Source organism: Amia ocellicauda, chromosome 6 (genome assembly GCF_036373705.1).
Source record: "Amia ocellicauda isolate fAmiCal2 chromosome 6, fAmiCal2.hap1, whole genome shotgun sequence".
Lineage (NCBI taxonomy): Eukaryota > Metazoa > Chordata > Actinopteri > Amiiformes > Amiidae > Amia > Amia ocellicauda.
Window position 1 is genome coordinate 17,208,179 of NC_089855.1, and position 142,667 is coordinate 17,350,845.

At 39.5% G+C, this 142,667-nt stretch overlaps 10 protein-coding genes and 1 non-coding gene across 16 annotated transcripts; 5 read left to right on the plus strand and 6 right to left on the minus strand.

Annotated features, from left to right (window-relative positions):
- The first annotated feature begins 3,205 nt into the window (after positions 1-3,205).
- Positions 3,206-22,406, plus strand: wdfy2 (WD repeat and FYVE domain containing 2). 2 transcript variants are annotated; one of them, XM_066706387.1, is made up of 12 exons: positions 3,206-3,495; positions 6,799-6,866; positions 7,941-8,014; positions 8,770-8,824; positions 9,180-9,330; positions 9,899-10,011; positions 11,365-11,491; positions 12,548-12,653; positions 13,487-13,588; positions 16,266-16,396; positions 16,901-17,009; positions 17,335-22,406. In XM_066706387.1, the coding sequence occupies exons 1-12, from the start codon at positions 3,359-3,361 to the stop codon at positions 17,362-17,364; spliced, it is 1,203 nt and encodes a 400-aa protein (XP_066562484.1). In that variant the 5' UTR covers positions 3,206-3,358; the 3' UTR covers positions 17,365-22,406. The 2 variants fall into 2 exon arrangements, with proteins under 2 accessions (XP_066562484.1, XP_066562486.1); XM_066706389.1 differs by lacking the exons at positions 16,266-16,396; positions 16,901-17,009; positions 17,335-22,406 and adding an exon at positions 14,484-15,309.
- On the minus strand, positions 20,210-28,090 carry dhrs12 (dehydrogenase/reductase (SDR family) member 12). Its single transcript, XM_066706390.1, has 10 exons — positions 27,828-28,090; positions 27,319-27,452; positions 27,020-27,102; positions 26,579-26,671; positions 26,226-26,307; positions 24,841-24,902; positions 24,374-24,478; positions 24,104-24,194; positions 23,299-23,436; positions 20,210-22,982 (listed from the first exon to the last, which is right to left on the minus strand). Exons 1-10 carry the CDS (start codon positions 27,881-27,883, stop codon positions 22,861-22,863), a joined length of 966 nt encoding a protein of 321 aa, XP_066562487.1. The 5' UTR covers positions 27,884-28,090; the 3' UTR covers positions 20,210-22,860.
- Positions 28,091-30,446: 2,356 nt separating this feature from the next.
- LOC136751094 (transmembrane protein 272-like) lies at positions 30,447-37,000 on the minus strand. The gene is made up of 5 exons (XM_066706391.1): positions 36,754-37,000; positions 34,426-34,496; positions 33,912-33,971; positions 33,667-33,749; positions 30,447-32,767 (listed from the first exon to the last, which is right to left on the minus strand). The coding sequence occupies exons 2-5, from the start codon at positions 34,481-34,483 to the stop codon at positions 32,405-32,407; spliced, it is 564 nt and encodes a 187-aa protein (XP_066562488.1). The 5' UTR covers positions 34,484-34,496; positions 36,754-37,000; the 3' UTR covers positions 30,447-32,404.
- Positions 37,001-40,629: 3,629 nt separating this feature from the next.
- Positions 40,630-63,350, minus strand: atp7b (ATPase copper transporting beta). 2 transcript variants are annotated; one of them, XM_066706393.1, is made up of 21 exons: positions 63,221-63,350; positions 58,536-59,721; positions 57,286-57,543; positions 56,852-57,015; positions 56,285-56,446; positions 55,917-55,993; positions 55,552-55,726; positions 54,767-55,000; positions 54,046-54,137; positions 52,983-53,110; positions 52,312-52,466; positions 51,087-51,221; positions 50,580-50,774; positions 48,411-48,593; positions 47,708-47,900; positions 46,931-47,077; positions 46,083-46,225; positions 45,110-45,313; positions 44,294-44,411; positions 43,811-43,913; positions 40,630-42,923 (listed from the first exon to the last, which is right to left on the minus strand). In XM_066706393.1, the coding sequence occupies exons 1-21, from the start codon at positions 63,257-63,259 to the stop codon at positions 42,671-42,673; spliced, it is 4,344 nt and encodes a 1,447-aa protein (XP_066562490.1). In that variant the 5' UTR covers positions 63,260-63,350; the 3' UTR covers positions 40,630-42,670. The 2 variants fall into 2 exon arrangements, with proteins under 2 accessions (XP_066562490.1, XP_066562489.1); XM_066706392.1 differs by lacking the exon at positions 63,221-63,350 and adding an exon at positions 61,040-61,552.
- trnal-caa (transfer RNA leucine (anticodon CAA)) lies at positions 62,067-62,177 on the plus strand. Its single transcript has 2 exons — positions 62,067-62,104; positions 62,132-62,177. It is a non-coding gene; the product is annotated as a tRNA-Leu (tRNA).
- A 931-nt stretch (positions 63,351-64,281) lies between the features above and the next one.
- alg11 (ALG11 alpha-1,2-mannosyltransferase) lies at positions 64,282-67,452 on the plus strand. The gene is made up of 4 exons (XM_066706399.1): positions 64,282-64,386; positions 64,660-64,881; positions 65,233-66,164; positions 66,400-67,452. Exons 1-4 carry the CDS (start codon positions 64,328-64,330, stop codon positions 66,699-66,701), a joined length of 1,515 nt encoding a protein of 504 aa, XP_066562496.1. The 5' UTR covers positions 64,282-64,327; the 3' UTR covers positions 66,702-67,452.
- nek5 (NIMA related kinase 5) lies at positions 67,017-80,492 on the minus strand. 4 transcript variants are annotated; one of them, XM_066706395.1, is made up of 22 exons: positions 80,378-80,492; positions 79,639-79,790; positions 79,300-79,396; positions 78,853-78,950; positions 77,785-77,868; positions 77,456-77,526; positions 76,870-76,956; positions 74,861-74,915; positions 74,556-74,756; positions 73,992-74,082; positions 72,770-72,900; positions 72,333-72,562; positions 71,909-71,987; positions 71,217-71,495; positions 70,740-70,820; positions 70,447-70,551; positions 70,268-70,348; positions 69,945-70,007; positions 69,648-69,867; positions 69,301-69,432; positions 68,939-69,041; positions 67,017-68,856 (listed from the first exon to the last, which is right to left on the minus strand). In XM_066706395.1, the coding sequence occupies exons 2-22, from the start codon at positions 79,753-79,755 to the stop codon at positions 68,547-68,549; spliced, it is 2,715 nt and encodes a 904-aa protein (XP_066562492.1). In that variant the 5' UTR covers positions 79,756-79,790; positions 80,378-80,492; the 3' UTR covers positions 67,017-68,546. The 4 variants fall into 4 exon arrangements, with proteins under 4 accessions (XP_066562492.1, XP_066562495.1, XP_066562493.1 ...); XM_066706398.1 differs by having other exon boundaries at positions 71,379-71,495; positions 72,770-72,903; XM_066706396.1 differs by having other exon boundaries at positions 69,301-69,429; positions 72,770-72,903.
- A 1,465-nt stretch (positions 80,493-81,957) lies between these two features.
- LOC136751098 (integral membrane protein 2B) lies at positions 81,958-94,172 on the minus strand. Its single transcript, XM_066706400.1, has 6 exons — positions 93,957-94,172; positions 85,502-85,633; positions 84,801-85,004; positions 84,286-84,396; positions 83,859-84,009; positions 81,958-82,767 (listed from the first exon to the last, which is right to left on the minus strand). The coding sequence occupies exons 1-6, from the start codon at positions 94,041-94,043 to the stop codon at positions 82,679-82,681; spliced, it is 774 nt and encodes a 257-aa protein (XP_066562497.1). The 5' UTR covers positions 94,044-94,172; the 3' UTR covers positions 81,958-82,678.
- A 2,079-nt stretch (positions 94,173-96,251) lies between these two features.
- On the plus strand, positions 96,252-100,261 carry med4 (mediator complex subunit 4). The gene is made up of 7 exons (XM_066706402.1): positions 96,252-96,397; positions 96,875-96,941; positions 97,289-97,459; positions 97,981-98,038; positions 98,327-98,413; positions 98,805-98,936; positions 99,234-100,261. The coding sequence occupies exons 1-7, from the start codon at positions 96,327-96,329 to the stop codon at positions 99,404-99,406; spliced, it is 759 nt and encodes a 252-aa protein (XP_066562499.1). The 5' UTR covers positions 96,252-96,326; the 3' UTR covers positions 99,407-100,261.
- nudt15 (nudix (nucleoside diphosphate linked moiety X)-type motif 15) lies at positions 100,093-101,980 on the minus strand. The gene is made up of 3 exons (XM_066706403.1): positions 101,615-101,980; positions 101,186-101,382; positions 100,093-100,924 (listed from the first exon to the last, which is right to left on the minus strand). The coding sequence occupies exons 1-3, from the start codon at positions 101,770-101,772 to the stop codon at positions 100,779-100,781; spliced, it is 501 nt and encodes a 166-aa protein (XP_066562500.1). The 5' UTR covers positions 101,773-101,980; the 3' UTR covers positions 100,093-100,778.
- A 14-nt stretch (positions 101,981-101,994) lies between these two features.
- On the plus strand, positions 101,995-116,738 carry sucla2 (succinate-CoA ligase ADP-forming subunit beta). The gene is made up of 11 exons (XM_066706401.1): positions 101,995-102,121; positions 103,301-103,487; positions 104,765-104,864; positions 105,714-105,876; positions 106,673-106,801; positions 106,976-107,114; positions 109,855-110,016; positions 110,601-110,743; positions 111,259-111,379; positions 113,198-113,286; positions 114,394-116,738. The coding sequence occupies exons 1-11, from the start codon at positions 102,002-102,004 to the stop codon at positions 114,466-114,468; spliced, it is 1,428 nt and encodes a 475-aa protein (XP_066562498.1). The 5' UTR covers positions 101,995-102,001; the 3' UTR covers positions 114,469-116,738.
- Positions 116,739-142,667: the final 25,929 nt, after the last annotated feature.

The window sequence follows — 142,667 nt, forward strand, 5'->3', positions numbered from 1 at the left end:
CTGCATACCTCGGTTGTAACGAGTGGTTATTTCAGTCAAAGTTGCTCTTCTATCAGCTTGAATCAGTCGGCCCATTCTCCTCTGACCTCTAGCATCAACAAGGCATTTTCGCCCCCACAGGACTGCCGCATACTGGATGTTTTTCCCTTTTCACACCATTCTTTGTAAACCCTAGAAATGGTTGTGTGTGAAAATCCCAGTAACTGAGCAGATTGTGAAATACTCAGACCAGCCCGTCTGGCACCAAAAACCATGCCATGCTCAAAATTGCTTAAATCACCTTTCTTTCCCATTCAGACATTCAGTTTGGAGTTCAGGAGATTGTCTTGACCAGGACCACACCCCTAAATGCATTGAAGCAACTGCCATGTGATTGGTTGGTTAGATAATTGCATTAATGATAAATTGAACAGGTGTTCCTAATAATCCTTTAGGTGAGTGTATATATATATATATATATATATATATAAAATATATAATCCCTTTTTAGTATAATTGTGATTTTGTTTTGTTATATAAAGACTAATGAATTGAACGTTTAACAATGTGTCACTATATGTATATACAAAACACCTTATTATCATAATCATAACGATTACCTATGATACATTTCCTAACATTTCCATTAGGGGAGTTAAGCTTTATTAATGGATTAGTTTGTTTTCATGAGACTCAATTGCAGCACACGTTACCTGTCTTTATTGACAAGTATAAAGGACAGAATAATCTTTACAATAGCAAATGGAAGTAATTACCTACCATGCATTCACAGGCAATCTCGGAGAGGAACTGGATGCTTATTTAGGAAGAACTTGTTCTTGTTCTGTGTGTTGTCTGTTCAATATTCCTTGTTGTTAACTCTGCTAGGACTAATTTTGCATCCAAAATGGTTACAAATGTTATGAGGATTTTAAAATCTGATCAGGAAACCAAATACTATTATTGAATGTATTGAAGTCCCCTGGGAACTGAATGTTTAATTTAACTTTGTGAAAGACAGACATTAATCACAATCTTATCAGATGTTCTGTTGTTGTTGTTCTTGTTATTATTTTTTTAATTGTTAACATTTTAGTGGAAAATAACAACCCAAACCAGCAAGATTTTATACAAATTAAATAAGTCAGAAATTGAGATGTGAACATAGTATTAAACATCTGCCTAAATCTAAGCAATGTAATTATATATATATATATATATATATACACTCACCTAAAGGATTATTAGGAACACCATACTAATACTGTGTTTGACCCCCTTTCGCCTTCAGAACTGCCTTAATTCTACGTGGCATTGATTCAACAAGGTGCTGAAAGCATTCTTTAGAAATGTTGGCCTATATTGATAGGATAGCATCTTGCAGTTGATGGAGATTTGTGGGATGCACATCCAGGGCACGAAGCTCCCGTTCCACCACATCCCAAAGATGCTCTATTGGGTTGAGATCTGGTGACTGTGGGGGCCAGTTTAGTACAGTGAACTCATTGTCATGTTCAAGAAACCAATTTGAAATGATTCGACCTTTGTGACATGGTGCATTATCCTGCTGGAAGTAGCCATCAGAGGATGGGTACATGGTGGTCATAAAGGGATGGACATGGTCAGAAACAATGCTCAGGTAGGCCGTGGCATTTAAACGATGCCCAATTGGCACTAAGGGGCCTAAAGTGTGCCAAGAAAACATCCCCCACACCATTACACCACCACCAGCAGCCTGCACAGTGGTAACAAGGCATGATGGATCCATGTTCTCATTCTGTTTACGCCAAATTCTGACTCTACCATCTGAATGTCTCAACAGAAATCGAGACTCATCAGACCAGGCAACATTTTTCCAGTCTTCAACTGTCCAATTTTGGTGAGCTTGTGCAAATTGTAGCCTCTTTTTCCTATTTGTAGTGGAGATGAGTGGTACCCGGTGGGGTCTTCTGCTGTTGTAGCCCATCCGCCTCAAGGTTTGTATGTGTTGTGGCTTCACAAATGCTTTGCTGCATACCTCGGTTGTAACGAGTGGTTATTTCAGTCAAAGTTGCTCTTCTATCAGCTTGAATCAGTCGGCCCATTCTCCTCTGACCTCTAGCATCAACAAGGCATTTTCGCCCACAGGACTGCCGCATACTGGATGTTTTTCCCTTTTCAAACCATTCTTTGTAAACCCTAGAAATGGTTGTGCGTGAAAATCCCAGTAACTGAGCAGATTGTTAAATACTCAGACCGGCCCGTCTGGCACCAACAACCATGCCACGCTCAAAATGGCTTAAATCACCTTTCTTTCCCATTCAGACATTCAGTTTGGAGTTCAGGAGATTGTCTTGACCAGGACCACACCCCTAAATGCATTGAAGCAACTGCCTTGTGATTGGTTGGTTAGATAATTGCATTAATGAGAAATTGAACAGGTGTTCCTAATAATCCTTTAGGTGAGTGTATATATATATATATATATAGACACTATATATAAAGTTTACTACGAATGTATATTTATTTTAATAAATAATTAGGCTGCTCAGTCACACATTGACTTGCTTAAAGTTAACATCATGAAGAATAATAAACAGATTGCTTGCTGTGCTGGATTGGGTGCAAGGAATCTTGCTGATTGTGTCTCCTGGCTGAAAGGCTACAATTGTATACAATACAGAGGCTGGGCTGTTCTGCAGGGAGTGTGTTTCCACTGCCTCTCCAGAGGTAAACAGTAAACACACACAGCCATACTACTATTACTACTTAGAATAAGATGTTAATTATAATTACTTAAATTTAACTTTTTTTATTGCTACATTTGTTTCATGCTTGTATGCATGATGAGTGTTCTTGGTCAAACTGGGAACATTTTAATTAAACAATGGCAGGTCATATTAAAATAATACCAGCATTCTACTGCAGCAATGTTGCTGTGAACACTCTTGCAAGATTTGAAACCTCCTTATGCCAGATGCAATATTTATACACATACATTTCTTAGAAAAGTACGTTTTCAGAAAAGGAAATGCCCGGATGCATTAATTTAAAATAAATCAATAAAGCAATGCATATCAAATTGCATTCATAAAGGCAGGTTTCTTAATTTCAAGAAGCATGCCAATCATATTTCAACTGCAAAATCAAGTTTGAAAAATCACATACAATCAAATTGTGTGTTCTGCCTTTTTAAGAGAACACAGCGATCCCGCATTGCGCAAGCGCACTGGACATTTCCCGCGGACGCGACTGCCTGCGCTCATGGGCGCTGTGAACACGCCGTCAGCTGACTAGTAGCATCACTGCTCGTCACCCCGCACTGTATACACACACCACAGTCGGGCAGGGTTGTTATGATACCCAGGGAAAAGGGGGGAAAAGGGACTATTGCTTCTCCATGGCCGCAGAAATACACCCGAAACCGCAGACCCGTAGACCCGTCCTTCTGAATAAGATCGAAGCGTCGCAAGATGTGGTCAACACGGCGGTGATCATCCCCAAGGAGGATGGGGTCATCAGCGTCTCAGAGGACAGGTAGGCGAATCACGTCCTTCCAGCGAAAATAGCATTGCAGCCTGCATGGCGATCTCTGTATGAACCAGAACTAGGTTTGCAGATTGTCAAAGGAAGTGCTTGTCTTGGAAAAAGACATGCTGCTGCGCATTAGACTGGGATTGCTGCTCCAGCGCATGATTGAGGTCTTGAGAGCGTATGAAGACATCAGCCATTTAAAGCCCCAATGCAGAATGCGTTCATTACACAGTCGCAGGTCCTTCACAGTCACTGCATGGATATTGACTCCCCCAACACGAAATGAGCTGCAGCTTTCAACTCAGGCAAAGTTGGGGAAAGTAATTGTAAGTGATGTTATCATAAACAATGTATGCACATAATGCACATTATAGATATTGTGTAGATCACGTATTGTAATCTTGTTATGCTTTAAATTATTTTTGTACAATGAACGAACATCAGTGTGGGGATGATCTGTCAGCTGACTTGACAAGACACCATAGGTCAATTACTCCCTCTTCCTATTCGCTCAGCTATGCAGTCAAGTTGTAACAGGCAGATCTAGAGCACTGACACTAAACTATGTAACAATTAGGTTGGTTTTACATAATGTACCAGCTTTTAATTGTGCCTGAAGTAATCTATACAGTACACATTTACGTATAGTATATCCCAATTAATCTTTTGTATAGTAAAAAATGACTCCAAAGAATTCTGAAGCATGAACTGCTGCCTGCCAGGGATTTATTAAAACTGATATAAGTAGAAATAAGGCTGGGAGTAATACTGGGGTCTGTGCAACTGTCTATGGTGGAACCACTCAGTGTCTGCTTAACTTACTGTCAAAAGTAAGTCTGAATAGTAAATGCATAGTTAAATAAATATATTTTTGTTATCATTATAACTAATTGTATTCTACTGACACCTGTATACACATTCAACAACATAATTGTACTATATTTAGTGAACTGTAAAAAGTCACAGAGCAAAATTTATATAGTGTATAGTGTGGTATGTTATACAGTGAGGGAAAAAAGTATTTGATCCCCTGCTGATTTTGTACGTTTGCCCACTGACAAAGAAATGATCAGTCTATAATTTTAATGGTAGGTGTATTTTAACAGTGAGAGACAGAATAACAACAAACAAATCCAGAAAAACGCATTTCAAAAAAGTTAAAAATTGATTTGCATGTTAATGAGGGAAATAAGTATTTGACCCCTTCGACTTAGTACTTGGTGGCAAAACCCTTGTTGGCAATCACAGAGGTCAGACGTTTCTTGTAGTTGGCCACCAGGTTTGCACACATCTCAGGAGGGATTTTGTCCCACTCCTCTTTGCAGATCCTCTCCAAGTCATTAAGGTTTCGAGACTGACGTTTGGCAACTCGAACCTTCAGCTCCATCCACAGATTTTCTATGGGATTAAGGTCTGGAGACTGGCTAGGCCACTCCAGGACCTTAATGTGCTTCTTCTTGAGCCACTCCTTTGTTGCCTTGGCTGTGTGTTTTGGGTCATTGTCATGCTGGAATACCCATCCACGACCCATTTTCAATGCCCTGGCTGAGGGAAGGAGGTTCTCACCCAACATTTGACGGTACATGGCCCCGTCCATCGTCACTTTGATGCAGTGCAGTTGTCCTGTCCCCTTAGCAGAAAAACACCCCCAAAGCATAATGTTTCCAACTCCATGTTTGACGGTGGGGATGGTGTTCTTGGGGTCATTCCTCCTCCTCCAAACACGGCGAGTTGAGTTGATGCCAAAGAGCTCGATTTTGGTCTCATCTGACCACAACACTTTCACCCAGTTCTCCTCTGAATCATTCAGATGTTCATTGGCAAACTTCAGACGGGCCTGTACATGTGCTTTCTTGAGCAGGGGGACCTTGCGGGCGCTGCAGGATTTCAGTCCTTCATGGCGTAGTGTGTTACCAATTGTTTTCTTGGTGACTATGGTCCCAGCTGCCTTGAGATCATTAACAAGATCCTCCCGTGTAGTTCTGGGCTGATTCCTCACCGTTCTCATGATCATTGAAACTCCACGAGGTGAGATCTTGCATGGAGCCCCAGACCGAGGGAGACTGAGTTATTTTGTGTTTCTTCCATTTGCGAATAATCGCACCAACTGTTGTCACCTTCTCACCAAGCTGCTTGGCGATGGTCTTGTAGCCCATTCCAGCCTTGTGTAGGTCTACAATCTTGTCCCTGACATCCTTGGACAGCTCTTTGGTCTTGGCCATGGTGGAGAGTTTGGAATCTGATTGATTGATTGCTTCTGTGGACAGGTGTCTTTTATACAGGTAACGAGCTGAGATTAGGAGCAGTCCCTTTAAGAGAATGCTCCTAATCTCAGCTCGTTATCTGTATAAAAGACACCTGGGAGCCAGAAATCTTGCCGATTGATAGGGGATCAAATACTTATTTCCCTCATTAACATGCAAATCAATTTATAACTTTATTGAAATGCGTTTTTCTGGATTTTTTTGTTGTTATTCTGTCTCTCACTGTTAAAATACACCTACCATTAAAATTATAGACTGATCATTTCTTTGTCAGTGGGCAAACGTACAAAATCAGCAGGGGATCAAATACTTTTTTCCCTCACTGTATATGAATGCATAATTAGAGTACAAGGTACATCAGCTACGTAAATGAGGTGAATGCATACTACAAAATATGTCTGCAGAGAAAGTGTGTAGCAAAACCACAAGTTAGACGACAGGTGCATGCGATCTTATCTTAGACACTTTCCTGTGTGAGTAACTGATTAAAACTGCCTTCTGGGTTCCTTTCAGATTTACAGTACACACAAGTGGAAGTGTCTACAAAGAATATACTATAGTTTGAACCCTGTATTTTGCATCACTGAAATACAGTTTGAAAAGCCATTATATACAAAATGCAGGATCCTAATTATAGCACCTCGGAACGAGAGTCATAGGTTATATCATTAGGAAGTAAAGTATTATTTGCTTAATATCAGTAGAAGAATCAATGCACATGATGGCTGGATTTTGTGTGTGTTGAGAACAGCATAAAATAGATTGTATGTTAAGCATATTTTTGCCTGTCACATCTATTGCTTTTGTAGACATCTAGTGACCTTTTTTCTGCATGGTGGTGAGCTCAGCCATAGCTGTGCACATGATTACAGATAAGTTGGGTTTCCTGGCATCCGTTTTCCATAGCCTCATTCAACAGCAGCAGAAATGCAGGCAAAACCACTATGAAATGTGAGATTTTAATACATAATTACGTTGGAAGATTTTAGTTTTTATTAATGCCTTTCCCCCCCTCTTACCTAAGCTTTTGCTGTCTTTTCAGGACAATCAGAGTATGGCTGAAGAGGGACAGTGGGCAGTACTGGCCCAGTATCTACCACTCTATGCCATGTAAGCGTTCATTGGCTATCCCCTCCCTTGTTTTGAGCAGTACCACTGTTGAATCATTGTGCTATACTCGTCTGTCCTTTGTTCTTGATTCTGACTGGGCTTGCTTTGCTGTTATTGCCCATGCTTCCCTTTGCCTAACCACAATTCAATATGCTGTATGTTGCCCTTCTCTGTTCACTGCCCACACTCCTCACCACATGTCCAATACTTAATTCTTATTTCATACAAAGTTGTAGCTGGGTATTGTAATGTCAGAGACAGAAGGCCATTTTCAAAGAAACTTTCCTCTACTCTAAAATGACAGTTTGAAAAAGGGAAACTATGGCTTAAAAAATAAAAAAAGAATCTCAAAAAAAGATATACGTGTCACTTTACAACTGCAGTATAAAAAGTCCCTGAGTATGCAGCATTTCTGAAAGGTTCTTGCAGTTAGAGTTACCTTGGTATCTCAGCCTCTCTTTTCTCAAAAGCTGGGTTTTGTCGAAAAAAGAGGGAAAATGGACAATGGCGAGTGTACATTCCTGCACTGTTCAAACATTCAGTTCATTTAAGAGTCATTCTACCCATTGCTCAAAATCTGTAGGATCAGCGTCAGTGTAAAAAAAATATTAGTAGCCAACATTTTTAAGTTTCTTGAACACTTGCGCAAGTGGGGTAAATTCCACAGAAATGCAATAGCTGAAAAAACTGATTATCAAAACACATTTAAAGATCTGTCCATTCTGGAAACCAAGTGATGCTTTTCTGTCACTACCTGCATTATTGTAGTTTTCTAGGCAGGTGTATTGACATATAAATCATAATTGTATCATTCATCAGAACTTATACAGACTACAATATTTTGCAAATCAAGCAATAGAAAATCTAATGTTAGTTTTTAGTAATAATGTTGGAGTGGTTTTGCATTGGGGAGCTTTTATGTTATCTTTAATATTTGTCAGTTTCCTTATGGTTGCCACAAGATATTCCGGAGCAGTAAGAATCCAGTGGAGGAAGAAATATTAGTCTGAATTAAAAAAAGTGCAGGAGTAGCTGTACTAACTTGCATTTGTTGCTTGCCCCTCCTCCTCATAGCTCCATGTTCCTGTATGTCTTTCAATCCAGAGACGAGGAGGCTGTCTGTTGGAATGGACAGTGGACAGATTTCTGTAAGTCAATCCCGCTGAATAGAGAGCAGATGACTTCCGATCAGATAGGCCTCTTTGGTTATCCACCGTGGAGATGTGGAGGGAATGAAAAAAGGGACATATCACTTGATTGAAACAAGAAAAAGGACACCTCCGTTTTTTGATCTGGGATTTATTGAATGAAGTCCGTAAACTCTGCAGGGCTGTGAGGATCAAAGGTTTAAGACATTTGAAGAAAGGGTCAACTCCACTCTGCTGCAATAAACAAAACAAAAATCTTATTTACATTTTCACAGGCCTTACTCCTTTCCTCTATTAATTGTGCATGAGGCCTGACAATCATGGGTAAAGCCTGACTGTCCAAGTTAAATATTATTAAAATTAACTGATTGGTACATGTACTGATGTACTAGTTTCCATTGAGAAACAATTGTCAATGAATGTAGGAGAGCTTGAGATCCTTAACACAAGGTTTTTTTTCTCTGCAAATTTGAACGCGCTATAATGTCGGGCAAAGAGGAAATGTAGTTAGAGCAATTATATAATACCAGTATGGGAAGTATTTGTTGGTATCAAGACTCAAGAAAACAAAATGACCCCCCCCCACAAAAAAAACTGTAATGAAAGGATTTACCATCCTGCCTTTGTGGTCAATTTTTTTCCTCAGTCAGTGTGTTTTGTTTGAGTTTGCTCCTTCTATGCTGTTTCAGTATTTTGTTTATTATTGGATCTTTTCAAATGTCCATATTACAAAATGTGCTTTTCCGTTTCCTCAGGAATTTACCCTTTCTGAAGATTACAACAAGATGACCCCAGCACGGAGCTACCAGGGTGAGACAGGATGTTTGGGTTCATAAATTTCATCAGCTTACTGCAACTGAATGCTAACTACAGGAGTTCACAGCAGGGACACAATTTTCTTCAAAAATGCCAAAGTGCACTTTTTTTATAATCCGTTCACAAAAGTTACTTGTTTTCTCATTTATTTCCCCCCTTAACTAGCAGTTAGATTTGACAGGGGTGTATTGTAACATCACAGGACTCTTCAGATTCAGCGTACATTTAGGATTGTGGCTTTGCTACTGCACTGCTTTCCACTCTCCCAGTCTTACACTGCATTTGCTGCTGACACTGTGGTTCTGCGGTCTTCCTCCCTCCTCTGTAACACAGTGTTTTTGTGCCGTAGCTCACCAAGGCAGAGTGACGGTGGTGCTGTTTGTGCTGGAGATGGAGTGGGTGCTAAGCACTGGGCAGGACAAGAACTTCACTTGGCACTGCTCCGAGAGTGGGCAGAGACTGGGTGGATATCGCACCACGGCCTGGGTGTCCGGGCTGCAGTATCCTTCCACACAGGGTTGGGAGCTCTTCAAGTTGCATTTCGTGGGTGGGTTCTTACACTGCCAGACTGATCATCTCAGCAGGAAGCCTGTCTGAGGAATGTTGCTGGAAAACAAGTTTTTCTACATGAGTTTATTTTGACTCACGCTTGCTTGACACATATTCAGATTCCATGCTTTAATGTGAAATAAATAAATTGCAATCTGTCAACCTGTGATTTAGAACGACAAAGAGAATGGAATGTAGGAAGTCATTCAGTGACCTACAACCCAGACACTTGTAATCACTGTAGTGCTGGGCTAGGACTTCAGGGGTGTTGTGCTTGAATTTACCAGATATTTACAGATTTGTGAAAGGAGAAATCGCCACTAGAATGTGATATTTCATCTACAGCCATAAACAAGTCTGATTTATGTCTAGCAGTTAGTTTTAATCAACTAAGAAAGAATGAGGCCAGTTGGGCCCTTGCTCCTGCTTAAACAATTTAGGAAGAATATCATTTTTGCTCCTGAATTGAAGCAGGGAAACTTGCCCAGCATAAAGACAACCCTTAACCAGTGTGGTCAGGTTTGATGTTGAGACGAGACATGCTTTTGTGGGCGATCACTCGGGCCAGGTGACCATCCTAAAACTGGAGCAGGACAACTGCAGCCTCGTCACCACCTTTAAAGGACACACAGGTATGTCTTAGCTCTGCTGTCTATAGCCTTCTCAGGTATTATTCTTAAGGTCTGTGATATTCCCATACTTTAATTAATTAATCCCATAACTGTTTCTAAGTTTGTTGTCTCAGTTATATTTACATGAGTTCTGTAACCACTCACTCTTACATACTAGTCAGTTTGTATTGAGCATCAGTTAACTCTAAAAGACATTCTACGAGTCTAAACTCACAATTTGTGTATTTCAAATTTAGGCAAATGTTACTCTATAAAATAACCACAACCCATCTTTCCGGCACTATGCAGGATGAGCTACACATTACAGGGAAGTGAAACTAAGTGGAAATGTATAAATAGCAATTTGAAGGTATCAGTAATTTTAACATCTGTCTTCTCCCCAAGGAAATCTTGAGAGCACTTGTGTTTTCTCGGTAGTTCTATCAAGTTTTCAAAGACTTGTCCAAACTTGGTATTTGTTAATGGAACCTGACTATCCCCAGTGGTTTGTAGAGATGCATCACCAACAGCATAGTTCCTAAAATTCACACTAAAATTTGCTGCTGGGTCATCGCCTTATATAGGGGCCTCCAGTCAGAGTACTTTAAAAGAACCCCTTTGAGCTGTAAGGATTGCTTTCCTTAATTACAGAGTTTGGCCTTTTTGCCAGTTGAAAAAAATAATAATCTCATTTTAACTGCAAATTCTGCAGGAGGAAAGTTTTTTTTTTTTTTGCTTTGAACTTAGTGGCACAATTTATTTTAAAGATTCAAACATTCAGGAGATATACTTTTATATTTTCAACAGAGTTGTTCTGATGACCTTGTTGGATTAATCCCTTTGTGAATTCCTCTCAGGGTTCCACTAGGTCAGTAAAGAGTCTTGGATTATGGCCACCAAGCTGTTCGATCCAGGGAGGAGGACTGCCATTGCTTACATTACTTACACTTAGATGATTATTTGATTGTCCTTAGTCCATTTTGTGTGATATACTTTCTTAGGTTTTCTTCTGACTCCACTACTGGAATGTTCCTCTAGACACGGTGCATTGATGATGCCCTTCTCAGTTTTGTCCTGACAACTGAGCTGCCCCAGTCAGCATGGCAGGCCGGAGCCCCAACTGGGACTGGTTATGTAATGGTGACATAAGCAATGTCTGGCTGTCAGTTTCTCTCTGGCCAGCTGGTGGAAACTCCAAGATAAATGTGGCATTCTTCATGAATTGTTAGCCAAGGCAAAAAATGAAAACCCAAAAATGGGATTTGATCAATTTAAAACAGCCTTATATGTCTAATGTTGTACCATGTTAGCCAGGTCGCCGAGTGGGGAGTCCTGACCCAGATAGTGAAGTTAAGCTGTTGTGTCTCTCTCCAGGCAGTGTGACGGCTCTGTGCTGGGATCCAGTCCAGAGGGTCCTTTTCTCAGGGAGCTCTGACCACTCCATCATCATGTGGGACATTGGAGGCAGGAAAGGAACCGCCATTGAACTGCAGGGTCACAAGTAAGTGTTAAAAAAGTGTACGATAGACCAGTGGCAAACACTCTGCCCAGGCTGAGCAAGCTTGTACACAGTGGCACGTAGCAGGCTGCTGTGGAGGGGGGAATCCCAAATGGTTTGATGTCACCTGAATGAGAAACTGTGTCTCTCTGACTGAGGACTTTATCCAGTTGAACAGTGTTGATTGACTCCTTAGAAATAATACTCTTTCTTTGTTAAACTAGAGAAATAATAAAAGGTGTTAAAGTGGTATCCCTCAAAGTATAAATATTAAAAAAATTAAAAAGTTTTGTAAGGGTTGAAGGTAAACCACAGCTCTAATACTTAAAACATAGAAAGGTAAAACCAACAAAATAAAAATAGATGCATCACATGCTTCAAAGACTACCTTCCATCTTGAGGAATCTTTCCTGGATTCAGATTTTAGCCTTTTTATGCAGTTACCAACGCACTATGCTATATATTATTGTCTAACCACTAAACAAATGCATTCTTGTAGAAAGGCAAAAATGAAAAGGGCAACAACATGAAATTGGCAGTGTGTAGAGCACAGCATACCAGAGCGAAGCACTCTGAGCCAGACTGCCCTTGTCGATGGCTAAGAGCTGCTGCCAACTGTAATGTCTGCCATTGCTGAGATGCTCTCTCCCTTTCCTTTTCCCACGCGCCTTGTACAAGGGCCTCTCTCCCACAGCACTGGGGCTTTCACACATTCTCCGGAAAGACTGGCTTTTTAAAGCTGTGGGCAGCAATTAAAAGTTAATTCCTCCCTATACTTTAAAACAAGAAACTTATAATGTATGTTCAAATGAATGTTTCAGGATAGCATTTTCTGAATAGATATTGCTTAGATTTTTTTGTTTTGGGTCACAGCCTGATTAGTTGATTCAATTATACTCCGTTTAAATCATTTCCCTTTGCCACGCTTGCTTGTTCTCGCAGAACACCGCTCCTCTGAGCAGATCGTGCAGAGGAAGTAAGTTCACATCACATGGTGATAGACAGTGATGACAGAAATATTGACGTGGCTGTGTGTGTGTGTGTGTGTGTCCTCTGCAGTGAGAAAGTCCAAGGCCTTTGCTACGCACCCCACACACGCCAGCTGATCTCTTCCAGCTCTGACGGGGGGATCGTTATCTGGAACATGGACGTTAAGAGGCAAGAGGTCAGAGCTCATGTCCTGCAGGCACTGGGCACTGCATGTCACCAGAGCTGCTAAGGAGATCAGGGTGGGACTCGTGACTGGGGCAGAGGGAGCAGAGAGGCTGCAGTGTGTGAGACCCTGTCCAGGCTGTTATGAAGTTAGAGGACATAATTGCTTCTGAGGATTACTTGTTTACCCTTCAGCCTTCTAAGAACAGAGCCTGAATCTGTCTCAGACCGCAAACAAAAACCGTATTTTAAGTGGCTTCAAATCCAGTAGAGAAGAATTTAATTATCATCCTCAATTTAAGGGATCTATGTCTGATCATACTATGAGTTTTTAGCCAATGAGTTTTAATTTAAAGGGAATTTAACTGAAGAAACTGTGCTGTCTTGACTATGTGAAATGGGCATCCTCAGGTCAGCATCTGGAGCTGTGCACTATCATGTGTGCAGCCCTGAATTCCCCATCTCTGCTGCTGCTGCCCATATCTCTTACAGTGTATGATTGTAGGAGGATGTGATATGAATCCGAAATGGGGAATGCCACAGACCAGGATATGATTTAGATTGATCATTAAGGCGGAGTAGGTTAATAAAAATCTCATCTCAATAAAATTGTGCTTCAGGTTGTACTGTGTGAGGGATGCAGTAAGTAGTGGTTAATATTTAATCTGTGACCCTCTGTTGCTTCCATAAAGTCTTCATAGAGTAATGTTGCTGAATCCTGGGGTTGATTGTTGACTTTGAAATGCAAGGTAAAACAGAGGAACACAAAAAAACAAGTGCACTATTCCAGTGTTTGTACACAGCCCCTTAATTCATATGAGGTTGTATTTCTGCCCCATTCTGTAGACGCCAGAGTGGCTGGACAGTGACTCATGTCAGAAGTGTGAACAACCTTTCTTCTGGAACTTCAAGCAGATGTGGGACAGCAAGAAGATAGGACTGCGGCAGGTAAGCAGGGCCTCGCCATAGAGACGCTCAAATGGGGGTTGTTGGGAAGGCCTAATCTCTCAATGTTTCTAATCTCCTTATTGTAACCCTCCCCTAGTCCTGAACAGCTACAGGTTTTCTTTCCAAACAAACTCTTGATAAGTAATTGGGCCAGTTATTGGCTTACCTAGTAAAATACTGTTTATTAGGTTGAGTATTTTACATTTCTTAAAATAAAACAATTTCAATTTTAATACTTGTGATTAAAATCATTTAAAATATCAATTCTTAAAATCACTTAAAATTTTTAAAATCTTGTGATTTTTAACAAAACTAAAACAATTAACTTTAAAATAAACGTGCTCAAATCAAATAAACAAAACGTGATAAAAGCAAAAACTGCACACCAACAAAAGAGTCAAATACATTGAAAATAACAGAAAATGCATTAGACAAAATAAAGAAACAATTAAAAGGAAAAAATAAAAAACAAACAAAAAAAGTCTAATGCATTTTAAATTAAACCCAAAAACGGTCAATGTATTTGACAACAAAATATAACAAAACTCTACCAAAACCCTAAACAATTGTGATTTAAAAACAACTAAATCTTTAAAAACAATTAAGATTCGTTATTTAAAATCTTTTTTTAAAAATAATCATTCATAAAATCTTTAAAAGATCTTGGACTCGGGCTCCAGCAGGGGGAACTAACCGTCCCCGGAGGTGGGTCCCATCACGGGATCCTGAGCTCCCCCAGATCTTGTATGCGCCAGTTCTTAAAGGCTTCCTCCTTGCCCCTCTGATGGACCTCCAGATTGACGTAGTCTTTTACAAACACCATGCCCCTCCGCGCGATGACGATCGGGTCCAACTCCTGCTTATTGAACAAACAGATGTTCCGTCCCTCCCACAGTGCCTGCTTCACTGCGCAGACGACACGCCACCAGCACCTCAAGGTAGATGTAGAGATTCCCTTGGCTGGACCGTATAGGATCTGCTGGGCGGTCGCCCGCGCAGGAACGGCAAACCTGTGGAGGAACGGAGAAAACAGGAGCCAGACCCTGTGGGCGGAGGGGCACTCACTTATTGGCTTACCTAGTTAAAATGAACACAGTGTTCAGCGTCTGATTGAAGATGCCCACAGTCCGTGAAGGGTAGGAGCTCTCCTACACTAGGACTGGAGACCACAGCCTCGGGGCATAAGCAAAGTGCCTTATGTAAATCCTCTAGTTATCCATAGGCACTCCTGAGCAGCCTGGTAAAACGAGCTCTCTCCTCATCATCTCTTGTGTTCGGATGGCAGCTGTTTGACTATTTAAATATTGCTGTGCTTTATCTTCACTCTGAGCGGAGATTGCAGTATTAGCACCTGGGAATCAAGGTGCCGTGGCTGCAGTTTTTAATGAGTCTTTCTGCGAGTTATTGAAAATGTAAAAGTAAAATATGATTTTCACCAAAAGAAAGTTGATGACTTCACGTCACACATTATTCCAGTTAGATCTTCTTAGAAATGCCTAAAGCTAATGTTCAACTGAAGAAACTCCAGCACTCCATGTGTTTCACCAAAAGGGACCATTTATACTAGGTTTATTGCCATTGTATTTATTGTAGTACCTATGCTCCCACAAACAAGGTTCCCTAAGTGAAAATGTTTATATCAATTTTAATTGAATTACACATTAAGGGCATGTATTGAACAATACTAGGGAACAAAATAAAATAAAAAACATCTGACTTGTTTTATGGCTGTTTTGTGAAGAATTTTCTCCACTTCCTCATAAAAATCTCTAAAACAATAATTAAAATCAGGCCAACAGCAAAGATTTCGACACATCACGGTAAGAATAATTAACTCCAGCTGCTTACATTTACTGCCAGATTCTCCTTGGAATGGATACCTCCTTTCATCAGATAATAGTACACTGATCTCCATATGCTCTGATACTAACATAGTGACATTTCAATATTTTCTGCAAAATTGTGTTGGTATTTGTGCTTTGCAAATCCCTGCTAGTTTTAGGATTGTTTATGCTGCATTCTCGTTTGCGTACATTTTCAATACACAGAAAACCAAGGCAGACCAAAGAAAACTTGGCCTCCTTCCAGTACAGTATTACCGAGTGCAGTGTAATTCAGAAATGATCCAGAAGGGGGTACCAAGAGCCAATACTGAGCAAATCTACTGGAAAGGGCAGTGATGTCACGGGAAAAAAAGAAGTCTGGTAACCGCAGGACACAATCAGAAGCCAGATCAAACCAAGATGAACGAATTACTTCTTGGATCCAAAAAATAGAATTACACTGTGCCATGAGATGCTGCAGCTCAGGGAAAGAACTTGTGTCAGGAGTTATTGTTCAAACAGGCAGTGTAAGAGATTAATAATCTTTAAATAATATAATTGCCTTCAGTGGAACCTCATTTTTTTTTAAATCACGTAAAATCGTCAGTGTAGCCTTTTCTGACACCTACTTTTCTATGGTATGCATTCTGGTTCTGAATAATATTTGCCACACCCACTAAATAGTGATCTATTTGAGGTAGATCCAAATCTGTAAAAAAAAAAAAAATGTTTCTGATGCGGACAAAATAATTATAATCTGCATGTCACGCCCTATAGAACTGTGAGTAATGTGGGCGTTGTGTTGCCCAGGCTGTCGCTCTGCCTCAGTGCCCTATCTCTGTATCTTCCTGCAGCACCACTGCCGAAAGTGTGGCAAGGCCGTGTGTGGGAAGTGCAGCTCCAAGAGGTCCACCATCCCACTCATGGGCTTCGAGTTTGAAGTGAGAGTGTGTGACAGCTGTCACGAGTCCATCACCGATGAGGAGTAAGTGCACCCCGATTTCAAAATCATGACTGCACCCGCATCTCAAACCCTGTCGAGAATTGAGGCTGTGTACATACTACAAGCCAGATGGAATAAATGTGGCTTATGACCATTATACTCACACGTCCCCCTTTATATCAGGGACAGGAAACCTTCAATCGACCATTGTAGGACTTTGAGACTTTATCCATTTGAGTTAAAATTCTTAATGGACCTTGTTGCTGGAGATCAATTCCATAATTAAGGATTAGCGGCAGCAAAAATAAGAAATGGAATGGAACGAAAAGCAGCAGCCAAGGTCACATGACCCTGCCCTCGCCCGTGTCCCATCAAAAACATGCAGCAGACAAAAACAACCACTCAAAACCTTTTCGCATTTCTCTGTGGTGGATTATTCAGGATGGAAAAGTACAAAATTAACCTGATTAGGAAACTAGTCTGTGTCTAGTTTTGCCAAGAATGTTTCTTGACCTCTGTTTTTCTTCGCCTCCCTTTGTTTTGCAGCCGAGCCCCAACTGCTACATTCCATGACAGTAAACACAACATTGTCCACATGCACTTCGAAGCCACGAGAGGATGGCTATTAACTTCTGGGGCAGATAAGATTGTTAAGGTAAGAAACTATCTAGAGCAAAGGCAAAGTGATACATGAGGGAAAAATATACGACTTGGGCAGCAGTGCTGTCCTCGTTGGTCTGCATTAGAAGAATAACTTCGCTGTTGTGAAATTGCTTAAAAAAAAAAAAAGTTACTACTTTATATCTCTCTGTGGGTTGTTTAGAGAGATATAACTCACAATGTGGTCCAACACACAAAAAAGCAGTATTTGTGGGACACTGTGCTGAATATGTTCAGTTAGATGAAGCTTGATGTGTGTCTGTCAGTCCAGGAGCCAGTCTCCCCTCATCAGTGTGTCTGTGTGTGTTTGTTTCCCACAGCTGTGGGACATGACTCCTGTGGTGTCCTGAGGACAGGTGGAGGCATGAGGACAGGGAACTGCTGAGTGCAGATCGGCAGCACTTCAAAGTAATCCTTCAAGAAAAGGAACAAACACAAACAAAAACTTAAAAATATATATTTTGCACAACAAATCTTGAAATCATCAGGCCCGCTGAAGTTTCAGTCTCCAATGCTGAATGGTTTTAAGAGCGACAGAAGCAAATATTGTCTGCTTGGTCTGTGTGGGCCTATAGCCATGTGGAGTCCTGGTTCCCTAACAGAACAATTTGTATTGCATTGCTGCCTTTTTTTTTTTTTTTTATCTGTATTTTAATTTATATTTAAATTAGTGTAAATCGTGCGCATCCAGGGGGAACATCTCTACTGTTTTCCGTTTGAGGAGCATAAGCTGTTGTAGGACCGGTGGCTCCCCGTGTGACTTTTGTTTCTTTAACAAACAAAATCATCCTTTCCTTCCGTTTCAAGGCGAATTCAAGCACTGTAATCCCAGCGGAGTAGTGGGCCATGTAAAAGAGGACACTAAACTGAAATGGGGTGATCTTTCATGGTTTTTGTTTTCTTTTTACATGAGTGTGTATCGAGGGTGTTCTACTATTTCTCAATTCTTTCCCCTTGTGTTTTGAGAACATGAGGTTTTGAAACTGTATAGAAGGGCTGCCCAATCTTGACTTAATTTGGAGCATTTAGTCTGTTAGATGCCACTCAGCCAGTAAATGTAATATCCTTCAGTTGGTGTATTTAAGTGAAATGGAACAGTCTATCACATGATATGCAAGAGTGATAATCAGGAACTATCCTTTAGCACTCAAAGGGTTGGTTTCACAACCCCCAAAATAGCACTCGTTTTGGACTCACCAATGTTATTTTGGATACAGTCTAAAATAAGTGCAAATTAAGGTCTGTGAAAACCAGCTGAGAGAACTACAGCTCTGCAGCATTGGGTTGCACAGCTCTGAGGTACTGAATTGTAGTATCACATTTAGACATTTTCCATCTTCACAAGTGCTTATCTCCTGTAATGGGGGTCACAGTTGAACAATACAAGGAAAACACTGTAATCCTGGAGTGGTTTGTGTATGCTACGAGCACACAATCAGAGTAGTATTTATCTGGATTTTTACTTGGTTCTTATATTGTACAAATGTTATTCTTAGATAGAGTCATATATTTTGTTTGACAAATTACAGCACACAAATGAGCACTTTCATCTTTTTAAAGCAAAGAAAAAGTTCCTACACTGTTTTTGTCTGCATGCTGTGCTGTCAGATTGCAGGTGAACACAGACTTGCATTTTGTATTGTTTTAAGGTTAATTCCTCTGAAATCAGGGTTTAATGAATAGATTACTTAAATGTGGAGTTTTAGCCATTGGCAATGAATTTCAAATTTTGAGATTGGTCAGTTAATTAGATATACTAATTGTACTGTTGGATGACTGCTAATTGAAATGCTAATTGATTAACGTGACATGTTAATCATTGTTTACTACAGCCCTAATATAATGAGATTCATCACTTATTGAGGAGGTCTACACAGGCATTGATCAGTGTTAGCAGAAGCAGTAGGGAGCTCTAGTCAGGTGTGTGCTTTTTAAGTTAGGAAAACTGCTCAATTCTGGGCCATAACAGTTTTACTGCTGGGGGGGTGGGGAACAATGGAAAGGTGTTGCATGGAGCACCGGGGGCTGAATCACAGGTTGCAATCCATTTGCAAACAACAGAACGCAAACAAAGACAGACATCAATGAAATGGACATTTGAAATTCTGATAAAACCCCACGCAGGGGAGTGATTTACTTTTTCCAAACAAGATCACGCTTCACTTATGTAACCTGTTCAGAGTACAAAAGAACAAAACATTCATCCTCCGAGCGCTAAGCACAGGAGGAGAGAATTTGTTTTTGTCAATCTTGTAATGTAATTAGATACAGGATCATAGTCCAGGGTAGGTGAAAGCATTGCAATCAGGGGCTTTGAATGGTATGTGAAGGAGACGTGGGAGGGGGCCTCTTTACTTCCCGCTGTAGGATCCAACACTGCCTCTCTCTCATGCTTGATTAATCTGAGATTGTTTGTGTAAGTCAAGAACAACCGCACCATTGATGCGCCTCACATGGCACCCTGCAATGCAAGGTCATTAATATTAACTTACGAAATACAAGAAATACAAATAGTTTCTTGCATGCGTTGTGTTAAATGTTATTATATAAGGGTTCTCCACACTAATAAAAAGAGAAGCTGTCCTAGTTAACGGGATCTGACATCTACACATTCTGCCTTATTCGGGCACAGAGATGTATTTCTGTGCTCAGAGCAGTACAAACTCTTGGCTCTTTTAAGTATAAACTACAAAGTTGACAAAAATAAACAAACAAAACAATTGTTCCGATACTTTCTTGCAATTTGCCCCTCCGTCTGTCCCCCCTTCTCAGTTAGAATGACAAATGTTGTACAGTGATTAATTCATTGGGGCAATATTTCCCCCCAGCTGAGAAATAAACTTTTACAACATGAAGTTTTATACCGATTAAAATGCCAGGTGTGACCCACCGTTTAGGTGTTCTCTGTAAGAAACCGACAGCTTTCAGAACAAAATAAGACCAACACACTAGAGGGCGCCACTATCATGGTCACGGTGACAGTTGCAGTATGCAAAGGATATATACACAGCACTGTGAGAAGAATCATGTTTATTTTCACGAGCCACTCAGTGTTGGTTTTAGTCAAACTCTGTAGAACAACATGGAAAATATCTCGGAGTCTTGAGTTTTAATGAATGAGATCCGATTCATATTTCCTGTGCTGCTTTTACAAGATTCTTGAACATTTGTGGAATTTACTTTCTGTTGATACTGTTTCAATCAGAATACCAGTCACCTTTTTTTTTTTATTATTATTATTCTTTATCTTCTTCTCAATCATAAAAAGCGTATCAATGTGTAGCATGGTTCATGTAACTGCAAGTAATTGCTGAAACAAAACGCATTAATTGAGGAAAACATTGCATCAGTTTTCCTGTGCAGCCTTTGAGGCAGTTCAGTGCTATACTTCATATCTGTATCTTAGATTATGGCCGATTAGCCACATCCGTGTTTGTCTCATGCTCTAAATCACATAAACTTGCATGCTCATGAACTGGCATGTGGATTTAACATATCATAGTGCAACTCTACTGTAACCTTAGAGTTAGATACGACACACAACTCAGAGTTGTTTCAGAGAAACAACAAAAATGCTGAAGTTAAAAAAAGTAATACTTTAAATCAGATAATTTGTATCATCATTCATCAACAAAAATAGCTAACTATTCCCAAAGCTTGTGCAGTGGTTTTTATCAAGGTATTGTGTTTGTCTATTAAACTTCCAGAAATCTACTGGAGAGAGCTGCTTCAGTATATGCCAGTATAATGTGTAACTTGAACAATATGAGGAATGCCTTGCTTTCAAAAAAGGTAAAAAGCTAAACAATTACTGTATTGGTCTTTTCTTGAACTGCGTTAGCTTGTTATTTTCCAGGCATGCCATTTAACAAACAAACATCAAATACAAATGCCCTTCTACAGACAGGAAGAAGCAATAATGAACAAAGCCTCTTGCCACATCCTGGTCCAGCTGCACAGTACATAACTTGAAAGGAGCTAAACTAATTTTTCATAACACAATGAAAACATTACTATCTTACATAAACCACATAGGTCGGAAATGTGAGTATTCTAATTAAGACTTAAGGTTTCATAAAAGCAGTAATCTCTGATGTGGTATAAACAACAACAAACTAAAATACCAAGTCAGAAGTACTTCTAGCTTAATATCACTTATGTTATTACTTCCTCAGTACCAGGTGAAATCAAAGGGTGTTTGTATCCTAACATTGCTAGCATAATAATGCATGTTTGGACTAGGTATTGTATTAAGTGTGTTTTCAAACACCTTTAAGAAAGCCAAACATTTCTAGAGCATTTTGTATAAAAACACAAAAATTCCTCGTGTGTGGTGGATTGTGCTGCAGTTGACATTTGTGAAGCACAAGTTTTGACTGCAGCCCTATGTAGAGATCAGGGTTTTTTGTAGCCTCATGTACTCAGAGGTGTGTCCCACGTTCCTGCCAGCGTCCTAGTCTCGTACACACAGGGCTGTTCAGTCAAAAGCTCATTGCATGCTTATTTTAATATGAGTTAGGAGCTGATGGGTTGGCAAGACATTTGTTTGTGTTTTTATATATATATATATATATATATATATATATATATATGTTGTGGGCTGCTAGTGTGGTTATATTCGTTTGTTTTAATGTTTGAAGTGGGATAATGCAATTCACAGTGGACATTCCTGTTTGTACGTATTGATAAGTGACCATGTTTTTCGTTTGTTTTCCAGTTTAACTTAGTAAATATTCATGCTGCAGAAATGTTTGTTATTGTTTTGGGATATTTCAGGCTGTTTTATTTATTGGTGTCTTTCCTTAAGAGGTGACAGTAGAATTCATATGTAGTAAAAGATCCTAAGAACCATTCTTGCTCTGGGTTTATTCAAATTAAATGTGGGGACACTAAATTGACAACTGATGGCATGTGAATTGCTATACAGATTCTATTAATGTTACATCTTAAGGAGAAGTCATTTGTCAACACGAAAGTTGAAACGTAAAAATTGGCATATAAAGCAACATAAAGCGGAGAATAATTTCAATTGAAATGGATGATTTAACAACCCGTCTGGATCCCAGAGGCAGTGCTAGAGACATCCCAATCATCATATTCATGTAGAAAACATTTGTGGGATGGGAGCTTATGACATTTTGAAATGAATGATACAATAAACTTATAAAATGTGCAATCATACAATTTTAATACTAGTAATCTGCATATTACAATATAAGATGGATATCTTTGTAATATTTATTGTATTTGTAAAACAAATGTCTAGAAGTCCAGGGGAAAAGATGCATCCAGTTTTATATAATTGTTCTGTTTATTATTAATGGTGGGCAAGATACCCTCACCTGTACAAGTGTTGCTGCTAAAACAGTGAATAAAATAACTGCAAATCAAAGTCTCCAAGTTACCGTGTTGTGTTTTTACATTTTAATGAATACTGTGACACTTCAGGGGGTGCAGGGGTGTAGGACAGGTGTGTCCCGGGATGTGGGTTGAAAGCTGTGGACTGGGAAGAGGACTTTATGCATGGTGCAGGTGCCAAAAGAAAACCTGTCCCAGGCCCGGGCACTAACTGACAGTTTTTGGTTTCCTGACTCAATAGCACATTGAGAGCTATGGTAACAACAAGAAATATATCTTGATCAACAAGACTTTGTCTTTGATCCTTAATAGTGTTTATTTCAGGAATACACATTTGCGTGTGTGTTTTAGAAAAAGATACAGAAAATAAAAAAAATACATCAAACTTAATTAAATTTTACATATTAAAGTATAAAACCCCTCCCAGGTATCAATGGTGTGTGGGCAGACCAATACCTGCATTCTTCATTCTCCCCTATGTGGACCGGTTAAGAGCTGGCAGGTTTACATTTGTCAGCAAGCTGGTTCAAGGCTGTCTGCAGCTGCGCTTCCTCTGCTGCCGTGGGCTTTGTGGCCGCCAGTGGGAGGTGTGTGGAGACAGCCCTACGATCTGCAGAGGAGGAAGAATAGACACTGCTTCACAATGGAGAACAGGAACATCTACTTTAGCATTCTGCCTCCCGATGCCTGTAGATTTACTTTCGAATATCTATGGGCAAAAAAAAAGAAAAAAACTTTCACAGCCTTAACAGGAAGGGCTACATATGTGAGCTGCAAGACAGCAATAAAAACAGTAAAAGAACAGTGGGCGTAGAGGAACAGTAAAGATGTTTGGCTTGGTGCCCCAGAGGAGATGTGAAATGGAAAGCCTCGGGCCCTAAAGCTCGCCACCCCCTCAATGAGCCCTGGCAGCCCCTTCTGCTCACCCTGGAAGAACTGCCCGCTGGCCTGCTGAGCGGCCGCCGCAGACACTGCCAGCCACACCACCGTGTCGGCACCTTGCGCTTCCGAGCGCAGTTTGTTCTTCATCTTCTCATAGAAGTCAGGCATGGATGACCTCACAGCTGCAAAACACATAAAAGTGAAAATCTCTCATTCCTACAAGGCACAGAAAATCAGCTAAAACACATCAGGGTATGCAGATTGGTTTTCACTTTTTTGTTTTAAGAAAAAAATAAGAAAAGTTACAAAGAAGATTGATCTTTTTTGTTTCTATTTTCTAATCAATTCCAGAATTTAATCCAAACATTGCCTAGTAAAGGGTCTGTACTGCATTTTGAGATATACTGTTTTATTAAATGTGCAGTAATTCCATTCCACTGTTACTATATAATTATATATTATATATATAGTGATACCTCGCCAACCATAGAATTCATATATACACGGTTTTCCTTTTGTAGACCAATTTGACAACCGTGGCATATAGATTTGTGTTTATGCAGTTTTTGCACAGATGCTTCTGCAAATTGTGCATTCTTCCTTGCTCCCATTTCTCCAGTATTTCCCCCAGGAAAAGTGAAACCCCTATTTCCCATAAGCTAGTATTTACCAACCATGGGGGTTTTCAAGACCGTAACCCCCGTGGTTAGCGAGGGAGTTCTATATATTTGTTTTTTTGTTTACATTGTATATGATCATTCCATTTCTGAGGCTCTTACACTTTCATAACCTGGTTGAGAAAGATGTAAGCAGTACTGGGCACAATGTGCTGGGGTGAAGCGGAGGTACCTGGTGTGTCAGCCCAGCCTGGGTGCATGCAGGAGAAATGGATATCGGTGTGCTGCTTGGCCCATAGCTCTGTGAGGACCACCTGCTGTCTCTGTCACAGGAGCACAGGCAATCAGTCAACATTGGACTCATAACATCTGTACATATATGAAAAGCAATAGTAAACAAAACACACAAAAAAGAGAAATGACATATAGAAATTCAGAGAGGGCAACAGCAAGTGTGCCTGAAAGTCTAGAAGTCTGAGTGAGAAGAAGCCAATGCTATTACTTTATTTTGTGCATAAGCCATGGTGCCATCGAATGTTCCTTTCTCGAACTGTAGATCATCCACATTCAGCTTCTGGACCAGCATGCCACCCGATGACACCGTTATCTGTAAAAACAAAAAAAACATGATACTTCAGGATCAGTCAAAGCAAACTGCCTCATACCGTTATGTTACATAAAAGAAATAATAAAACAAATATGAAATCTAGGAAGATCAAGATCAAAATGACACCCCCTCCTGTTTAGCTGAATAGTAATAAAGTGGTTATATAAACCCAGAGATACAGCATAATGTTTTAGCTGATGGCACACAGCTTCTGAAAGCTTTTTTAATGTATCAATATTATCAATATGCATACTTGCAAATATTTGGAGACTGCTAATACATTGGAATACAATTATAGATCACAGGAGCAAGAAATAAGTACCCTTATTGAATGCACTGACGCATATCACAGACCCACTTACCACTCTGGGGTCAGTAGATTTTTTCAGGGTTGGTATCAATGCATTAGTTAGAATATACGTTCCTAAAAAACAACAAACAGTATGTTAGTAATGCTGACAGGCTTCACACACAAATATATGACACACTTCCACAATCACTACAGACAAATAAAAAAATATATAATTATTATATATATATATATATATATATATACACCGATCAGCCATAACATGACCACCTGCCTAATATTGTGTAGGTCCCCCTCTTGCCGCCAGAACAGCCCTGACCCGTCGAGGCATGGACTCCACTAGACCTCTGAATGTGTGCTGTGGTATCTGACACCAAGACGTCACCAGCAGATCCTTTAAGTCCTGTAAGTTGCGAGGTGGGGCCTCCATGGATCGGACTTGTTTGTCCAGCACATCCCACAGATGCTCGATTGGATTGAGATCTGGGCAATTTGGAGGCCAAGTCAACACCTTAAACTCGTGATTCATCAGACCTTCTTCCATTGCTCCCTGGTCCAGTTCTGATGCTCACGTGCCCATTGTAGGTGTTTTCGGCAGTGGACGGGTCAGCATGGGCACCCTGACTGCTCTGCGGCTACGCAGCCCCATACGCATCAAACTGCGATGCACTGTGTGTTCTGACACCTTTCTATCAGAACCAGCATTAACTTTTTAGCAATTTGAGTTTTAGTAGGTTGTCTGTTGGATCGGACCACAGGAGCCAGCCTTCGCTGCCCACGTGCATCAGTGAGTCTTGGCCGCCCATGACCCTGTCGCCGGTTCACCGCTTTTCCTTCCTTGGAGCACTTTTGATAGGTACTGACCACTGCAGACCGGGAACACCCCACAAGAGCTGCAGTTTTGGAGATGCTCTGACCCAGTCGTCTAGCCATCACAATTTGGCCCTTGTCAAAGTCGCTCAGATCCTTACGCTTGTCCATTTTTCCTGCTTTGAGGACAAAATGTTCACTTGCTGCCTAATATATCCCACCCACTGACAGGTGCCATGATAACGAGATTATCAGTGTTATTCACTTCACCTGTCAGTGGTCATAATGTTATGGCTGATCGGTGTATATATATATATATATATATATATATATATGTATATTCCTAGTGGCCTTAAAGGTCATCACAAGTAGCACATTAACCAAAAGTAATGCATGGATTTGTCATGCACTCTGAAAAAGACAAAACAGACTCTTTGAACAGCTGGGGATCTACATTCTGTATCATATGCTCTGAGAATACACAGACTCCCTCTTGGGAAATACTCAGCCAAGTCCCTTGAAATCAGCACATATAATAACCCTGAAAGCTCTAAGAATGGGCACTTTGGATGTCTCAGAATGGAGAACAATAGGCGCTGGGGAGCACATGGCCGGTGCTCTTCTTACCTAAAGCATTTGTGGCGAAGTTCATCTCCAGTCCGTCCTCCGTCATCTGCCTCTGGTTCACCATGCATCCCGCATTGTTAATCTGGGGGGTAAATGAAATGAATGTAGAGGGCCTTATGATTTGGTCACGATTCATTTTTATTAGATACACTGGGTACATGGGTGCATGGAATTCTAGAGTGCCCTGCCGTATCCCATGACTTGTAGCAGTTAATCGAAATTGAAAAACACTCATTTAAATGTCGGTTCCATCTTAAGAAACACTGTCCATCTGAATAAGAGAGAAATGTGTCTGTTAACTTCAACAATATAAAGTTACCCATATGAGTAATAACAAACATAATTCCGCTTACCAGAACATTTAAACTGTTTTCCTTTGTGAAGTTTTCTGCAAACTCCCAAATCCTTCCAGGACTGGACAGATCCAGAATGTGAACATGGACATTCTGAAAAGAAGCAGTACCCATGTGAATGATGAAGGCTGGAAAAGAAATGCATCACAGATTTGCCTCACTTAAAGTACATCTGTAATATAAACTATAGCTATCACCATGGAGTTTCAAGAATATTCTTGGCAGGATTTCTCAAACTTGGTGTAACAGTCTCCAGGATGTAAACAGCTTTCAGACAAGAACTGAACCAACCCATCACCTAAAAAAAATGAAATTGCCTGAAATTTGTGTTAATGTGATTAAGGCCTTGACCTTGTCATATTAATGCAGGTGCGGTCACAGAGAGCACTCTCATTCTTGCCATTGATATGTAACTGACTGGTACACAGCCAGCAGGCTTACCTCATTGTTACTTTGACTGACTATATCCAACTTGGCCTCTTCTGCCCTGTCTTTGTTTCGGCAGACAAGGTGGACAGTCCCACCTGAAAAAAAAACAACAAACCTTCTCAGAAAAGTGCCCCATGATAAACAACCTGCCATGATAAACTGGGACCACTGGTCATCTAAATGGTTTCCAATTACCATCACACCTCAGAAGGGGGGGGATTTATTCAGTGACCGAAGTTAAATTACAACACTTGTGTAATGCATCTAGTATGGACAATAACAGTAGCTTTCTATCTGCTTTATGGCTTTACCTCTTTTGGCTATCTCACTGGCTGCAGCTTTGCCAATACCACTGTTTGCCCCTGTAATCATGAAGGACCTGCCGTTTAAATTCACATCTAAGTCTCCTGGAACAAAATGTTTTGCAGCAGCTTCATATCCACTTCTGAAATACACAAAAATAATATATTGTTATTATTATTATTATTATTATTATTATTATTATTATTATTATTATTATTACCTTGTAGCTTATTTCACTTGCAGTTGTCTCTTTCTTTTCATAATTAAGTAATTCAACTTTCTGTTTGCACAGATAATGTAACAGTCACTGTACACCTTACATATATTTACATACATTCATAAATACGGATATATGGGTGGTATATGGGTGGTCCTGTAATTCTGGATTTAAAGTATCGATATAACACTAATAATGATGTTCCTTATGTGAGCATTAGTTACTGAAATTGCTAACAATGATGTCCAATACACTTTAAGGGGAGCCTTAACCAAAAGTAAATATACAAAATCCACTCACTTGGTATATTCCTTAAGTCCTTTCACAAACCACACAGCATTCCGGTAAAAAGTCATCGTCGTCTTGTCTACTTCATTCAAGGTGTAAGAGGCTGCAATGACAACTTTATTTTTCCTTCGTTAGAAACACACTTAAAGGCACGCCCTTTGCCATACACGTATATATAATACAGACGGGTTGAGTAACAGTGTTATGTATGAGAAGCATGTGGGCTGGGCTGCTGTCACACGGCGCGCTGGTTATTAGGGTCCGATGGGAAAACAAACCCCGTCAGTAAAGTGTAATAATTCAGTCTCTGTTGTCGGGTCTAGGTGCCATGCACTCTATACGATGACGTCACGTTTATTGTATAATGTGTTTTCGTCATCGGTTCTTGTGTGGGGTTTGCTTCGTCGTGTCTGTGAATGAGCTGTCAAGTTTAGATGCTGTTTGCTTTGCTTTGAAGACGTATGAGAAAGAAACGCAATCAAAGTTTGTGTCTTAAATACAGAATAAATAATTTGGATCGAATGGTAAGCGTTTGACAATTGTTTAAAACAATAAATCAGTTTCAATGTAATGTGTTGCGCCCGATTAAAAATCACCAGTGGAAAAAGTCTATTTATTAAAAATAGTTAAAACAGTAAAGATCCTTTTTGAGAAACGCATGAACACACGATAAATAAGTACAAAAAGCTAATGGGTGCGGTGGTTGCCATGGCCTAGCGGTATGTTCTATACCTGCAGTGTCAGGAACCGACACGAACCAGGTTCGAATCCCCGTCGCGCTACTTTTTTTTTTTTTTTTATTATTATTATTATATATAATGGCTTATTTGCATTTTGCATAAACACATTCATCATCATTCATCATCATATCATTGTGACTAGTCAACAAAATTGTTTATGTTTCCTATTATGTTATAATTATTATCATTGGGGATATTCTGGTTTGCACATTTGAGTGAGGTTCTTTCAACTGAATTGTAACTTATAGTTAATATTTATACTATATATATATATATCTTTTCACGATGCTGCGATCTTTGCTTTCGCCGCCGGTTTCTTTGCTTTCGATTTATTTTTTTCGTTACGGGTTTTGTCGCTGTTTTGTCGTGAGGGCGGGATTTACAGGGAGGCGCGGATCCTGGGTCTCCATTGGTCCAGCAGGTTTGAGTGACGGGTCTTCCTGATCCAATCAGTGAGCAGGTGGGCTGGTCTGACAGTCACTGCAACACATCTGACGTCACCGCTGACTGACACATAGACTGAGAGGAGCAGCTACACGGCCTCGGAATTTAATTATAAACAAAGCATGCTTTTAATAAAAGGTGTGGACAATCGCTTTCTAGATATTACATGTGTTTATTTCATACAGCCTTTATTCGCATCGTTATCAATGGCGCCAGTAATTTTGTAGGTGACTGTGCATATATATGTATGTATGTGTGTGTGTGTGTGTTTCTCACCTAAACATAAACTGGGACATCACATGCTCTTAATGAATGCTAAATGACGTGATCTACATCAGTCTGGCCCTGTGTTATCTGAGCAGCTGAATTAAAGTGCTGTGCAGGTTGCATTAATATGAACATGATATTAAACATGTTACTGTGCACGTAGCCGGTGAGTCCTCTGTTGTGTGTCAGTGCTGTATGTTGGGCTCAATGGCGGTGATCAGTGATTGCGCAGCTCTTGGCTGCAGGTCTGCGCACACAGGGGGTCAATGAGTCGCCGAACCGGCGCTGCTGTTGAAACCGAGACAGTCGATACCATCCAGACCAGCCCACCTGCGCACTGATTGGGTCAGGAAGACCCGTCACTCAAACCTGCTGGACCAATGGAGACCCAGGATCCGCGCCTCCCTGTAAATCCCGCCCTCACGGCAAAACAGCGACAAAACTCGATTTTTTTATTTTTGATCTCAACATCAATTTGTTCTCAAGTTGAATGCGATATTTTTTTTTGGAATGCGATACTTATGGCGCTAATTTGAGCCCAAACTTCATCCACTGACAACTGCCTTCCTCACAGCCACCTATATAATATAAACCCTTTACCGCTCTCACTCTCATTGCGAAGTCTTGATCACTGCTTGTATCATTTCTAAGCCTTATAGCCTATATAGTGTGTGTGTGCGCTGTTAAATGTCAAAGTCAAAATCAAAGTCTGTTATACATTTTCCAAATAGTTTCACCCATTCGGGTTCTTCAGGCAAAGTTGTATTCAATATAATGGCTTATATACACATAGTAGTTTGTGTATCTATTAATCACAATAATACATGGTTACATGGAATTAATAAACATATTATGTAAAGTTAAGCATTAGTCTTAAGAAATCTGATCTACAAAGCAAACATGTATTGGGACAAGTTTAAACAGACAAGTGTTCAATATGGTTCATAAATAGTGTAAGAATTTTTTGTTTGTTTGTTTGTTTTTCTATAGCACATTTTGATTTATGAGTTCCGAACAAAACACTTCAAGTTTCTTGATTCAAACATTCTGCCATTCAGATGTCTTTGATAATTTCTGCTGATATCCCGATGGGCCAGGTTAGCACTGGCCCTAAATGCAGTTTGAACAAAGTAAGAGCTGACAAATTTAAACTGAACAGATTTATTTTTTCTCTCTCAAGCAAACAATACTTTACAAGCCTGTATTGCCAATGCTGATACACTAGAGTGTGAAAAAGTTACACATCTGTCATGCTACCATAAACAAATGACAAAGAAGAATGAAAAATATAAAGAAAAAAACATTATCGTGCTCAAAGAAGACTATTAAAATGCAGTTTAAATATATATTTAAAATACACAACTCAATATTTCTAATTTATCCTACTGAAAATTACAAATGCAAATCCTGTAGATCTGTATTCAACTGACATCCATGCAAACTGTTAAACATAGTAGTATAAAAATATGATAATCCATAAAACTGCATGAGAATCCATAAAACCACATGAGAACATTCAAGTGCTGCTGAGCTGCCTTTTAAATGTTTAGAAGCTCTGTTCGGTTGGATTTACATTTAAGTCATTATTCATATTGCACTCTCACTATGGAAAAAAAAAAAACTTTCAGAATTTAATTGCATTTAACTAGACAGAGATCAGGTACTATTCATGCCACCCCAAATTTATAATGGTGAACAGACGTATTAAGCCAGCATCTGTTTAATGAAGAATTATAACATTTACATGAATGAAGGAAAAAAAAATCAATACCCATGCAATTAGCACTCAATTGATATAATCACCTGTTGGTTTATTACAGTGACTCAGCAGCATAGCAAAAACACCAATAATAAAACCCTCTGTATTTGATCTAAGTTCATTTTAAGGAATGATACAAACATGAAATGTAAACTGTCTATTTAGTGCTCCTGGAAGCTTCAGTTATGCAAATTACTTGAAAGTAAAAATCACTTTGATGTGCAATATATTGCAACTGTATAATCCAATATGTTGACCAAAAGCTAATATTTTAAATCAATACAAGCATTGAATTACAAAGCATTTCAAGAAATCGAAGCAACATTTCCCATGATTAAAGTGAAATTTAGCAGTGAAGTCAAAGTCCCCTTAATAGAAATAGGTTTTGTATTTGAAGGTATTTCAATGTAAAAACCTTGTATGCATAATAATTACTATGTCTGTATGTATTTGATAAGGTTTCATTGCATTTTGAAAAAAATGATTGTAAGTAACGCAAAACATCTCAATAAACCAGAACAATGCTGTTAAATACCAAGGACCTTTGCATGGGGTCATATAAAGTAAGTTATTAGAATTACAGAAACAGACTATACATTTGCAATTATATGGTGCATTTATCACATTAGATGGGATTTTTGTCTACAAGCTACATTGTATTGTAGGGATATAACAATAACCTTTAAAAAGTGCATAAAGTGCAGAAGGTCCTTTATTGTTAATAGAAGACAAGTCTTCCATGACCATTTGTTGTCTTTTTAGATGATCAGTTTATTGTTTTTTGCTTTGTCTTTCCACCTTTCTTTTTTAAATCATGAATATTTCAAACTCAGGATCTTAACATGTTGAAAACATAATTGCTTGGCTGGTTGTTTAAATATTTATCAGCTGTAGTAAAACAATAAGAACGTAAGGTAGGTTATAGAAATGCTATTCCTAGAATCAGAAGCATGACTGTGTCAGTGTGGCGATGACTAACTGGCACTTTAGAGATTTTGACACTGCAAATAAAGACCTTCAAAAACCTGTCAAAATATGAGGGTTGGCAAACTCTTTTTCCGAGGGACCTTCATTCATAAATGCCTAAATACAGAACAAGCTGGAAAAACACTGGAAAGTGCTTAATGTAACATTGCCCAAGGATCTCTGTTAGTGGTACATACAAATACCACACCCTCTGCTTTGACACTGTGCATCAGACTGACGAAACAGCAAAGGCCTTTAACGGCTGTAAATGGATAATGAGTTCAGATCTCTAGAGAGCAGAGACAGACAGAAGCAGCCATGATCCACAGCTCGATCACATTCCTTTCGGTCTGCTCTTACACGGGAACCTGCAAACTGCAGGGCCTGATCTTAGCCAGCCTTCAGATCGGTCCTCAGTCGTACTGAGCGCTGGTGCCCAGGCGAGAGCAGATGTGCAGGCACAGCGTGCAGAGGAGCAGCAGCAGCAGCACGGTGTAGCTGATGAATAGCACACACATGGCGAAGATGTACAGCGACTTTTCACAGTAATCATTTGGCTGGTGGAAGGGTGGGATGAAGTTTGGCAGGTAGATGGAAAAGACCCAGTAATTACCCAGGATGAACCAGATGAACATAAACAGACTGAGGATGATGTGGATGTAGTATCTGTGTGCATTGAGCCTCCATGGATAGTCATCGTCATCATCATCATCAATGACGATGGACTTGGAAAGAAGGGACCTCATCTTTGTGGTGTCATACAACAGAAGAGTCACCTGCACGCGAGCAAGTCAGATAAAAAGAAAGTGCCAAGTGATTAGTTGCCACTAGCAGTGTGTAGGTCTATATTCAACAAAGAGAAAGCCATTGGTGATATAAGAACATATTACAAATATTTTTAGTTGCTGAAACAGAATGAGATTTTAGAGAATGAAACAAAGCCATTGGGAAAATAGTGATGCAACAAAATACTGAGTTTACTGAGTTGGGATTTCTATAACTGTACATTTCAGTACAGAGTGACCTCTAAGCTAGTTGATTTATTTCAGTGACATCCTGATATCTATGTCGTCAAAACAGTTAAATCTGCAAGGCAAGAAGAGTTGAGTTTAGGAGAGAAATGCTAATGTTTCCGGTGTCAAATTTCAGTTATCTTTTTGTGGAAGAAAAATAAAAATTTCCTCCTGTGAAAAAAAGAGACAAATTACACACTGGTGTAATTCTTTAATAGAATTGGCTTCTGGGGCTTTAAAAATACGAATGCCATGTTCATTAAGACATACAGCTGGTTTTACAAGACCGGGATTAGCACTAATCTTAGACTACCCTACTTCAAATAACATTGGGTAGTCCAAGACTAGTACTAATTTCTGTCTGTGAAACCAGCCCATAGTGTCTAGATGTTATCCAGTTAAGCTTTGTGTTATTTAATTTGCATATGATTAATGTCTGAATATTTGTATATGTAAATGAAACAGGCAAATTTTTAGATGGAAGGGTCAAAGATTAAATCTTTCAAACAAATGCATGTGCACAAACTAACACGATTTTGGAGGTTATACTGAAAAATATAATTTCATAATTCAAACACCAAGCAGTAAGTGTAAAAGTGCCATGATGAAAGGAGACACCCCATGAGAATCAATGACTCAGAGACCTGCCGGTGAGAAATTACCTTCAAGCTGCCGACAACTCCTCCCACCAGCAAATACAGAGGAACCAGGGGCTGAACGGGACAGTTGTCTATATTCTTTATCCCTGAAAATGAAGTGAAAACAAATGCTATAATATAGATGTATGCCCTTAAAGCTAAACCACACCAACCTACTTCCATGAGGGTTTTAAGTGGAACTGAAGTTTTAGACATCATACATCAGCAATGTGGTCATAGTAACAGCGGTATGAACTAACTGCTCTTACCTACTAAGGCCATTGTAAGGGGCAGAGCCAGGAAAGCCAGGAGTCCGAATACAAAGCATGCTGAAAGAAATTAAAGGGTATGGAATTTTGGATAAAACATGATTACGTTTTTTATAAAAGCACCCCCTTTACACAGAAACACGAGTGTTAAAGGCTTCACAGAAACAATTAATCTCTACAGTTTATTCCTGTAGAAAGACAAGCCTGCCTATACAATCCAGTTCCTTTTCCTTCTGTAGTGGTTTTTGGATGGTTTTCCAATACTACTGAGCCCATTACATTATTTACACTCTGCACATGAAATGGAGAGACATGAACCACACACCAGCTCTTGTTATGACTTGAGTTTGCCACTAGCCACTAGTTCAAGTTGCCCTCTGACTATTTAACGTATGATTTTCACAGTAAGAACACTCAAATATGCCAAGAAAAGGTTAAGATTGCAGGGGGATATATCCATTTCCTAGACAGTTTCATTGGTTGCAAAAAGCCACATTCCTTTAAAATAACTCACCATTACTGGCAATCTTGGAAATGCATCTGTGACAGGCTTTCTCCAGTCCGGCAGTCATCTTGTGAAGTGGTCTACCATGGGAAAATTTAAAACAGCCCTTTTATTTGGCTTTATAGTGCTGACTTGGAGTATTGAAATACAATCACAAAAACATCTATAACCTTTTGAATAGAATAGCGAAGGATATATGGAGTGTAGGGTTGGGGAAAACTTTCACATTCTCTGCGTCTTGTACAGGAAAATATTAATGTAACAACAAATGTTACATTCATGCTTTCACTGAAGTAATTAAAAAATAGGTTTGAATTACAGTTAATTACTAATTATTAATTAATTATTAGAGCAATGAAAGATTTTTCTTCAAGCCACTGTGGGTATTTATTCTTACTGTGTTGTGAATCAAGTGCATATTTTATCTCACTTATCATAACATACATCCACCTGAGCATATCCTAATTCATTAACTGGTAGTTGAAGTTCAGATGGGAAGTGGATGAGCCCATGAGACCTGAAGATGGGAGAGAAACAGTTTGCTCTAGAGTCTCTGTTCAGGTATGAAATCCTCCTCAAAACCAAGATGTGAAGCTTTCAATCTGCAACTCAATGCATCAGTCACCCAGCTACAACTCTACATTTTAGGGAAGTCAACCTTTACAAGGAAATAGAACTCTACTCTTAATCCAGCCCAAGGCCTAACCCCCATCTGAAGCATAAACTGAACCGTAGTCAACTCATTATGCAGGAACAGCCTTGTCTTTACACTCAACATCAACACAAATAAGATATCCAGAGAGGACAAGTTAATTTTACATTCCAATAAACAAAATACTGTCTGTTCTCTCCAGTTTGTCCACCCTGAGATATTGCCTGCTTGGTGTTTATAGAAAGGAAACGATAATACTATAGCAAGCATTCCATCAGATAGACAAGCACAAATCAAGACACAAGATATCATGACACACAACTCCTCCAGAAGTCAAAATCACATTTTATTTTTAACTTTACTACATCAGGAGCTCCCCAACACCATAATTTCTGCCAAGCCAATGAGATCCCTTACTTTCCTGACAGTTTTGGTGAGTAATTGCACACAACTCTCACAGTTTAATATCCATGTTGAATGAGAATTGTGTTATTGTCAACAACATTATCCTACATTAACTCTGTAGTGGAACAGAGAAAGTAATTTGTCATTTATTTTCCAAATTTGGTCAATTGCTCAACATATCCATGACTTCTATTTAATTGTATAAAAAGACAAGAGCCATTAATGTTGACTGGGAGTCTTGTTTTCTACTCCCTGTGTGTGTGTGGTTTGGTAAGAGTGTCCTTACTTCAGTGCAAGCTTATCAACTGAATGCTGAGAGTGCTTAGACAAGTTCTCCATTGTTAGGAATTTGCATTTGGAATGCAAAAATGTCATCTCTGATGGACACCCTGTAATCATGATCCCTTTAATGATACAAATTATTAAACAGGAAGAGATACCCTTAATTCAAAGTTCATGCCATACTTAAAATATATTTAGAAAGATTTACTTTGTTGGTGAGTCATAATTAATATAATGTCTTGTGGATTAAAGAAGACTTATAGTAGTGCATTGAAGCTTAATAAGACAATCATTAAAACCATATATTACTCAGCCTGAACCGCTCTTCGTTCCTGGAGTCTCACACACATCAATTTGTACATTTCATATCCTGAGTGGATTTCACAGAAGGTTACTCTCAGTGTTAAAGCCTGAAGGTCCAGGTGAGTGAAAGATTGGCATTAGCACTTTTGTCCATCTAGCCTGGATGAGTCATTCGTTTTTCACATTCCACATATTTCCCTTCTACGAGCTGACCTGGAGCTTAACACATTATCTTTGTAACGAGATTTCCCGTTTAACATAACAGTTAATACAGTGCCACGGTTGGCCATCCTGGCTGAAAAGCCTAGAGACAGGAGTTTCTTATTGTTGCACTGTGGCACCTGCAATTTGCAAAGCCTGACATTAAGCTTCCCATTCAATGTACCTTTCCGTAGACAGTAGAGCAAACAACGTGTTATTTATTGAATGCATTTCAATACTAGTGTTGTTTTTCTATAATTCGTTATATGCATTCAGCTGCAGAACTTTAAATAGATATAAATGAAATTCAGAAGCAATCTGCCTTACAACTATACTGCTACAAAACTGACTCGCACTCCTCATGTAAGTAGGCTATACTTCTACTACTACTACAACTACTACTACTAACATTTATTCTCAATTAAACAGCCGCTAGATCAAATATAAAGCAGTGCTTCATCTGCATAATTGGGTATTACATGGAAAGAGCTTACCTTTATTTTCCCAAAATGCTATTCCACAAAAGGCTAGTATTCCAAAATATGCCTGCAACAAACGCACTGGATTACGAAAAACGTCAGAAAAGCTTCTTTAGTCGGGCTGTCACTTGCATGGGTTACTTTTAGTTTGCTGCCATTCACATCTGCCAGCAGTCAGAGGAGCACATGGTTAAGCAGCAGTTCACGGCTGTGTCCAGTGCATCCCCACACCGCAGGAGATGAGCGATCCTGCATCTGCGGCTCTGAGACACTCGCCGCTATCTGCGTCGAACAGACGCTACAAGTGTCTTTTCCACACATGACGTCAATGAACCACAACAGAAAATGGCAAACATTGTATTCGGTTTTATTATTATATAGTGACAATGACGACACTACTACTACTACTACTACAAATAGTAATAAAACAAGGATTTTAATTTGGGAAATAGAAACAACTTTGCATACATCCCTAAAACGTTCAGAAACCGTCAACAGTGGGTTTAGATAAATCACGCAACAATGTAACAGTGCTTGCTTTAATCTGCGAATGCACACAGTGTAAATCAGCGGGAATCGACTTCTTAATTTTAAAAGCTAAAACTGAGGAGATTTGCATGTCTTTTCAAGGAATACTATTTGATGTGCAAATAGCCAAATGCGCCGCTTTCCAATTTTATGATCAGCTTTTGTATCTCAATGAATTACGCCCACACTCCACATTCGTTACGTAATTTATTTATATATTTATTTCGGAGATTCATTTATATTCCAGTGTTTGGGCAGAGCAGGCTGAATGAACACGGAGATGTGTCTGAAATTGTACAGGAGCAGAATATGCACATTGACCTTTCTAAGAATATGTAATATCTTTTTTTTAATCATATTATTTTATGACGTTTGAACCTACAGCTAGTTATAATAACTGCCCTCGACTTCTCCAGAAATGCGACTAAATAAAGCAGGAGTGCCAGTAAGTTTGCATTCAATATGATAAGTTTGATCTGCCAGTTACTGGTTTCAGAGTGACAGGCGTAATTCAGGCTCCCAGTCTGTGATACCAGTATAATCATGAGTCTATAGGTTAATCACTAGCTCCAATAATTGTTGCCTTGAATGATTCATTCTTCCTTTACATGCAAGTGTGAATGTACCTTTATCAAGATTTCATTAAATTACACATTGCATTGCATCTAGTTACATTATCAAATAAAGAGGGACCCTTTGCATTAATGTATTCATCAAGTATAACATAATCAGTCAATGTACTCCATGACACCACAGGCAATTTCTAGCCAATCAGGTCTAGTACTCTAATTACAAGCTGAATTCTCACTGAATCAGGGCTAATGATAGAGACGGCAATAGTAGCACTCATTATCACTCAATACTGTTTTATTCTTAGCTAGAAACAACCTGAATTATATAATGAATTCAACAACACTATTGTGTTTGTTTTTGAAACAATAGCTGCACTTTTAGCATAGGTGTGATTGGTGAAACTAGTCGTGTTTGTGGTGGGAAGCACTGAGAGACTGAGATGTGCTGATTGAGCTCGGGATTGTAAAGAAATTTGGAGTAACAAGCAGGCTGTGGAAAACTCTTCAAATATGACCATAATGTTCTGATATGTACAACTCCAGTAAAGGTTTCCCTTATGCCCTGATAGTTTAACAACATATTTTTTCCAATTACTTATTAACCATTGTCAAACAAACTGTCAGAAAGATCAAATCTGCCCCCGCAACCTTTAAGAACATAAGAAAGTTTACAAATGAGAGGAGGCCATTCGACCCATCATGCTCATTTGGTGTCCATTAATAACTAAGTGATACAAGGATCCTATCCAGTCTATTTTTAAATGTTCCCGACTTTGCAGCTTCAATCACATCGCTGGGGAGTTTGTTCAGATTGTGACGACTTTCTGTGTGAAGAAGTGTCTCCTGTTTTCCATCTTGAATGTCTTGAAGCCCAATTTCCATTTGTGTCCCCGGGTGCGTGTGTCCCTGCTGATCTGGAAAAGCTCCTCTGGTTTGATGTGGTCGATGCCTTTCATGATTTTGAAGACTTGATTCAAGTCCCCACGTAGTCTCCCCTGTTCCAGGGTGAAAAGGTTCAGGTCCTCAGTCTCTCAGTAGGACATTCCCTTCAGACCTGGAATAAGTCTGGTTGCTCTCCTCTGAACTGCCTCTAGAGCAGCGATATCTTTCTTGAAGTGTGGAGCCCAGAACTGACACCCTTCTATTGGTGTCAAGCAGTGAAATACATAACAATGCAAGCAGACAGTGAAGACACATCAGATGCCATTGTGCAATAATGTATTTTCAGATTCCAATTATTTCCTACCAGGAAGAGAGCTTATTAAACTGATATAGAGATTAGTAATCACTAGAGGCTGTGATATCAGATTGCTGCTCCAGACCCATAAAAAAGTTATTTGCTCATTTTGCCATTTGAAATTGAACCCTCTGTAATTTTTTAACAAGAGCGTAAAGGAAAACCAAACAGCCGCCACGTGGTGTTTGAGAAACAATGTGAGTCACTCAACAACAAAGTCCTAACTTTTGTTATGGAACAGTTGGAGCCAAACGGCATTAAACAATAATCAGTCCTGCTGGATAACGACACTAGGCAAGGCCATCCCTACGCCTTTCAGCATTATAAACAAGTCAATACATTTGTTTCTGCTTTGCTACAAACTTTCTTGCTTAACATGCTGGTACTTAGCACTGTCATTCCAGAAACGTCCATCTGACAACACCATCCTTCTGACAACACCATCCTTCTGACAGTGCATAGAAAATATGATCAGCCTTTCAGTTTTGTCAATAAAGAAGACAAACAAAAAAGCATAGATAAAAACATCAAATAACAGTGTTTTCTGCTTAATAAGGAAGGATCCACTTATAGTACAGCGAGTGAATGATGTGAACAATTCCTCAGTAGAACACGTCCTCTCTTCTCTCCATTCATTCAGCAGGTGTACGCAGTGGACACATCGTAGAGCACTGCAGCTTGCAGGTCATTTCTCCCCTTTTATTTAAAGCAATTAAAGTGCTGGGCAAGAAGTACTGTAACCAACAGACACATCAAGTATGGTAATGCACTCGTTATTGCCTGGAATTTGAAACGCCCTGTGGAAACCCAACGCACATAAATGCTAATCAATGGCCATTATGAAAAAGAGCTTTCATTGTGCCTTGTGGGGTCGTTAGCATTGTGTGTTGACTAAAGGGAAAAATAAACAGTAATGCAGGGGTGGAAATACATAGACTGTATCAGAAAACAAATGGTGCAGGGCTTACCAATAACTCTTCTGGCACAGAACAAAGACGAGCCATTTCTTGGTGCATGAGGTGGATAATTACTATAATTATAATCCTTTCTGCTACCTCCGAGAAGCATGAACAAGATAGGATTATAATAATGACACACTCAAAAGTTCGGAAAGGAGGGGGCGGAAATGCAAAGGCAGAGAAAACTTCAATACCCCAAGAATCTGGTATACTTTATTAAGTAGATAGATAAAGGTAAAATGTTTTGTAAGCCCGTTTAGCTCACCATTGTAAGAGCCAATCCTTTGGGGTGGGGGGTGGGAGGGAGGAAAATAGCACCACCAGCTGGATCAGGCACTCTATTCCCTGCATTGTTCTCAGGCATCCTGGCAGGGGTGAGACAACACCCTGTGCTGATGGACAAATATTGTGTTCAGACACCAACAACTTCGTGAGCAAATCACCTCAAGAAAGCATAATGACTTACAACCATTTCCTGGACCATTACAGAGCAAATATAAGTACTATATTTATGCGTTTAAAATTGATATACCCCACATACCCAGCGCATGTTTTACAGTGTGCAGATCATGTGATATCGTCATATTACAATGCATTGATCTCAATGTACATGACTTTATTTTCAGTATTAAATCCAGTTTGATTATGCTGAGAAACAATAATACACCACTTTAATAAAAAAAAAAAAAAACATATACACAATACAAAAAAGTCAAAATCTTTAAAATGTCATACAGTGGAAAATAGAGTACATAATAAGGATAATGCAATTGGTTATAGCTAAATATCAGGGGCTTTCAAATAAAATAAATACCATAATTAAATAATACAATTACAGTGTGCTAAAGATTAGTAAAATAAGACTGAAAATGAACGATGAACTGAATGAAGAGAATGTGATAAATTTGTGAATTACAAAATTAAAAAAGGATGGTTAAAGTTCACCAACTGGCTTAACTGTTCCCTTTACAGCTTGCTCCATTTTCCCCTTACAGCAAATCTGGTGTAAACAGCTCTTTTGTCATTTATTTGGTTTGTCAGGTTTTACCACGTTTCCAACTGAACTCAAGTTCCAGCCTGGCTGTCCTGAATCCGTGAGTGATTCAGTTTGTTTTTGGTTGCCCACACAGTGCTATGTTGTGTGCATGTAGGGTTTAGGATGAACAGGTGTAAAAAAATAAAAATCAGGCACAAAGTAAGTTTTTTGTAAAGATAGCCACAAACCCTAGAACTAATGAAATTAAATATTGTCAATGACTAAAACCAAGTTATAAAGCATCATTGTATTTATATTTGACACTGATAGTTTGTGCCTATGTAAAATAGAATATTGTACCTGGAACAAAAATGATTCCCACACAAGCTAAATGGTTACAATCTTGAGACAGAGACAGGCTGATGCAGACAAGCCCAGAAAGAGGAAACCCTGGACAGTGTGGGTAGGGGATTTTGGAGACATTTCCTGCTGCACTGAACTAATTACTCCACACATAGACACACTTTCACCATGCCTCATTACTGATTAAAGACAACCTGCTAATCCTGTTAATGGCAGAGCAGAAACAGCACATTAATAATAAGCCTGTAACAACTGCAGAACTATTCTTAGCAACACAATATTGTGGATATTATTATTATTACACTATGGTATTGCAATGCCCCTTTTTAGTTCCCTTGTCAAAAATAAATCATACTGGCTTCTTAGGTTCCCTGAGAGAGAATCACTCACAAGCAAGTGGCTCAAGCTGGACTGGAAACACTGTTATCAGCTCAGTTGGTCTGACAAGTCCAGTGGTCACAAATCTGCCTGCTGGGAGTTTTCACTGGAAACAGGGTATGATACCTCACTGCAGCAATATACACAAGACATCTGAGTGCACTTATTTGAGAGCTTGCTGTGAATGGTATGCTCAAACCTACCACCTAAACCGAGATTAGAAAGAAGCACCAGAGCCCCAGGCAGCATTAGTGCAGAGCTGCTAAGAGGCCACACACCTCCACTATCTGCTCAGCACCACAGAGGACTGTCTCAGAGGACTAGTAAAGACCTGCTGACAGTGCAAACTGCATCTGATAGAAAGCTAAGCACATTCTTCCTTAATGCACTTAATGCTTAAGTGAGACCCATTACAGATGCCCACTAGTGGCTGCCAGAGGCTGTGATAACTGCTGGGTTCAGTTATTTGCTGGTGAAATTATTATGATTATTTATTCATGAAAATTAGCTTTTCCACTGCATTCAATTAACAGGACTAGGTATTGTTTCTCAAGTCATATTCCCTGATACCCCCCAGGTCGGAGATTGCAATGCCTTGTTCGAATTCTCCCTCACCTCAAGGCTAAAGCACAAGAACTATCAATCCCAATTCAATCAATTCCATTTCACATCATTAGGGCTTCTTTTCCCTCACCACTGTATGAACTGTGCCCTTACTCAAGCTGTGGTGCATGCAGAATGACCAGGCAGAGACTATGCTATCCAGTCCCGGGGAAGGCAAAGTCAAGGCACCTATGGTTTCCTTTCAGGACACAGGGGAGAGGAGTGACTCTTACACCCCATTCATTGTAACAGAAATGTTCTCTGAGGCTCCGGCTGTGGCTGAAACCTGTGGCTCTCCTCTCTCCCCTCTCCCGCCTCAGATGACGAAATCCTCGCTCCTGTCTGGAGTGAGCAGGGAGTGCGTGTCGCAGCGGGAGCCCCTACGCTCTGAGCGAGATGACGACCGCGAGGGGCGGCTGGTGCGACTCACGCGGTCCCACACTCTGCGGGTGGGGGGGCTGCAGCGGCGGTTGTCCAGCCCGATGTGTACGCTGACCTCAGAGGCACGCAGGCTCTTCATGCGGCCCTGAGCACGGGCCTCATACCACCCAACTGGGGTCTTCTTGTAGCTGGGGAGATATAGGCCAAATCACGTGAGCTGTCATAGACTCTTGAGCAATACAAACAAATACATAAAGATGGCAAAGCAACAGGGCTGTAGTAGCAGGGATCGGGCTTCCTTCCTGAATTCAGTTAAATAGAAATGTACTTCTATAGACTGCCTTCTGGGGGGGAAAAAACAACTACTTTTTGGAATATTTGTAGCCTTCATGTAACAATGAGAAATGTTTTTCCTTAACATATGCTTCTGGGTACTGTGGTAATGGGGAAATTGTAAGCAACACCTGCGATTCGATTGGATATACTTATTTGATGATGGATTGGAGAACGTGCTGCTGAATACACCAAACACTGTGAGAGCAGTGTTCGTTTCTTTTGTCACCGAAACTTACATCAAAGAATAGGTATCTATAACTTGTTGGTATATTTAAGAATCCTTCCTCAGGCATATAGTGGGTAAATCCCACGTGATCTAATAACACAGTAGCCTAATCCGATTCCTGTGATTTCCCTACTTGTGAACACAGCAGGACATAACCAGATTGCCTGGCCACAACACAAGACACAGCTTGGGTGATTGTGTTATTTCACTGCTCAAGGCACCAAGCAATCCAATTTCAGAGTAGGCCATTGCTTACCTTTTTATCTTCATAAAGTCTTGCTGGTTTAAATATATTCCAGTGTGGTGTCTGAACTAATATGCTGCTCCATCTAATTATTAAAAACAAGGACTTTTTTTTACATTAGGATAAATAGTATAAGCAGTTGTTCAAGCTAATGAATGAAGGTAAACAGGACAAGACCTTCAGGGTGCATTTCAGATTTGGACACTCATTTACCATTTATGCTATTACCATGCTTAAATACAACTGGCAAGTGCAGCAGATGAACTCACAGTTTGAGTAGGAGTGAAGACACCACCACAGAGACAGAGGATGCAGCCATTGCGGCCGATCCCATCCAAGGCTGCAACACCAGGCCTACTGGCATAAACACACCTGAAACACAGCGTACACTGCTGTTTAGAAATCTGACACATCTTCACACCACAGACTGAAACATACACACAAACATATACAGCTCTGCACTACACAGAAAACGCCGCACAGCGCTTTAAAGCACAAAAACACAGCTCTCAAATATACAAATATAGATCCATACTACGCTGGAAGCACAATGTACTGTTCGCTTTTTTATGGTAGAGCAGTAAACAGCCAATCTGCACAACACTGGAAGCAAAACCAGCTTCCCCTGGGAAATAAGTAACCTTTGTTCAAATATCTACTGCAGTTAGATCTGCTATATCCCTATGGCTCAGATCCAAGAATGCAGATTTTCACAGTAACAGCTTTTAAAACTAGACCAAATTTACACCCACCTGCTGCGATAGGTATTCCCACCAGGTTGTAAATCAAGGCAAAGACAAAGTTGATTCGTATTCTTCGTACGGTTTTCTTGGATAGTTCAATGCTAGCCACCACATCCAATAGATCATTCTAGAAGGGGGGGAAAAAACTGTACAATTAAGAAAATAACATGACTCTCAGAAATCTCTAGGAATATAAAACAGACTTTTTCCCCAGTCAGGATGGTCTATTGAACTTCACACAATTATTTTGACTACAATTCTAGAATCACCACCCCAACTCCAACTCATAAAAAGCAGTTAGAGCAGCTGTTCTCAATAATAGTCCTGAGTGGACAGTAGTCCTGTGTCTGTTTTATTGCCACTGACCTCTCAGTTTCTTTATTTAATTATAGACGTAACTACTTACAACCATTTAACATCTGACATTCATTTTAAATGTCTAACTAAGCATTTGTACTTAAATGAATTGCTCCATTAAGTAAATCAGAGCTCAGCTAGAACTATTAGAATAAGCATAAGCCTTCCTTACAAATTAACGTTAACCTCTAGTTTCTACTGCTTGGATGGGAGTCTTTCTGACCAAATCAATAATAAAATACTCAAGATTGAAAACACTGCACACATTTGGTCAAATCGACTCAGAACATATTCAGTCCAAACCAATTCCCATAAGGCCAATGCTGGATTAGGAATAAGAATGGGAAATGAAAAGGGAGAACTGGAACGCTCAATAGTAAAAGCAACATTGGACCTGGATCCTGTGGGAGTGCCTGATGTCGGACGGGCTCTGGCTTGGGAACAGGGCAGGGGGAGGCGTTCACTCACCCGAATCAGGACCACGTCGGCTGCCTCGATGGCCACATCGGTGCCTGTGCCGATAGCGATGCCCACATCAGCCCTGGCCAATGCAGGAGAGTCGTTCACCCCGTCGCCCACCATGGCCACCTTCCAGCCCCGCTCCTGCAGCTCCTGCACTTTGGCCACCTTGTGAGAGGGCAGCACCTCCGAAAACACCTTCCTGATGCCCACCTGCAAGCAGCCCAACACCAACACACTGGGACATCAGCTACAGCCACCACACCCGCAGTGACACGAGAGTAGAGCTCATTTAAAAATGAATAGAATTCCAGATCTGCAAAGCTGGTAGAGAATTAGTACAAAAGACTCACGGCTGCAATTGCTGCCAAATGTGGTTATACCAAGTATTGACTCAGGGCAGTGAATACTTCTCTAACCCAGACATTTTTATTTTTACTTAACTGATGTTTCATAATACAAATTATTTTGAGTAGGTTGTGTAAATCAAAGGGAAAAGAATACCATTTAAATGCATCAAAACTTTCAGGTTGTAACAACAACAAAATGTGAAAAGGTCCAAGGGGGGTGAATAATTCCTACAGTCTCTCTTTATATACTAAGTCTGCTAAGAGCTATTCATTTCACAAAATGTACAAAAGGTGAACTAGCTGGATGAGCTCAGCCCACGATGAACAATTTACAGTGTGATCCTTGCCGGCCATGAACGGGTATCAGTGCTTTGGAGAAATGAAAATGGCAAAAGGCAGTTTTGGTAGTAACCATGGCAACAAACAATAACATATGAGGCTCAAAAACATGTATTACACAGAAAATATATGCCCATTCATAGTACAAAGACCTGAAAGTGATGTAACGAGTTTCTTTGTATGTTAACTAAATTAGAGGACTGTGTGTCTGTGTTGGTCTTTGTCTCTGTGATGTCTCTGTCTTTCCGTCTAATAAATGTGTGTCTCTGTACTTGAGTGTGTGTAGCCCATACCTGTGTGGCGATGGCTCTGGCAGTTTTGCGGTTGTCTCCGGTGATCATGAACACTTGGATACCCATGCTGTCCAGGGTGTGCACAGCCAGCACCGACTCTGCCTTCACAGTGTCCGCAATGGCAAACATGGCGCACAGCAGCCCTGCAGGAGGAGAGGTTGTCAGTGCCACCCACTCCCTCACATCCTGAGCTGTATTGGGAACACACTGAACACAACACGAAATTAAACTTGTTCTCTCATAAGAGCAGAGAAATACCACAGGGCTGATCTGTGAGTGTGGTGTTGTGTATCGCTGTAACTGATGTCCTCCAGCACAGGGCAGTAATTAAAGGTTGAAACACAGGTGCTTTGGTACAGAAGACACATTACAAATCCTGCCTGTCAGCAAGTAACTTAGAAACTGGTCCTCTGATTAAATGGCTCATGATTTAAATGCTGGTGTATAAGAGGCTGCATGTGAGCGCAGTGTATGGGGGATGGAATGGATTTCAGTATTGGCAATCCTTCCCATCTCTTAACATTTCTTTGTTTTTATTTTAGTTTTATTGAAATTCAAATATATATTTTATATGAGCTTCTATGAACTAGTCATTAGCATTTGTACATTTTCCACTGCAGTGTATCTCCTGACAAATCCAACACCAACAATTGGTTTGTCTTCCTGTCACTCTTTTAGTTCCGAATTTTGAACCTGCCCATAAGCTCTGTGTGACATTTTGACAAAGACAGAGGTTGTCAAAACAGCAGGTAACACCCTCCAAAACCAGACATGGGTGGTGCAAATTTCATTGTATTCATGTTTGCTTCAAACAGCATTAATAAAAGCATGTTGGAAAAGGAATATACCATCTATAGCCACCAGAATGGCTGTCTGTCCTTTTACTTCATGGCTGGACATGGCGTCATCCACATCACTACTGACATGCAGGCCGTTGCGCATCATCCACTCTCGATTCCCGATCAGCACAGAGTAGGCGGGACAGGGGGCTGGACCTGAAAACAACACACAGCCACAGAACTCGAGTCAATGGGGCTGAATGCACTAGATATTCTGGACAACACCGATTGCGGTTAAGAAAACGATTATGTGTTTATATTCATATGGGTAAGATTTAACTTGAGAAGAGCCTCCACTGATATGACATCTGAAGGCCATAATATTGTTGCTTTCATAATGTATATATGCACATTATAGTTATATCTGATCCCTAAACACACACATTATGGAAACTGCAGATGATACGAAGAAGCATGGAAAGATGTGTCAAGTTTGCAATAACAAGAGATGAATAGAACTGAGAACAAACAAAAATATATGACGTTGAAAGTGTGAAAATGTTGAATGAAATTAATTAAAATTAAAGTTGCTAGGATGTTGTTCCTCTCATAAGATTGGCAATATTAACACTGGAAAATGTACCACTTGCTTTTTCATCAGCTGGTAAACAAATGTCTTTTCAGATAATTAATCTTTCATGTAACGCGGTTCCTCAATAGTTTTGTTAATTTAAAAGGATTTGCAAAATCTTATGGAACAAATGTATTCATGACCCCATGAACAAGAAGAAGCTTAAGATGAACAGATACAATAAGAAATAGAAGAAGCTGAGTAACTCCACAGACCTCCTGACTGTTCTGGGTTCGTGCCAGTGAACAGATGGCTCTCATCAATGGTGGCTCCCTCAATGTAAGCTACACCAGCATCCTGCTGGTCTGTCTGCAGACAGTTCTCAACATTGGTGACCTTGCAGCTAATCCCACAGCCAGGTACGGTATGGAAATCTGTGCAGGACCCCAGCATCTCAGATTCCAGCTCCTGACACATAGAGAGAAGGCAGGTGAGGAACAGTCCTCATCTCCCTCACAACATATGAACCCTCTTTCACAGGCAGGCCAGGGTCAGGGTGACGTGAGATGTTTTTTTCTTCTTCTATAGTGTAATGAGCTAACCCATGAAGCTACAGTATAACAAAAGACATTACTCTTTTGGCATAGCGGTAGTGCGTGTTGACTTGCACTCCCAGGATGCTGAGCTCAAATCCCTGCTCCTGTACAGTGGAGCAGCACCTCATTACAATTGTCTAGTGTAGTCCATGGAATATGATCAATAACTGTTTAATTTGGCCCCAGGTCCTTACCAGAGATCATTCATAGATTCAGAAGTTTTCTGTAAACGTAAATGTTATGGAATGATAGTCTCTCCATATAATATGTTTATGTAATGGAAAAACCACCCCCCACATTCTAATAAGATAAATTACTTGTCTTTAGGACACGATAACAAGTCTCAGTGCTCCACTGAACAGTGACCTCAGTGGGGACTTGCCTTTTTGCAGTACTTTGCCACGGCCATGCCCAGAGGGTGCTCACTGCTGGCTTCTGCTGTTCCCACCACTGCTAGTATCTTCCTGAGGGACAGTCGCACAGTGTTTGGGAGAATCAGCACCCGCATCACCTGTGGCACTCCATGGGTAATGGTGCCAGTCTTATCAAACATCACTGCCTTTATCTGTACAGACAGAGAGACAAAGCACAGACAGAGAGTGGTGTATTTACTGTGGTCCATTTTGACACCTGAGCGTAGAGACTCTCCATTGGTCCGTCTCCACAGCACAGCTCACTTCATTGTGGCTCTACAGTCACTAACAAGAAAAATGCAGGTTGTTCTCCAAAATGTGATCAAACTGCCCACTGCAAAGTACAAAGAAGAGATGGACAAAAAAAAATCTGATCCAATACTTCTCTCAGGACAAAAAAGGACTGTTAATACACTCACCTAAAGGATTATTAGGAACACCTGTTCAATTTCTCATTAATGCAATTATCTAACCAACCAATCACATGGCAGTTGCTTCAATGCATTTAGGGGTGTGGTCCTGGTCAAGACAATCTCCTGAACTCCAAACTGAATGTCTGAATGGGAAAGAAAGGTGATTTAAGCAATTTTGAGCATGGCATGGTTGGTGGTGCCAGACTGGCCGGTCTGAGTATTTCACAATCTGCTCAGTTACTGGGATTTTCACGCACAACCATTTCTAGGGTTTACAAAGAATGGCGTGAAAAGGGAAAAACATCCAGTATGCGGCAGTCCTGTGGGCGAAAATGCCTTGTTGATGCTAGAGGTCAGAGGAGAATGGGCCGACTGATTCAAGCTGATAGAAGAGCAACTTTGACTGAAATAAGCACTCGTTACAACCGAGGTATGCAGCAAAGCATTTGTGAAGCCACAACACGTACAACCTTGAGGCGGATGGGCTACAACAGCAGAAGACCCCACCGGGTACCACTCATCTCCACTACAAATAGGAAAAAGAGGCTACAATTTGCACAAGCTCACCAAAATTGGACAGTTGAAGACTGGAAAAATGTTGCCTGGTCTGATGAGTCTCGATTTCTGTTGAGACATTCAGATGGTAGAGTCAGAATTTGGCGTAAACAGAATGAGAACATGGATCCATCATGCCTTGTTACCACTGTGCAGGCTGGTGGTGGTGGTGTAATGGTGTGGGGGATGTTTTCTTGGCACACTTTAGGCCCCTTAGTGCCAATTGGGCATCGTTTAAATGCCACGGCCTACCTGAGCATTGTTTCTGACCATGTCCATCCCTTTATGACCACCATGTACCCATCCTCTGATGGCTACTTCCAGCAGGATAATGCACCATGTCACAAAGGTCGAATCATTTCAAATTGGTTTCTTGAACATGACAATGAGTTCACTGTACTAAACTGGCCCCCACAGTCACCAGATCTCAACCCAATAGAGCATCTTTGGGATGTGGTGGAACGGGAGCTTCGTGCCCTGGATGTGCATCCCACAAATCTCCATCAACTGCAAGATGCTATCCTATCAATATGGGCCAACATTTCTAAAGAATGCTTTCAGCACCTTGTTGAATCAATGCCACGTAGAATTAAGGCAGTTCTGAAGGCGAAAGGGGGTCAAACACAGTATTAGTATGGTGTTCCTAATAATCCTTTAGGTGAGTGTATTATGGTAGCATCCAATACAGAGTGTTTTACTTGCTAAAAAGCATTCTACATAAATTGTAGTTTTGCCTCAATCAAGTCAGACAGGACATTTGCTTTGACCGCTGACCATCTTGTCAACACAGTCACAGCTCAGTGCTCAACAATGTCATTCATCAATGTCCCTTTGTTATGTTTCACATGATCAGACAAGAATATAATAGACATGAACATGCTTTATAGAGGCTCTAGAATTGCCTACCACACAGATTACATTCTGAAATATTCCAATGACCTGAATAGAAACTTACAACTTTCTTCTCATTATTCACTACTGAACGCTCACATTCCTGAATACAGCATAATTGGCTGCTTGGGACAATCAGTTTCAAATCCTTACATTGATACTGTCTATAGTTTCCTTTATCCATGGAGCATTCCCTTCAGTGCACTTCTGTCTAAACACTTGTGTCTAAACACACTAAATAATGGTAAACAGGAAGACAGGAAGTGGCTGAGCCTGTACCTGGTGTGCCATCTCCAGTGGCTCCCCCCCTTTAATGAGGATGCCATTCTGAGCACCCACCCCTGTGCCCACCATGACAGCAGTGGGTGTGGCCAGGCCGAGAGAGCAGGGGCAGGCAATGGATAGCACGGTGATGGAGGCCTGGAAGGCGAAGCGCACAATGACGTCTGCGCGAGGGATGTTCTTGTCGTACCCCTGGTAACAGCAAGCACACAACCCTCCCTCCATCACTGAACAAAGGACACACCACCACCACCTACAATACTATCTCACACCACAACATTTTCAAATCATTTAATAAGCTAAAATAAACGTTTGTCAACATTAACACAAAACAACAATATACACGCACAGATTATTTAAGATTACAAATTATGAAAGACAAAGGATTACATCTGACAAGAGTTCTGCACATAGGAGTTTACAAAGCTCTATGCTGTAAACTGCAGACATCCACCCCCCATCCATCTATGTCAGATGTTCTCGCAAAGAAATCGTTATACTTACAGGGAAATATTGAGCCACGATGTCAAAGTTCACAAAACCAATGATGAGCCAGACCACTAAGGTCACAATTGAGACCAAGATGATGAAAGGGACAAAATAACCGCTCAGTTTATCTGCAAACTGCTGTATAGGTGCCTGTCAAGAGGGAAAAAGTAAGAATACTGAAAATGTTAAGAAACATTTCTCCTAAAGAACTTGATGTCACACCATTATGAGCTCTGCAGTTTTGTAGAACATGTTTCAGTGAGAAATATTTATTTCTACATATAACAGATTACTCACTTCCATAAAACAGCAATCTATAGGATTTAGTAGTGTTTAGAGGAGACACTTTTTCCCCACATGCTGGATGCTGACAAAATCACCAATTCTATATTGTATCAAGCGCTATATTTATTGTTCTTTTAATCTAGCAACAGGAAAGTGCATAAGAAGAAACCCCCAGGCACAGTAACAATCACATTCCGAAATAATGGGATTGTTTTGACAGGCATTGGGAATATGGCCAATAATTAACTAGGGTACACCCTGTGCTAAGTCCTGGAACCTCAAGTCTAGTTTGTGTTTTTGTTTTTATTTCATTTCCAAAAGATCCATTAACATGATTACAAACGAAGACTACATAGTATGAATGTCCTACTATGTTGAGAAGAGTGCCAAATTTAATAGATGTTAGCACTGGAAGAAACACAGTGAAATATTGTTATTTTTCTGAAACCTTTAGATCTCATGTTGTTTTGTTGGTGGAATATAATCAATAGATTCTTTCAAAGGTTTCTGCTGACAGATGTTTATGCAAACAGTGTAAAGTACTTGAGTGTCTCACCGTAACATGTATTTTATTCTCAGGACCTGTGTGATGGTGAGTGTATGAAACCACAAGGCTGGTGTTGATTATATTACACAATGGAGAATGGGTCAGATTGAACACAACCTTAAATAATAGGTTTTGTCCACTAACCCAGCATCCTGCTTTTCATATGCTTCACACATTGAACATTGAATTTCTTAAACACCACTCCTCTAATAGCTATTTAGTGAATTAAGAGTCAGTTGTTGTTGAAAGCATGGATATCTTTAATCTTTTACCCTAGAAAATTAAACTGGTTGTTAAAAATGTCAGTCTTCCATTTCTGTAACCATGTCAGGGTAGGGCAGGTATGGTTGTGTGCACGATTGTCTACAGTTAGAGACAGTTAGTTGGGGAAGGAGCTGTTGCTCTGACCTTGGAGGTCTGGGCATCCTCCACCAGCTTGACAATCTGACACAGGGTGGTGTCAGCACCGACGTGCGTGGCCTCCACCAGCAGACAGCCATGGGCGTTGATGGAGCCGGCGATCACAGTGCTGCCACTCTTCTTTGAGACTGGCATGGGCTCCCCTAAGGACACACACACTGAAACTCACACACTGCCCATCCTGTCAGCAGCACAACGCAGGGAAGTGATAGGGATTGGGTATCGAACCAAGAGGAAGGACTTGACAAACGCTGTGGGTGAGCTTTCGTTGCCTGTTCATGGGCAATAAATATCTACATCCTGATGGGAAATTACATATTTTACTGCGGTACATTGATTACTGGATGTGCAAACCACATCCCTAGCTTCGATTGACTGCCCTAGCAAAAGAAAACAAAAAACACCATTAAAAATGAATATATTAAAATCTATTATTATTGATCATGTCTGGAAAAATGAAGCATTGAAAGAATTTTGAATACATTAAAATGCAATATCATGAAACTTTCCGTTGAGGCAGCAGAGGAGTTATTAACTGAACAATAGGTTGAAGTGCTATCCCAACGAACGTCTGGCTGACCGAGAGGAGTTAGTGGTCAAGGAAGGGTATCATAGTCTCTTTGTTGCGGAGACACAGGCAGTGCTCTGTACTGCATTACCTGTGATTAGAGACTCATCTGCCATGGAGCTGCCTTCAATGACTTTGCCATCCACTGGGAACTTCCCCCCAGGAACCACCTTCACGACGTCTCCTCTCTGTACTAGCTCCACTGACACCTGTTCCTCACTGCAACACACCAACAAGTCTGACTGTTACACCCAGGCAGCACAGCTTGCAGGAAACTGCTACAAGGGGCCCTAAACCAGGCCCTGGGACATGTGTCCCCCTCCAGCATGCCAGCCAAGACCCCAGGTCTCTCTCAGTCAATTCAATCAGAAGCCAAGAATCCAATTCAAACATGATCAAACAAAGTCGTTCTACACTGCAACTCAATTTTATATTTTCAGGTCTGCTCTAGACTGATCTAAGACACTACTGTATTATCCTAATTTAATGCTGCAACACTGTGCCCAACCTTTATTTATTTCAGCTGGAAAGGCTGATTGTGGTTTCTAGAAACTGAGTTAATAATTCTAACCTAGATTTAGATCACACATATTTAGGGAACATTTAAAATGCTTTTATTTTGCAAATGTTCTATAAAGGAAATGAACACACTCTCTCTCTTCCCTAGTAGTTCTCTGTCCTTGAGGGTTGAATGAAGTTCATTCCACTTCCGATCAATTTGTGACTGAGCAGTTGCACAATAAAGTGACTCAGGATATTTTAGAATCAACATCATTTCACCTACTCAGTAACCTTTTTTCAAATTCTCTCTTTCAACTTCCACCATACTAAAAATTTGACTGCCATCACACTAACACAAGTCCAAGTCACCACGGGGAATATACCTTTAGGGAATAAAGAATATTATTAATTATTATATTCTACTGTACAGATTAAAACAAAATATTAAATAACCACACACATTGTAGTTAAAGGAATTGTCTAGTTAATAGTGTTAGATTTGATTTATCAGATGTTCTCAAATAAATGATTTCCAAATGACACTTAACGACCCCCACAGTAAGGATTCCTGCCAGCTGTTCTGTAACATCCAATAGCAGATGGGACCTCTGTGCTTATTATGACATTGTCTGTAGTGAGAAAAGCATAATAACCTGATAATTAAGTTGTCTTGTCCCAATGTTACTACTGTTGCGTCTGTGGCCTGTAGGGACATCAGCTTAGCCAGGGCTTCTGAGGTTTTACTCTTTATAATAGAAAAAACAACATTAAACCACTTCAGAAAACACCTGCTTGATTTAATAATTATTGATGCAATCATTCAAAGTAGAGTAGTGCACTGTATGAAACTAATAGCTTCTTCATATGATGGTGTTAGAGAGGGAAAATGTATTTCAAAGTGTTTTGTTTTTCATTATCTGCATCTGTGCTGGATATACTCTTAGAGGGGGAAATGTGCTAATGTCAACTTGGAGTAAATTACTTGTGGAATGCATGTAAAAGCAAGTGAAATTGCTTTCAATTAAAATGATATTGTTCTTGGGAAATGCAGGAAGTAGGGATTAAAGGCAATTTGCTTCTTTACTTGCAATTCTGCAGTAAACAGTGGTTGTTAAGCACACAGCCTGGAAACTGACAGAGCTTGGGCTCAAATATTTGTGAAATTGATAAATTGTATGATGAGCAAAAGTAGATCTTTTACATCAATGAAACACCACAACACACCAACATCTAACCAGACAATCAAATAAGATCACAAATTAACAACAACACATTTTACTCAAAAAACCCTCAATCTGCCTAAATCAATACACTTTAAACACATCTGAGATCTGCTATTATATGAAAATGAACCAAAGGACTGACAGGGTTTACCTTAGCTACATGCTCTAGCCAGCGTCCTAGAGCAATAAACACAAACAGCATAGGAGGAGTGTCAAAGAAGGTGACTGGACTTTGATCTGATCTCTCCACCATGGCCACTATCAGAACCACACAGGAGTAAACATATGCAATCGAGGTCGCCAGCACTATGAGCACGTCCATGTTGGCCGTTTTGTGCTTCAGGGATTTATAAGCTTGGACGTAGAAGTACCAGCCCCCGAGAAACTGGAAAACAAAAAGTGCAATGTTGGAAATGTCACAGAACTTTGCATCCTCTATAGGCTCTGGGACAATCACTGGGGAGGACCTACAGATGCCAACTCCTACTGAAACTGTGAAGTGAATCCTACCTAATGTCAGATTTCTAATCTGTGCGTCATTATTAATAATTTCACAGACTTCCACTATGTTATAACTGAAAATTTAAAAACAGCAGAGTTTATTAAAATTAGTTTCAGAGCGCTTCACATTAAAATACAGCAATAAATAACATAATAATCATAAAAATCACCATAAGGGTGTACAGATGTACAGATCAAAGAGGATAGACCCTGACTCTAGCCAGTACGGAAGGCAAAGGTCTGGAGCAATAGTTAGAGACACTGTGATAATACTGACTGCTGCAGGAGAGTGCAGATTGTAAACAGGAGCTGAAGCTGGGATAGGGAGTTTGCCCAGGTAAGACAGGACCAATGGTCTTAGGGGTTTCCACAGTAGAAATGTTAAGCTCCCAACATAGATCCATTCTAGCACAGCCATAGTCCTGACACACCTACCTGAACAGGAGTGCAGAGAACAAAGAAGGCTAGGTTGAGGATGGAGAGACCAGGCACAATGTTCTGCTCTTTGGGCATGGAGCCGCTGTGCTTGCTGTCCATGACGATCATATAGATCATGAGCCCCATGACAGGGATCCCAAACACCAGGCTGAACAGGAACGAGTTTTTCCACCTGGGTGGCAGAAACACACAGCCATGGGAACATGCAGGAGAACACACACAATAAAGGGTCTTTTTGGGGCTTTACATTACACAACATGTATTGCTCAAGAACGCTTGCCAATAAATGGTGATTATCTTATGAAAAGCCTGTGGAAAAAGCATGGATGATGCTAAGGATTATGGTCAGGGACAAAACTTACTGTTGTATCTCTTTTTGATGATCCATGTTATTACCCACACCTTCATTCTTCATCAGGGCTGCACCAAACCCCAACCCCTTTAATAAAGATATCATTGCATTATTGTAATTGCAGATTTAATGCAAGTGTTTCATTTCTCACATGCCTGCAAACAAACATTTAAACATTTTCATTAAAGTCCAACCAGTATTATCATATACTATTATGTAGTAGCAGCTTGACTACAACTACCTAAAATAACATGTTAATAATTAAATATAACTTTACTCTCTCAATCTTATCTATGGTCAATAAAACAACAAAGTAACAATGTTACAAGTAACTCTGATATGCTCTTGAATGTAACCAGTGAAAAATCCATACTGTACCTCTATAATGCGGATTATGTTCCGAGCCCCCAGCACATCAGGGTCAAACTTGATATGAGCTTTACTGGTGGCCAAAGCTACCGATGCCTCCAGTATCCCCTTGGTGCTCATCAGCCGGGTTTCAATGTTGTGCACACACGATGCACACGTCATACCAGTGACCTGAGAGACACAATTCAATGAGAATATCAGACAGAAGCACTGAGGTAGAAAATCACACAGTAATCTCATATGTTTAGCACATCATGTAACATCATCACTCTTCCAGAAGTGACAAAAGCAATAAAATCGTTAACAGTCAGTTTGAGTGCAATAGCAATGGCAGCTTAGACTTAATGTGCCTGCCAACAACACAGCCAGTGAATGATCAATGAAAACTGACTCTCAGGCATCAGCTAAAACACAAAGTATATTTAGATTTTAATACACCGTTTAGGAGTGGTTTTTAAGTAATTACATTTATAACATTGCATCTGAAATATGAGCTCCAATAGCTGCAGCACCAGACCTTGATGCTCAAATATATTTGTCTATGAACTGTGTGGGCTGTTTTATATATCTACTCACAACAAGGTCCAGTTTCCCATCCATGATGGCGTGGTCTTCGATCAGCTTGGCTCCGAATCCGAGGCTGATGATGAGCTGGGTGATCTGAGCAGCATTCAGGACCTGGGGGTCATACTTCACCTCAGCTTTCCCGGCCATTAGAGCTACCAGAACAGAGACAACACCTGGGAAAAAATGAGTCGTATACTGAGCAGATTATACAAATCTATAGAGTCCGCTATGCTGGAGCCATAGTTTCAGAACATGCACATATACTTTTCTTTGCTTCACGCAAGGCAGCTACTCTTACACGTTGGTTGAGATGGTCAGTTCTGGCCTACAGGACTGCAGCCCCATTCTTGATTCAGAATCTGTATCAGTCACGTCTAGGAAATAGGTTTTCTGGACAGATCTTGCAGGTGCTGATTGACTTTGCTAAGTCCTGCCCGACTCACCTCTGTGTCTCTGCAGTTTCCTCTCTATGTTGGCCACACAGGAGGCACATGTCATGCCTGTCACATGTATGAAGCACTTCTGTGTTCTCCCTTCCTCTGATCTCTGGGATTCTCTCTCTGGTGTTTGTGGCTGAACCTGCGGAGGGGGAAGAGACTGGGAGACAGTGCCTGGCAGGGTGTGACAGGGAGAGTCCTGCTTCAACACAAAGCTCTGGTTTTGGGTGCTGCGCTGTTTTGTTGCAGGTGCTTCTGGGGTTACTACATTAAAAACAAAACACTCAATAGTTAGTATACTTTATATGCATTATATTAAATATGTAAAAAAAGACTACATACATATAATCCAAAACATAACAAATTGACTTGGATACCATTCTCTTATATCCACCAATGCTTAAAATGCTGCAAAATGATATCATATGAAGGAAGCTGATCTGATAAAGTATTGAATCTGCTATTGTCTTTGTACAAATAAATATGCGTCACATTACCCTGAGAAGCTCAAAGCAGTTAATCATAAATACATAAATTCCATGATAACATTGAGGCTGACCTTAAATGGTTTGTATAAAACTGACAATGTAATATTAAACACTTTTGCTTACTGCACAGGATCCTCAAATGATTGGACAACTGATGCACATGAAGGAAAAATCAATTAAAAAAGACTACTTCATAATCTACTGGGATATTGAGGCTTATACTAATTCCCATTCTTGGCTCTGCTCTGCCACTTATAATCGGCAGCAACAAAGTTATTTTAAAACACCTGATGCCAAACAGAATGGCTCCTTGTACTGTAACCATGGGGACCAGGATCAACTCGAGTGGAAAAATTAATACTATTCAGGTAGTCCCAGGGTAGCCTGCTCTTGCTACAACTTTTTAGAATTATATTTTCGGCAAACTCATATTAATCTTAAAATATTTTTCAGCTATGGACAGATTTGGCAGAAAATTGAATATACATTTCAAGAGATCAGATCACAGCTTGTGGTAACTTTATGTCTATCATATTCAGGGATACATGCTAACATAAATTCACATGTTCAATAAATATATTTAAACCATAATATTATGCAAGTTTCTCAGGACAATGATACCTAATTTTAATAACATCAGGTTAGGTACAATACATTGAATAGGTATTATAGATAAAGGTTAGCTTCCAGGGATTTGTGAGATGAAAACTAAAAACCTATATTTATGCATTTTGGGCAAAAGTAGATGGCATATATATTTATAATCACCTGCTATGGATGCCTCAAAGCCCATATCTTCAATGGTGTCCCTCAGCTCATCCGGGCTGGTGAGTGTATGTTCATAGAGTATCGTTCCCTTCTCCTCGGCTAAAGAGACCTGTATGGAACGTACACCCGTCCTTTGGGTAATCATGCCTTCTATAGACTGGACACAGGAGTTGCAGGTCATTCCCCTGATATTAATCAATGTTCTCCTGACTAGGCCACCTCCGTCGTTGAACCCTGGGTCTGTCACCGACAGAGGGGCGGCAGCGGACAGATCGCTCATTCCGCAGGGCAGAGACACTCTGAAGTTCCCCGGTGGGAGTCCCTCTATGACTCGTTTCACGGATTCCAAGGTAACCACAGAGGGATTATACTGGAGGTCGATGCTTCTCTCCTCCAGGGAAACTGTGATGCTCTGCACACCTGTGATCTCGGAGAGGTGCCCCCTGATGTTATGAACACAGGAGCTGCAGTGCATTCCCTCCACTACCAGGGTCGCTCTGTGGGAATCTGCCGCTGTGCCCGGAGTGCCACTCCTATCCACCCTCCGTGCATTCTGGGCGTTATCCTGCTGCAAGCGCTCGACCTCACTGGGGGCCAGTCTGAGAGGCTGGGGCTTGGTCTTTATGGTAGCTTCGAAGCCCATCTCCTCAATGTGGCTCCTCAGGTTCTCAGGCTGAATGAAGCAGGGCTGATAGGTAATCACAGCCTCTTGTCTGCCGAGAGACACCCTGATCCGCAACACCCCCTGCAGTTTTCCCACCTGCCCCTCAATAGAGTTCACACACGACTGGCAGGTCATGCCCTCCACCTGAATCTTCACCACCGACTCCATCAGTGAGGAGATGCTTCCAGAAGCAGCCATGCTTGACACCACTCTGGCATCAAAGCCCATGTTCCCGATCTGTTGGCAGACATCCTGTGCAGTGATGGTGGAGGTGTTGTACTGCAACTGGGCATTGCTATTGGCCAGAGACACCTTTATGGCCACCACTCCCTTCACCTTAGAGACTGTACCCTCAATGGACTGGACGCAGGACTGGCAGGTCATGCCCGTGATGTCAATGGTGGCCTGGCTGAGGTCACTGGGGGGAGGGTAGATCTGGCTCTGGCTGCCGGGTTCATATCCCAGGTTCTGAAAAGCATGGCTCTGTAGTGGCCCCACGGCGCTGCCATTCTCCAGACCCTCCTTACAATGAAAAACAAACAAAGTTCACTTCAGGACAATGAGGTGCAAATATATTAACTGCTGTGTATGAGCTGATTTAAATAATCTACATCCTTACAGAATAAAGAGAGCTCATCAGCACTGTTCATTTCAGATAAAAAACATTGGCAGTGTTTGTGATATAATCCTTCATGAACCACTGACAATTGCAAAACTCAGTAATGTGTTATTGAATCAATTATAACTGTTAACCATCTAATTGTTGATTTTTTCAATAGACTACACATGCTGTTGTGAAGACAATCTAAACAAAAAAGCACAAATAACTATAATTTCAGCAAATTATAATCTCATAATTCAACTGTTGGAAATGCATAAATAGCCAGACATCTCCATAACCAAGATCAGTGAACTGGGGCTGAGTTAAAATGTGCATTCTGGCAAGAGTTTGATTACACTGGTGTGATCAGCAAAATGTCTGGGCTCTGGGAAAGGAACTTTATTGTCTTCAGGCAGTGTGATGCTAATTAAAGTCAAATTCAGCTGTTCACTGACCTTTAGTCAAGCTATCATTTACACAGACTATATTTCCTGAAATATTTTTTGATGGAAATCTATATTGGAATGTTTGTTATGGAAAAGCTCTTACACATTTCCTTGCCTTTTTGTAAAACAAAGTTCAATCAATTGGAATCTTGACCATTTTCTAATTAAAGTGGGTAATGTCAGTACACTGAAGATGGATTAGTATTTCCTGAACCACTGCCTGGCAATATTCTCTAATCAGGACATGCTGCCTAGCAATCTAGAGCTACGCTCAGCCCCAGGGGTCTCCTCCTGTCTTCTCCAAACTCCTCCAGGAGGGAGCAGCTCATTTCCAGCACTGGTGAACCGACCCCAGACACTATCTGTCCCAAATCTATAAACACAAAAACTGGCACCAAGTACAGAGTTGATTTTTGGGACTTGCCTTAATTATAATTCCATGATCAACTCCTAGACCCATTCAAAGCAGTCCATATTGAAGTATTTAAAATCATCAAATAATCAGGCTAATCTGTTAAGCACAGTGGCCTTGCTTTCATCTTTAACACTTCAGTATGCGATTTCATCAGTCAAACGTTAAGTCGCCAATAATGCAAGTCAGATTACAGCACTGGATCACACCCACATTCATTACATTCATACAAATATGTTTATATACACATGCTCTGCAATGACTTTACATAGAGTATTGCATTAGTATAGATACCATACAAATACATATATTGTCATGCATGTGCAGATGCTGTGTGTTTCACGGATCTGCATCATATTCTTGTCTTGCACAGTTGGTTACCTGCTCTCCGTCGTGTCGGCTGGCATTATAAATCTTCCCTTTTTCCGATTTACAGTCGCAGATCGTGACAGACGAGGAGCCGCTTTCGCAGCGCCGGTTTGTGTGACAGACAACCATAGTTACCTGCTTCACACCAGCTAATGTAGAAGCGTCCGAGGTAGATCTGTTAACATACTTAGATAAGTTGATCAGCTTGGGTGAAAACTTTTTCATTTCAGTGTTTTCTTTAAAATCCCAAATTCGTAATATATATGGATATATTTTAACGCACAAAGTAAAGTCCCACGTTGCGTCGGCTTGTCACAACCCCAGCGCACAGCTTGATTGACCAGTCTCTGGCCGGACTCTGGACTGGTGCAGACAGCGCTTCCCACAGCCCGCTCTTGTGTTTGTGTTTGTATAATGTGCTGCAATGTTTGCACTCGAGACGCAAGCCCAACTTTTGCCCGCAAATGAATAATCACACACCGCCGTGGGTCGGTCACCTGGCAGGTCATGGTGAAGCCATTCATCTGACACAGTGCCGCCGTGTGCAGAAACCGCACCTGCCGCAGCATTAGGAGAAGCCGGGATTGTAGTGGGAGAAACAAGACCGGCATTCACAACACCAGCGTGCTTTTATGACGCTTCAAAATGTCAATGCGAGTCTTATAATGGAGGAAATGCAAGCCCAGATTTGCTATCCACTGTGTTAACATTGCGGAAATATGCTTTACAACTAAGCGGCTGTGCAGAATGTTCCATCCGCCTTCTTGGAGTGTTCGACCGCGTCGCTCCTAAAAACTGCCCGCAATGATCAAATGCCAGTGTGAAAAAGCGCTGTATATATTGTGCGTTTAATAGGTCCACGTGTCACATTTTGTTAATTTTTAAGCATAACTCACTTTGTCATGAATACCTTTAATTTACTTTGAAGCCAACAAAAACATTACGTTCAAGATCGTCAATAGATTCATGTTTTTCATGTTAAACGTACATACATTAAAATCAAGTCTAAGAGCGCAGATTGTGGCTCCTGGCTTCAGTTGTCAGGATGGCCGAGTGGTCTAAGGCGCCAGACTCAAGGCTCGCTACCTTCCATAACAATGGGCGTTCTGGTCTCCGAATGGAGGCGTGGGTTCGAATCCCACTTCTGACAAATCCTTTTCATTTTATACTTTATTTCTTCATGTCTTTCACAGATACTACAAATAGCATAACTACGATCATTAAGTATACAAGTATTATAGTTATTATTTGTATATTCGAATTAGAAAATTAAAAACAAAAAAGCTGACACCAGCAGAGAGTAAGGTACTCGATTTTTTATTACAGTAAACAGCACCCTTTATATTTTAGTAAGACTATTATATTAAATTAAATGTAAATAATAAGAATAAGGCGTAGACTTTACATTATATAGGGCTAAATGTTTTTAAATAAGATTATTAAAATTACATTTTTATGTTAAGAACAGTATCCCCAGCAGGAGGCGCGAAATGTGGGAATGTAAACCCACTGAAGTTGTTCTGTGCCAGTAAATATAACATTACAGTATCATTCATTGTGTGTGAATGATAATGACTAAAGCATCTGTGCGCACATCCCGATGACGTGTACACAGAGAAGCGATTGACTGACACCGCGGATTGTGCAAATAAGACTATATTTGAAAAATCAATCATTCAAAGTTGGACACACATTAATAAACACCAACGGGGCTGTCCCTTAGATTAGAACACGCTTGACTTAAGTATTGTTAGAAATTAAAAATGTGGGAAAGTTTAATTTTTATTAATCAATGTGTATTATTTTAATTTTCCTACAAACGTCATTATCAACGTGAATATTGCATGTATTAAAGTGGACATGACCCCAGCGTTTCCCGATTGGCGTGGGATGTGTCCAGGCTTTAAAGGGTGCCACAAGCTGAACCCCAGGACGCTGTCCAGTTGGGAAAACACTGCTGGGAATAGAGGCTCCTAGTTCAAGACAAGTACTTTAAAAAGTATGCAGTCGAAACATGGTACGCCAAAATAAATGGGAGCTTTACCGCGATTAATAAAATGTTCAATTTGACTTGCATTCACAAGTTTCTCATTAGTGTTTAACTTTTTTAAATGTAGATTGAGATTCGTTACTCACAGTCCGTCGTGCATTGTTCATTACAAATGTCGGATCGGGCTGTATGAGGCTGTATACCTGATATACCCGGCTTGTTGTCCCCACAGCTCCATACATCGTCACTGCAAACGGGCCAGTTCATTTCCCTCTCTATCTGTACATAGCCGGGTCAATGCAGTTGCTGTGCTTGTCCCCAACTTTCCTCCTCCAAGGATGAGTGAAGGCAGAAGGTCTCAGCTCCATTTATATAGACAAGGCCACATGACTGTCACAGATATCTAATTCCTTTCCGAAATAACCACTTAAGAAGAATGGAAATAATTATAGGAATGTGCTGACGTCCTTTATTAGAAACCAAGGGGGTTGTTTTACCAATTCATCAGCTTTTTGATATATATTTGTATTTGTGAGCATTGCCAGATACCTAGCTGAGACTGGATCATTTCCCTTAAGGGTTGCTGGACATGTCTTTGATCATGTCCTCAAACTACAACATGAGACATGTTAAGAAAGAAAAGCACCAAGAGAAGAGACACAATGAGGAAGTGAGAAACTCTACACGTGTTTTCATTAAAAAAGAAAAACATGATTCAAACAATGGCCCTGTTGTGGAGGATAATTGAGTTTTGACAGCAGGGTTTCACTGGTTTGAACATTCCTGCATTTCGTCATTTTTGTTGCACCATGAAGAAAACAAAGGCCATGTTTGTATTGCATGTTTAAAATAATGGGGACTACAGCTTTCTCTTACGACTTAAAACGCCACACACCGCGAAACACAATTATTATTTGTATATAAAATTAAACCTGTTATAATAATAATAATAATAATAATAATAATAATAATAATAATAATAATAATAAAACCAACAGTAGAGCATTGTTGAAAAGGGTGCTTCAACATTTCAGGTTTGCCCTTAAATATTATTTTACTGTGTTTTGTTATGGGGAGGCTTTCGAGGCAAATTCTTCGGTTTACAATCGTCACAAAAACAAAACAAGTTATACATTAAAAACACATAGGGGTATATAATTCAATTTTAATTTAGCGCAAATTGCTGCCTCTGTGAATACGCACTGCGCAGCCTCGCCTCTGATTGACAGATGAGAAACAAACACGTGTTCCAGCGCTGGTGTGAGCCAATCACAGACGCGCACCTCTGGACAACTTGCACTTCCGGGGTCATGCGTTTTAAAACAACGATGGCTGGACACGACTTGCTGTGCTTATGCGACTTGATCCGGTAAAGTTTATTTCACTTTAATATTGTTAATAATAAAGCTCCCTTCGATTAAAAATAAAGGCTGCTTGTAAATACCTGTAAGGATAAATGAAACAAGTAGACGTGTTGTTTATTTAGCGATGTTTTGAGCGGCACCCAATGTAAACACGTACTTTAATGTGGTTAGGGTTACTATTATCTTGATTCTAATGATTTATTGAAACATTGTGTATGTGTCAACGTGCAACAAAACCTGATGTATTTGTGTTTTTTGCCGCTCTTCCCGCTTCCAAGATTGCTGTGGTCGCTTTTGATACCGTGCATCTACCTGAGCTTGGCTCTGACTGCTCTGCTCTTCCTCCTCATCCTGCTCATCCGGCTCTTGCTTCAGCGGAGGAAGACGCGCCGTGACGAGCAGGGAAAAGCCCCGGTCGTGGCCTTCTTCCACCCCTACTGCAATGCAGGAGGCGGCGGAGAGAGGGTCCTGTGGTGTGCGCTGAGAGCCCTTCAAAACAGGTGGGGCACAGGGCGTCGCTGCTGGTGCTGACACGCTGCAAAAAGAGGTTGCAGGACGCTGTCTTCAGAGGGTTTGTGCAGCAGGGCGAGGTGTAATCCTGCAGGAGATAAAATAAGTGTTGTTTAGTAAAGCCATATTAAGTATGGTTCTATATTTTTGTTGGCATTGATCAAATCCAGTTTTAATGTTTGAAAATACTTTATATGACTCGTCTCTGTGCTTTAGAATTACAAATGTTAGGATAAGTACATGTCAGTAGTCGAATGGTTAAGCATCCCAACTCTAACATAAGCCCTGTTCTTATAACCTCAAATAATCGACTTGCTTCTTGCGGTTACTGTGGTCGGCAGGTACAAAGATGCCTCCTTCGTGGTGTACACGGGGGACCAGGGCGTCACAGGGGAGCAGATCCTCGAAGGCGTGCGCAGAAGGTTTAACATCAGGCTGCCTGGGCCGGTGAAGTTTGTGTTCCTTAACTATCGTATCCTGGTGGAAGCCAGCCTCTATCCACATTTCACCTTGTTGGGCCAAAGTCTGGGATCCATTGTGCTGGGATGGGAAGCACTCGTAGAACTGGTCCCTGACGTCTACATAGACTCTATGGGCTATGCCTTCACCTTGCCTGTGTTCAAGTACCTGGGAGCATGCCGCACAGGGAGCTACGTGCACTACCCCACCATCAGCATGGACATGCTGTCTGTGGTTCGTGAAAGAAACCCCAGCTTCAACAATGCAGACTTCATTTCGGCAAACCCCATTCTTAGCACCCTCAAGCTGATCTATTATTGCATGTTTGCCTTTTTTTATGGCCTGGTTGGCTCTTGCAGTGATGTTATAATGGTGAACTCCACGTGGACCCAGAACCACATCCTGGCTCTGTGGAGGTGCCGTGACCGCACAAGCGTGGTGTACCCGCCCTGTGACGTGCAGACCTTCCTGGACATCCCACTGGAGGGTGACGACGAGAAGAAGAGCCACAGCATTGTCTCAGTCGGTCAGTTCAGACCAGAGAAGGACCACCGCCTGCAGATCCGAGCATTTCGGAAGTTGTTGGACAAGAAGACGCCAGCGGAGCAGGCCTCCCTCAGGCTGGTGCTGATTGGCGGCTGTCGAAACCAGGAAGACGAGGACAGGGTGCTGCAGCTCAGAGGGCTGTGCCAGGAGCTGGGAGTTGGGGACAAGGTAGAGTTCAAGTTGAACATTCCATTTGAAGAACTGAAGAAGGAGCTCACTGAAGCCACCGTGGGTCTGCACACCATGTGGAATGAGCATTTCGGAATAGGTAAGAGAAAGAAGCTTGAACTGGAGATTCGCTTAATGTGAACATTTGGGGAATGGCATTAATTTAGTATTACTGCATGTGCTTTTTGTGATCTGTTTATATGGAGAATGTCATATAGATAAGGAGGTCTGTGCTGCAGGAAAATAAATTCTGCACTTACATTGTGAAGAAGGCAGGCTGTGCTTCTGTCTTGAGATGCTGATCAATAATTGGTATTCCCTGTCTGTCTCTGCAGGGATCGTGGAGTGCATGGCGGCAGGAACAGTCATTCTGGCCCACAAATCTGGAGGCCCAAAACTGGATATTGTGGTACCCCATGAGGGAGGGGTGACGGGGTTTCTGGCAGATGATGTAGACAGCTATGCAGAAGCCCTGGAGAAGATCCTGGCTCTGTCTCCTGAGGCCCGGCGGGAGATCAGGCACAATGCCCGCCTGTCAGTGGCTCGCTTCTCCGACCAGGAGTTTGAGGCCTGCTTCCTGTCAGCCACAGAGCCGCTGATGGGGGAGACTCTGCAAGCCACTCTACCTGCCAGGTAGCCTCCCTTGCTGTGACTGTGTGTTTACACTAAAGGAGATCTCTTATAAAACGCATTGAGTACCAATAACCCTGGCCAAGTCTAATGAGCTAAGCACCACTAGTTTTCAGCAGTAGTAATTCCATTAATTCCCAGCATTATTTACTGCAATGCTTAGCTGTATCCTTGAAACTGATGTGCAAAACTATTACCCACCTCTATACAGTTGTAAACCTCTAATAGGAGAATGTCATAACTAGCGAGAACTACAGCAGCCTACATGTTTTCTGTTTTTGATTTTGTCACCTTAATTGATTCAGGAAGGATCAATACAATACATGCTGTAATGCACTTTAATAGTTCCAAAGGACAATTTCAAGTTGTCAGATATCCATTACATTATTTTAAAAGGAAAAAAAGATATGACCAACCATTGTAAAATATTACGCTCTGCTGCCCTAATTTATTTCCAATATTTCAGACCCCATTTTAAGTCTCATCAACTTTCCTGTGATAATGCTGTAAATATTATTTTGTTTCTCAGAGTGTTAAAGGGAGATGGAGTGTAATGGCTCAGACAGTGTAATGTGATGTATAGTGTGTATAATGTCCTGTAGTAAGTTACAAATAAAAACATCTTTAATTGTTCAACAAACGTTCAGACAGACAAGTTTAGCACCCCATAACTTCTCTGCTGATTTCTGATCGGTGATATTACTTTGTTTTGAAATTTTGTCCATGACTATTTGTTAATAAAAACACCTTGATTGATACTATTGGTTACTTACAGCATGATCAGTTCTCTGAGAATTTTATTAAAAAAAATGTCAAGGCCATGTGACTTTTATTTTGCTAAAGAGTTTAGAACATCAAGAAAATAACTTACATTTTATACACTGTACTTATTTTACTGTGCAAGTAGCTCATGGTATATTAAGTTAAATGGCTAAGTCATGATTTTACAAGGTTGCGATATGTATGTATGTAACACCTACCTTGGCAAAGCAAAGCTATTGATCACTCTCACTAACAAGCCACATTACAGTATCACAAGATTAAAACATCTCTGTGTTCATGAGGGATGGTCAGTAAAACCTCACTGGAAATGTGGGCAACCCATTTCTTTCTAAATACTGATAGAAATGTAATTGGTATTGAGGTTCAATATTCTGCAGGTACCTTTTTTCACCCAATGACAAATGCATCCCTTGCAGTGTGCTGCCATCTGCTGGGGGAAAATCATAGAACATGCTTTGGGATTTACTATGGACTATAGTCTCTTTTTCTATTGCACCCCCATTCACACTGACTTTGAATGCAAAAACAAAATGCTGGGATGTATCCTTTCACACACAAAATGGAGAATTCAGGACAGAGTGCTGGAACCTTGGGATCGACACGCAATAGAAGCATGTGGATTCGGGAGAGGAGAAGGACACTTATTTTGGACGTATTTGTAAAAGTTTGATAATTTGATAATGTGCTAGCATCTCGACTAGAGTGCGAGGTAGAAAATTCCTGGTGTCAGTATGCCGGCTTAGACCCTTTCTGACAACAAATTCCCAAGAAAAAGGCAAAAGTTTGTGTTAATGGGGCTTATGTCAGGTACTTGCACTGAAAGTAAGATCTACCTGAGACTCCATTCTCTTTCATGCAAGTAACTTCTGAGTAAATTCTCAGAAGTGAGCAACGATAATGCTAATGACAATGGAAATTAATATACAGGGTTACCAGTTGCTTTGGTAGATACCTTACATTTGTGAAATCTGCCTAGAAGCAACACTAACCCAGATGATATTTGCTTTGGAGTTCTACAAAAATATACCTACATTCTTGCTTACAGGTAAAGAGTGATAGCAGCCGGACACTAATCAGCCTGGTGCTGCTCCCCAGTGGGATCAGTCTGGGGTTTCTCCACAGCCCGTTTGCCTTCTACCCGTTTCTCTTGGGGCCCCGTCTCTTCAGCTTTTGTCCCAATCTGAATGACCGGTGTGGGGTTGTCTGCTGTGCGTTCAGCAGGAGAATCAGGCACTGTTAAGTCCTGCTGTTTTTCTGTAGTCTTTCCCTCCTCCTCCTCTACCTCCACCTTGTCTTCTTCCTCCTCCTCCATTAAATAGAAGTTTTTCATGGAGTCAGCCACTTCTTCTCTCAGCTCATCCTCTGATTCTTCAAAGTTTCTAAGACATCAAAGAAACGTAGTTAAAAGACTGACTTCACACATCTGATGGAGGAATGGCAATCGGAGGCAGATCCACGTACGTGTCGTCATCGTCTGATCTGGGCTCCAGGCGCTCTTCATCCACATCTAAATCTAAATCGGAGCTCTCCTCTTCCTCCTCTGTTCTCTGTGGCTTTAAAGTCCCTGAGTTTTGAGACAAGCATGTAAAACAACTCTCTGTTTTAGTCTTTACAGCTATTTTTTTCAGGGACTGGGATGGTAATTTTCCTGAGACAAATTTCTACATTTTAAACATTAACAGGTGTTTTAGTAACACGCTTCTATACCTTGCTTTAAAGGGGTTTAAACTGCTTTGTAGAGATCCCAGTGCAAGGTGTGGCAGCAATGTCCTTCTCCTTGTGGTGACTGTGAGTGAGTGAGTGAGTGGATAGCGGAGTCTTACCCAGTGGCAGTGTGTCTGTGGTGGCAGTGGTGAGCTCGGCCTGTGCCAGCGCCTGCAGCAGTGTTGCTGGGGGGCCTTCACCCCACTGCTGCCTTCTCTCAGGGACCTTGTGCTCGGCTGCAGTTCCGTCTGCTGACAGAGAGGTCAACGAACTTCACAACGTCCCTTACTGCTCCGTGAAATGTTATAATTGTTATTGTTTCAGAAAGGAGATTATAACATATATTGCAACCTTAGACTCAAGAGTATCTGATATAGCTTTCCTGTCAAACCACATTGCTGGTGTAGGTAAAAATAAAGTGTGAATTGGCCAATGGGAACCTTCCTTTCCACACACAGCCTCTTACCAAGCTCATGGGCAATCATGGTATGACAGACAGAGGAGACCTGCAGCTCCGCCATAGCGTTCAGAAGAGTGTGCGGTGGTCGCTGACCCCATTGCTTCCTTCTCGCCCCATGTGGGGACTGCCCTTGCCGGTGCCCCTCCGGCTCCACTCCCCTCCACCCCTTCTGCTTCAGATCTTCTCCGTCTTGGAAGGTCAGTGTCTGATTCAACACATCCAGGTCCTGAAATGATGTGTAATGTTCAAGCACAGCGAACAGGTTCACAATGGATATACTCTATATATACTTTATTTTTTTACCTCTTCTTTTTCCTCATCTTCAAGCACCCCTTCCTCTTCCAGTCGTACCTCGAACATAACTCCCTTCGGGCACATGTTTAAAATAAATAAAAAGTTATTTTCAAGCATGTTATATTCATTGTATTGAAAGCCTTCTCAAGCTGCCTTTGCACACCCTGTGTATATTCCTGATTGACTTCTAACAGGATTCAACCAAACAGATGCTCTATCCACTTATATTACAACATTTCTTCGTGCAAATCTATATATGTAATAGTGAATAGTACATCATGTGATGCACCATCAATAAACAAATATAAGCTTGATGGTGATGTTGATCATACCTTTGCTTTATGTTTCTTCAGCAGTGCTTTCCTTTCTTGTTGGTTTTCGTACATGATGTTTCTCAGTTGTCTGTCAACATCCTTCATGAAGTACAAAGAGGAGAACTTGTGATGTCTGAAGTGCTGTAGTGTAGCGCTCAGTGTGTGATGGTGGAGACTGAGGAGGAAACAGTCATTACCTGAGCAATTTCTCCTCTGGTCTCTTTCTCCTTCTCTTGGGATGGGGTCTGGCTCGGCTCTGCCTGTTTAACCAGGTAAGTGTCTGCTCTGACCTGCGGTTGAGGCTTTGAAAAAAAAGCCAAAAATTTTAAAACATAGGTACTATGACAATGACTGTGAAGCCTCTCCTGCAGCCCACTTTTAAACAACTGACAGGCCGAGCACATAACAAAAACTTAAAAGGGCATCATCAATTTCATATTTCTTTAGATGGTTATGTTGCATTTATGCTTTCTATGAAATAAATATTTACCTCCAATCCTGCTTTTATCTTCATCTTCTTCACTTCATTGCAATAATGCTGACGGATTTCCTTCAGGTCTTCTAGATACTTCTAAAGGAAAGGAGACAATATCACAGGCTACTCACTCAACTTTATTGAGTTTATCTTACAGAGCCAACTGGGTCCAAAAATAGCTTAATAATTACAAATGAAAATTAAATAATTATACTTTTACTGAGTGATGTTTATCAAGATACATCTAATTTCAAGAGAGATTCAGTTACATAGAAAATAGACAATTACAGTCACTGAAACTTCATCAGCGGCACCTGCATTTTCACATCTTGCGGGATCTTGCAGCAACAAGTTGAGTAACGTGCGACAAAACTGCCCGATTGGGTATGAAAGAACGCGTAAAATATATACATTCTTTCAGCTTTGATCTGCTAACTGTGGAAAAGGATGGAAGTAACTAAAATCTTCTAGAGTGGAAGAACCCATGCGTACCCAGCTCCACAACTGAAGATATCTGAGTTCAGAGTTACAGTAGCCCACCCTGCTCTTCACTACCACCACAGTGATGCCAGTGGCTGTCAGAGGCTCCTTTCTCTGTGCTGAGGGACAGAGGGGTTGCCCTGTTTTCAATGTGTCTTGGGCACCATCCCTCACCTCCTGATCGCCATGTTTCCGTCCAAACGGAAAGTGGTTGCCCCTTGGCAGTGGCACTGGGAGCTCCGGCCCCTGTGCTCTGTGACGAACAGCATCTCCAGTGGACGGACGCAGGCCCTGTGTGTTGGTGACAGACATAGGGAGGAGCTAATCGGTGCTGCTGAACCAATAGAGAGCTCTGAGGACTTGCTGCTAAAATAATCTGTGTGCAACATTCAATCAGTAGCAGCTCCATACCAATATTTTACCCTAATTTCAAAATGTACCTTCATTTGATTAAAAAAAAAAAAAAATAGATAAATTACTCCAAACTTTTCATGAACGTGCATATCTTCAGTTTATACACAACATGGTAATTAATTAGCCTAACACCTGAGGGCTGGAATACCTGATTTACACATGAATTTGGACTCTGGTCCGGCTAACCTGTGTAAATGCTGCAACCAAACCCACTAAATACATTTTAAAAGTACAGATCTATTCAAACATTCAATGGTCTTGCTGGGGACAAGATAAAGAAAGTGCCTAACCAGCTGTTTTTCTACTTTGATCTTGTACTGGTAAGCCTCTTGTTTTCTTTGCAGGTATTCATCATGAGCGGCAGCAACCCTTGGAGTACAAGAGAAACACAGTCACCTACATACCAGTAAAACTGCTAACCATGATTCAGCAACAACAAAAAAGATCAATATAACCAAATAAATAAAATAAACCAAAACTAACCATACACCAAAACTTGCAAATTCCTTTGAGATTGTATGATGCAAATACCAACTTTTAGATTTTAATATAGGGTAGTTAAGGGTCTGTAAGTAAGGACTAGTGCATATATCCTCCCTGTGTATGCCAGACCCTGCTTCACTTTACAATCTCTCCTGGAGATACTGTTTGTCCACAGTGGAGAACAGACAAACATCAGTGCCAGAAGGCAGCATTAGATGTCTCAGTGCTTACTGCTGGTGAGGTTCAAGAACATTTAGTCCATCAGCTTTGCCAGCTTTGGGTCTCTCATTGGCTGGAGCTGGATGTGGGGCCGCCTGTTCTTGACGCTTCTTCTTAAAGAGATCTAGCTGTTCATGGTAGTGCCCATACAGCCCATGCTGTCCATAGTCCCCATAGTGACAATTCCTTTCATAGTGTCTGGCCACTGGTCTATCTGCTACCACTGCTTTAGGGTACACCGGCTATGGAAATGAAAAGCACAGTGTTTAACTGTTTGATTTATAAATGAACACTGATAACCATAATAACTGAAAATTAACTATTTGATTGTTGCCTAAAGCTACTTTCATAGGCTTCTCGTGCTGTGGAATATGAGAGTGTTTGCGTTTCTGCGGATGACTATGTATACACATACATAAATGCACCAGAAAAAGGCAGCTGCTCATGACCTTATACTCTGGAGTGTAGACCTGGGCTGGAGCTTTCCACTCAGGCCTGGGGGGCAGCTTTTTGATGAGGGGCCCTGGCTTCCTGAGAGGAGAAGGCTGTACCTGGGCCCTGGGCTTCACATCCTTCACTTCTGCTGAGAGAATAAGAGCAGCAAAATTTTTCCCCTGAAATACATGTATGATCTCCAAAACAAAAGCCAGTTAGTTGTTCAAATATATCCAAAATTGAACATGGTTTTTTTTCTCTTGTTAAGGAATGATTAGTAGTCTTAATTAGGAGTGTCAGTACAGGAGACCATGTGTGTTTTTACATTGCAATGGAAGACATTTAATCTGTGCATCACATGCAATTCCACTGACAACATCCTAAACATGAGGTATACATGTTCAGGCAAATTCTATCTTTGCTTACAGAAATTATACATGGTCCCGTGCTCATATACTGATAAATGTGTAGTGCTGTGTATGTAACTGCGGGCATTTCTGTTGCAAACCTGAGCTGATTAGTGTTGCCTTGCCATGTGAGCTCTGGCCTTACTGTAAGAGGCTGGGATATGTCTGCTTCTTCAGTGGCTTCTTCAGTAGCTCTGAGAACTGGCACTAGCTATCACATCACAGAACCACAGCTCAGAGAATCAAAGCTTTCTGTTCACATTTAGGAATCAATGTGAGGTTTAATATTAAGGTGGCATTGTTGAATTATTAACATTTACAGTCCACAATATCATAGCTAAAGATTCATAGTTAAACATTAAGAAGAGAATGACATACACCAAGAAAACTACACTTTGAATTAATCTCCAGAGGATTATTTTTTTCCCTTTCCTGTTTCTGAGAACACCCTGTGTGTTGGTTTAATTACAGATAAGCCCTACACTTTATTTGATTTTGTTAAGACAGCTATAGTGGATGAAACAATTTACGTTGATGACAGGTAAAATCTACAGTAGTGTATTTTGCTCAACATCTTGGCATTGGCTATAAACCTGAAATTAAATTAAATTAAAGAATAAGAATAAGGTACAATCAGATAATAAATAAATAAATAAGATTAAAAACAATGAACACTTACAACCACTAGATGGCATTGCGGATTATTTTTAAATCCAACTACAATCAATCCACATATCTTTTAAAGGGGAGGAGTAATTTCGATCGTATTTATTCTTATAAAGATATTATGTTATAAAAGAAAAGGCCGCTGCTCTGACAGGGGCAGTACCTAGAGCCTGGGCTGCTGCTCGACCTTGAGGCTGTGGACTGGAGGGCTTCTTCTTGTGCAGAACTGTGTGGCTGAACTCCTCTCTAATCAGCTGGAAAACAGCAACAACAGGGAGAGGAAATGGCTTTGGACATCGTGCCTCCGGCTGAATGCTGCTTTTTATTTATCATGCCGAGTTACAACTAACAAAGAGGGAAGTGCTCTTCATTAAAACAGATTTTCTTTTCACACTAACAGTGAGTTTGTCCTACATAATAAAATCAAACGGAGGTATCTGGGGCGTTGTTTATCAGAATAGTTGGGCAGAGGTGTGCAATAAGGTTGCTTAACTGACGATGTAATTGCACAACCATTCCAACCTTAGGACGTGGAAACTACTGTGGCGTGTGCTAAGGAGTATGCCAACTCACACCACACCTGCAACTTATAAACTGATAGCACTGCAGACATTACACTGCTACTCCAGTGTCACGGAGAACAGGTGGTGTTGCATGTGACTACCCTCTCCCCACTTCTGCAAACAGACAGGTCACTGTATGTGCCACAGAGGGAGGCCCTTCTCACCTCCGGATCTAGGTGCCTTTCAATACGCTTCTCCAGGAAGGGCCTTTTGAGCACGGAGTTGACAGAGGGCCGGTCTCGGGGGCTGACTTTGAAAAGCTGGCACACAAGCAGGCGCAGGTCATAGGAATACCTGGGAGCGACAGGATTATAGTGCCCCCTGCAGATCTTCACCACCAGCTGCCTCAGGTTACTGCCCTCAAACTGCAATCAGAAACACAGCCATCATATGCCCTGTCTGACTGTCACACTGCTTGTTTTTTTATTTTGTTTATTCAGAGGAGTTCTCAAGAAACAGGGTTACTTACTGGATGTTTCAGAGTGCAGAGCTCATACAGAACACAGCCCAGAGACCAAACATCCCTGTGTATAAAAAGCACAGAGTATAATACAGTTATTTAGCCTTGGAATATGTATTATACATCCCTATCCATAAGTGCTCTCACATTTGCTGGGCATGCCTTTTGGAATCACAACACTCTGGAGTTTTAATTCCAGACCTATTGCTCTATTTGACTGGCACTGGAAAAAAACAAGATGATTATTTTGAATCTGCTATATGCTGATCAGTAATAAGAGAGCATACTGGAATGGTGTATTAGATGTACTATGACCTTTGTTTTAAACATCCAATATCATGATAGTGGATGGAAACAATGGTACAGACGCAATGGCCTCATGCCAGGGGGAAAGTAATTTGTTCAGCTCATCCTGTGCTTTAAACGAAAACAAAGCCGTAATTAAGGCAGAAGTCGATACCAAATCTGTGCACTCATAACATCAGCTAATGCGCTGCTGTCCTGCCTTGTTAAAAGTCTACAAATACATATTTTCTGGATAATACAATGTGCCTTTGTTCAGTTATAAGGTCATCGTTTTGCAGCAGCATAACTGGGTACTAAGTGAAAAGGTTAATTACAATTAATATACAGGATCAAGTAAACCTTCTTTGTCTTACACAGACTCCAGTCAGACTCAGTAGCCACACTTTTGCCCGAGTCAGGACTGCAAAGACTCCTCTCACATTTTTTATTTCTTCCTTGAACAATTAATATAAATTGCTTTAGCTAACCAATTTGCGCGCACATCTCTGACAGCCTGCAGAGCAGAAGATACAGCCAGTTGCCGGCACTAAGGCCTATATAATGACCCCGCCTCAATCAGGGAAGCGAGGAGAGTGTCTGGGGAGCTTGAGAGTCAGGAAAAACCTGGATTATAAACCCAATCACAGCTTCTGACCTATGTTTCCCCATTAGGACTACAACAACGCCTAACCCTACACTTGTGCAAGAGCAGTGGCCCGAAAGTAGGAAGGGCTGCACTAACAGTCCCACACCCCGCACTGTGTCACACCTTAAACAAGAATTGCATGACTACATGCGCCAGATTCACATTCAGTGACTAGTGTTTGAGAAGCCAGTACTACAAGGGGTGAATTTAGGAGGTGACAGACAAAAAGTCTGTTCCAATGAACAAGTATTTATAAATGTCATAAGGTAAATGCAAGTCACTACACCATACATGCTGCAAATGCTGTAAAAGGCAACCTGTCAGGGTAGCATCACTGCTGGCTCAGTGTGACTGACTGCAGTGCTTCAGCTCAGTAACAATGGTCCACTATTATAAAATAACAAGTAATCCGAAGTCACTAACATTGCGAAGTCAGTAGCAACACTTGCCAAGCAATGTTGCACTTCAGTGGGTGGAGTTACATGTTACTTAATAACAAATTATAGGCCTAGCTATCAATTAACTAAGATTTGCCAAATTGCTTGGGGTAACTGGATCCAGCCAACATTTAGTTTAACTGCCAGTTCCGAACAGTGACATGTTTAGAGGAATGATATTACAAAGACATTGCTTCACCACTTGCACATTCGTACTGCTTGTCATTGTGTGGTAACCCTGTGCCATGTAATTAAATGAAATACATATTCTCATTATCTAAACCAAACAATCAAGAATTTAAATAATTAAACAAGAATATTTAAAAATATTGATATTCATGTTATCACACTGTGATTGTTTAGATTAAAGTGCAGTAATAACAAGTTTTCAAAACCTCGTCTAACACATTGTTTTTAGCTCAGTGTTCGAAAACAAAAGGTTGAAAATAGGTTCCCACACATGTTTAAAAACTCTATTAAAGACAGGAAACTATTTCACAGACCCTTATCCTTGGTCACCATAACAACCAGAGCTGGAGTGAGTGCCAAGCCTTTCCACGGCCCATCCTTGCCAATTCAAAACAAGAAGGGGAAAGAGATCCCTTTCAGTCTTGAGAAACTGGAAGTTAACTTAAGAAAGGGGTCCATACGTCTTATTATTGTAGGGCCTGTTCTCACAGATCTCCGGAGACAGATAATAGGGTGTTCCCACACATGTACGGGCCAGCTCCATCGTGCTAATCAATAAACGATAAGAAGACACCAACAATCACGAAGAAACATCAGTAGGATAACAACTCAGGATTGGCAATTCAGAGTAATTATAACACTGTTACACACAAGTTGCTGTTTAATCCTAAAAGAAAATAACTTTGCCTTTATTTGCTCCAACATCAGATAAATAACAACAAAATCTAGTATTATTACAAATATTTGTAATATCTGTTATTTTTCATGTTCAGAGGAAGATATTTGAAGAAGTATTTGGCTACTTTTCAGTATTTTACAGATTATATTTATCAACATATCTTTGACTGTGGAACAGTCCTGTTCAATAACTCATCATGAAAAGTATGTGTTCAGATAAGATAGTTTTATAAAGCAAACTAAATATTTAGCAGATTGCACCTGGGACATATAAACATCTCTGAATTGAGAAATAGGGAGCCACATCTGGTCTGGGTAAAGCGATCGCTCTCATCCTACCAGCTGTCACTTATAATAACAGTCACTTACTTGTTTAACATTCTTGCAATTCCAAAATCTCCAAGTTTCACTTTCATGCCATTGTTGGCAAGAAATATATTCTGAGAAAAGAAACATCTATTCAAGCAAGGTAGAAACTTACTGTCAAAGTTAGAAGAAGTTGATCCAGATGTATTTGCACTTTTTCAGTAGCACTCTATACAGACAATGATAACAGCACTTCTTCTGACAATTATTCTCTTGATACTTCACTGAAATTTTACATTTAAAGAGAACCATCTTTTTTCTTTTGGCAAATTAAGTCTGTCTACTCCAAATAGTAGGGTTTACCTGGGTTTCACTTTCACAATCTACAGTACCTGCGCCTTGATGTCTCTGTGCAGGACTTTTCTATCATGGATGTGCTTCAGCCCCAGGCAGATCTGTACAAACCAATCCAATATCTAGGGAGACAGAGGGACAGAAAGGGCATATAAGTCCCAGTCTGCTGGAGGAATGAGCTAGTGTATTGATTCTTCTATTCAATAAAACTATCTAACCTACCTAATCTCACGCAATCCTGTCATTCTAATTACCACAGCATGTGCAGTCTTTGAGAAATACTTCCGGGTGTGGAATCTGAGTCTTTTATTAATATTAACTAAAATGAATGCCACCAACACTGAATGAACTTTATACATCAATTATATTATTATAATCAATTATAGTTACTAAGAAACTACCATTGTTAAAATATAACTTAAAAAACAAAATGTGATATTATTTCTGAATATTTTCCTATATTATTATAGTAGAACTCTGTTAGATATGATATATGATTAAAAATGATATATTTGTCTGGTCTGGCAATATCAAAATGTATGTGTGTAGAGTTGTAGGAGAACGTATTCAAGCTTTTCTGATTGCCACTACATTGATAACTACGGCGTGGCAGTCATGAGCTAACATTGTCTGACCTCTATTCAATCAGCTGCAATGTTTATGGTTTTTAATAGGCTCATAAAGTTTAATTAATAACATGTATTCAATTTATACAAATACAAATAAAACATCTGAGTTCAAGGGACAAGACTACACCCCAATACACAGGCACAATCAGCAACACACACACATGTTCTACATATCATTTTATTAACATTGCCTGGCACAAACTCTGGGTCTGTTTTGAGGTCACTGCGAGGACAGGGAGGAGAGTGCTCAGAGAGTGAAAACAACAAACATGGAGTATGCAAGAACACTGAGTACATACAGCTGGACATTCAGCACGTAACATCTACTTGGGGACTATTTAACCTCTCAAGTATATTTAAAAATATCCTGATAATTGAGTTTTAATGACAACTACACTAAAATAATTGAAAGAATGCACAGTTTTGTATGACTGTCCTCAGAATAATCACTGAGACCAAGGACATAGTTTTCCCTACCTGATCCTCAGCAAATAGGATGCCTCTCTGCATGGTGATCCTCTTCATGAGATCCCCCCCATCACAGAACTCCATCACAATGTACAGCTTCATCCGCTCTGAAACAACAGCACACAGGGCAAGCATAGCAGTCACTCCAGAGCCGCATTAACAGGGACTTTAGACAAACTAGAATATTCTTGTGTGTTCGCCAGTTTCATGGTAATGTGACAACCATTTTAAAAACATAATGGGCTGGATTCACATGCCTGTAAAGTTCACTGATAATCAATTGATCCTAAACCTAATCTACCAAAAGACATCTCAGGTAGAAATGTTTATTTCCGCCTAGCTAGTCTTAGATCACATGACCAGGCATTTTTTAAACAGGTGAGCAACCATAGATGGTTGCTTTCTGTTTCTTTTTACACATCCAACATATTCAGTAGTATTTAGATCCACGCAAACCTTCAAATGAGTTTAAAAAAGTGACAATATTTGGATGTTTCATTCTGGACAGCAGTGTCACTTCCTTGTGTGAAGCTTCCTTCTCTTTTGGAGGCATCTATAGAAAAATGCAAAAGGAAACAACTTATCCAAGGAAGGCACACATCTGTATCTATAAAAAAAAAATGAAATAGATCAGCAATATTATTTGTGAGAAAGGCACTGAAGCCCTGGAATGACCTACTTAGTGCCTGCTTTTCTATCACCCTCTGAACAGTTGTATTCAAATCAATTTTAAAACACAGTTAAATCATCAGGAAGCAAGGCACTGAAGGTGAGTGGTGGGCGAGTGCATGGTACCTTTCTGAGATTGACCTCCTTGACTACACACTGACTGTTGCTGTCTTTGGCTTTTACCAAGAAAGCTTTGCCAAAAGCTCCTTCACCAATCAGTCGGACAACTTCAAATCCGTCCATGGCAGGGGTGGGCTGAAAGGGAATAAAGTCTGGATCTGACATTAACATCAATAAATTAGATTCATTACATTAGAAGACGGTCGTTTTAGACAAAGGTAGACTATATCAGCCAAGTAGAATAATAACTTTTTAATAACATATACCTTTTTCAGTTTCAACTTCCAGATTGCAAAATCAACTAGACTAACAGAACATGTCTATCCTGGCAAGCTGCACAGCTAATCTATACTACAATGGTAAAACAATGACAGCAAATTAAAAATGTAAAGCTTGCACTCACAATAATGGGGAATGTCCTGCACATTCACTAGCCGCATGCAGGCACTTCCCAGGCACCAGAAAGGGGATGCGGCACCAGTTAAAAGCGTTGTTAAATAGTTTTAAGTTTTTAATAGTTAATAGTTTAATGTGAAAGTTCGTGTTTTGACAAATACGATGCCTTTTTAAATGTGCTTTAAAAAGAAACATGTCATCTGCTGAATGGTGCGGCGTTACTAAGGTGACAGGTAGCTACACAGATCTGCTTCACCTCGACACACCAGGACGCAGTTTAATTTGCAGCTTCGCATTTCATTTGCATTAGCAGCTGCATGAAGGCGCATACGTTTGTTAAAACTCTTACCAGATAACTGCTGTCAGCTTTCTTTACATTTTCAATTGAAACGTCCTTTGCAAGATCAAAAACGCACAGGTGCGCTTAAGTCATACGGGAATACACCGACTTGAAGAAAACTCTAGCATTGCATTCTGGGATTTGGATTTCCTTTCTTTTGTTTTTATATTTATTTACTTCCTTTTTTGTTTCTTTGTTTAATTTGTCATAGCCGATTTTATTATAAATGTATTAGTTATTAGTATGCATACTCCAGCAGGATGTATTTTGCATGTGAAAATATGCATTCTTGTTCTGTTTTATTGCAGGATCTTTACAGTCTGCTGCAAGTGAATATATATGGTCGAGTTATTGCAACGCAGGTTTGCGCAGTTCTGCGCAGATCTGCAGAATTCCGCCGATGCCATTGGCGGAGCAGCGCAGATCCTCATAGGTCACGTTCGTGTAGCATATATGCACCTTGAACATATCTTACATTTTAGATATCCTTAAGTGTTTTCAGTATACCCCAAGTGTACTTTAAAAAATGTCAAATTAATGTTAAGATATCTGAAAAACATTTTGAGTGGATTAAATCACATGCTTGACTAAATCACTTTTAAAAATCCTAATATGATCGGTACAATTTATGAGTATAATTTCTCAAATGATTTGTAGTCTCTATATTGCATTTGGTGTCCCTCGCAGTCCAGGTTGAATTGGCAGCCATTTTGTCCACCATGTTTATGGGTCTCGCCACCTGATGAATTTCACATTTCGATGATCATAGGCTGTATTCGAAACCGTATACTACCCTACAACACACCGCATACTCCACAAGTACACACCGCATACTCCACAAGTACACACCGCATGCTAGATGCGGATTTTCTGACTAGTAAGTAGTACAGTACACAGTGTGAAAATGAATGACTCATTACTATGTCATGTGACCTCATGTACAGTATTCTGCACCTCTGTTAAAGGCAGTTGTATATACTCTTGTTAGTAGGGCTATAGTAGACTTTTTATATATCATAAAGGTGTCATCTTAATCACAATCATGGCTACTATAAATACCCCCAAAAGATAACGGGAAACAGATGACAATGACTGACCAATAATTATCCAACAATTCCTTTAGAAAGCAAGTGTGGCTTAATGCAACGGAAACACATTAAATTATTATTGCCGTGTGTGTAGGTTCAGATAAAGACCAGCTAAACATCTGACAGACCTAATATAGATCTGCTACATGTTTCACACACATGCCTACCCCACCCCTAACCACATCTGGGACTTTACTGTATTAGGTCTGCACTGCTCATTTGTACTAGGATGCATGCTTATTGTACTTTGTATTGACTGAAAAGTTAAGTCTACATGTGTATATAAGCACAAAATACAAGGGGAGTAGTGTGAATTGCTTATAAAAGCTATTTATTTCTATTAATCAAATAATTTAAATAACGTTGGATAATACTTGTTATGGTTTGAACTAGTTATCTAATGGAATGTGCATTTACAAAACCACTTTCACAAATCATACTGAATGTAAATGATTTAAACATGTGGAAATGTAACATTGTAGAACAATAAGACAAAAAACACAAAGTGTCCAAGATTTATTGTAGTTTAGGTAACCTTTTACACACAGGAAGGTTATATACAAATTAGTACTGTAAGCTTTACATTTCTGAAGATTCCGTGGTATTTTAATAGTTACAGCAGATAATGAAAATACAAAACCTAAAAAAAAAAAAAAAAAAAAAAAAAAAAAAAACCTGGACAATCCATTCAACAGCCAGGTCAGTGGTACAAATTATTTTGTCAATTGCACTTTTTTAATTGATTAATGTGTATTTTTAAAATACAGTTAAGGTTCATATACTTTCCAGTCCATAAGATTTGAAGCTGTTATGTTACAGCATTCTGCCACAGGTTCATTTCAATATATATATTTTTTAATTTACCTGGTTTTCATTTAAAGGTGTACATTTACCAAACTAGCAGTTAAACCTGAAAAAGAAACATCCCAAAAATAGATATACAGGTTGATATTCATTTACACTGTAGTAGAATAATGTCAATTCCATGACGATTAATAATGTAAAACACTTGACAAATATTTAAGTATTCTTTCTGCTAATATTGCTATGAGATGAGTAATGAAAAAAACTTTACATTACAACCCTTACATAACTAGTTCATTAAAAAAGAACCATGACAAAAGACAAACAAAAACGAAAGAGGGATTAAAAATCACTCACTGCACACAAAAAGGTGAAAAAGGTGTGGTTTTAACAAGCTGTAATTCAGTGAATCTGAGCTCTAAGGCTCACAGATATTTGTTTCCACAACAAACTTGTTCTCAAAGTGACGAATTTTGTGGCAGTTCAAGGCTTCGCGTTTCTGAATACCTGCAATAAATCAAAGACAATGGAGGCTTTAATTTAAAAAAATAGTTATATATATATATATCACCTTGGATCCTGACTACACTACAACTTGTACAGAGGATTGCTAGACCAGAATTATTTAAGGCTCTACCAACACAGTGATGCTTAGAAATCCCATGAAACATTTGAAGGAGGAGGTGTGCTAGCACTGGTGTCATGGGAAAATATAGAGCAGATTAAGAACATGTGGTTTGCACACATTCCCCCTACCATGATGCATTCTTGCTGTGCCGTTAACATTTTTACCATGATGCGGTGACAACACACAATGCTTATATTAGGTTTACTGGTTTACTATCCAACCTTTGAGGTAGAATTAATACAGCATACAGGGTTTACTGTGAAATGTGATAAATGGCTGTATATACAATTAGTTTAAAATGTTATAGTAATTCTGCAACTCAATCCATTTTGCACAACAAACTTGGGATTTGTTGTTTGTCAATCTAATCTCTGTCATTCTTGGCAAATTCCATCAATTTGTAAACAATTGATTTTATTCATACATCACACACTGTTCTCATATATAAGTATATATATATATAAAAAAAAAAAGTTACAAAACAATTGAATTACAAAAAATATATCACCCATAACAATACATTGATGACAATAAGAAAATAAAATTATGCCTGATCCCGGTGTCACATTTCCTGTGGAAGGTTTTCCATGGAGTGTCTTACATTTCAACTGCCAGACTCTTTGCTATTAAATCTCTTACACCAAGTCTCTCTTGACTACAGAACAAAAAATATACGTAAATGTCAATTTTAAGAAATCTATTCCTTTCCGATTGTGACAGTGCCAAAGCATGATCAGCCATAATGAGCTCTCACACACTGGTTGAGAATCCAGTTTAGGCGCTGCATCACTGTAGAGAAAATGAGACTAAAACTATAGTTTTGTGACATGGACCAATCTCCACTAGCAGAGTTGAACAAAAACCTAGATTTACCAAAGCTGATCTAGTGCCCATGTTTCCAGCACTGACCTGTAATGCTATTGAATTAACCTTTTCTGACACACGTCTGGGTTATGAATGGAATACTCACCAATAATGGATTCTCTACGTTGCAGCTTGTAAGTGTCCTTGCCACGGCACAGACTGAAAATGAAGTAGCCCAGCTGGTCAACGTTGTCAATGCGTTCGGTAACGACCATTTGCTCGTGGATCAGATATGACTGAGGCAGGTAAGTTCCAGCCTGTCAAGAAAATCAAAACATGAGAGAACAGATCAGCGTGGTGCAATACAAAACAAAAACACACACAGAGCATCAAAATACAAGGGTTCAAATAAGTATTATTTTTAATATAAAGTTCTTTACTACTCAAGAAAATAGAAGATCATTATTTTTAATGTTCAGAACTTCAGGACTAGAACTTTTGTTTTCCAGATTGTTTATTTAACTGGACATGTTAGTTATCCCAGTAGGACACATGGAAACAAAGCAAAGCACAAAGTAATAAAGGCCTTTTACCTTGATGTTTACCAGCAGCTCCATAAAGTCTCTTGGAGGCATGACAATGGAGGTGTTGAGAGGAATCACATAGCACTTGTTCAGGCTGAGATCCAGGTAAGCTGTCAACCTCTATATAAAAAAAGATTGGATTAGCCATAATGTAAAAGAACCATGTAAAACAGGTGAACTGAAAATTAGAACTCACTTAACACTACAGTGTACATTTTATAGATCACACACTAATTACAACATGAATCCAAGAGTCACAACAATGTCTTTTGTAACATAAGATGAGCAGTATGTGATAACTATAATTCACTATAAAAAGTAAAGATTACTTTATCCAGTGCCACTCCAGTTTAAAGTACAATGTTCAAACCCTTATTCAGAGCTTTGCCTCAGAACATCTCAAAGGCAGAATAATAGGATTCTTCAGAATGAAACTATTTTTAGTTCCAATTAGAAAGCAGATACAAAAGGGCATCTTTCGTAGTCCACAGGTAAAAAACAAAAGCAGGTTTCAGCTCCCTTACTCTGTGAAAATCATGGACAATGTCCGCGGGGTCACTGTCGGCAAACTCGGGGACAGGAACGCTGATGAGCTCCACCTCCTCCTCCTCCAGGACTCGGATGCTCTCCTGAATCTCTCGGAGCTGAGCAGAAGGGGTGGGGATGGCCTCCCGGAGCATGAAGTCCTGCTCACGGTACTTCACACCGCAGATGAACACTTGCCCCTCCTGCAATGATATGGTCCATTTAGTGACCAGTCGCTTACCCCCCCACAAAAACAATACTTACCCATTCTGGTAACCTGCATTATTTGGAAAGAACATAATCCAATGATAATATTTTATATCTGCTGAAAATGTAAGATCCTAGGATTACAAGTGTCTACATAACAAATAGAGGGGTCAACAAACAACTGGAGTAGTGGGAAGGGAATTTATTTTCAGGTAGTCTATGTCTTTCAAACCACCTAAATAAGTGTTCCTACAACCTTCAACTGGGTTATTAAATCTGCAGAACCTGGTTACTTTTATAGACATGAAGGCCTAATGGCTAGAAATAACTTCTCTTCGTTATCTTTCAATTTCAAAACAGCTCCCCCAGAGGGTGTTGGGTAATTACCTTTTACCTTGGAAAATAAGCCTAAATTCAAAGTCGCCGATAGGCCCCTGTGTGCAGTCGGTCACTTGGCCCCACCTCCTACTCGTGCAGTGCAAAGGAAATTTACCTGGAGGAGGAAGAATCTGTAGAGATAGGCGCCCCCAACAACTACTCCAGCCAACATGAGAGCCAGCCCCAGGCACATGCACCAGCACCAGGCCTTGGACTGCTGGCGGACATGGATCACATCTTCAGGGTCCTAGAAGCATGTGGGAAACCAGAGAACATTTCAGCTTCAGCAGCTTTCCAGATGAACAATGACTTATAAAATAAAGCTACACGCACAAGGGCATCTCAACTGGTGGTGTTTAAGTGCCTTCCAGCATACAGATATCTGCAGAAAGAACCTTTAAAATACTCACCAATTCATAGTAAAGGCATTACTGGTTTCCACATTTTAGATAACAAAATACCAATAAGGTGTTCCTTGTATAATTTGATCTATGCATCAGCCATTTGAAATTGCTTCCTCTCCGTCTCCTGCCAGTTGATCACAGCAACATGCTAAAATTGGACAACATTGCACTTGCATTGCAAGTTTTAACATCTGATTGTGCCAGCTCTCCGATTCAAGCAATTTACAATACAGAAGGGAATAAAACCAAATGCCAATATAAGAAGCCTTATTAAGCCAACAGCTAAACTTCATTACGCCTACAAATCAGACACTGTCACAAGGCAAAGAAAACTGCTGCCTGCATTATTTATAGTATGTCTGCTTATTGATCTTCACACTGCACTCACTTCCTTGAGTGTTTATGTTAATGAGTGTATGTTAATGAGAAAGGGATAAAGAATTAGTCACCCAAGCTCCACTGATTACACTTCACACAAACACTGCTGTTTACTGCAGGGTACACCCAAACAAAGGGCTTTGTGCGAGTGGATCGAGAGTACTTGGCATCTTCTACAGTTACAATCAATCACAGAGAATGCAATTCATCATTCTGAAGGACAATACATCTACAGTAGTAAAGGAACATAGATGAGAAATCGGAAAATAGAAATGTGAAATGCTAATAATTATTGAAAATAACTGGATCTAAGCTTAAGGCAATTTAAATGTTCCCATATTCATACTGAGCATTACATTTGACATGCGGATGTATAAATGAATTAGATAAAAAATGTCCTCTGTAGTAAAGCACAAACAAAATCAGATTTTGTGACAATTTTATAGGTCAAGAACTCTAAACCAAACATAGAAAGTCCATATAATGGGAATAATTGAAATCAATTAATATTCACTAAATGCTGATTAATATGCAAATCTAATAGGGGCATCATTATACAGTAGCCAATATAATCTATGTCATGCCCTTTGGTACAATTCCACCTCACCACTTCGGTGAGCTTGAGAACAACTCTCGTAAACATGGCTATATTGATAAGGAACCTAACTGTTGTTTCTAAGTGTCAAGGCAAGGGAAATCAAATGTTTTGGTAACAAGAGTCTCTTTCTGCTAGACTTCTCAAGACATAGAATGAAAGGTAGACTCACATATCCCCTGTATATTATTTGCATAAATTAAATATTGTTGCTGATCAATACTAGAAAATCTCACAGGATGTAAATCAAGTTACAGCATTAAGAAATGGAAGTGTGCTGACCAAAATCCCCAAAGTACAGAAATTATTGCATTGCAGTAAATCATAGGCATTACCATTCCCTATTTCAGTTTGCATACAGTTTATTAATCTTGCTAAGAGTAAACCAGCATATTTGATGGTGTACATACTCTTAGCAATCTGCGAGGCATTACCGTGAGATTTCCCACAAGGCTATCAAGAAACTGTAAAAATGTCAAACTACTCAGCGTGTGCTGCAGTGAACAGAAAAACTGAAAATACAAAACTTCCTGAAGCTATTTTGAGAAATCCAAATAAACAGTAATACAGCTCCCAAAGATGAAAAACAAAGAACAAGACAATGGCAATTCATCTGCTGATTTGTGGTTGGCTGGTTTTAACAGTGAGAGTAAATTAACAAAGTATATTATGCATTATCCACCCCCCCATTAAAAAGAAGAAAATATTCTGAAGATTGTTACAGCTGCTCCTACTACTTTACTATTCAACAATCAATATCCATTAGACTAACATTCAACCCTAACTCAATTTTTAAATGGTACTTTCGACCCTAATCATAACTTTAACCTCAGCACTGGCATTACACATAACTGTAATTGTATAATTGCAGCCTTAATCCTAGCCCACAAACCCAACTCAAGTTTAAACCTCAACCTTGGACCTGTATTGCAACATTCCTTCCTTAATAACTGACTAGAAAGCTAGTCAAACCAGGACACCTGGCTAAAGAAAAACACTTTGTTAATGTAGCTTTTTCTAAAGGCCCACTAGACCAAATTAATCACATTCAAGTCAACTGAAGCTACACATCTTGTATAATGTAACTCTAAACAGGTCTCATTGAAATAGGAATAAAATGTGGATTAAGTTTATACAGACTGAATTCAATGAGGTTTCCACTGAAAGTCCACAGGCTTGTCTCTAGCACACGGGTGGAGGTTTTGAAGCCCCATAGCATGCGATTGTTTAATTCTGAAACCCATTATCAATATGCCTCTTGCCTTTCTTAAGCTCGCTCTTGGAAATCATTTTGTTCAGCTCACCCTACCTAAATACTCTTTCCTACCTAGGAGCAATACATACATTTGAAAAGTGTAGACAAGCTGAATCAAGCCAGGGCAGGACTGAGCTGTGCGTCCCTGTCCCGGGCCACAGTGTGAAACGACAAAATCAGTAGTGCACTGCTCATACTTCATTAAACCTACATCAAAGCCTCTTCTGTCATCTTAATAGTATTTTTTCAGTACGACTTCTCTATACAACAAACTGAATTAAAGAAGAATCCCATACCACTTACATATTGAACATTGTCTAGAACACCTAATTTTATACATTAACCAAATGGAAGAAACTGATGGTTTTGTTACTTAAAATGAAGAACAATAAGGTATGTCATACAGTGTTGCCAGACACGTCGCTCGAAATTCCCCAATTGGTTAAAAAAAAAAAAAAAATCCCCAATTTCCAGCAAGTAAATTTCCAAAATTTTAATCAAAATCCCCTCATTTGAAAATTTTCCCCCATACATATTTTTGTTACGATCTGAATTTTTAATATACTGCAATACCGGTGTATGTCGCTTAAACAACGTTCAGAACGTGGGGCGACACTGTTTGAGAGGGGTCCCTTTTCACTGTTGCACTGTGGTGAGGGCACAGGCTGTATGTGCTACTAAGCGAAGATGGATAGGATAGACATTGAAAGTTCCGAAACTGAAGCCATAGAACAAGTAGAACGTGATGACACAGAAGAACTTGTGCCAAAAAGAGGAGCCGTGTCTGTTGTTTGGAAGTTCTTTGGTTTCAAAAAATCCGGCGACGACCAAACAACTATTTTCTGCAAAAGTTGCACGAGCAATTTGCTCCACCACCTTAGCCGCAAACATGTCTTGGAATATAATGAATACATGAAACTAAGATCAGTGTCCTTCACATCAGCAGGTAACACTGCAAGATCAAAAAAAGTTGAGTCAGATGTCACTTGAAGACGTGTTTGCTGAAGGGACTGCCTACAACAAGAAAAGCAAACCGTCACAATCCACCTAGCCAAAGACATGGTCCTGCTTAATACTTCTAATTTGTTTAAATATTTATGCAAGTTGCCTTTGCATGCTGTTCAGTTGTTAAAGAAGTCCAGACTTTGCAGTTATAGGGGAAGGGGGTTGTTTACATTGTGTAGTTGCCAGTTGGTTTACAAAATATGTTTTTAAGTGGTTTGCGAAATTTGCACAATAAAAAGGTTCTGTATTTTGACTGCAACCGTCATGCATTCTGATTCCTTCACTTCATTAGAATCATGAGTGCCACCTCTTTGTAAACAGCATCATTTTGTGGGGCCTTGCAAACCTGTATTAATACTAGTGTGGAATTTTTCTACAATATTCACTCATCATGACAGTAAAATAGGGCATTCTAAGTCAATCTACTGCAATATTTCCTCTCTCAATCAGTAGAAAATGTGGTTAACACCCCAGTCATGCATGAAGAAAAAAAAATACCATCATATACAGTGAAACCGGTATAATTTCTAAAAATACCGTGATATAAATTTTTGGTCATACCACCCAGCACTAATGAATCATACAGTGAAAGTAGTCCCTAAAAATGAAGTTAAGCAATATAACTCCTTTAAGATGAAGGCAAAAAGAGACAGCCAAACTATTGTATGGGACAAATCTCAATATCAATTACATTGGGTTTCTAAGATGCAGGTGAACAGATTTACAGCCGTATTATAACACAGTTAGGGTTTCAGGTTTTGGAAAATGCTTTCCATAGTCCCCAATTGAAAATCATTTTATCCATCATTACCTCTAAATTAACATGTTGAAAAGGTCATTCAAATCAGTTTGCAGAATGCATGGAAAACAGTGCAGATCTTTATACAAAGTCAAATAATTGGGACACAGTATTACAACCACAGTGGCTCCTACATTTCTAAATTATTTGAAACAAAATGCTGTTTTTTTTTTATATTTGGTAATCTTTCAATATAATTTGACAGAAGCACGTGCACAAACCAGACATTGGTTTCCACAAGTTATTAGCAGGCCTTGCTCTTCCTCTGGATTACCCTCTTTAATTACCCAGATAAATCCCCAGTTTCAGTGGGGTCCAAGGAAATATGAGCCGATTTAAAATTAAATATCATCTTCCATCTATCAAGTACCAGCAGGGCAGTAAGCTTCCTGAGAAAGCATTACAAGAAAATGGTAACATCTGCATTTGTAAAAATAAAACTGTTAAAGACTAAAATTATCACATCCTGCTTTTTGGAATTGATATGCAAAATGAATCTGCTTTACATTAGTACATTTATATTAACAAAATCCACTATTAGTCTAAGCAAATTTGGATATACCCATAACAAAATTTCATGAGTTATTTAATCTGTATTACAAACATGCAGATCAAATAATGGTTACAGGGGATTTCTGTGTAAATTCATGGAGAAAAACATTCCCACACTGGCCTCTAAACAACATTTCCGATTATATAACTTTACTTATCTTGACTGCCACCTTTCATAATTACGTCAAGTGATCTTTAAACCACGCCTAAGCTGCAAGCTCATTCATGCTTTTTCTTAAAGTGATCAACAAGAAATAACGAGGTGTGGTTCAAGAGGACACTTTTCACTTCCATACCAGTTTCTGCTAAAAGTACAATTCTTAGTGGATATGCTGGTTTGCCATTTCACCTTCTGTACAAATACATTGGACAAACACATATTTTACTAATGTTACAGAGACAGTGGTCTCATCTGTAACACACAGGGTTGACTGCAGAGGCTCCCCAATAATGGAGGTTTGGATGCTAAATAAGTCTATTGAAAACATGGTTAATCTTTAGTAATGCAGCATATACTTCCAAGATAAGAACAGGAAAAACTCAGTGGATTGTGTTTACATGTGAATGTCCAAGGATCATACCATTTATTACTACGATTTAATTCGGACTACACTTTAAGTCCATATACTGTAACTAACTCTCTTGTTCACGCACAATATTTATATGCTAATTATTAAGGCTGCAGACATTTAATTCAGATCCCATCTTCCTCCAGTGCTGCCATTTTTTCTCATGCCGTCACCTTATTGGAAGTTTTGCCCCACCCATTCCTATAATTTAGTACTGTACAGCATATGCTGATGCAACATAAATTAGTCAGAGAGATCAATCCTTAAATTTAAGGAATTTACTCCTTTAAGGGTCCGATTCCGGCGTAAAATAAGTGTATAACAAATAAAAGGAGGTTGTTCTTCCATAATACCCAATATAAACAAGATCATATTTCAAAAGACATCGTTGGCACCTCTGGCTACACACCTTCAGACTGCTCTCAACCACTTATGAAGTTTCCAGTGTCCTTGACCTTTGGCATCTGCAGCTGGTCTGCTTGGCCGTCTCTTGTCAGCTTTCACTTTCCATAAATCAGGCCATGGCTGAACACAAGAGCATTGCTTCTGCTGATGTTCACATAATGATAATGAGAAGGTGACATCATTGTGCAAATCCCTCCTCACCATCTCCTAACTTCCTCATACAAGCTGTTCTTTCTACATGAGCAGAGGGAGTGCTAGATTTTTCTAGATTTTGGACACTTCTCAGAACAATAATAAACATTGTAAAAAAAGACCACAAACATTATGATACAGTTCTCAGGAAAGAGTGAATATGGTTAGAGCCCACAGATTATGATAATATCTAGGCCTACCACCGCAAACTCACAACATGGTGCAGTAGTCTGCAGTAATGTTGAGAAATTCCAGATTTTAGTACTCATGCTCCTCAATAATCTCACTTAGAACGTAACTAAAAAGTAGCAATAAAAAAAATAATAAAAAAATAAAAATAAAAAAAAATCAGAGATCAAGATCAAAAGAACTTAAAAGTGATGATGCCTGCTAGCTTGATAAGCGACTAAAAGCAATGGCTGGCTATAGGCCAAAGCCTTCACTTGGCCTATAGGTTCCAGAGTCTCAAACCTGCTCAGATTCCTCTAGTGAATCATTGAATACGAATTACAAAGGCTTACGACAAGTATTCAAATTGTATAAATATTGTGTTCCCTCTTGATCTTTATTCCCCAAGTACAATTTGCCATTTGATTATTTTTATATAAATAATTCAATAGTGTCTACATCTACAAAGATTAATCTGAAGGGAGATTTAGAAGTTATTAGAAATGCAACCGGGGACATTTGAAAGTTTCCAGATTACATGTTCATGTATCATTTAAAAAAAATATATATATTTTTTTATGATATCCTAATTTAAATGAATGACAGGTTCCAAGACAACAAAACTTGAGTCATAAAAATACAATTAAATCACACTGTTGAAGTATTCTGCTATTTCAAGAGTGACAAATGTTCAAATCGAAGAAAATGGAAGATAAATGACAGTTCTGAAGCTCAGTTTCTCAATATGCCGTTTGAAAGAAGATAATTGAATGACCCCTGGTTTTCATGCCTGCCTTTTGAAAATCATAACAAAGCTTCTGTACGACTCTTTCTAAGCTGCCATGTGTGCACAGAAGCAATTGCATATTGACTGACAGTTTCCTATTCTGCACAATCTTAAAACCATTATAAAATGCCTTTTCAGGGTTGGAGCTCTAATGATTTCACGTCAGTCTTCTCAATTGAAGTGGTGTGTACTTGCATTGTCAGACTAATGCTGCAAAGAACATCGTACTCCGGGGTTATGCATCCATAGAGCTTGTATGGGAGATGCATTGGCCAAGGTTCCTACACTTCCTTGCAACATTTCGATTGAACATAATTTTGCCTCACAAATATCCATGCACAATGCAGGCTCATAAACATAAGCACATGTATTCTACCCATGATGTATGCTTAAGTCATAACTAAGTGAAAGCTCACACAGAGATGCACACACACTTTCCAATGGCCATGAATTCAAGTAATGGTATGGGATGGGTATAAAAAAGTAAGAGGCCTTGAATATCCCTTGGGGCATGAGTGGAAAGTGTATGGCACCACCAATATCCTGACAACAAAATGTGATCAACGTTCAAGGGGTTTGTAGACATCCTATAGGCAATATACTCACGGCCTATTATCTCTCAGGTGTTTATTGCACAGACGCCTGTAAGTTAGGTATGAAAATATACCTTATTTTTCAGGTTGTTTCATACATTAGTCCCATGACTATTTTCCATATAGTTGCATTTGCCTTTAAACAATTACACAGCAGGCTGAAGTCTTTAAACGAATGTAAATGATTAACTAAGGCTTTATCCAAAATATAATGTATCCAGCATCTATTGACTGTAAAGCCCTAAAGTGGTCGAATTAAACAGACATTTCGTTGTTAGCAGTTGCGCTGAAATCCTGGGAAAACACTGCACAAAGCTAACCATAAATGAGGCAGAAAAACAAAGCTTTGCACCGAAACAACCGACACAAAGTGCTTTAACTAACTACCCAGCGCCAGTCTTGGCTCCACAGCGGAGGAAAGCCAACCTGGAAGCCGGAGAGCGCGTTTCCGGGCTGGGCACAGGATCAAAGAGCAGCGCCAAGTTGTCTAGGGAGTACATTTTGTATTAGTCAGCCATTTTTACAACCCAACACCCTCACTTATACACGGTGTCAGACGGAGAAGTACAGAAGCCTCTGCCAGGCACCGGCGACGTAAATCAGCACATCCCGTCTGTAATGAAGTCCCTCTGCGCTTGGTGGGTGGCGGTGGTGCGTTGCTATCATTATTATTATTATTATCGACAGCGCACAAATGGCCTCTCACATTCAGCTCTTTCCCCCCTAGCAGAGCCACTGCCAAGGTCCCTCACTTCGTCCAATACACATAAATACCTAAACACATCGCTACGTTTCTGACGGGGTCCCGGCCTCCATTAGCCGCCCGTCTTTGTTGTTGTAAAACAGAAACGGCCAGAACTGGACTCACCTCGGGAATGATCAGCGCTTCACTTTTCTCTTCCTCTTTTTTCACGTCTTTCTGCCCCAACGCAGAACTGAACGAAACCTTGACCATGGTGAAAATGATAATCTTAAAGTCTTCGGTTGAGTCCTCAAATTTAATTACAAAACCGAAACGGCGACAGACGCCCGAGTCCTGGCCGTGCTGGGTCGCTTCTCCACGGGCTCTGGTGACGCAGACAACAACACACACGGGCTGTATTTAAAGCGGCGCTGTGCTCCACTCGCCACCAGGGGCGCACTTCCTCGCCTATCAAATATCAAATGGTCTCATTACTTTCTCAGCTAGAGATATCGCCGCCCAGGCAGGGTGTGCATATTGATATAAACATAATAAACTTGTGACATTGCGTAGTTCGCTGTTGTTTGACCTAAGATATCTAATACTAATCTAATACTCTGTGTGCAGAATAGGGAGTGACTTCACGACAGCTGTCTTTGTAACCTGAGCTAAGCTGGATACATCTTTCCCCTGGTTTAGTGATTTGTCAAGTCTGCTTTCCCATACACTGATTTTAAAATAAGAGTATAGCCCAACGAGTGTGGAGTACAGGGGCAGGGAGATATCACTTACACTGCAATTGAAACAGTTGGCACAGTGACGTTTATAACCAGATCATGAAAGAATAGTGATTGTGACTTCTGTTAAGTCTGAGATCAAAACCAATTAGTCATCTGGGATGGGAGAAGAGATCCTTTCCTTTGACAAGACCTTAGCACTTGAGCCTGAGCTACATTGACCTGGAGTGATGGGAAACACCAACATTACACACAGTAAGATATGAAATGCATTTCAAATCAAATGATATTATGTTTATATTGCAGTAGAATTTGCAGGACTCAGTACATCACAAGATAAAAAAGATCTCACAAGAAAAGAGAAATAAGAGAAAATACAGACAAGTTGTGCAGAACAATAGGGAAGCTTATTACTGAAGAAAGGTGAACAGTAACCTAATTAAATACATAATTTAACATAATGGGTATATCATAAATGCAAAGCAATGCCTCCAAATCAAATCATTGCCCTGAAAAATGATGATGACACAACAATCAAAACCGTGGAACAACACAACCATCATTCTCCTTCACCAGAAAGGAGACCAAGAAGATCTGAAGAATTATAGGCCTACAGTTTAAGTTTGAAGATTTCTCAGATGCAAGCAAGCAAAAAAGCTGGACTTAAAATGAACCTGAGCAAAACCAACGTAATGTTTAACAGGTCTGCTGAGTGCAAGAAAATTGAAGTAGGTCAGTCCAAAGTTATGTCTTCTTTGAACAACAAATCAGCACATATGGAGATATCGTGGAAGAGTACAAAAGAAAAGTGAAAATGGGATGGAGTTTATTTGGAAGAAACAGCATACTGTTTATATCAGTGGTTTTCAAACCGGTCCTGGAGTACCCCCTGCCCTGCTGGTTTTTGTTCCAACCGAGCTCTAAATGTCTTAATTGAACCTTAATTGAAGTAACAAAGCAATATAACATTCAATTCAGTAATTAAGACCTAAGTTGTAACAAAAACCAGCAGGGCAGGGGGTACTCCAGGACCCCTGGTTTATATAAATAAATAATTAAACAAACAAACAAACAAACAAACCAGGGGTCCTGGAGAGAGAGAGAGAGAGAGAGAGAGAGAGAGAGAGAGAGAGAGAGAGAGAGAGAGAGAGAGAGAGAGAGAGAGAGCAAGCAAGCAAGCAAGCAAGCAAGCAAGCAAGCAAATTTGCAAAGATGGACAAAGGAAGCTATCGAATGGATCCCAAAATATGAAAAAAAAGAACTAGAAGAAGACCACATAAAAGATAGTAAGATTAAGACTTTGCATGCATTACACGGAAAAGAGAAACTGTAGAAGCAAGTGCAAAGATTTTGATGAAGCCTACACTCAGCGGTGGACCATGTGGGTTGATGGTGATGATAATGATGTGTTCTCTGCAGGGCTTCTCAGTTCTTAAAAAATACAAATAAACGATGCAAAGGCAACACTTCATTTTGGAAATATAATATTTTTTGTCGTCACTAGATTATTTTGGACTGTCACACCCCCAAAGATAGAGAAAGATGAAATTGCATTGATATTTTTAATAACATTGATGGTTTGTTTCCAATGTAGTTGCATTTTATAGGTTTTGCAGTTTTAATTGAATGTACTGTTGATTTCAGAATCCGTTCATAACAGGAAATACGTACATTTATAAACAAGATTGAAAGTGCAATAATATAATTGTGTCCACTAGGGGTCAGCACTGGTTTCTGGAGCGCTGTTATAGTGCTCGTCTTTCTCCTCCTCTCCAGTCTTTGTCATTCTGCACATGCGCGGTAGAAACACGGTTCTATCATGGCGGTTTCCGACAAATCCACTAAAGAACGATTACTGTCTGTTTTAGACGATTTGGAAGTATTATCTAGGTAAGTCCAATCATATATATACATATATTACACGGGGAAAATTATTCATGAGTTGTGAGTAAGAGTTTTATCATTTTGGAGGGAATGGATCACTCAGATGTTGGCTTTTGTAGAGGGTCATTGTAACAACAGCGTTTTACAAAATTACAACTTAGATCTTAAATGTGTGTCTACAGAAGTTGCACACATGCATTGAAACAAATTACTGTTATTATTTTATAAGCAAAATGTATGCAAAGTTATAGTCATAGTCTATTAGTATTACTTCAGAATGAATGTCACTGGTTCACTTGCTGTTATAGTGGTGTAATTAGCATTGCTTGACGTATGTGTTCTCGACCAAACTACGTTTCCCCCCATACTAGTTTATTTAATCTGCTTTTATTTGCATCTAGTATACTTCATATTATTAATACACTTAGGTTTACTATAACAACACACTCCTCATGCCCAGAGTTTGTGTAATTGCACACTTAGGGAGCTGATCGAGATGCTGGCATTGTCGAGGTGCCAGAAACTGCCCCAGTCTGGGGAAGAGACACAGGTAGGATGATTTTTCACGTTTTAACTTTTTTGTGTCTGTTATATATATGTTTATATTTAAGAATTTGTCATCTTACAACCAAATAAAGAAGTATATTTGGTCTAATTTTAGTTTTTCTAGTTATGTGCAATCACAGAAATATGAGACATTGTGCAAATTCAGTGTAGTGTAATCAGTGTGTGTGCAGTGTATAGAAAATCTCATGTTCATATTTCTTCAAACTAATGACTGCTACTGAAATGCCTTTCTCCAAACTGTAACAAATAATCTGGAATGTGTTGTTCAGTTATTTTAAATAATGCTTTTCTACGCAAAAAGTAATGTGAAGTGGCTGTGATATTTTGAAGATTTTGGAGCTGCTGGTGCAGAGGGACAGTGAGTTTCAAGAGCTGATGAAAGTGGCCCAGGAACAGGGCAAAGTGCATGAGGAGATGCAGCTCTTGGAGAAGGAAGTGGAGAAGAGAGACAGTGACATCCAGCAGCTGCAGAAACAGCTGAAGGAGGCAGAGCACACACTGGTGAGTAGGGCTAGTAAAAAAGCTTTTTGCCATTTATTTTGTTTCCACTGAACATTTCTCTTGCAATGCTCTCCATTTTATTTAGTGAAATGCAGTTTGCTTTGCTGTTACTTATCTAAATGAAAAAAACACACGGACACCTTTTCGGACCACAAGTAGGAAGCAAGAGAAAGTACATGTCATTTATTGTTCACAGAGAATGGGAAGTCTTCTCTTGGCTCGAAAGCTTTTTAGTCCCTAACGTGTGTTTTTGTATCTGGGTGTAGGTATGTGTATATACCTATATGTATCAGTATATTGCTTTATAAGGCATCCTAGAGTATCATTTGAAAACTAGCTATAGCTTGTTTCAGTAACCGATTAAAATGTCAGCAGATAAACCACATCAAGAAGAATTTAACCTTACCTGGGAATGTCCAATCTTTCAAGAGTTGGAAGAGTTGGAGTTTTCTAAATTGTAGATTAAATGAAGGATGTACTAAAAATAAACTATTCTCATTTTGTTGTCCCCATCCATCTAGGCAACTGCTGTGTACCAAGCAAAAGAAAAACTGAAATCCATAGAAAAAGCGAGAAAAGGTTTGTGTTTGTCACACATCTTCTTGATGGGTTTCTAAGAGTAAAAAAAGTGCCAACAACTACATTAGCGTGGTGTAGTGAATGGCTGCATCTGGTTAGTATGTTTATTCACAATTTAATCCCTTTTAAATGAGGGTATGAGTATTTCCAATCATAATTCTGTATGTCAATCTTTAATGATCAAAATTTAAAATTTACTTGGATAAGTTTAGACCCATCAAAGTTTTTAACAAACCTGTGTCATGTTGAGAAGCAGGATGCAATTTAATGGTCCATTTCTTTTGATAGGGAGCATCTCTTCTGAAGAAATTATAAAATATGCTCACAGGATCAGCGCCAGCAACGCCGTGTGTGCTCCTCTAAACTGGGTACCAGGTAAGGTCATCATCAGACAGACGGGGCTTGCAGTAGAGTTTGTACTGAAGTCTGGAACAGTAGCCACTATGTAAAATAATTGATTTTAAGCTATTGTAAACCAAGTAATGTATATAAAGAAAATGCCAAACAAAATCAAAAGGGGTTAATCGATTTGGGCTTCACTAAGAGACCTTCCTAGCAGTTTGAACAGCAAGTGATTATTTTTTAAAAATTGAATGTAATCAGTAATCAGTAACAGTAATGGCCTCTGAGTAAGTTGAATTAAAACAAAATGTGTGTGTGTGTATATATATATATATATATATAAAAAGGCAAATTATCATAGAATTCTACATGATCAAAGTAGTGGTTTTTGGGAGAAAAGTGCCAATGACGTGTGCTTCATCAGGTGATCCCCGGAGACCCTACCCCACGGATCTGGAGATGAGGAGTGGGATGCTGGGACAGATGAGCAACCTGCCTACCAATGGTGTAAATGGACACCTCCCAGGGGATGCACTGGCAGCTGGAAGACTGCCTGGTGAGTTATCATCCTACCTGTGACATACTGCTCCTCTCAGTAGATTTCATAACAGATATTACATTGGGTAACTTCTTTATTTAATTGTACCTTGGCCAAATGATAGGTGGGTCCAAAAAGTGGAGAATGCCACCGTAGTAGCTGTAATTCAAAATAAATTGTTAAATCGTCTTTTAGTCAGTTAACTCCTCCCTGGCAGTTTACATGGCTAATGAGGGACAAGGCGAACAAGGGCCACAGTGTGCCCTGCTGCTGCTCCACTGTGTTATAAAGCTCCTCACTGTTTTGTGGTTGCAGATGTGCTGACGCCGCAGTACCCCTGGCAGTCCAGCGACATGTCTGTTGGCATGCTGCCCCCCCACCACAGCAATGAGTTAATGCTGGAGCCACCTGGGCATAACAAGGAGAACGAGGATGATGTGGAGGTGATGTCGACTGACTCCTCCAGCAGCAGCAGTGATTCGGACTAGAGGACGAGACGAGGACTGTTTACGACACTCTCTCTCTCTCTCTCTCACACACACAGCAGGCTGTGTGAAAACCACCACTCTCTCGCAGGCTCAAGAGTGGGAGCTACATGTATGTGAAAATACACACACTATTGGTTGTAATCTGGACTGTGTCCTATCTACAGATTAAATGACTGGGACAGGATTATAAAGCAGAACAGTTTCATGTTGTAAAACTCAAGAACATGTTTTGCTCAACAATGCACCTGAAAGAGCTGTTCCACAGTACAGATGCACAACATTGTAGACAACTGGCCAGACCATTAGTAGTAATTGTTAATGTTTCACAACTCTGTTACTCGGATGTGAATGAAAATCTGCAGAACACATTGTACTTTCTCTTCAGTAAATCAGTGGGAGACCATCATGTTCCCTCTGGCTGTATTAAGGTTTCACAATATACTCAGGTGAGGAAGGCAGGGAATAGGAGTATGGCAAGGAAACACCTCCTATTTTAAAAGTAGCTACATTGGTATAAAACCCATTGTAAGCTTTTTTTGATTGTGCTGCTGTCAAATGTTTTTATGGCATGTTTGTATTTCTTTCCTAATAACAACAACTTAAGTTAATGTTGATAAGAAAACTAGGATCAAAGGAATAAAGAACCCACTTGAAAACCATGAATATTAGAGATAAACACAAGGATGCCCTGTTTTATTTGGATTTATTTAAACCAAAGAACATTCACAGTGTGTTGTAAGTTTTGCATAAGATTTTTTTTTTTTTTAAACAAGGCATTGTAACTGCAGAATTGTAAATAGTACTGTACATAATTTCAAATGTTTTCCTATTTTGTAAATAAAAGACAAATCCTGAGTTAACTGTATGACACTAGTGGTGTAAAAACAAAGGGTAAAACCTTTTCTCAATGAACCAACACTTTGCTAAAAGTATAGACATCCAATTGAAAATTATGCATCTTCCCATGATTCGAATAAGAATCTTTTTAATCTGTACACAATTTCCTTTACTTCTGAAATCACTTAATGGAAACCACTTTTCCCCAGAACCTTCATGCTATACAAACAGTCGCAGTTGAGTGATTCTTGTGTCCATCTTCAGCTGAATATGGGTAAATGTTTCACTTGTGCTTTCATATGCAGGGTTATGCCTGGAGGCATAAACCAAACACCAGTGGGCATTAGCATCTGTATTTGAAAAATCAACTCTTATAAATACAAATGTTTGTGTCCTAGCCATCAGATGTACATATACAAAACAGAATGAAAAAGTGTTTTTATGCACCAAGTCTCCTTTCTTCTAATTACACGTGTGTACCAATCAGCAGTGCACTATTCCTGCCGCCTATAAAATCACTTGAACTACTGGTCAGTTATGGGTTTCGACTCTTTGATGCGGTCTGCTGTGGAGAGTGTGCACGGTCTCTGAAAGGGTGGTAGCCCTGTTGTCGCAGGCAGGCCAGAGGCAGGAACAGCTGACTATCTGATGGAAAATCTTCCCACCTAGTCCAGGTCCACCCTGCACCAAGAAAACATGTTTTGCCATTAATATTGATCCTGACATTAAAGTTGACCTGTGGAGGTAATATTAACAATGTGTTAGGGAGAGTTCAGTTCTGTGTAAGTTATTCTAAACACTGTGACTTCAACTGGATGAGCATTAATTTGTAATAGGCTTCATAATACATTTCTATGGTACTTCAAAGAAAACATCTGTTCATGTTCTTTGTCTTGAAACTAAATCGGCCCGTCCTGCTTCGTACTGTATAGGGATACTTGCCTTCATTTTTCTCGGGTTCTAAATTGACAGCTTCTGAAGGGTGGCTCCGGTCCACCTCTCCTTGCATTATGATGGTGACATAGTGGTAGTTTTCCTCCAGCCTGATCGAGTTCACCACTGATGCAAAGTGAACATTCATCAGGTGAAGCCCTGCTTCCTCCAGCACTTCTCTGGCAGCGCATTCTTCCCATGTTTCCCTAAAATAAATGTATATATTATACACATAAGGCCATATTTGTGTGTATGGAGTGAAGACAATAATCAAGTATATAGGAAAAAAGTAGCTATACAAAAAAGTGCCTAAGTGTTTAATCACTGCATGGCTAGAAACACCATATAGAGATGTCTTCGAGAAGTGGGATGGAAAGAGTTGCAGAATGGGCAACACCTGGAGGTGGTAGCATGCAAATCTAAGCAGGTATTACTTACCCAAATTCCAGATGACCCCCGGGTAACTGATAAGTACCTTTACCAACGAGGCTTTTCCTCCTTCCCAAAAGGACACAACCTGAATTCTCGCTGTCTGTGACCAGGACGCCCACTCCTACCCCCGGCCGCTTGCAAAGACCATTCCCAGCATCTGTCATTTTAACTCATCTCATATCACACTCGATTAGCAGTAACTAAAATAACATTGTGTAGACTAAGACTAGGGTTAATCTGGGTCTGTAAAACCAGTAAAGCATCACACATCAATACCGGTTTTAAAGCTATTCGAGAATAGGATTTATGTTCAGATGACCCAGGTTTGAGAGGATCGGGAAGCAGTAGAGTTATTGCGGACTGCGCAGTCGCGGAGCTGGTAGGCTAGTGCGCATGTGCGTTTCCTGTGATTTTTGTAGACAGGCAAAGATGGCGACGTCCCTTATCTGTGGCAGGGTTGCGGCGGGGCTGAGAAACTCGGGGTCGAGGACAACCTTCAGCGCCTCAGCTAAGGTACTCAGCCCGGGGTTTCAGAGGAAACAGATCCGCCTCTGCCTAAGGCGAAGTATTATAATCGGCTGTGTATCTCCCTGTTTAAAAGTGACTTGGGAATGACAGGGTCGCATTTGACATTAACTACTGACTAGTGTTTGACAGTTACTTTACAGGGCGCTGTTCAATTGTCTCTAAAGCCAGGTCATGTCAAATAGAATAATAACCGTTATTATTAATTTTAAATCCATGTTTTTGTTATTGCTGCTGAGGATCTGTGTTCCCTTTCGGGTTGACCTCCACAGTCTCACGCATTGCAGTCTTAGTTAGTCCCGGCTGAGCGCAGTTGTCCTTCACAGACTCGTTATTCATGTTCTCCATTTCGTAACATACCGCCTGGTATTTTAAATGGCTTTGATTTGCAAGACGCAAGGCCTTAATTGCAGGGACAGTGGCAGGCGATGGCACGGTAATGCGTCGCAAAAGACAGGTTCATTGCCAAAATTGCGGATCAAGTTTTCCAGGGAGGGAGAGGGAGGGAGGGAGGGGACTCGGTGTGTTGATGGTGAGATACAGCCGGCAGTGGGTTAAAGGTTGAAATGCCGTTCTGGACCAATTTGAATGCAATGCCACTATTATTATAATCTGTCATTAGAAATATAATGCAATCATTATCACATTACTCTAATGTTAAATAAGATGTCATTAAAATAAATGCAGTGCTGTGTCTGAGAGCAGAAGGCCTGGGGAACATGCAGGACAACCCAAGGCTCTGTATTTGACTGACTCCTATGCAATAGACCTGTAGTTTAAAATCATTGATGTATATTACAGTGTAAACTTATGCACTCCTTTTGAGATTTACATTTTACTTTTCTAATGTTCTGTATTTATCTGATATTAGTCTATTTCTAACAATTGTATTCTTATTAGTTAAATAATAAACATTTGAATGCATATATGTAGGAGTTTGTTTAAAACATATTGAATGGAGAAGTATGTTAAACCTCTGTGTAATAGTTCATTAACATATATGATGCATATATAGATGCAACACTTAAGGACAAATATCCATGACAATGTTTGTTGTTTTGAGTCTTTTATGTCCTTGTCCTAATTAAATTCACCTGTTAGGGCCATTTTGAATGTTTGCAATTCCACACCACTCATTCCAAAGTCCTGTCCTGTCATCATCTTCAGGTTCTTGGTGGGACGGCTGGATTGCTATCTAACCATGGCCTGCAGCAGCAGCAACCACAGCAGCAGAGGAACCTCTCACTGCATGAATACCTGAGCATCGGGCTGCTCAAAGAATCGGGCATTTCCGTTCCGAAGGGATTGGTAGCCAGCTCACCAGATGAAGCCTATTCTATGGCCAAGCAGATAGGTGAGGCAGGGGTTTTCCTACTACTAGCAGTTGCATATTGCTTTCTATAATGTACAGAGATAGTTACTCCACCAAGTTCAACATTTTGAAGAAGGGTTGCCACTTATTAGGTACATCTAATATGAACATATATTTTTGGTCCTAAATATGAAAGAAAGCATGGAAGACGCATTATAGGCAGCTCTGTATAAGAACAGGAAATGCAGTTAATCTCAATAATTGAAAGAAAAGTGGAAATCTCTGTTTTGTTTAAAGGACAGGAGTACCCAACCTCTACTAAGTTATGCTTATATTTTAATCTCAAACATTTGTATGGCTTATGCAGTGTTTGTATCTTGTGTGTGTCTCGTAGAACAGAGTCACTGCTGTTTGGGCTGTCGGTGAAGGTACTCGCAAGTGTTTTTTATAGCACTTTATCCTCTGGGCGGGTTACACTTCTGCATTGACATCCACAAATAGCCCAGCAGTTCCTGGGTTTTTATTACACTTTGTAGTGGAGTCTTATTACTTTCCCCTGTTTGTCAGCATTGAGGCTTTTTTTAGGGATTTGACCTTATGGAGATTTACATTGATGGATGAGAAATATTTTTTTCTCATTAATGTTTACTTCTTCATTTCATGGTGCATGACATCAATCCATGTTCACAGTTTGCGTCTTTATATATTTATATTTTCCTAGAGAACACATAGTACAACCATTTAAAATAAATACAACTCTGGGAATAGCTCCAACGGGGAACTTGTGGATCTGTCTATGGTGGCTTTTACTGAATGAGTGGCTATATTAAATGTCTAATGAAGTGGTGTATGTATATTGTGATCTCCACTTAAATGAGTATCTGAATGATTGTTTAGGATGACAGCTACATAATTGAAACAACATATTAGAAATGAATTAATCATTATAATCATAATAATGTCACTGAGCTTTGGACATGCCTCCCCATCAAAAATAAATCCCCTCTTAGTGTATCTCTCTCTCCTCCAAATTTATTTTCAGTTCTTGATCTGTGTATAAGAAATCAAGAAAACAGTGGAGATTGCTACGCAGTACAAAATAATGAAAACTGACTTGTAAGTTTTGATGTAGTGTTTTAGGAACATGGAATGTTGGGTAAAACTCCGGAAGTGTCCTGCTGCATTGTGTTAAGCCATGGTGTGTGTTTGTGTTTGTATTAGGGAAGAGGACTATATTGAATGACCTGATGGCCGCACCAGCGATGCTCCATGTATGTTGAGCAGCTGAAACCTGAACAGAATGTTGTCTCTTCCTGTAGGCTCTAAGGACCTGGTGGTGAAGGCGCAAGTGCTGGCTGGAGGCAGAGGCAAAGGCACGTTCGAGGGAGGTCTGAAAGGAGGAGTGAAGATAGTTTACTCGTGAGTATAGCCAATATTCAACCAGTGCATATCAACACCCTGAGCTCTGACTGCAGTGTCCTGTAGTGTGCTGGGAACATTACTACACAGTTTGTGGGAGAATGGAAGAAAAAACACTTTAATATTACAAAATGAAAATGAAACCTTAAAACCCTTCATATGGATTTGTAAATCAGTCTGAATGACACTCTCAAGCGTTAATGTGTAGCTTTCTTAGAAGTAAAAACCAATTATGAACCAATTATGTTTTGGTAAATATTTAAAAATAGTGTCTTCAGGTGTAAGACATATCTTGTGCTTATATAGTGCCTTTCATCCCAAGGGATCCGAGGGCACTTTACAATTGGTAAGGCTCTCACTTCTTCAACCCTTGAGGTGTAGCACCCACCTGGATGGTTCATGCCACCCATTTAGTGCCTGTAGTTCAGCACACGGCAGATAAGTATGGGGCTATGTCCAATAAAACTGCAGGGGGATTTTAAATCTGTCCAGATTAAGAAACCCTGTTTTTGAATGTAGCCACCACACTGGTATTAGCTCCCACATTCTTTGAAAAAGTACAGTGTGATCTTTAATGAGCACAGGGAGTCAGCACCTTGAACCAGATTTGAATTTATGCGTACCTGTGTGCATATACACAAACCTCCTCTTGAGTGAGGAAATATAACTGTCCAAAGTCACTGTATGTGGCTCCTAAAATCGCTGTCTAGTAATGCATTAAAGTTAATTCCTGACTCCTTGATGAAAATAATGAAAGTACAATTGAGCAAATAATACCAAACTTCGTTGATACTGACCTTTTCAGCTCAAATGGACTACAAATCCATGGTTTGTTTGTTTGAACTGCAGCCCTGAAGAAGCCAGAGACATCTCCACTCAGATGATTGGGAAAAAGCTGTTTACGAAGCAGACTGGAGAGAAGGGCAGGATCTGTAACCAGGTGTTTATCTGTGAGCGCAGGTATCCTCGCAGGGAGTACTACTTCGCTATCACCATGGAAAGGTCATTCCAAGTGAGTAATAAATATGTGCTGTCTGGCCTCCTGAGCTCAGGATTAATCTCATGGAACTCAGTGCATCCGATTCTTATTTTGTGGCTTTGAAATCAATTAATATTAATGTGCACTTTTCTAATGTCCCTAGATAATGCTTCCATTCTTATTCTTATTAGTATTATAGATTTTGCTTTGGTATCTCCATGCATGTGTGTTTTGCATATGAATTACCCTTTGTGTATTCTTCCACTAGGTGGCACAATAATAAAGGTTTATCCTGCAATGCTGTTTTCCTATTTCTCTTCCTTTATATATTTTGATTTTATTAACATTAAACAAGATCATGAATGATTAAGCCTATTTGTCTTAGTAGGTAATTGTCTTAATTAGTATGTTAAGGAGAAAAAAATAACGTTACTTTTTTATTCACAGAGATTCAGCCAAATTTACAGTTTACTCTTAAATAGCATTTGTTTGTTTATTTGTTTATTATTTTATATGCATATTTTTTACTATGGTTGGTTGCTATGGCTTGATGTCATTCTTGTGATAAAATGTCAGACAGCATGCTGACACTTATGCAGATGGCTCATCTGAATATACATACATTTGTATAAATCTGCAAACTCAGCACACATCATTTTAGACATTTTAGAGATGTGTCTTTCTGGTGTGAACAGAACTGTGTGCCTCTCTTGTGCTCCCATCCACAGTTTGAGCTCCAGTCATTGCCTAGTCTGGGTTGGACCTTTGCTTTTCTGTCTCATTCCTATTGCTGCACTTTTTCATGTGTTTCTTTAATCTCTCTCTCAAGGGTCCTGTTTTAATAGGTAGCTCTCAGGGAGGAGTGAATATCGAAGACGTAGCAGCAGAAAATCCCGATGCTATTGTGAAGGAGCCTATTGACATCGTTGACGGCATCAAGATGGAGCAGGCTATCAGGGTACACAATCCTCTGCCCGATTCCACACTCAACAGTTCAATTCATATTGATTTAGCACTCAAAGAAGAAAGCATTTCTTAAACTACACTTCAGCTACCCTGCTACCAGAACTTGTTTTGTTGTCTGCTTCAAGTTTCAAATTTTGCTATTTTTTATATCATTGTGTGTACACAGGTGGCAGAGAAAATGGGATTCCCTCCCAATTTGATAAACGAGGCTGCGGAGAATATGATTAAACTGTACGACCTGTTCATCCAGTACGACGCCTCTATGTTGGAGATTAACCCCATGGTGGAGGACTCTTCAGGCATTGGTACGGTAGCTCCCCCAGGGGGCAGTGTTACACATTCTCTCCTTTAAATAAGTTTGTTCAAAACTGGAAAGTGTCGATTTAGAGGTTTGACCCGGCTGCCTGCAAACTGTAATAAGGAGATGTATAAACTTTACAGTTTGTCAGTTGATGGTTATCTCAGTTTGGTTCCTTGCAGGTTTTATGTATATTTTAACTGGTTGGTAGAGGTTTATTGTTTCATTGTTTAATTTAAGCAGATCCACAAGAAAAGCTTTAAAATGTACATACATTTTTGTAATACATTTATGTGTGCGTATGACATGTATCCTATTCTACTATCTCTCGTGGAACTCTGTACCCTAAATACCTGAGCAGCTTCGCCTACAATAGAAGTGCATTAGCCTGCTAAGTCAAAATCACATTGAGACAAATATTAACACTGACACAGAGCCAGCCTTTAAACATGAACATAGCTATGTACATTCCCTGGGGGACCAGTGGGTTAAGATCTCTGCTTTTGCCAAGCATATGGGATTTATAGACCAGTACGTGGGGGGTATACCCATACACAATGGCTTATATAAGGCATTACTAGAAAGGTATTTCAATGTTTCATTCGTGATCCAGAACAAAATACTGAGGTGTTCAGCATTGCCTGATTTGAGTTGAGCTTAATCTGAGTGGGATTAGCATCTGTACTATGAAGAAGTGTATTCTGGTAAGAAACATTTTGACGTCTTTGCTATACATTCCGTCGCACTCATCCCTCAAGAGCCCAGCATAGGCGGAGCTTGACAGTTTTGTTTTGAGTTTTTCAAACAGCAAAAGTACTCTGTGTCTGACCTGAAGTAAAGTAAGATAGTGACAGAAAGAGAGCGCGGAGTAGCGAAATGTGAATCAAAAAGAACCGAGAAGAAAACGTGGATCGTTGCCTGAAGGAAATGCTTCGACAGAACGGAGTGACACAGAAAATGTTATATTCCTGTAATCTGTTAAAGATCGCAAAGCTTTTTTATTTGGCAAGAGGGTATAAATAAGCATTGCATAAAACTTTTTTGTTCTTGACACAAGTTTTGAGAGAGGCTTGGGAAGACTTGATGCATGAACAGTAGATTTGTTTTCCTGCTGGATTAGACTATTTTTGGTCTTGAAGGCAGCAGCAGTCAGTCAACTCTGTATGAAAGGGGCAATGTTTGAATCATTAATTTGCTGTTTTTAGCACTGTATTATTCTTTAGTTTGTAGGCTACCTAGGAAATTGCATATAAAAGTAGGGGCATGCCTTTTGGGAAGAAAACTGTTCTAGTTTGACTTATTGCACCTCTAACACCTTTGATAGGTCTCTTCTCTCTGTGCTGCCCAGAAGGCATTGGAGATTGACTTTATTTTTAGCATTTTATTCAGGACATTTTCAGTGTTGACCAGAAATAGGCAGACAGCATATATATAATTATTTTAAAAACTGACCTTTTTATTATGTTGACAAAAGTCCCATTAAATTGCAAGTTAATTGAACAAATAAACTCATGAGTGAGGATTTGTAATCTGCTTTGTGATTGTGTTCACCTGTAATGCCCCTGATGGTATAGCCCATCGGAGGTATTAAAGCACGAAGACAGATTTTCTCTAGGTGATATTTTTCATTCCTGCACCCCTTGGCAATTGATGATCGGTGGCAATTGCTGAATTTCCAGAACGTATGGCTGATCTGGGTGTTTTTGTAATCAGTTGGATACAAAGCACGTTCTACCTTTTCTTGCATGCTTTGTCTGTTCACAGTGTCTAATGTTCTCACTTATTTTATTAATATTTGGGAACAATGTAAATGACAAGATGAACAGTAGATGTAGGGTTGCCATGGTGATTCAGAAGTTACTTTCTGACATCAGGCAGTCTCTATTGCCCTCAACAGCTTTGAAAAAACAAACAAATAATACAAAATGCAGTCACTTATCAGAGGGCTTTCTCAATTTTTGGTTCATTTCACACTCATTACTGTAGTCAGGAATAGTCTCTGCACAGTACTCCCAGAGGGCACTCCCACAGTGTAAATTGCCTCTCTGGGTAGCAATGTGGACATCTCTGTTCAAATAACCCATTTTCCACAGACACCATGTCAAATGGCCGTTACACTGTAGAAAACACTGTAGAGTTATTGGATGGTGAAAAAGTTGATAAAGTACAATCTCACATTAAATGCTAAGTACTAATTTAAAAGCAAATATATTTATGTAGGAAACATTTAATAGTCCCAAAGCTCCATGATATCAGCATTACACTGTAGATATCGTGCTGTAGTTATTCGTGAAACTCCATAATACACCAAATCAGCACAGGATGTGTACAGAATTTGATTTGTACAGTCTCTTGTAATTCAAAGAGTTTTAAAATAAAATTGGAGGCTTTAGGATGGATTAACTTCAAATGTGAAAATAGCAGTCACCCTGTTAACGTCCCATGGCGAAATAACAAAATAAGCCAGGAGTGCAGCTTGGATTGTATTTATCAATAATTCTTTGTAGTAAGTGAAAGGAATCTTCATAGCTTTGCGTATGTGAATAAACACAAATCTGAATTTAGACTGACAGTGCAATGTAAAGATGTCTAATAAATTATGTATGTACTTGATTAGTCTTAACTGATGAACCTTGATCAAAGCTGTGCCCCTTTCACTGTATTGAAAAAATAAATCCTTTGGTTGTTAGTTGCTCATGCAATTCCAGTGCTCTAATTATGCATCCTTTGTTAATTGTGTTTTGCAGTAATGTGCATGGATGCCAAGATCAACTTTGATTCCAATGCTGCTTACCGTCAGGCGAAAGTGTTTGACCTGCGGGACTGGAGCCAAGAGGATGAGCGAGACAGGCAGGCGGCCAAGGCCGACCTCAATTACATTGGTCTTGATGGGACCATCGGCTGCCTAGGTACTCCTTCAATTCTTCAGTCTCTGCTGGCCTGTGGGCTCACTGCTGCCATTTAAACCAGATGCGCTATTTCAGTCTTCCTGAAGAACAACAAAACAAAATGTTTCGCTAGTCATGAAATCATGAATCATCAAAACGTTATTAATAAGGTCTGTGGATTTCTTAAGCCTGAGAATTTGAAATGTATTTGTGTGGAACCTACACGGCTCTTTGCTATAGGAAAATCTGCTATTGCCCTGTTTTGACAATAATGGCTGTTTGTATCATGTTCTAGTAAATGTATAGTGTGTCTTGAAGCAGTGGGCCACTCTCGGTCTCACTTACTTGCTGCCACAGCAAATGTTGTCGTGTAATGTAGATCCATTGTTCCATCTGTGACTTACTATTGCTCCTTCTGCATTAGCCAGCGAGGGATCCCCTCAGTGTAGCATTTTAAAACATTTGATGTGTCAACAAGTGCCTTGCAGTAACGGTGTCACAGGGAATGCATTCTATTGTGACCACAAGCCAGATTCATTTTGCCACCATGCAGTCGTAATGAGTTATTGTGCATTGCTTATGTCTTGTTTCCCCCCCCTCTCCAGTCAACGGAGCAGGTTTAGCAATGGCCACCATGGACATCATTAAGCTGCATGGAGGTACTCCGGCCAACTTCCTGGATGTGGGTGGAGGCGCCACAGCGCATCAAGTGACGGAGGCGTTTAAACTCATCACCTCTGACAAAAAGGTAAGGAAACCTGAAAAAAGTTTGCATTACTTGTTATACAAGATTTATGTATTTATTTTATGACATTGCATTCTCATTTTCATTCAACATGCAGCATGACCAAAGTAGTTTACTCTTATTTTCCAGGCTACTCTTCACAGTCTTGTGCTGTTAATGTATATGTAAACTTTCTAGCTATAATACTAATTAGAGGACATGGTCAGTGGGAGGGAGGAACTGATGCCGTATCATTTAACAGTATGTTTCAGACCACATAAGGTTTGGGTTTATTTACAATACATTTTTAACAGAAGGTCTAGCAGTAATTATGTGTTGCTCAGCTGTGAATGCCGGGCACAGACTCGTGCCGGCAGTGTGTTATAAGGCTAAACCTTCTCTCTGAGTGGAAGCTGTTACTGTTCCACTCAAGAGTCCCGTCTTTCGGTCTCTGAGATTGAATTTTTCTTTTTCAAGGTTCCTTTTCAAATGTCTGAATCATTTGAGGTCCAGTTAAACCTTGGTTTTTTTGGGAACAGGTGCAGGCAATACTGGTGAACATCTTTGGGGGAATCATGAGGTGTGATGTCATTGCTAAAGGAATCATCATGGCGGTGACTGATCTTGAGTTGAGAATTCCTATTGTGGTGAGGCTACAAGGTAAGTGTTGCTCGTCTCACAACTCACAACTTTTTACATATCGTCTGTTCATAATGACCAGTGCATAATTGTTAACTTACTGGTAATTGCTTGTGGCCGTGGCTGCTTTTTTCACCCTTATTACAAAATTACAAAATGGGTTGACAAGCTGCCAATGGGTTTTGCTGGTGCTGATGGCAGGTTTTGAGATATTAAAGTGGTATAGGAAGGGGCAGCTTGGACTTGTATCTCAAAGGGGCAATAACCTGCTGCCTTCACAGCTTCCTGGATGATAATTCTGATTCTCACGTAATTACTCTGAAATCTTGTTTGCCAATAGACACTGGGCCACAGGCTGAATTTCCCACAGCAGGTGTGAGTTTGAGTTTCACAAAGAAGCCTTTCTAACAAACCACTTTACACAGTGAGAGACAGGCACAGTGCTTTTTAAAGGAATGTGGATATGGAACCGGGGAATTCTGGGACTATGGTATCTGTGTGTTTTAAAAATAGACGAACCTTAATAGATTAATTTCTACACCTACTCCTGCGACCGTCCCATCATTCACCAGAAATCTCTTCCAATATTGTCTGTCTCCGTCGCGGGCTTCTTGATTGCACACGAGGTGACTCATGGTAAATGTTGCAGTGACAAATTCCTGCTGTGTTCGTGAAAGCTACATGCCCACTGCGAGAGAGCCTGCTGTGCGGCTTCAGCTGTAACGCAGATTGCGACCGGAATTGAAGAAAGACAGAGAGGGCTGCAAACAAATATTTTTTCAATAGCGATGTCTTTTATTCTAATGTACTTTATTTTTACGAGCCCGGCATGCTGTGGGCGGCTTAATATGTAGGATTAAGAGTTGGAGTGAAAATGACTGTGAAATCGAAGGCAGTGGAGATCTGAGAAATGTAAGAACGGACTGCTGGGCTAATGACAACGCTTTGTCTGCCGGAGTTTACACGACTGACAACTGATCTGAGGAAAGAGGCACTGAAAAGGTGGCCTGTTGTTAAGTGTTTAGAGTCACTAAGTGAAGAACAGTTTTGAAAAATGTTTTTCCAGCCATTGATTGAAGTGGCTGATGAAAGCCTTGTGACTATACAGTAGTAGTCATGTATCCTGACAAAAACGAATTGAAGTCACTCTGTTGGACTGCTGCCTACACCATGTTTAATTTGTGTTACAGCAGATTTTTCTTGTCTGAATACCTTCCCTTTCATCCCATGTCATTTTCACTGCCCTTTGTAAGACGTTCATTGCAGAAATCCTCTTCTCTCCTATGTGATTGCATACACAGTCCTACTAGGTGTTGCTGTGCGTCAGTCCTCCGTGCGTTTCTCTGGGTCTGTGCATGCTGCTAAAACTGTGGATGTTTTTTCTTGGGCTTTATCATTTTGTTGGGATCAATGGGAAACTAAATAATTAACGGCACTACTTCAAAAATAGACTGTGGTGTTAAATGGTAGGACATTGTGCTTTCCTATTGCTTACACTTTGTAGGTGATTTAATTTCCTTTCCATTGCTGTGTATGTTCAAGATTTGGTATTGTATGGATGCCAGAGAGGAACAGTCACTATGGGTCAATGGTCAGTGTTTTCATTGTACTGAGGGGCAAGTGAATTGCTCAGTCCCCCAACAGGTTTGTCCTTTAAACAGTAATGCAACCTATCTGCTCTCCAATGGAAATGATGCAAAGCACTTCCCACATTATTCAAAAAGATTGCGGTACACATATCCAGTGGATAACGTCACGGAGCAGTGTGACAAACAGACGATTTTTCCTCTGCTTTTCAGCTGATGTGGACCGCCATGGTAACACGGTCTGTTGTTTTAGGTACGCGGGTTGATGATGCCAAAGCTCTGATAGCTGCCAGCAGTCTCAAGATCCTGGCCTGTGATGACTTGGATGAAGCTGCTAAAATGGTACGTCAGGCAAACGACTTAATTTTCTAAACGTACAGTTCAAAATGTTGTAGTTAACTGATGGTTTTACACCCGTGTCCTGCTGATGGGGGAAACGTGTAGAATATTTCTGATGCCAGTACTAATGCATCTCTGCTGCCTCTAAAAGGTAATTGCATTTCCATAAAAGCAAAGTTAACAGTCAATGGAATTACCTCTTAAGATCTGTAAATGTCACCTAATTTGGCACTGAATCATTTTTGACCCTATCACTTGTGTTAAAGTATCCATGTTTTTCCCAAATGAGTAACACAAAATGCAGAAGCCACTGTACACACACTTGGAGTGATTTTATTTGAAGTTTATAAAGGTGATTTTTCTCTATCTACACACACACACACACACACATTTTTTAAGTTAATACAATCATACAAGTGAAAATCACATTTTAAGTTTTTCTGGTGAGGGTTTTTCCATCAGGTTGCTACCTTCCTAGCTTATAGCTTATTCTAATAGACAGTTAATTGGCTTAGGTGCAGGTGCTGCCAGGCCTTGGGCAGCTCATGCTGTGGCCTACAGCAATAACCATGTCCTGCTACCCTGATTAAGCTACTGTATTGTGAATCCTCGACAGTGATCAGGGTGCAGCCTTTTTTATTTGCCAGGAGGCTTGCATTAATTTGGAAATTGGGAGGTTCTTATGTGGTCTGAATTATTATGTGGTCTGAAGTCCCCTCCTGTCTGTGCAGTTCGTGACATGAGTGTCAAGCTCCATTCCTGGGGGGCCGAAGTGTCTTCTGGATTTTGATCCAACCCAGCTTTTAGCTACTTAACGTCTCTCATAACACGATTAACTGGATTAATTAAGCGCTTCTCTCCAGGCTCCAAAACAGTGATGTGGGTTTTGTCTCCAGTCCATAGCATATTTAGAGCTGTGGCCTTTAATTAAAATCTGTATATAGAAATAAATTTAAATAAGCCTAAATTAGAAAATAATTACATTTTAGTAATTGAGTACTCCAGTTGGAACAAAACCCAGAAGAGTCTGCGAACCTGCTGGAATCGAGTCTGACATTGGTTGAAGGCAAGCTTAACTCATCCTCCTAATTTCTGTTTCTGTGTTTGTAGGTTGTAAAGCTTTCTGAAATCGTATCACTGGCGAAGGAAGCCCAAGTGGATGTCAAGTTCCAGCTGCCCATCTAAACGACCCAGTGGAGACGGTGGTTCTAGCTGTAGCGAATCATCCCAAATACTGTTGATTTATATTTTGTTATGTATGGTTTTGTTTGGTGGCATGACCTCAACTTCTGTTACATAGGAAACGTGCAACAACTTTCACTTTAGTAAACTGGGCACACTGTATCTCCTGTATATCTGGGGTTGTCTGCCTATTGTTACTATGTCAATGCTTCCAAGATCCCATACGCACCTGTGTCTGCTCTACTCGATTAAAATGTAAGACTTAATTCGATCTCCTTGTCCTCCCACCTGCCGCTTGTCTAGATAAGTCCATTGCTAACTTGCTCCGTTGTTTTTTTTTTTTTAATGAGAAGAAGAATGTGAGTATTAACTCAATTCCTTATTAGTTTTTCACAAGAAAAACATGTCCTTTAGATAATATTACCACTCAGTTGTCCTCATTGGGAATGAGGACGACTTCACATCACTGTATCTGTCGCTTCATACTGAACACTTAAAATTGCTGTGCTCTAAGACTCATTAGCAGTAGAGAAATCCCACTATTGTCATTGTTAAAAAATGTGTTTTTGGAGAAAGATCAGTTAAAGTTTCAATATGAAGAGTCAGTACAGAACCTTGTGTGTTGGCAGGTGTTATTGAAGAAAAAAACTAAATCTGGGTAAGATTAGCCTTGGTCTAAGGATAATTTCTGGATTGGAGAATGCAATATGCTTACGTCCCTGGGATGTGGAAATCCCCCGTCTAACACTCCACTGAGATTACCTTATTGAAATCACCTCCCACTATGCGCTCAGCTTGTGCTCAATTACCTACCATGAGGAAGTCATATCTTGCAGTTTTATTAAGAATTGGTGACTTTTTCTTTAACTATGGCTTCAGTTGCCAGCTGCAAAGTGTAAATATCCCAAAGAGAGAGGACTTCCCAATTATGAAAACTTCTATTACTCGACAGAACACAGGTTAACCCAGGAGATACAAAAACAAATTAAAAACAAATACAAAACAATTTGTTACTGGGAAAGCAACTGAAATCCATAATTCAGATTCTTCAGAAAGCTATTTGGGCATTACTTACGGACCAGGATTTTCAATTTTGATATTGAATTTCATTTTTATCGTGTGAATACTACAGAATTAAACTCATAATTATATCTCATTACACTTCAAATATATTACATTACAACACTCACTGTAGTCCATTATAAATTCAGTTGTGCCTTTTATGAAATGTGTTCACACTTTGGTTGCAGTGCTGTTTCTAACCACCACCAAGAGTCCCATTTAATTGAATTGGTTGTCTCAAGCAGTTGCAGATGTTTTTGGAAACCAATGGAATGTAATTAGTTTGACATAAATCTATAATTTGTGACGTATATATTATTTTTCCATCAGGATGTTCATATTAAGGTCCAAATTTAGTTTGATTCTGGAGAGACTTTACATTCTGATTCAATCTGCACTCCCATTGAAATACATCTACACATAAATCAAAGTCCTGTGTCAGGAAAGCTAAAATTGTTATTCTTGCACTTATTACTGCTGGCATTTGGAGATGAAACATACATTGCATATAAATATACAGTTCATAAGCCTCCCTGTGTAGTTAGCAATGCAATTAAAAAAGAGTGGGTTAATCAATATTCATGTTGACGAAATATAAAAACGGCTAATGATGGAACACCATTACTGTCTGGACTATCCCTGGGTGGTAAAATTTGATCTTTTAAAAGCTAATAAATGAGGCTTGAATATCTAGGGCCTGCTACAGAACCTACTGAAGGTATTTTGTCATGTGACTGAATAGTAACTAGATATGAACTACTCCTATCTAGTTCAGAACAGATGAGGAAAATGCCTTTGGATTACATCCTGATTAATGTTAAAAATGGAGAGTAAAAACCCTTTTCTGACTTCACGGCAGAGTGATTTTCACAACCCTGGGCGCTGCTCTCTGAATTCTCCTACAAGTCGCATTATATTTAGCAGAAGTATACTATAGTCACCATCCTCCGATATTGTGTGAAAGGTACTTTACTCAGTCTCTATTTGTACTGACAGCTACTGGCTATCTGTTAAACATAAAGAGAACAAAAACACGCACATTGTTTGGTGGATTGCTGGACCTTTCTTGATTTTCCTGGAAATGTAAAAAAAGAAAAAACGTATCTTTACATCCATGTATGAAGCTGTTATTTCCCTTGTAAATAACAAGACCCATTTTCTGTAAAATATCAAAGTCTCTCTGGGAAAAGATTAAAAACAAGCAAAAGAAAGCAATTGTATTTGTTTTAATTGAAGGACATTCATACATGCCAAAATAAAGTATTAATAAAACAAAATAAGTTGTTAATTGTTTTGAAGAATGTATCAATTCAGCTTTAAGTTAGAAAGGGGGCTGAAAAAGACATGCAAACCTTGTCAATCTTGAGTCCAAATCCCTCCCTTTAGTTGTATTGGTAGTGCTAACTGCTAGTTCTGTAACAATTATGTGCAATGCTAGTGTTTAATGTCATAGTGGTGGCCAAGCTTCATCGTCCCAAATTGGCAGGTTGGTGTTGTAATTACTGGGCTACCAGACCATATATCTTAAGGAGTTAAAATGTCAACCTCAAACAACTGCATTTCACAGCTTGAGGACAACAAGCTGATCTGCTGTAGAAGGTCTTGTACAGCTGGGGTTAGCCATCATTATATGTCAGATAAGGTATTGCAAGAGTATGATATACGATATATGACAGGCTTACATTTAAATATGCATATCGGCATAATCCAATTTTAATGAACAGCATGCTGTATTCATGTTTTAGATTGTTGTCAATAAAACACATCAAACACCCTCCTAATGAATATTATTTCTACTCTGCTGGATAGTATATTGCACACACACAAACAAAAGTTTGTAGAAGTGAAACTTAGGCAGTGATTTTTAAAGTATTTGTTTCATAACTTGAAGAGGTGTTTTCATCGTAATGGAATATATATTTGGAAAACCAGACTTATAGAAAGACTCTCATGAGTGACAGTTGAATGGGCCTACTTACTGCTTTGTTGAGTCTTTACAATTTTTGTTAGATGGTACATTTTTCTGCGTGGGAAGACACTTATTGTTAAATAAGAAGCAGAGAGAAATCTGGGGATTTGATTAGTGGAGAGGGACCCTGTGACTGCTAAAATGAACCTCCAACGACAATTACAGAGCCGTGCTGTGCAATTTAGATCTCTGTTTTGTCAAAGCATTTTGTTTTCTTGCATCATGCTGCTAAATAATAGGTACAACGGGTACAAACAGTAATTTCCCCACCACCTTGTGCAGAGTTAGCCATTGCAGGTTGAGGGAAAGCAAACGTAGGTTCGGGTAATCCATGTGTGTATCATACTCGCATTTGGCTAACTTGACACTGTGTTGTATCTGAGTAAACAAGCTGCATCCTGTGTATTGTTTCCCATGGATGCAAATGATAAAGCTGGGATTCATGTAGCTGCTAAAATTTTTTCAGGTTGTCTGTTTGTGGAGTGTTTCCTGGGTTAGCAGCTGTTGCTTGATGTGCTTAGCGCTTTATCTTCGACTAAGATGTGTGGCCGTGGAAAGATTTTTGAGTGACATCGGAGCCTTTTATCTTGGTTTTCTGCAAACGTTCTGATTCCAGAGTGTTGAAGGCCTATACTCACGGCAGCATAAAAAAATAAAATCACCAACCATGTAGCTTACATTCTAACACCATAAATCCTTGGATACAAACACAGGGACTTTTTTTTCCTCTTAAAGATGTAAAACTGTTGTTAATCAACCTTACATTTTATGTTAATTACTTAAGCCGACTGTGAGAATTCCCTGTATGCACCTCTGGGACTCTTACACATGATCAGTTTTTTCACAGATGGTTGAACAGCAGGGTTCCAGCAGCATGGACCTGGCAGCCAGCAGGTCTATTGGTCTCTGCTCATGCTGATGTGAGCAGCAGTATTCTTACACATTTAACTAGATTAAAAATGTTTTATGTGTAAAAGGATACTTTGTAATGAATTAGTTCTGACTGAATAATTTTACAGGAAATACTACCTGAAACTGCAACCTGATAATCCCATGTAGCTGTTAGGTGCGAGTCTGCTTATTGTGAGATTTGACTGAATTTAGAATTGAAGTATTTTGGAGAACATTAGACTGGTTTGATTTGATATGAAATGCTTTCAGTGCCACCTCTCGGGTCCCGACAGCAGTTAACTTTACCTATTTTAATGGTATAAAAGCTTTTCTTGGTTTTTAAAATTGTGGATATTTCATTGGTAATTATTTTTAAGACTCGTTAAAGACACAAACTAAAGGGTACAATGAACGAGACATTGAGCCAGATTTTCTGAAGCATTGTACAACAACATGACTCCTCTGTCTTCCAAAGGCACTTAAAACAGCACAAATAGCTTTAAATGTGAATTGAAAAGATAGATGCTATTTAACCTTCTTTTTTTTAAGCACTCCCAGTGAGTTGCTCAGTGGATGCGTGTGAAGTCAGATAATATCCATGAACACCAAAGAGATGTATTTTTGAACCCAAGTCCTTTCATCCCCGATAAATCTCTTCATTGTAAAAGAAGGATTTAATTACATTCAGTTTTACAAATACTTGCTAATTATGACTCCCTTTTCAGCTGCTCCCATCATATTTGCAGCTGCCTAATATTACAAATATGTTGGTTCTTTCTCCAACTGATTTTAAAATACTAACCAATTTCAGATTTATCTCATCATGTTTATCAGTGGAGCACAAATAGAATTATGTGTGAAATAATGAAACTGCAGAACGGCGTTGCATCCTGACTGCTGAAACCTTGGCAAATAGGAACCTCAGACTATAAAGGCCTCAAGCAGCGTCTTGACATGCCATTATGCCATTTATACAGGCGGGAACAGAGGGGAGAACAAATCTTGTCACGACAAATTAATTTCAGTCCAGGCTTTGCTGAAACGTTTTCCACACTGTTGTGACACTTTATTAATTCTGCAATACAACTAAGAAAGGAAGAATATGAACAAATGTCAGCTGGAAGAAAATGTACCCACTCTCTCTAGAGAGACTGCAACAAAATGTATCTTTTCTTATTACCATATGATACAGAACCATAACATCTGGATAAGGCTAAGGGTCAGGTGACAGGGGAGACCAGCACATCCATTCTAATCTCTGTCTGTCTAACAGAAAGTACACCTATGTGTGGGTGGCATGTTGTCTTACCAATGTGCAATGAATGTCGTATACATTTTATTTTTAAGACAACTGTCAATATAAAGCAATTGCAGACATGTTTCAATGTTTTCAATCTTCAGTGTATAGGTTTCTTGGTTCCAGAAGGGAAAATAATCAAAATAATATAGCAGAATTCACATCAGCAAAAATAATGTAAAACTTGAGTGCCTGCAGAGAGAATCAGAGACATGAATCCAGCGTATGTCACGACACATGTGACACCTACGTTCAGTAAAAGCAGCATCTTTTGTTCCGAGACATCAGAGGGTATTTGTTCCCCCCTTCAGATCAAGTCCATTAAGTTTTCACTTGATCCAAGTAAATTCACCTTTCATATAAAAAATGGGTTGGCTCTGCTTTAAAGATCAGTAGAACACTTTAGACAGGAGGCCTGGATTCAGAAGTTTTTCCACTGTTATGTGTACGTACATTTATTAATGTATGCAACATGGATTCAACATCAGAAGCACAACCATCAATAAACTTTTAAGGCTCTTTGAAGCTCTTGAGTAAATAGCTCTTATTTGGCTCATTCATGTATTCATTCAGACAGGCAGATGGGCAGCATCAAGCTCACAAGAGTGATGTTGGAGATAAAGCAGGTACTGTACATTCTGTCTACCAGATGATTAAATCCTAAAAAGACACTGACACAAAACAAACATAAATCATTTCTACAGTTTGATCCGACCTCTTAAGAATTAGAGCGCAGATTTCACTTTTGGCTTTTAAATTCCTGGGTTCCAATGCCATTAATCACTTTGTAAAAAACAACACAGTGTGTCTGAAGGGGTCTTTCCTGTGAATTTTGCTGTTGCCAAGCAAAGTGCTTTGAGTTGCTATGCATCTTCGTTCTTTGTGTTTGTGCTGCTGTGGTGGCAGTACACAGTGAAACGAGCAAAAATAGGAACGAGGCTTTTACATCATACCACTAACGGCATTAATCTGATCTGAAAAAATGATTTAGGTATGCTGTACATTAACTCTCAGGCACAGTGGTAGTGGTAGAAAACTTGCAGAAATACCCCTGCATGTTGTGTTCATAAACAGAGCCTTTTAAACATATATTGACTGGGGATTTTTGTTGCTTACTTTGGTATATTAATTGTCACAATTATCCTGGCAAACAAAAAGCCTCGGCAGCAAGTAATATTTTAGTTGTTTGCAGTATATGCATCCTATATGTATATGACGTACAGGCATAGCATGAGTATACTACAGACTCCAATTATAATGCAGGAATGAAGGCAATAATTTCATACCGAGTCATGGCAACATAACACAAATATGTAGTTCAGATGAATACATTTCATAATTGTCTATGATTATACTTGACCTCTGTGTCCAAAGAAACCTGTTCTCTGTATTTGTACAAAAGCTATGGAAATGTAGTTGCCAGTCAAGCTGGTGAGAGGCAGCTCTGTCTCAATGTCTTATTTCATTGTCTGCAGCATCACAGGCAATCCTCTGCTGGTGATTTGACAGTGTCAAATAAATATTTGTGGCAAGAGCAGAATGCACGCCACTCGGGATAAATTATCAGGATATGGTGGAATGAACAACATGCTCTACAAATCGTTTCTTCCTTTTCATTTATTGAAAAAAATGTTAAATAAATCTTAACTTGCTTAAGACGGTGGGCGTTAAAAGGGATGATTTCTCATTAAAGTAAAACATACTTGACTACCATGAAGAAAATATGGAAAATACGACCCTTGAGGCAGCTTTTATTTAAAAAATATATCAGTCCCCTGAGCTAGCATAACACATACTTGCATCATTTTTTCCCCCCTCACTTTTTTACTTTGTAATATTTGGCTAATATTGGTACATGTAGCAATCTCTGCTATAAAGTAATGGCAGGCTAAGTAACATTCAGTTACACTCCTCCAAGACACACACATGCAAACTAAAATTACAAGGTTTTACCTCTTGTAATTTACCTCACCCTTTCGTCACTTGTGTTCTACACTTTTGTATTGCTTTCTGTGATTTACCTCTACTTACCATGTATTTTCAAGGTATTCAGGAGAAATCCACTGCCATTCACCCGTGTGCCCCGGGGGGGGGAAACTGATTAAGCTGAATAGCATGAGAACTGGGAAGAGAGAGGTGGTTTGATGTAAAACATGACGTAAAGGTCATTACCAATAGGTCAGTCTTGGTGCTCTTGGCTTTACAGTGCGTGCATGGTATAATTAGTCATATTCATTCCATCCTTGTTGTATTTGCTGAACTCCAAAAGCTTCAAGTGAGTTGTATTTACTAGACAATACTTTTGAAAGAGCCCCACACAAGCATGACAAGAGTACAGATTGTTTTCCTTTTGGGAAGTGAAAAAAAGCCAGAGCCTCTTGTCAAATACATAAACACTGAAACAAAGCATGGCGCCTGGTTTATGCAGTGTTTTTAGGACTATGAGGGAGTCAATGCATGCTGTATGGTACTGGAATTATGTGATCAGACGAGAAGATTTGAGTCTGAAAATACAGCGCCGACAAAAATAATTCCATCATTTCAGACTAACCAATAAAAATACTATACTGTACACAAGAGATATTGACTTTGAATTAGCAGAACTTAAATCTGGTCAAAACCAAACCTCAAAAATGTACACTCCATCCAAAACTGAATATCCAACAAGCAATTTTAAAGTGGTATAGCGCTCATATCAGTTTTAGCTCAATTTTGCAAGTAGATATATGTGTTGTTTTCATGCCAGTGAAACTCAAGACCATTGGCTACTAGACAAATATAACCAATAAATAATAAAAAGCAATAAAAAGGGATTTACCAGTAATCCCTTAATATGTTTCCATGATAATATGATTAACAGTATCAAATGTTGCACTTACATCCAAAATAGGAATGATGTGTCAACAGTCAACAAGAGGTCATTAACTATCTTCACAATGGCCCTTTCAGTACTGTGTTTGGCTTTTAATGTGACTGAAAGGGTTTAAACAGCTTGTTAGATGACAGATATCTGTGACTGAGATGAAATCACTTTTTCCTGAAATGTTACCATGGCAGATTGGATATTAGGCAGAAGTTATTAAACATGTCTGGGTGCAGACAAGGTATGCATATAAAAAGTTCAATCCAGTTCATTTCTGGATTTCAATGGAGATGCACCACAGGGGACAATGACAAATAGATTGTTTCCAGCATGTTTTCTCTTAAATTCCTTAAAAAGCTTTTTTGAAAGCCCCCTGCCTTGACTCATACCTTAGGGATATTGCCTATATCCTGTGCATCACGTTGATTCTAAAGACAGTTGTTCATTCACAGTGCATATAACATCTAGTTGTAGTTATAATAGCACAGTTGGTATTAGAGATGTAGAGATTTGAAAATTCTGGGCAGGTGCCGATATTCATATCACACAATTGGCCGATATCAATAACGATGTTGATATTTTGTTATTTATTTGCATATTTGTACCCTATTTGTACTCAGGAGGATGATGCTACCGGTGTCTTTTCACCAGCAAGACAGAAAGACAAACACACACAGAGAGAGGTACACACACACAGACAGACAGACAGACAGACAGACACACATCATTAAATAGTTTAAAAACTTGAAGCTCAATTTAATCCCTGAAAAGTAATCAGGCAAGTTTGAAATAAGGCATCTGAATTGTAGTGATTTACCATTTAATTAGATTTTGAAGCTCGTGTGCAGAGACTGCAGAGGAGGACTTCATACAACAGGGCTAAAAAAAAACAGGTGTCTCAGATTCAAAGCTTGCTTGTTTTAGCCTTTTTCTTCTTCGTGTTCAAGTTCGTCGTCTCCTTCGTCTTTTTCTTCTTCTACTACTTTTTGTGTTAATAACCTGGACAGCCTTGATCAGGATCTGTCCCATTGTATGTTAAATCTTGCATTGCTCTCGAAGCTTGTCTGAGTCATTGACAACCAGTGAATCACTGAGACTTTCTGAAGAAAGAGGGAACAACAAACTCAAAGCCCTGCTTTCTTCCAGAACCGATAGCTTTGCTCTAGTACGATTATTATTATTATTAAATACACGAATGGAAAGGATATGTAAAACGCAGGCAGTACAATAGCCCTGATACTAGATTTGCAAAAACTACTTAATTAGCTGCATAAGAAGGAGGAATGTAAACATTTGGAAGGGAAATGAGGTGGGAATTTTCCCAGCTGTACTGCAGTGAAGTTTCCACATTCACTACTGTCTTTTTCACATCTGAATAATGGACTTTTACCCTGCAAAAATACATAGTCACAGCTGATATTAATTGATCTTATTACCAGATCAATGGCTCATATGTGACTGATGCTGTATGCCTTTTGTGTGCATTGGGAACATGCCAGGCCTCAAAGACGTCCTAACTCCCGAATAAAACAAAATCTGTCCCCGTGGACAAAAGAGGCTGATGACAAGGTCTCCCCTAATGGATTCTGTTCTTTGTGCTCCACGGAAGAGCACCTTGGATCTATTCATAGAGGCAGCTGCAGATGACCCTCAGTGGGCAAATTCAGCAACTCTGTTAGAGAGAGTGATTTCGAATACATTCGCCCCTGATCTGAGCCCAAAAAAAAAGAAAATCATTAGTATTCATTCTTCCATCCCATGCCTTAAGCAGCCCTGAAAACATAAAACTTGGAGTGCTTTGATCTTTCCTGCTGAATAACTGACCAATTCAGACATCAAAAAACATAACGGCTAATGTATGGTTGGATCGTTCATAGGTCTCCAGTAGATTCAAAACCAGGGGGTGGGATTCTCCCTTTGATACATCTTCTGGGCCAGAGCATCAGATATCATAAGCCTGAGTTCTCACACTGGAAAAGTGAATTTAAAGTATATTGGGGAAAAGGAAGATAAAGGTTTTAAAAACTAAAACTATTGTCAATGGGCTGCATAGTATACAGATTGCAGGCTCGAATCTGGGCTATGTTATGAGCCAGCTATATTGGGGTGGTGCAGCACTGGAGTTGTTTTATGCTGCTCTGGTTGGCCTGTGGCGAGTTAGGCACAGTTGTATGAAGTTCATTATTTGAATCATAGCTCTGCTGTTTGTCCTGTGGACCTACTGGTGGCTTTGCTGGACATATCACATTTTTTTAATTGACAATTTTTTAAATCTATTTTGAGGAACAAAATAAAAACTTTTATATAGGTTTATTAAGGAAAAACATGGGGAAAAAATATTGTGGCAAATATTATACTTCACACAAAAATATCTACAGAGAGACTAAGAGATCAAGAAAAGATGAACATATGGAAGCCATACTGCTGGTGAGTGTCACTGGGGCGGTGAGCAGTGTTGTACGCCGATGCCAAGAGTGTTGTACGCCGATGCCAAGGTTGCAGGGCCCAGTGCAGGGCTGTGAGAGTTATGTTGTGAATGGCAGAGAAGCTTCTTGGAAATTATCCCAGCTGGCACGGCTCAGTGATGTGCTCCGTGGGGCATCTCTGATGGACACAGCCACGGTAGGCAGGGCTTTTCATCTGCCATGTGCAGTTCAGGTGCAGCTCAAATCACACGGCTTCTTCCTCTGTAAGCCTTTCCAAGCGGCACTCCAGTGGGACTACTGATGCAAACCTTGTGGGACATGAGTCTCGACAAAGCTCTGGTGACCGAAATGCCGGCACTTTATCAACAAAATGTTTTGGAGAGGAGTTTAAGTGTGTGATGGAGAAGGTTTATTTTTTAAATACTCTTTTTTGTTAAGTTGGTCTCTCCCCTTGGCCCCTCACCACCACAAAGAATTGACAGTGTGGAATGGATTGCTCTAGGACAAGTGCGTTATCCCATGATCCTCTTCACTCACAGTTATAGCAGGATGTAAATGGAGGGTGTGGTAACAGCTTCCACCCATTCACAGAAAGGCATGTGTGATTTTACTTGGTGCTTGTAGATCCTCTTGCATTTGGTAGCACCAGTTCCTGTAGAATAGGTTAGACAGTACCCCCACACAGTAAATGTGTTTAAATGAATATAGGTGCTCCATCTGAACACAATGTGGAGGGTACAATGCATTCTTTTCTGTCAAAGTTTCATAATAGACAGATAGACCCTCTACACCTGTTATATTGATTGTTTTTCCTGACAACAACCACATTTTAATATTGAAAAAAATATTGAAGATATTTTGTTCTGAGTAGCTTCTGTTTTCTATAATCTTTTAACTTCAATCAGTAAACAGTATAAAAACATATGTTTATTTCCTCACTGTTTTGTAATTTGTGAAAATCACACTGAATGAGAAAGCATAAATTGATGACTCAGAGAACAATGTTAATTTTTCTACTGTGTGAATTAAACAAACAGGAGCGCTCTTGAGTGTAATACTCATTTCGTCTGATTTGCTGAAAGCATTTTGTAAAGTACTTTAAAACAAGTTTGACATATTTACTGAAATAACACTTTATGAAAACTAACCATCCTTGCCCTCTGCACAATATAACAATGTGTTTGGGTATTTGCTTCTCACACACATTATTGGAATAAACAAATGCAAAAACACTGCATGCAAAACATGTATAATAAGGGCAGTCCATTAACAGGAAGATGCATGGGAAATCTAGTTTATCAACTTGCAATATACACCCCACTGACATGGCAGTGAGTATTGACTATAAGCTGTCATGTTGGCTGTCAGTTCAGTGCTTTGTGTAGCTAAAAACATTGGTGAAGTGTGAATTGTTTGATGGAACAAATCATTGCAGGCAATTTATTTCAGTCATAAAATTAGTTTTACTCTGACTAAGAATGAATGTTTTAGGAATAAAATGTAAGAATTTGTTGAAGTATTACACGAGATCTGCATGCTTCTACAGTGATATTGCAGTGAGCACTGGTGTTTGGTAGCTACTTTACTGTTCAAACAAATCAGAGATCTCTAGGGCTTTTTAGTTTTCCAGCGTATTGCTTTTCCAACCAACGTCGGATCAGGTCTTGGTGTGACACTAATCTACCTCTTTGGTGCCTTGAGAAACCCCAAAACAGTAAGCTTGCCAAGAATCAATCTAAACAGAAAAACAGATCAATGTTAATTTAAACTAACTCAAATAAGAAGGATCTACTACATAACAACTGACTCATGGTAATTGAGCTGTTTACTACAAATAGGCCTGAGAAATAGTTCATGTTGTCCAGGGCTTGATTATCTTAAACCAGCAGATTACAGCCCCTTCCTGCACTGAAATCATTAGTGTAATCAAGTTTGTACAGGTTGCACCCAGCATTGTACTTTCACTGAACACTGCATACACATTTGCTTGACATTAGCAGCATGTTTAATAGAGTAACTTAGCTCTAAGAAGCTGTACTTGTAATGTTACTGAAGAACATACCCTACTGGGAGGCAAAGGAGCTGCACGACAGACTGGGCCAGTGTCTGCTTTAGGAAGAACAAATATCAGGACACTTGGTTTCTTCAGTTGAGACGAATAGACTATTATCTTTTTTATCACGGTAGAAAATCCTCTCTGTACCGATAGTCTTGTAGGTCTGAATTCCTCATTCTCCATCGAATTCGAATAGATACTGCTTAAAATACATCAACTGTAACGTGCTATACGATGATAAGAAAGGCCATGAAATGTTCAAAAGCTGTAAGACTGACTTTCACTTTCAGATTCTATTTTTTTCACCATCGCATGGTCCACATGCTGTGCAGGCCAGGGAAAAAATCCATACATTGTCCAGTCCTGCTCTGGTTTGTATTTTATTCAGCTGAACAGTTCCAGTGCTAAAGGTTAATTGCCTCATGTCATGGGTGCTGTCAGACAGAACACTGAACTGTTCAATACACAAGTGCATAATTACTGTAAAATCAGTCACATGCGACCAAGGTAGGGATATCTGTGACATCACTCAAAACCGGATTGTGCATTATGTTTAATGGTGATTCTCTGAAACCCACTATTATGTTAAGTGCAGAAAAATAGCCTGTCATTATAGGTAATCTTTTAGCAGTTCCTGAAGGTAAGGATTTTCAGACACAGAATTAGTATCTCTTTGGTAAGTCCTAATGTAGGAGCTGGTTTATTTGAATATATAAGGTTTTTGCAATACATGAACTTTAGTTTTACTGTGAGGGATTTGGAGAAGTTGCTTCAATCTGCGCTTTAAACCTGAATTTCTAAATCTGCAAAGGTTTGTTGGTACATTGCATGGTAAGATGACGAATTACAAAAAGAGGGATAGTTCACTATTTTGAATAGAATATATTTCCATAAGAACATAAGAAAGATTACACACGAGAGGAGGCCATTCGCCCCATCGTGCTCGTTTGGTGTCCATTAATAACTAAGTGATCCAAGGATCCTATCCAGTCTATTTTTAAATGTTCCCAAATTCTCATCTTCAGCCACATCACTGGGGAGTTTGTTCAGATTGTGACGACTCTCTGTGTGAAGAAGTGTCTCCTGTTTTCTGTCTTGAATGCCTTGAAGCCCAATTTCCATTTGTGTCCCTGGGTTAAAAACCCCCAATTCAAATATTTCTGTCTGCTTTGGACTGAGGCCATATTTTGGACACTGCCAGTCTTCAGCTGTTGTATAAACTAAAGTACGATGTGTACCAGAGCAAGACGAGGGAAATCAAATCAGTGAATAACCTGTCGTGCGTATTATCTATATTAAACGCATTCTTGGTAAATGAGCTCAGGAGAGTGCTTACAGGAATGTGTTGTAGATTTCAGTTGGAGGTAGAAAGATTTTTGTTTAAATGCCTGATTTACTTTCCACTGTGGCTTGACCTGTGTTGCACTACAATGGCAGGTTGAGACCTATCACAGTGCAACACAATGATTTCAGACATGAGAGGCAGCACAGCGGCAGAGCAAAGCCACACAACAGAGAGAGAGGACTGGTGTAAACAGAGAAGAGAGCATTAGCGTCTGTGCATGTCACCTGCAGGCAATGTGCTCTGTGCAATCTTCTGTATGGAGCTGCTGACCTGGAACCAAGGACAAAGCATCAGTAGCTGTAGAGCACTGACCCTGACTCTGCAGGTAGCATATACATCTATTCAGCCTTCAAGAAGCTCCACACAGCAGGTAGCTGCCTACACCCCTGAAACTTGTGGTACACCTTTCCTTACCTGAACTTCAATAATTCAAAGGCTATGAAGGAGATCACATCTATTATTAATCAAGCCACGGAGCTTGCAGAGCCGGAGGAATCAATGTTACATAGTGTCTCCCCAGTTCTAAAAAGTCAGTCTCACAATCACACTTCGTGCCCGTCAGGGGCTTGGCTTGTGTGTAACCTGAATGGACACGTAATGGTGCAGGCGCGGTCATTGTCCGGGCTCTAGAAGTCACCCAGTTGAATGATCTTTTCATATCCGAGCGAGAGAAGTTCATTTTGGCAACTGAACATTCCCTTTGAAGGGAAGGCTTCCCCAGTGAGATGATCGATGATGTGTTTACTTACAGTCAGGTTGTCTTTCCTCAACGTGTGATTCAATTTTGTCGGGAGAAAAGAGTTTGTACCAAGTAGCACATAAGACTCCAGGCTGGGGCAGTGTATGTGTAGGTGTGTATGGATGAAATGGACACCACATATTTTGTTGTCCTTCTCATTGACAATCTGCATCAGCATCAATTCCTTCCTCTCAGTCAGGCAACCATGTCAGCAGCATTGTCATTTAAACGGCATTTGGTTCTGTTCTGCGGGTAGCATCCCTGATCACAGTAGTTTTGTTAAAGCCAGAAGATGACAAGGACAGACAATAGATTCATCAGTAGGTTTGAAAAATAGCTTAACCAGGTAATGAAAATGAACTATTTTTAGTAGTAGTATCTTCATTAGTAGTAGTAGTAGTAGTAGTAGTAGTATTTTTCTGTGTTGAAATGGCTAATTTAGCTACAAGGATGGAACCAGGAAACCTAAGCCTCCTTCTCAATCTATTAAATCACAGAATATAATTTGAATCAATGAATTTCTTCAGATTTGTTGCTTCTCTTCCACTGTATAACAATGAAAATGTCCTTGAAACCATACACTTCTTGTATTGTCACAGCACCAGATAGCTGACAATGAGACCATGAATAACTCTGATTAGTGTTTCTAAAGACTGCGATATTATGAAAGTAATTTTCTTCTTGCTGTGATGCCAGTAAGCTAGATTAACTGTTCATTACTAACAAGTGGTGTTACATGATTTGCAATCACTATTCCCTGGTCATCATCGCTGAACATGACACTTTTCATTATAGCTTGACAAGTTAATTACCGTACTGTACCTCTTTCTCACTTTGAAGATGGGTTTTAATTGAAATATATATGTATATTTATGTATGCGTGTGGGGTGGATACAGTACTACGTCTTTTAGTTCCTGGTCCAATGCAGCTACAATAAAGCAAATCAAAAACGAGTACAAACCGAAGGCTAACCCTTCTACTGGCTGGAATGGCCATATTATTTTTCAGCTACTGCAGTAGAAACTCTTTATTATCTCTGGTTTAAAGCACTTTCCAAAACAATAAAGAACATTGACATCGCTTAAAACCTTGGTGGGATGTTTTATTTATTTTTTTGTGTTCAAAAGGAATGTCTAAAATAGTCCTCATACATTTAGATCTCTTTCTTTTCCTGAAATTATCCCTTTGTGTAGGCTACCCCAGTCACAAAACCAGTATAGACTCTCAGCAGGATGCCCGTGAATCCCCTGACTGGTTAAGTATTTTAATTACAGGGCTTTTCACTTTTGACATTTCTGCTCGGAGGACAATCACTGGGAGTCTCTTCTGCCATCACCATGATAAGTTGTAAGATTGGGTCAGCTTCATGTGTGTTTAAATTAGTAGGAGTACTCTGAGCTTTATATCTGGTATGCAAAAATAACTCTAAATACAAATCATTGCCTTCCTTGAAAAATAAATATAAACAAAAAACTGCATTTCTTAAGGCTTTTTTCTTTTAGCATTTGTTTGGTTTATCACATTCTACAGCTCAATATTAATTCAATATTGTTTTACATACAATATATGGGAATAGGATAACAATCTTTGCAGAACAAAATTATGTAATCTGCTCAGACCTTATAGATATACAACTGATGTCTAGAAAAGAGCTATTCTGTAGAGCTAATGCTGAGAAAGTGTTAGATGTAGGAGTTCAGCAAGGAATGTTTGTGACTTAGGACAGCAGGTTTCAATTGAGTCCTGGTCCGTTGAAGAGAGCACCACACAACTGTAAAGACTAGAAATAGCAAGAGCAACATTTCAAAGACACCTAAGTGTATTTTGATGTTAACTGAGAGAAACAGTGACAGTAAAATCCAACAAATGGCATAATTGATCAGAACCTTTTTCTTCTATACTGAAGTCTCATTTACTAGTATGTTGAGAATTCACCTCCACTGTTGATAAACCATGAAATATCAAAGTATTGGGATGTTTTTCAGTGAAGCAATTCAAAGTGTATCTCAGAAGGAAGACTTTATGAATAATGACAACTAGTCAAAGAGAAAAAGAAAACCAATATGAATATTGCGGTGCAGTTGTCCTGTCCCCTTAGCAGAAAAACACCCCCAAAGCATAATGTTTCCACCTCCATGTTTGACGGTGGGGATGGTGTTCTTGGGGTCATTCCTCCTCCTCCAAACACGGCGAGTTGAGTTGATGACAAAGAGCTTGATTTTGGTCTCATCTGACCACAACACTTTCACCCAGTTCTCCTCTGAATCATTCAGATGTTCATTGGCAAACTTCAGACGGGCCTGTACATGTGCTTTCTTGAGCAGGAGGGCCTTGCGGGCGCTGCAGGATTTCAGTCCTTCACGGCGTAGTGTGTTACCAATTGTTTTCTTGGTGACTATGGTCCCAGCTGCCTTGAGATCATTAACAAGATCCTCCCGTGTAGTTCTGGGCTGATTCCTCACCGTTCTCATGATCATGGAAACTCCATGAGGTGAGATCTTGCATGGAGCCCCAGACCGAGGGAGACTGACAGTTATTTTGTGTTTCTTCCATTTGCGAATAATCGCACCAACTGTTGTCACCTTCTCACCAAGCTGCTTGGCGATGGTCTTGTAGCCCATTCCAGCCTTGTGTAGGTCTACAATCTTGTCCCTGACATCCTTGGACAGCTCTTTGGTCTTGGCCATGGTGGAGAGTTTGGAATCTGAGTGATTGATTGCTTCTGTGGACAGGTGTCTTTTATACAGGTAACGAGCTGAGATTAGGAGCACTCCCTTTAAGAGAGTGCTCCTAATCTCAGTTCATTACCTGTATAAAAGACACCTGGGAGCCAGAAATCTTGCTGATTGATAGGGGATCAAATACTTATTTTCCTCATTAACATGCAAATCAATTTATAACTTTTTTGAAATGCGTTTTTCTGTATTTTTTTGTTGTTATTCTGTCTCTCACTGTTAAAATACACCTACCATTAAAATTATAGACTGATCATTTCTTTGTCAGTGGGCAAACGTACAAAATCAGCAGGGGATCAAATACTTTTTTCCCTCACTGTACATTCAGTGAGTGTGGAAAAACATAAATAGCTTGATAAATAATAACTAAAATAAATAACTGCATTCTGCCAAATCCCTTAACTCTAATTATAAAAATCAGGACTACTGAACGGGCTTTGCAAGACATAAATTCAATTTAAAAATGTCTGTTACCAATACCGAATGTTTAATTCTGTTTTGTGGAAATCAATAGATATTTCTTCTTTTGTACATAATAAAACCTAAACCTCTAATCATAAAAATGGTTGGCAACAGAGACAAATCTTTAGAATACAGATTTTCTTTTTTGATCTGTCTTTTTTAATTGGTTTTATCTGTCTTGCTAACATCGTCAGTTTTTTCTTTAAGTGAACAAATCGAGTGGATCAAATCAAAATAGCACATACTGCAACAGAAAGTGCTGTAAATTCATTACAGAAGCATACCAGTTTTCTTGTAGCAACAGAAAAAAAATCCAAGTCAATTACTTTATTACAATTAATCCTGTGACCTATCCGAGACCCAAGAGGTGCACAGGGGCAATTATTCTGGAATTATGCTTGCAGAGTTATTTTTGTTTGTTACAGCATGCATGCAGGTAAATCTACCAGTTATTGCATGTTAAGATTAAGACAATGACAGCAGAAAGCATGACTAGTTCACCGGATAACCTTACAAGAAAAGCACAGTTGTCTCATCATACACAGATTACCGAAAACAATTAGGCTACAATCCTCATGCTACAACACAAATACAGAAAATAATGCTGATATGGAAATGTTATAAGTCATCCAGCATGAAAGAGCAGACTGTGAAATAAATGAAACAAACCAAAACAGACAACATTCCAGTGTCACTTCTAGGTGGAGTTATTTGAAATGCAAATCAATATTTTTAGAAGTATAGGGGCACTAATTTATTGGGCAGAAACCTCAAGATAAAGTTTCTCATTACACTTTAAAGACTGGGGAGAGTCTATGAAGTGGTTGTGACTATATATAGTGTCCTGCTCTAACGGACACTTCAGTGGGATGCAGGTGGGTGGTTGAATTCCACAGTGGGAGTGTCAGGGTGGTTGGCCACACCTCAGAGAAATCCGGCAAAATTCAGCATCATGAAAACAAGGAATCAATCAAATATACAAAAACATCAACAAAACCATGTGTGACTCCCCAACTCAGTCTCCTGGTAAGCTTTTTGCTGCCATACCCACCACACCATGGTACTGCATACAACAGCAACTAAAGCATTCCCGCTGAAAGAGTGGCTGCCACTATCTTAGACCTCCCACACTATCTAAAAATAAAAACTAGATATTTTACACTCCTTTGTATGCCAGTTATTTTGGTTTTCTGGTATGATTCACCTGTTTTTATCATCAGATATGCCTTTGATTTTTGAAACTGCAGACAAGAGTTTTAATGTTGATCATATTTTTTTTTCCTTTCATCTCATAATAAATAATCTCCATAGTCTGCAGAGTGATTTATAACCATTTAATGGGAGACATAGATAGGATAATACAACTAATGTATACATTTCAAAAGACCACAGCAATTATACTCACTGTGCTTTGGGAAAGGCGATCTGTATCTTTCTTATAATATATTTCTTTGTTCCTGGATTATTCCTTGAAAAGCCTTTACTCATATGATCAAGAGAGCTTTGTTTTGATGTGGGCTTAATTGGAAGAAGATGTGGACACTGATAACACTGGAGTTTTCACTCTGTAAACTGAAGATCATCACACTGAGGAGTCATCAGTCCAATCGCACCTATAAGGGAACCCACAGCAAGGCATAGTGAGAGGAGTGGAGGCAAGTGTGGAGGGGTAGAGAGAATGGAGATTCCATTGGAAAGTGATGGTAGGAGTGGATGGGTTGGAGAGAAAGGGAAGGGAAAGGGAAAACTTGCAGAGAAACATACCAAACACACAATTGCACTGAATGGAGCTAATAAAAAACAAAAAACAACAACACTTGTATGGCATGAAACCTTACCCGATTACAGAAGGAGTTACATAGCTCAAGTATGGACTCTTCTTTGTTTACTCTGATCATCAGAAAACAATCTACTTTGATTCACAAAGTGCTAATTAAGAGAAAGTTGTTGGACAAAAAAGAAAGCACAAAAGTGCAAAATAGACAAATGTCTATTTTTTGTTGTTGACAGTTTGATTTTGAGTTACTGCAGTGCCGTCATTAATATTCATAAGGAAAGTGTAGGACATTTCAGACAATTTAAAGGAACAAATTACCAAACATATTGTAACTGAATCAAAACCTTCCAGAACCAGTGGAGGACATTTTTATAATGAACACCTGTGCTTTGCTTTAGATTAAAGGTTATTTCATAAGTATACCGATTGCCCTATGAAATAAGTCGAACAATCAAGTAGTAGTAATCACAACATACGTCTGTGGGGTATCTATGCTGATTAAATAAAACACTTTACGTAGATATACGATTCTTAATGCCATCAGAACAGTTCCAACAGTAAAAGTTGTGGTATCCTTCTTATCAAAACTTGCACAATCGTCCCATTAATAAATACCATTCTTGTAGTCTCATGTGGACTGCTCTATTTTTCTCAGAATGAATAGGAAAAATGGGAAAACTCACTCCAATATATAACGGCCCGCTGGCAGCCTGCCTCAGAGCTTTGACTTAAGCTGCTTAAATGACTCCGTCATGGCTCACTTCTCCAGATGATCGGAAAGCATGATTCCATCAAATAACTGAACTTTTTCTGACAAGTAAAATGCATGCTCTTTGTGTGCATGCCACAATACATGATGCCATTTCACATAATTGGCCCTGCTCATTTTAGCGTATGGATTTCTTAATGGAGGGAATTGATCCCTCCTGTAACCCTTGGCTGCTGAGACTGTTTTGTGCTTTTTGTTTTCTTTCCTTTTATTTCCATTTCTGAAGATTTTGTAAATGCTCAATTTTACACCAACCTTGAGCACGTTTGAACATTCAGTTTGGCCCTAGTCTCTGACGATAGGCTATGATAACAAACCTGCCAAGCTGTATTAGTGAAGTGCAAACACTTTTTATATTAAGGTGCAAGGCTGTGATAAATCAATACCTACAATTCAAAGACATTCCATGATTGGCCATCAGTCAGAAATGTAGTTTTTTCAGGACATTGAATAGTAAATAGAAATAGAATGTAAATTAGGCCACATGCGTAACTGATTAATGAAATAACTGACATCATTCACCAGTCCCTGTGGCTCTCCAGGACTAGCACTGAGAATCACAGAACTACAGTACGCTGATGTCTCCTTGGTCTGTTAAAGCGTTCAGTTTAATCAAGACTCTAACCTACAGTGGTGGCAAAAATAATGTATTTGAAACAAACAATCCTACACAGACTATCAAGAAACAGCTGATAACACTGGGGTTCGAAAGACAATTCATACATTGCAAAGGGATGAAAATCAGCCCCAAACACCTTTTCCAGAAGGACTGAAAAGAAGCCTAATTGAAAAGTCCCATTTTAAGCAGAACACTGAAACAGTACATTTTCCAGTGAAGCCAGTCTTGATCTACAGTCTCTTCTCCTTGAGAACTGTGTCCCTTGTCATAATCAGAAAGCAACAGGAGGATGTGAAACTGAAGACTGCAGTGTACTCAGTTTAGTTCATAATAGTCACTGCTTGTTAAAAGCAATTACAGTGTTATTGTAGTTTTCTGATGGCTTGTTTTTTGTTTGTTATTTTTAGTTTCTTGTACTTATTCAGATTGTAATACAAACAATTAAAGCATAACAATATCCAAATATGGCTTTGGCCTCTTAGATTCTGCCCCACTTGATGCTGTTTTAGGAATCTTGATAGCTACATCAGTTAAGCTACCAAAAGGTTAGTCTCCTCTGTTGGTATATGATTATATTGAGTTTTCTTTTCTTTCATTTTTTTCTTATTAACTCCAGACAATAGCTGTCCTCTTCAAATTGTAGCCCAGAGCAGTAACTACCCATTTCATGTTGAATACATACTGTAGTATGTGCCAGGGAGATTAACCTTTGTCCTGAAATAGATTTTCAACAATGTAATGTAATGTAATAGTTGTATGGTGTACTGACATGTGTCAGTGTGTGTGTCTTTGTTTTATCATGTGTTATTTCAGAGAAGACCAAACTTTTTTTCACAAAACAATTCAACAAATTTGTAAGGTTGAAATTTTCAAGGCAGAGTTTTCTAAATCTTTTAAAAACTAACGTTAACATAGGCGCATATTTTACATACTACCATGCTTGTTTAGAGTTATAATCAGCACAAAGCAGAACAAATGTTGTTTTTTGTCTTTTCTTGCCTGCAGGGTTTCTAACACTTTGAACGATCGATACAGATGTCTAGCACCAATAGCAAAGCAAAGAACATGACAAAATAAACGAGTTCTGCACAACTGCACAGCAACGTGCACCTGCTAATGAACTGCATTGCTTCTGACCGTCGACAACAACCTCTGATGCAGAAATGCTTTTCCTACCTACAACTCATTTCATATGATCAATTTATTAGGTAACATTCCTGAGGAGGACAAAATCAAGACAAAGTATTTAACTCTTCTCTTTGTTCATTTTTTCTCTCTCTTCAAAACCATACAGAGACTGCTATCTTAACATGTTGAAGTTGTCTAACATGGCACTCTAAATAACGCAGTAAGGTGCCAAAAAACAATAATAGTACTGCCGTTTGCTCAAGTCATTCTCACCTCCTTCACAATAGAACCAGCTGAGGTCAAATACTCAAAAAGCATGGCTTAATTGTCCACAGATACACATCTCCATCTGATTACATCGCACAGCACTCAAAATGCTTCCAGTACTAGAGAATCTCTCATGTCATTTGCAAAGAAACTGATCTCTAAAGCAGACAAAGGGATGAGTGTAATATATACAAATTCTCCAGTGTATGATGGCAATCCAGCTGTATGAACAATTGGAGCCAATGTGAAGGATACCTGAAGCACTGATATTCACTGCTGGTTCCACCTGCACTTCCAATGACTTAATTGAACTAATCATTGACTAAATTGATCTACACTATCACTTCTTTCAAGTGTTTAGCTATGGAGCATGATAAGTTACCTAACGAAGTGCCAGGCTGTGGCTCTCAAAGACCTGGAGAGAGTATGAACACAAGTATACGACGGTATATGTTAATGGCATTAAATGTCCACACTTACATTTGTATTATTTTTCCTCCTTCTTCTTTTCCTATTTTTTCTCTGAGATGCATTCTCCTGCCTGAATGTGGAAGATATTTGGACTTTCTTCAGACAGCAGTCTGTGTTTGTAAATGAATGGGAGATAACATGCTGATTTCTCCAGACGTATGCAGAGGTTCAATATCAAAAGAGATTTGTATGTATGCTTTTATTAAAGTAGACAATTTGAAATAATGTGATTCACTGAATTCATTCATTATACTGCCATATTTGTCATTGTGGTTATTGATTGTTAAGTATGATATTTTTAGCTGTAAATTACGCAAGTGATTTGATTTCCTGGGAAGCTTTATTTGCAGGAGACTGTGAACACAAGCTAACACACCATACAAGCTAGAACTTTCTACATATTGATAAACATTGAATATACCATTCCACAGTTCTGAAACAGAAAAAATAATACTTTTTGTATCACTAAACTAATGCCTTTTCATTTTAGCAGTTCAATACCGTATCTATATGTAGATTAATGTCTTGTAATTATGGTTTTGTTTAATTATGACCTCTGAAAAGGAATCATTGCACCGCTTCCAACAGCATTCTCCAGAGAGAAGAAAAACATTAATATTCTCTGTGACATTTTGGCTTGGATATTGTTCTACCTATATGATTAAAATGCCTATGCAATGTAATGTGTAAACTGTTTAATGAATCAGAGTAACACTCCCTCAAAGGATGGCTCAGGGAGGAAGGAGAGGTAATTTATCTTATTTGTGTACTTATATGGTACTTAGTTTGTATGTCAAGTTAAGTAGGTTTAACTGATCAGACTGCATTTCTTAGTTATTTTAATTTCTTCTTCCTCCTAAATTTAAAAGGGATAATGTTAATCTCCCCTCATTTCAACTTGTTTTCTTTGGCACGTTTCCGAATTGGGAGGATTTAATTGTGGAAATTATGACTTTCATATTCCCTGTTTTCTGTGCCTTCAGAAGCAGCCAAGCCTTTATTAAAAAAAGGCTATAGCAACAAAATCATCACAAATGTAGCAAAGTGGAGACTGATATGCAGGTTAAAATCAGTGATAATTTGTTATCGAAGTAGTAGTATCAATTAGATTTGTATTTTGCATCAGAAAGAGAATGTAAAAGTAGCTATAATAGCAGGTATATGCATGTTCATGATAGTATATAAGTTAGTATAAACTATATAGTCTGTAGCATAAAACAGCCATACAATGTTAAAAAGTGCCATAAGGGACCAAAAACTATCATGCATTAGCACAAAAATGTGATGTTCAACCAGACAAAAATCATATGGGTGCAAACGTGTAATCAAAGACCCTCACCTGTCCCCTACGAACCAGCTTGTGTGAAACAAACAAGTTATAAGGAAATAAGAACAAATTGTGACTAAGAACTACTTCATACTGCATGTCCAGTGTTCAAAACCTATTCCGATTATTCAAACAGAAGCATACTGCTCACCTTAAATAATCTGGATAAATTCTGACTATTTCTCACAATGGGCAACCTAGATATGGCCGTGATAACTCATGTTATTAGTCATTTATTGTGGTGTAGATTTAGCAAAATATGTTTCACAGTATTTTTTGTGCTGTTATATTTTTTTGCATTATTTTTGACCTTTTACCTTGTCCTTCAAAGTACCTCTGTCTCGATGTTCACTGGAAGTTGCTGCATATTATTTATCAAATGGTTATCTAAACTTACAGTGTGGTGCTGCATGTAGTCAGCCAACTTAACATGATTAAAATATGCTTAAGAGTTTTTTGTGCAGTATTCAGCAGGCATAAATTGATGTTCCTGCCTGAAGCATCACTTTACTTGATTACAAATAAACTAGAACTGCACATGCAGGAAATAAATGTACTGCAACATTATAAAATGGCCAGGAAAATATATTGATTGTAGATGCCCATGTTTACATAGACTAATAAATAATTATATTGTTTGGCCATGTTTTAAGTTATAGTTATATATTTCCAGCATGGGTACAGATATTTTCAAGGATATGTTTAAGCCTGATTCTGTTAAATATTTTAGAATAGGACAGCACAGCCATTCTAAAGTATTTTAATTGTGCATTTAAGGTCATTTAAGTATCTTTCGACATTCTGCCACTTGTTATTTACAGTATTTCCTGCAATGGATGAAGCAATTGAGTATGAAATCTCCATAACTTACTATGGTATGTAATGTACTGTAATAGCAGACAACAACTGGACTGAACCTAAACTATCTGATTAAAAACAATCCAAGCCTATAACAAAATAAACCTTTCCTATTGTTTCCGAAATTATGAATTCTAACCAAGTATTAATAATGTGTCATTAATGATCAAAAGTTAATTACTGAAATTAAGGGATAACCAAAGGAGCTGCGAAGTGATGGTTTCAGTTAGAAACAGACAGATTCTGAGATTATTAGTGTCATATCATCCAGAGAATCACTGGCTCATGGGAAAAGCAATGCAGATCCTTTTGATGTGTGAGACAGAAGTAGACACTTTAATGACTAATAGATTATTTTCCCTCGCTGTGTTTGGGTTAGTCATCATTGAACCTTAAATAATGCCAGTTAGTTAATTTACATACATAAACAAGGTGCAACCTCCACGTCCGAGGCATGAAATTAATGAGCTGGCTGGTAATTTAAAAAGTGATGTCTGAAAGGGCATTTACGTCACATGGAAACATGGAAATGGAGCCTTTGTTTTCTGGTTTACATAAGTTGTGTTTTATGAAAGCAAAACCCTCACTAGCTCCCATGGGTAGTGCAGGGGCCCCATAGGAGACTGTAGCACTCATGTCTTAATTAGAAGCAGTTTTGTTTTGGCAGTTAAAAATTTTGATATTATTTTTTTTCCACCAAAGATAATGCACCTGGGCCATACCGAGCTACAATAATGCGGATGATCTATGCTAAAGCCTTGTGAATTATACCATATCAAACACACTATTTAGATAATTAAAAAAATCTATATATTCACTATTCACCTCTTACAAAAAAGGTTAACTGCATCATCAATTAGAAAAGTGGCTCCTGAGTGTCTGAACTGGGAATAGTTCCTGTGTCGAGTGCAGGCTCACTGGTTTGGACTTGGGCTACGTAAATGGCTGACTGTGCCTTGGATTTCCCATGGGTGCTGTGTAACTGTCTGAGCTGGGTGCCTTTATAAATTGGCCAGGGCTTGCTGGGCTTGCCACACAACAGTGATTGCTTTTAGAGGGCACCTATCCGCCTACAATTGTATAAGTAAGAGCTACCTTAGATCTCTCTCTGCATTTTAGAGTTCCAGTGGGGCATGAAGTCAGTTGCCTGACAGCATGTTTTTGGAGGAAGCCAATGTCTGTGTTTATCTCTCGGGTTCGTGCAGAACACTGAGGAGAGTTGAATAACAGTTACCCATTCCAAGTTATGAGAATATAAAAGGAAAAAACATCAACTTTATGCATTACGTCCATGTACATAAACCAGATAGTATTACCAGTCACTAAAATGACATATTGCGTTCTTAAAGCACTATTACATTAATGTGAAGTTTTCTTTTATATGTGTAGTACAGCATATCTTTAGTCCTGGAGATTTCAACTTGTCCAATGTGCACGTACAGTACAATTGGTCTGTATAATGTCTCTTCTCGAAGGGCACTGTGCAGAGCTCTCCTGGGCTCTGTCACCACCTGTTCCTATAGAGAGAGACCTTGATAGGCTGCTGCACTTTATTAGTCTGTATTTGACAACACAGAGAATACCGTGCTCTTGCAGGATCGTTATTATTATTATTATTATTTCTATTATTACATTAAGACATCTCTTACTCCTTCCAAAATGTTTGCGCTATAGATATGATACTTTGTACAGTGATTCTATCTCAGGAGGAGTAAGTGATTTTCCTAATGGAATAATAATAATAATAATAATAATAATAATAATAATAATAATAATAATAATAATAATAAGATCCCTGATATGCTACCAAGCCAATCAGCAGTAAGGTTTTACAGCTGTTCAAATTCTCTTACTTTGAACCAAGCATAGGAGCCTTTAGCCTTACTCAAGTAAATGGTTAATGCTGTATTCAGTTGGCAAGTTCCAGAGAGTTGCGGTTGATTAATTCTATTTTACTTTTTGGGTTACATCACTCACATCTACCATTGTTTCCATTGTGCGTGCATGTCTTCATCTTTCCCATTTAGTGAGAGGGTGAACTGGGCTGACAAAAAATGTGCCATTTTGAATTGGGAGAGTTAAACAGAAAATAATTGTGTCCATGTCAAACCTAGGAAAGCAAAGCAAATTCAATGTAACTGAGAAAATGTTTTAGCATTTTTGTGTAGCTTTCCCTGCTTTGAAACCTACAAAGTCCTTGTTGGTTAAAAAATACCTTCTTAAATTAACAATAATTAGGCTCCTTTAGAAAGTGGGATGTCTTTGAGTTCAGAGCTAATTTTTCCATCATGCCCTGATTCCCATATGACTTTCACTGTAGTCAATTCCTATTTAGATATCCTTAGGAAAATCTGCTTTCTTTCAGAGCCAACATGTCTTAGAAAATCCTTAGCTCCTTAGCCCTTCTTAAAGTAATCGGTTTGGGGAGTGTGAGAATAAATGTCCTAAAATGATTGATGGCTTCTCTATTAATTATCTGCCTTGCATGATGCCTCTCAGAATTCCGAGCAGGCTGTAAGCGAGATAAGATAAGCTTCATGCTAGAGTTTTATAGGATTGACGAAATGCCAGGCATAAAAAGGCATACCGACATAAATAGAAAAAAAGACTACCCCTCCTCCCGTTAAAGTAACATTTGAAATGCTTCATGTACATATAAACACCAGGGTATCAGTATATGAGGGGTTGATAGTTTTACTGGTACAGAATAAGACCTTTCAAGCATTTCAAGCTGACCATGAAGAGCAGAATTCACCGTTTGGAATTTTCTTTATGATAAATATACTGCCCTGGCATAAATCTATCCCATAATCCTCACTCTCACATTCCCCACCCGACCACATTTCCTACATAACAAACATATTTCTTCACAAATACTTTCAAAAAGTGTTTCACCAGATGTACACTGGAAACCACTATGAACCATAGAAATATTTTGTTTATTTATCGAAGGTGTGTGTGTGATATGCTTATAAACAGGCTTCATCTTGAATTTGTTCATATGTCATGACAATATAAATAGAGAGCTTGCATTCATATCTATAAGGCAATAAAATACCATTCATCGCCATCAATTCTTCATAGCAGAAATGTTCTTCTATGTTGACTCAATTGCACAAATATAGCTATTTATTTGTCAA

What these genes read in the sequence shown, in the direction of transcription:
- wdfy2 (XM_066706387.1), top strand. Translation starts at nt 3,359, where the DNA reads ATGGCCGCAGAAATACACCCGAAACCGCAGACCCGTAGACCCGTCCTT. An exon ending in TGGACGTTAAGAGGCAAGAG is followed by an intron (nt 12,654 to 13,486) that starts GTCAGAGCTCAT and finishes CCCATTCTGTAG; the next exon opens with ACGCCAGAGTGGCTGGACAG. An exon ending in AGAAGATAGGACTGCGGCAG is followed by an intron (nt 13,589 to 16,265) that starts GTAAGCAGGGCC and finishes ATCTTCCTGCAG; the next exon opens with CACCACTGCCGAAAGTGTGG.
- dhrs12 (XM_066706390.1), bottom strand. Translation starts at nt 27,883, where the DNA reads ATGACTTTTTACCGGAATGCTGTGTGGTTTGTGAAAGGACTTAAGGAA. An exon ending in GGACTTAAGGAATATACCAA is followed by an intron (nt 27,453 to 27,827) that starts GTGAGTGGATTT and finishes TGTGTATTTCAG; the next exon opens with AAGTGGATATGAAGCTGCTG. An exon ending in TCAGTCAAAGTAACAATGAG is followed by an intron (nt 26,672 to 27,019) that starts GTAAGCCTGCTG and finishes GCTTCTTTTCAG; the next exon opens with AATGTCCATGTTCACATTCT.
- LOC136751094 (XM_066706391.1), bottom strand. Translation starts at nt 34,483, where the DNA reads ATGACTGCCGGACTGGAGAAAGCCTGTCACAGATGCATTTCCAAGATT. An exon ending in TTCCAAGATTGCCAGTAATG is followed by an intron (nt 33,972 to 34,425) that starts GTGAGTTATTTT and finishes AATTTCTTTCAG; the next exon opens with CATGCTTTGTATTCGGACTC. An exon ending in GAGTTGTCGGCAGCTTGAAG is followed by an intron (nt 32,768 to 33,666) that starts GTAATTTCTCAC and finishes GCTCGCGTGCAG; the next exon opens with GTGACTCTTCTGTTGTATGA.
- atp7b (XM_066706392.1), bottom strand. Translation starts at nt 61,252, where the DNA reads ATGAAAAAGTTTTCACCCAAGCTGATCAACTTATCTAAGTATGTTAAC. An exon ending in CAAGACAACTTAATTATCAG is followed by an intron (nt 53,111 to 54,045) that starts GTTATTATGCTT and finishes GGTGTGTTGCAG; the next exon opens with TGAGGAACAGGTGTCAGTGG. An exon ending in CCAGAGCCATCGCCACACAG is followed by an intron (nt 45,314 to 46,082) that starts GTATGGGCTACA and finishes GGCTGCTTGCAG; the next exon opens with GTGGGCATCAGGAAGGTGTT.
- alg11 (XM_066706399.1), top strand. Translation starts at nt 64,328, where the DNA reads ATGCGTTTTAAAACAACGATGGCTGGACACGACTTGCTGTGCTTATGC. An exon ending in CTGAGAGCCCTTCAAAACAG is followed by an intron (nt 64,882 to 65,232) that starts GTGGGGCACAGG and finishes TGTGGTCGGCAG; the next exon opens with GTACAAAGATGCCTCCTTCG. An exon ending in GAATGAGCATTTCGGAATAG is followed by an intron (nt 66,165 to 66,399) that starts GTAAGAGAAAGA and finishes CTGTCTCTGCAG; the next exon opens with GGATCGTGGAGTGCATGGCG.
- nek5 (XM_066706394.1), bottom strand. Translation starts at nt 79,755, where the DNA reads ATGGACGGATTTGAAGTTGTCCGACTGATTGGTGAAGGAGCTTTTGGC. An exon ending in ACAGAGACATCAAGGCGCAG is followed by an intron (nt 77,527 to 77,784) that starts GTACTGTAGATT and finishes TTCTTTTCTCAG; the next exon opens with AATATATTTCTTGCCAACAA. An exon ending in TCTACACTCCAGAGTATAAG is followed by an intron (nt 72,563 to 72,769) that starts GTCATGAGCAGC and finishes TCATTTCCATAG; the next exon opens with CCGGTGTACCCTAAAGCAGT.
- LOC136751098 (XM_066706400.1), bottom strand. Translation starts at nt 94,043, where the DNA reads ATGGTCAAGGTTTCGTTCAGTTCTGCGTTGGGGCAGAAAGACGTGAAA. An exon ending in TTGTCCATGATTTTCACAGA is followed by an intron (nt 84,397 to 84,800) that starts GTAAGGGAGCTG and finishes TTTTTTATATAG; the next exon opens with AGGTTGACAGCTTACCTGGA. An exon ending in ACGTAGAGAATCCATTATTG is followed by an intron (nt 82,768 to 83,858) that starts GTGAGTATTCCA and finishes GATTTATTGCAG; the next exon opens with GTATTCAGAAACGCGAAGCC.
- med4 (XM_066706402.1), top strand. Translation starts at nt 96,327, where the DNA reads ATGGCGGTTTCCGACAAATCCACTAAAGAACGATTACTGTCTGTTTTA. An exon ending in AGGAGGCAGAGCACACACTG is followed by an intron (nt 97,460 to 97,980) that starts GTGAGTAGGGCT and finishes CCATCCATCTAG; the next exon opens with GCAACTGCTGTGTACCAAGC. An exon ending in TCCTCTAAACTGGGTACCAG is followed by an intron (nt 98,414 to 98,804) that starts GTAAGGTCATCA and finishes GTGCTTCATCAG; the next exon opens with GTGATCCCCGGAGACCCTAC.
- nudt15 (XM_066706403.1), bottom strand. Translation starts at nt 101,772, where the DNA reads ATGACAGATGCTGGGAATGGTCTTTGCAAGCGGCCGGGGGTAGGAGTG. An exon ending in GGGGGTCATCTGGAATTTGG is followed by an intron (nt 101,383 to 101,614) that starts GTAAGTAATACC and finishes CATTTATTTTAG; the next exon opens with GGAAACATGGGAAGAATGCG. An exon ending in AGAACCCGAGAAAAATGAAG is followed by an intron (nt 100,925 to 101,185) that starts GCAAGTATCCCT and finishes TTCTTGGTGCAG; the next exon opens with GGTGGACCTGGACTAGGTGG.
- sucla2 (XM_066706401.1), top strand. Translation starts at nt 102,002, where the DNA reads ATGTGCGTTTCCTGTGATTTTTGTAGACAGGCAAAGATGGCGACGTCC. An exon ending in TTCTATGGCCAAGCAGATAG is followed by an intron (nt 103,488 to 104,764) that starts GTGAGGCAGGGG and finishes CTCTTCCTGTAG; the next exon opens with GCTCTAAGGACCTGGTGGTG. An exon ending in TATTGTGGTGAGGCTACAAG is followed by an intron (nt 111,380 to 113,197) that starts GTAAGTGTTGCT and finishes CTGTTGTTTTAG; the next exon opens with GTACGCGGGTTGATGATGCC.